The sequence below is a fragment of the Delphinus delphis genome, chromosome 7 (genome assembly GCF_949987515.2).
Source record: "Delphinus delphis chromosome 7, mDelDel1.2, whole genome shotgun sequence".
In the NCBI taxonomy this organism is placed as follows: Eukaryota; Metazoa; Chordata; class Mammalia; order Artiodactyla; family Delphinidae; genus Delphinus; species Delphinus delphis.
The window spans coordinates 5,411,208-5,555,386 of NC_082689.1; the positions used below are offsets into that span (position 1 = coordinate 5,411,208).

The 144,179-nt window shown below is 45.3% G+C and overlaps 1 non-coding gene across 1 annotated transcript; it reads right to left on the minus strand.

Moving 5' to 3' along the window:
- Positions 1–41,228: 41,228 nt before the first annotated feature.
- On the minus strand, positions 41,229–41,303 carry TRNAA-GGC (transfer RNA alanine (anticodon GGC)). Its single transcript has one exon. It is a non-coding gene; the product is annotated as a tRNA-Ala (tRNA).
- Between the last annotated feature and the right edge of the window lie 102,876 nt (positions 41,304–144,179).

A 144,179-nucleotide genomic window follows, 5' to 3' on the forward strand; every position in this document is an offset into this window, starting at 1 on the left:
ACTCCTGTTCCAGGATGTGGATAGAGAACTTCAGAACCTCCTCCGCCCGTGGGCTGGAAGGGACCCTCGTGATCCCCACAGGCCTCCCTGAGTGGTGACCCCTGCGGCTCTCTGGGACATCCTCTGGGTCTCAGGCCACTCCAGCGTTGAAGGTCTCCATCTTCAGGGAGAGGTCGGGGTGGTGTGGCAGCTTCTGGACAGAGCGTGAAGTTGCACTTGACAGGAGACGGCGGGCGGAGAAAATCCTTTACGTGGCTTCTGTCTGTGGTGTCCAAAAGGTCCGTTTCACCGAAATCAGCACCGTCAGTGTGACTGGGGCTCCAGAGAGGGGGCAGCTCCTGGTTGGGCAGCTGCTGTGATAGGCGACTGTCCAATGTGTCAGGGAGAAAAGGCTCAGGTCTCAGGACCTTTCAAACCACCAGAGAGGGTCCTGCCGCCCCTTGCTTGCCCAAGGCCCTGGCTAGTTAATGACATTATTTCCATGGTATAAGTGATTCTTCCCAAGACAGTGAAGTCACTCCCGGGTGGCCCAGGTGGCTGCTGTCCCCAAGTCAGAGAAGCAGCTGGTGGTGCTGACGGCAGACCACTTGCCGATCATTGTAACATCCCCTCCCCCAACCAGCCCCCCACCCCCCCAAAAAGAAAGACAGTGGAGAGCGGAATACTGTTAGATCCTGCAGCTGGCTGACGATGTGGCAGACACAAACCATTCAAATGGCAGATCCTTGGCCTCTGAAGACAAATCGTTTTTTACTAAATAATGGAAATACAATTGCAAGCTCCGTGACCACGTAGGTGGGTGTTTTCAACGTGTAGTATTCAATGCTTAGTATACTTTCTCGCTCCCAAGGGAATTTTCTTGCCCGTGAAAAACAGTCTGTGATTAAGACACGAAGGTGATTCGGTCGGTGACTGATGAGATCGCTCCCCGCCCTGCTCTCGTCTACCCTTCCCCAGACATTAACTCCGATCTTGAGGGTTACTGACCCGGAAAGGGAGGCGGCCTTCTCCTCCGCTGCTTCCCACGCCTTGGAAATTCTGCACGTGGCTTTCACGCTGCATCTTGGCTGCTAAGTGATTGTGTTCTCTGTATGTTGGCAAAGCACTTCTCAACGTAGGTCTTGTGGGACACTGGTTCTGTAGGTGTTCATGAACAGAATGGAAAAATACTATTATTTGGGAAATGCTGGGTTAGACAGGTCTTCTCATTACATGACCAGGGTCCTTAACTATGTGTAAATGTGTGTCTTCGAAGGAGGGAGGACGCTTATTTGACTAAGGAACTCTTTTGGTGGAGAACACCCCCCGGGACTCATATGTTTAGGAACATATTTGGGGAAATTGTGCCATAAAAGGAATTATTGACACTTAGCTAATCCTCCAGACCAGTGTTGTCCAATGGCCCGGAATACGAGCCACGTTTGTCATTTTAATTTTCCAGTAGCCACATTAAAAACTAAAAGTAAACAGGCAGGAACTTCCCTTGTGGTACAGTAGTTAAGAATCCGCCTGCCAATGCAGGGGACACGGGTTCGAGCCCTGGTCCGGGAAGATCCCACACGCCGCAGAGCAACTAAGCCCATGCGCCACAACTACTGAGCCCATGCGCCACAACTACTGAAGCTCACATGCTTAGAGCCCGTGCTCCACAACAAGAGAAGCCACCGCAATGAGAAGCCCACACACCTCAATGAAGAGTAGCCCCCGCTCGCCACAACTAGAGAAAGCCCCCGTGCAGCAACGGAGACCCAACGCAGCCAAAATAAAATAAATAAATGTATATTTTAAAAAAAGTAAACAGGCGACATTCTGCTAGTGATTCCTTCCAGTGTATTTTTCATTTCGGTTACGGTGTTGTTCATCTCTGTTTGTTTGTTCTTTAGTGTTTCTAGGTCTTTGTTAAACACTTCTTGTATCTTCTCGATCTGTGACTTCATTTCTTTTTCTGAGAACTTGGATCCTCTTTACCATCATTAATCTGAATTCTTTTTCAGGGAGATTAAACGGGAAATTAATTTTAATACTGTATTACATAAATTATATTAAGTAGTATATTCTATTAAGTATTATAAAATATATGTAATACACATACAATTATATGTTACATATGTAACTTGTATCAAAAATATGATTATTTCAAAGGTGATCAATATAAAGGTATAAGTACTGACATTCTTTTTTTCCTACCAAGTCATTGAAATCTGGTATATATTAGACTCTTGCAGCATGGCTCAGAGTAGCCACCCACGGGGTTAGTGGCTGCCATACTGGACAGAGCATCTCCAGCCCAACCCTTGCCCTGTGCACCCCATTCAACAGCCTATCAAAGGCCATGCAGACTTGGTGAGACCCCTTCAGAGGTACAGGGATGGGGATTCGTTGCCAGGGGCTTATGTTCTGTTGGTTTTCAGCACATTCCTCACCTGTCTGCCTAATGCCCCACTAGGATCTGGGAAATCTGCCATGAAGAAACATTTTTCTTTTTCGTTTTTTAGAGGAGGTTTCTGCTCAGAGTCTGATCTCCTGTCCCAGCTGGGGAGGGCGATCAGATAAGCCAGAAGCAAACTTCAGTGCAAATGTCCCCTTGACATTGGGGTCTGGAGCTTCCAACCCTCGGTGACATTCCCCCTTAGCCGCTCGTTCCCTGCATCTCCCTCCAGAGACAAGGCCCCCAGAGTCTCAGCCCCTCCCTCCTCACCCGTTGAGTCCATCATGAGAGAAGGGTAAGGTCGTCATGACCCATGCCCTTCAGCTACCAGGAGGCCTTAGCCTGGTTCTGTGATCCTGGAAGTGTGTCTCCCTCTGACGTCACCTGAACCTTCCACTTCTGTGTCTGCTTTTGATGTTCTCAGTGCCAGACAAGCCTCTCTGAGGAGGTTGGAACAGAACTTGGGGTCCCCGTGTGTTACTTGTAGGACACCTCCTTCTATCTTTCAGATCTTACTGAACCCAAGTTGCCTCTTGGTGGATACCTTGCCTCTCTTCACGCTGTCTCAGGTGCCCGATAGCATGCTAAGCGCCCAACAGGAATTAATTGAATTTAGTCTACCACAAAGTTTGGAGGTAAATACTTTTGCTCCTCTCGAGTTGCGGATAAAGTCACTAAGGCTTAGAGGGAGGCCGAGAACGTGGGCCAGGCCGCCAGCTGGGCAGTAGGGGAGGGGTGCAGTCCCGTTGTCTGACTCCAGATGCCAGGCTGAATCCACTCTCCCCTCTAACTGCTCCCAGCATCTCTTTATCTTATCTCAGCCTCAGGGGCACATGGGCTGGGGCTCAGGCCTCTTGCAAAAGGCAAGCGTTCGAGTGTTTGAAACCCACCAACAGGCTTTTCCTCTCCTGAACAGTAGTTTTCACCTCTTTATTTGGAGAGAGGAAAGTAACACAAAGAGCAGACTGTGGACAACCGATTTCCCCTGCCCATAATTTCTTTAAAACTGACAACTATAGCCACCGTGTCTAGAACCTCATTCTACACAGAAGCCCTTTCCTTTCCATGCTGTGGCGAGCACTTCCCTCGCTTCTGGCCCCAAGGCAGTCGTGGTGTCCCCTGGATGGAAGTGTGTGGTCTTGAGCAGGTGCCCAGGCAAGCGGCTGGCGCTGTACACTGATTCTCTGATCGAGGTGACTGGGGACTCATTACTCTCAAGGGCACAAATGTCTTGACCCAAGATGATGCAGGGGAATAGCCATCTTGTGTCCACGAAGAGTCTTGTACTGGAGCTAGAGTCAAGAGTTCTCCAAATAACTCCTGTGCTGGCCAAGAAAAACTCCCAAAGGGCAGCAGAAGGGGTCGCCTGTGTTCCCAGCCACGGGGTCCTGGGTCAGGCAGCTGCATCAGCAGACCTGTCCTTCTGACCCCTTTGTCCAAGCAGCTGAGGCTTTGGGAGAACAGGAATCTCATCTCACTTAAAACAATAGTAGCAAATGCACCTGGTTTTACATAATCATTTTTCCTCATCATTATCTTTGACATGTCCCTAAAGCAGCAGTTCTGAATATGTCCCTGGACTGGTACCATCAGCATCGCCTGGGAGCTGGGTAGATATTCAGGTTCTCAGGCCCCACCCCAGACCCACCAAACCAGAAACCCTGGGGGTGGGACCAGTGACCGTGTCTGAATGAGCCTTCAACAACGGCACTGTCCCATGTGGCAGCCTCTTGTGTCACAGCGTCCATCAAACACTTCAGCTGTGGCTGGTAAGGTGCACTTTGATTTTGCAACCTGATATGAGAAAAGCAGTACGCCAAATACTGCATTAATTTTTTTATATTAATGGCTTATTGAAATTATAATATTTGGGATATGAGTTAACTAAAATACATTATGGAAATTAATCTCACCTGCTTCCTTTTCCTTTTTTTTAGTGTCATCCTAAAAAATTTAAGATCACCTAAGTGGGTGGCTCTGATGCACATTGAAGTAGGAGAACGGTCGTCCTCAAGCTTAGGGCTTAGAGGAACTTGAGAGATACCAGACATCGTTCACAGCAGAGGACAGACACGTGCCACAGGCCAAGGAAATGAAATGGACTCTGTTACCTATTAAGAATAGTGGTAGATGGGTTGGGAACCTGAACTTTTTTGTTTGTTTGTTTTTGCCGTACACAGGCCTCTCACTGCTGTGGCCCCTCCCGTGGCGGAGCACAGGCTCCGGACGCGCAGGCTCAGTGGCCATGGCTCACGGGCCCAGCCACTATGTGGCATGTGGGATCTTCCCGGACTGGGGCATGAACCCGTGTCCCCTGCATCGGCAGGCGGAATCTCAACCACTGCGCCACCAGGGAAGCCCAGGAACCTGAACTTTGACTTTATATCCTTTGGTATTTGCTTTTTGTTTTTATACTCTTATAAAACGAAACAAAACTAACCCAAACTAAACAAATACCCACCTCCTCAACACCAAATAGACAAACAAACAAACAAAATGCCCCCAAAACCTAGTTAACAAAAAACCCAAGAAGAATTGAGGCAAAGGATTGGAGATGTGGGGACGGGGATTTGCAGTATTTTATTGAAAGCGGGGAGGAGGGAAAGAAACCTAGACTTATCACCGCTGATGCAAAGGGCGGATGCTATAGATTCCACAGACACACATACCTGCAGATGCAAATATCACGCTCAGCTATGCAGATTGGTCCTATTTCTTAAAATAAACGTCTTTGGTCCCTACATGAAAACAAGGCAACTTTGGATGGTCTGATCCTTCCTTTGAAGCACAGTAGACCTGAGCATCTTCACTGCAGAATCTTATAAAACGGCTTCCTCAGGGAGCAGAAGTTAGGATGAGTAGGAGAGGAAGGGTCTGGTAGGTTTTCGGGCTGCAGACTCGTGGCATTCGGTTGTCATTTCAGCTGAGCTCACGCCAGGGGATGACTATTAAATGAAAAGCGTGGCAGAGCTGAGCCGCCTGGCTGACTGTGTTGACGGCAGAGCACGTGGTGAAGGTCTTGTGCTGTCCCTGCATCTCCAGGGTCCGTGGTCAACAAAGCAGGTTCAGATCGTAGGAACGGGAGGGTCACAGGAAGGAGCTCTCTGTTACAAAGCTTAAAAGAAGTTTTTATTGTTTTGTGCTTTTAAACTTTTTTGCGGTTTTGCTTGAAGTGAATGAGAAGGAGGGTTAACTGAGAGCATGCACCCTTAAGGGCAGAAAGTACTGTCAGGCACGATTTGGGAATAAGGAAATGGGTGGGATCCTGATGCAGAAGGAAGCAGTACATAACTGAGGTGGTCTTTCCACCTCTAGCTGATTTTCTCTTTCAGAGCCACAGATTTCAAGAGCAAGCCCTTTAAGCTTTGGAAGGAAAAAATCCAGACCTTTCATATCCGTGAACGTGCTTGGCGTACACATCAACCCAAGTTCTGAATGGAAATGCTGAAGACCACCCAGCCCAGGGACAGCCTGTTTTTCTCTCGACTGCTCCCTTTTAGAATTCATTCTTAAAAAACCTACGGCAATATTATGTTTTCGAAGAAGAGCAACTAACACTAACACAACATTGTAAAGCAATTATACTCCAATAAAGATGTTAAAATAAAAAAGAAAAGCAGATGGGCTGAAACAGTAACGGTAAGTCAGATCCTTTTAGGTTTGAGGTTTTGTCTCACTTAAGCCTGGTAGTGGGACAGCTAAGCTGAGCCTGTAATACTGAAGGGTCTTCTATATTTGTGTTGTCCAAAACCATATGTATTAGTCAGGGTTTTCCAGAAAAGCAGAACCCATAGGATGTGTACATACAGAGAGAATTATTTTAAGGAACTGACTCATCGATTATGGAGGCTAAGTCCAAAATCTACAGGGCGGGCCATCAGGCTAAAGACCCAGCAGAGAGCTGATGCTGTCGTTCAAGTTCAGAGGTCGTCTGCTGCAGAATTCTCTCTTGCTCCAGAGAGATTGGTCTTTGTGTTCTATTCAGGCCTTCAACTGATTGGACGAGGCCCACCCACATGGGGACAGCTATCTGTGCTACTCAAAATCCACCAGTTTAAATGTAAATATCACCCCCAAACCCCTTATAGAAACATCCACCTATCTGGGCACCCCACGACTCAGCCAAGTTGACACGTAGAATCAACCGTCACATCATATAACCTGATCTGTCACAAGAGGGGCTTTTCACACAGTGTCTTATTTAATCCCTTTATGTTTGAGGAAAGGGAGTCTGGGAACATCTAAGTCACTTGCCCAAGTGCCCTCAGCCTGGACCCCCCAAGGCCAGTGCCCGCTCCACCTGGGGCGGTGGCCTTCGTGCCTACCCCAGTTCTCCTGGCACGTCTGTGGAGGAGGTTCCCAGCTTTGCTCCTGAGCAGAGCTGAGGGCTTGCACTGCAGAAGGAAACTCCTGGGACTCTTCTCCCCCTTTTCAGAAAGCATGACGTCAGTGGATCGTGCTTTTCCAGCTGTAGCCTTTCTATACGTTAGGTTAGTTAAAGCTTGGCGCCCGCCTCTGCTTTTCCGTGGGTGGGTGCTAATGGGCGCTAATGGGCTTCCCATCCCACAGAAGTGAGCCTGCCACGGCAGCAGATGGAACCAGTAAGCCTCCTCTGCTGGAGCTGGACAGAACCCCCGTCCACCGCCTCCTGGGCAAGTACCTCATTCTCCTAATCCCGAAAAATCCCCCCTTCAGAGGGCTGTCGGGAAGAGTCTGTGCCTCCCTCTGCATGTTCCCAGCTCGGTCTGGGTCCCATCCACGTCCACACCTGCCTTGCTTTCTGGCCTGGGGGCCCGCACTGGCTAACGGTTGGGAGCCCGGTGATAAGAAGCTCCTGCAGCAACCACTCATCCTGGTTCCTCGTGCTGTGGCAGGCAGGACCTGACACTCCTCTCCTTGTGTCCATGCCACCCGCTGCTGGCCTCCCAGCCCTGGGCTCTCCTGTGGCCACCGAGGTGCAAGACCCCACAGGACTTGAGACACGCCCAGGCCGGCACGACCTGGCAAAGGCCTAGAGCCGAGGAATGGGGCAGAAATTTGCCGGAGGTGGGGGTATTAGGATGGATTTGCCACCTAGGGTCTGAGCATGGAGGTGACTCAGAGAGAATCCTTCAGAGCTGGCTTCTAGCAGGAACGGAGTCCTGGGCACTTACCAGCAGAGATGAGTGAAGGTAAACTCAGTGATGGCTACTGTGGTCAGTGGGAGGCGCTGAGCCTCAGGGATCTGTTGACGATGACTAGACAGATGATGGTTTTCTCGGGGGAGAATGAGCTGGACAGCCAACTAGGGCGTTGCTTGATTTCTATGATCAAGAGCTGTGGGTCGACATGTGTCCCCCAGAAAGCTACATGGAGATCCCTGTGTGGTCATCTTTGAAAGTGATCTTCTTGGAAATAGGGTCTTTGCACAGATAATCAAGTTAAGATGAATCTGTACGGGATCAGGGTGGACCTTAAATGCAATGACTGGTGTCCTTATAAGAAGAGGAGATTTAGACACAGGGGAGACATGCTCACGGGGAAGAAGCCCATCTCACAACAGAGCCAGAGGTTGGAGGGATGCAGCCGCAGGTCAAGGCCCACCAACAACTCCCAGAAGCTGGGCCGAAGCAGGAAGGGCTCTCCCTTAGGGCCTGCGGAGGGACCGTGGCCCCGCTGATACCTCGATTTTGAACTTCATAGCTTTGAGAGAACACGTTTCTGTTGTTTTGAGCCACCCGGCTTGTGGGGATGGTCCCAGCAGACCTGGGAGGTGATATGAAACGGAAGACCCAGTGAGCAGTAGGCTGCTGTCTGCAGCCACGGAGGAAAATTGTGCCCCTCGTGTAGCTTCCAAATCTGGGTGAGCTCATGGTGAGCCCACCCTGTTGTTGTTTCCCCATCCCTGATGCATAACAGGGCTTTGGGGCCGGCAGACCTCACGCCCAGTTCCTAGACGTGGAGTAAAAGTCGTGGCAGTAGAAGGGGTCTCGGGGAAGCAGCCGGGAGTCAGCTGATGTGCCCCTGCAGTGTGGGCCAGCTGCAGTCCTGGGGGGAGGTCGCTGCCAGCCTGGCCGAGGGGCCTGCTGTGGTGGCCGTTTCGGTCCATCGTGCCACTGGCAGGTAAGACTCCACAGCGCTTGCCTTTCCCCTACATCAGTGGCCTCTTTCTCCTTCTCCCGCGTTGTGGCCACGTGCACGATGTCACAGGCCACTCAACCCCACACGTGTGCAACGAGATGTGCAGGGGAGGGGCTGCCCCGGGCAAATCCCTCCATGGGAGGTGGGGTCAGTAGAGACGCTGTCCTCTCATCCCCAACCTGGACAGGCGTTGTTTTGGGAAAGCCTCAAACCACGCGGAATGAACTTGGGAAAGGCCTTGGCCTGAGGCAGCCTGGGGTCAGCTCCCTTCCCCACTGCATCCTTGCTTTGACTCTGTGCAGGTTGCCTGACCCCTCTGAGTCTCATGACTGTAATTTCCTGACGGTGCCACCCCACAGGGTGGTAGAGGGGACCATCTGGGAGGCTTACAAGGTCTGCACATATGGGCACAAACGCGATTCTTTTTCTTTTCCCTCAGGAATCCCCCAGTCTACCAAACAGGAAATGTTGAGTCCCCTTGTCACTTCCCTTGCTGACACATTATTAGCCCTTTAAGGCAATACCACAGAAAAATATTACATTAAAATAAATGTGTCCCATGTATCTGGAATTAGGACTCTTATCAGCAAAGTTTCAGTCTTTTAAACACCCCTCTGTACCACCTGTGACCGGTGAGAGAGCCCTGGTCAATCTTTTCACCATCTTGATGTCCTGCTGTTTTCCTGGGTCTGCATCAGACCTGCCTATATAAGGTGAAGTGGAAAGGGGTCAATGACTCACTGAGTCAGAGATACAAGTCTGAATGAAGAAGCTTCTGGTAGCTGACTGCATGATCTCAGTGGGCTGGATCTCTCCAGCATATACTCTCCCACTTTTCATCTCGGGTGGTGTTGCAAACACCTGAATGATGTTGAAGGGGACTACATGTAGGACCTTGCTACAGCTTCTCTGTAAGAGAGATCCTAACTTTTGGAAAACAAATGTCATGGAAGATAAGTTTCTTTTACTTTAACCTTTGTATTCTGTGTTGCCTATAGCCTGAAATACACAGGAGAGCCCATTTGCAAGGCTCTGACCTTTAAGGGTATAACACTTTTCCATTCATAGAGACATAAAAGTTGCAGAACAGAGAATAACATTTGTCTTGGAGGTTTACAGGAACAATGTGACCTGACCTGCGTGGACAGCTGCAAGAACAAAGGATGCCGACACCAAGCAGTTCGCAGCAACCAGCAATGCCCACCCCTCACCTTGAGTTTAAAAACACTTTGCTGAAACACTTTGGGGAGTTTGGGGTATTTTGGGGCATGAGCCACCCTTTCTCCTTGCTTGGCCCTGCAATAAACCTTTCTCTGCTCCAAACTCCAGCATTTCTGTTTGTTTGGCCTCACTGTGAGTCGGGCATACAAACTTGTATTCGGTAACAAATTCATTATATAAAGCTTACTGGAGACGTGGCACTCTACCAAAAACACCAAAGGAAATCATTTCCTTTTGTGTCTCTACTCATGTGATTTTTCTATGGCTGGCAAAATCAAGAGACAAAAACCTAACACACAACCCACAAACCTTTAAAAAAGTCCTCAAACCGCCAGCCTGTGGTGTAACCCTTAGTGTCTGAACCAGGGGCCTGAGCTGCTGAAAGGGCAGCAAGAGGAACAGAGCAGAAATAATTTCCACAATCAAAGGCTCTCTTAATATTTTACTACATTATTTACAGCTTGGGAAGACAGGAGCCTTCACAAAGAGCTACCCTTTGACCATATAAGGCAGTTTTAATGTAAAAATCAACTCTGACTTTGTATCTGTTTTAATTTAGATTTCCATTTATTAAGGAAGAAATAACACACTCCAAAAATGAAGCTTGACATCTGATTAAAATGTCCAACCAACTTCTTTGCCCATTAGTCTGTGTAAGATGTGAGTCTAAATTTTTAGGAATCCTTTAAAGAATTTCGTTGGCCAGCTTTCATTACCTTCCTTTTAATACCCTCCAGGTACCAATCTCAGGAAGTGTCTGTGTTCTGGTAGCAGAATCATTTCTAGTTCCAACACTAGATGAGATGATGAGGAAGTTGATGAAGTAGAAGTTCTGTATAAAAATTTAGTGCAGTCGTGAGGCTAGGTTAAAAAAAACTGCCTAAGGTTGGCCAGCCTCTCATATTCCCTCACAGTAACCTCTGCTTTTCCAATGTCATAGCATCAGGATAGAAGGGAAGAAAATACGTGTAAGTAATGTTGCTGACTACACCTTCAGCAAATATAGTATTTGTTTGAATTTTTCCCCAGGGATAGCGAAAGATTTGCCTTGATCTCTCCGTACATCCGGCTTCATCTCTTTGGACCAAAGTTTCTCACCTGCAGCACTATTGACATTTTGCTTCTTTGCTGGAGGGCTGTCCCATGCATTGCGGGAGGTTTAACGACATCCCTGGCCTCTACCCACCCACTAGATGCACCCACTAGTAGCACTGCCTAGGCCCAGTGGAGATAATAGAAAATGTCTCCAGACATTGCCACATGTGTCAAATGTTCTTAGCGGGGCCAGGGGAATTCAGACCTCATACTTTGTCTGTAAGGCTTGCAGTGCTCTTGGAGGACACCCTCCCTTACTTTTCCCTGAGAGTGAGTAGGTTTCGAGGTCAATTAGGCCAACACAATAGTTCCATTTTTTGCAGAATTTACAACAGAGAAGTGCGGGGAAGAAGGAACAAGGACAAAAGGAGGGTGTGCATAATTCCCCTTTCTCCTGCATTGGAAGGGGTAATATGGGATTGGTGGAACTCTTCTCGGAGAAGCTGTCCTCAATCTTCCTGGGCTAAAAGGTCAGAGTGAAGCCGGGGGTGGAGAGGGAGTTGGGGGGAAGAAGAAAAAGGAGGCTGTGTTTTATCTCATGTCTGTAGCCCTCACACAGTGCCTGGCACTCGGTGGGTACACAGAGATGGGTCCATCCACAGAGCCTGAGCATAAATTCCATCCCGAGCTCTTCACACTCAGCAGCAGTGGTGTCTGTCCTGACCACTCATAGTGTTGTCCATCCTCATTCACAAGCAGAGAGACTCAAGAGTTTCCAGTCCTGGGCAAAAACCACCCAGCGAGTATCATGTCTTTTTGTATAACTTGATAGGTATGTTCCATTTTTACCACATTCCTTCCCACTACTGACATTTTTGTAATTCTTTTTAGTATTAATCACTAACTGGCCGATAGATTTCTTCTGAAGTTATCTTTTGTGGTGTCAATAATTGGCTGGTTGGCTAAAATTGTAATAAGAAAGAACAAATCTGACTTCATATTGGATCTGTTTCTTTTACTTTAACCTTCGTATTCTATTGCTTTTTCTACAAGTTAAGAATGTTGCCTAGAGACAGAAATATACAGAACAGTCCATTCTCAAGGCTCTGACCTTTAAGGGTATAACACTTTTCCATTCATATAGAGATAAACAGCAGAACAGAGAATAACACTTGTCTTGTTGGAGGTTTATAGGAACATCATGACCTGACATATGTGGACAGCTGTAAGAACAAAGGATTCCGACACCAAGAAGTTTGCAATAACCAACCAGACTCCTCCCCTTTTAGTATAAAAGAAGCCTGAATTCTAACTTGGGTGAGAGTTTCTTTGGGACAGTGGTCCACCATCTTCTCTGTTTGCCGGCTTTCTGAATAAAGTCGCTATTTCTTGCCCCAGCAACTCGTCTCTCGATTTATTGGCCTGTCATGCAGTGAGCAGCACGAGCTTGGATTCTGTAACAAAACAAAGAACTTGTTTGTCCGTCCCCAGGGCCTTATTGAGTACAGACTGGGCACTTTTCCTCGTGGTACCACAGCTCTGGATATCGATTGGACATGAAAATTTAGGTGAGTAGATTGTAGCGACCACTTCTGTAGTGAGGTGATGCTCTGAGCATTTAAAACATTTGACATAGTGCATAATTGTTTTTTGTACGTATGTGGCAATACCCGATTCAAAGAGGATGAAATTCCCAGAGCACAACATGTTTGAATGTACTATGTTGTGATTAAATAGACTATATCCACATAACAGGGCTCAGAATGCAGCTTCCTGATCTAGGCCAGCTGTGAGTGTGTTGAGGTTTATGCTGAAGCTGAGAGTCTTGAATTTACATCTTCCATTCTGACCTCTCTCTGGAATTCCAGACTTCCAACTTGACTTTCCCACTTGGATGCCCAACAGAGTTTCCAACCTATTATGTTTAAAACTGACTTCCTGATGCATGCAGTCCCCTGACCTGCCTGCCAGCATCCTTCCGTCTCTGGTGATGGCAACTTCAGACTTCCAGTAACTCCTGCCAGAAAATTTGGAAACCTTCATTCCTCTCTTTCTGTCTCTCCCCACATCAAAACCACAAAGAAGTCTTATTAGCACTGGACTGGCTTTGGAATTTATCCAGAGACTGATCACCTACCAGCACCCCTTCGCTACAGCCCTGTTTTACATTACTGTTATCTTTCTCCTGTTACTGAACTGGCCTCCCTGTTCCCATTCCTGTGCCCTGCCTCCTCTCTGACCCCAATCTTTTCTCAACACAGAGTGATCCTTTTAAAATTAAATTAAATCAGGTCACTCCTCTGCTCAAAAATAATCTCACAGAGATGTTTTCCCTTCTCATTATAATAGAAGCCATAACTCTCACAGTGGCCTCTAAGACCAACATATGTGCCCCCCTCCTGCTTTCCATTACCCCCTGGCCTCATCAGCCACCATTGTCCCGACCACTCATGGCCACCTGGGGTGCCTTACCATTCCTCAGCCATGCCAGGTCCTTTCATGCCAGGGCTCTGTGCTTGTTCCCTCTGCCTGGGATGCTCACACCCAAATAACCTCATGCTAGGACCCTCCCTGCCATTCTTTGCTCTAATAGCATCTTTTCAGTTTGGTCCGCTCTGGCCACCCTACTGACACCTGAACCTTCCCCCCAATCCCTTACCTGCCTCACTTTCCCTTTTTCTGTAGAACTCACCCCCCATCTCCTCACCCGCCGTAGCCTCGGTTCACGGTCTGCTGCTCCAGCTGGAATGTGATCTTTCTCTCTTTTGCTCCCTGATGCATACTACAGCACCCGGCACAGGGTCTGGCACCCAACAGGCTCTCAAAGAGTACTGGTTACATGAGTGTACGTGATGGAATGAATCTCTCATTTCTTCAGTTCCCATGTTATCTTTTTCTTTATAGTTTTGGAAGCAGTCTCCCATCTGCTCTATTGGGCTACGGTTTGCTTTTTGCAATTTACAATCTACTGTTTACTGTCACTGGTAAGTGAAAATCTTCTGACCGTGAAGGTCTCCTTTTGATGCGAGGTGGCTCATTTTTCAAGACAGCTTTGATTTTAAGGGTGTAAAGTCTTTTCAAATCACACTGAGAACATAGTAGAGTTTTAAAAAATTTGTTCTTCTTGCAGCAACTCTTTTACTGGACTTAACTTTGATTGACTTGATCGTCCCTTTGGAACTGGCCAGTCTCTTAATATGCTCAGTGATTGTTTTCTCTCTATTGACACTTTTTGGGGATTACTGGCTGAGACGGGCTCCATCAGAAATTGTTCAGGTCACTGCTCTCCTCTTTTAGCCACTGTCAACAGGGAAAGGGAAACCTTTAGACCGGTTGTATTTCACCTTGACTGTTTAAACAACCCATCATTTTTTCTAAGGAAAGGGCAGAGCTGCAGCAGAGCACGGCAGCCCTACTGCTGGGAGTCTGCCCTCCCAGCCGGCTGAGGCTTGCCTCACCCAGCAGCGCTTGGTGGGGTCCCCTCTGCCGTGTCTCTGCTCTCTTCCGAGGGTCATCCCTACCTCCTGCAGCCCGGGGAGCAGGCTCTCGGGTTAGCTATGGGGCTGAATCAATGTGTCCTCTGTTTGCCATCTTTTCACCTTCAACCGTCCATCCATCCTTATTCCTTCCTACTCAGGTCCAAATGATTTGTGTGGTTTTATTTTTTTTGCGGTACACGGGCCTCTCACTGCTGTGGCCTCTCCCGTTGCGGAGCACAGGCTCCGGACGCGCAGGCTCAGCGGCCATGGCTCACGGGCCCAGCGCTCCGCGGCATGTGGGATCTTCCCGGACTGGGGCACGAACCCGCGTCCCCTGCATCGGCAGGCAGACTCTCAACCACTGCGCCACCAGGGAAGCCCGATTTGTGTGGTTTTCTAGGATAACCGTGTGTGTGTGTGTGTGTGTGTGTGTGTGTGAGATTTCCTGCAGGCTCCCTCACTCCACGTTTTGCACAAAGGCAGGTGAGTGCCCTCCCCCTCCCCCACCCATCCCCCACCCCCCTCGCCCTTCCTCATTCACCCTCAGGTGTGCTGTGAGCCACACGATCTTCTCGACTTTCCAGGGAAGCATTTGCGAGCCCTTTCCATTTCCAGCAGTGTGTTGGTTTGTCTTCTGTTATGCTGGTGGAGGGAGAATATAAGTGAGAGGGTGATGACTTCTTGATCCTGCATCTCACGTTGCTCAGTGACTACCGCGCGTAAGTTGCGTGACATGCGTTGCACGGTGGCCAGGAGAGTGACACTGTCCTACGCTTGGAAACCTCGATCTGGCTGGCACAGAAGGTAGGTCTCACTGCAGCTGTCAGCCGTGGTCAGGTCCCATCCTCTCAGCTCCTTCCCTAGCACTTCACTGAGTTTCCTGGCCGCTCTTCTTGACATCATCCCTTCCCGTTGCCCCTGTGACAATGTGTAGCCTTGTCATCTCCAACTTCTTGGACTATCGCATGCTTCCTAAGCATTTGTGTCCCCATAGTCCCATCCTTAATCCTCTGTGCTCTCTCTTTATTCCCTTCCCTGGACCTTTCGTTCACCTTTGTGTTTCTACCATCACTGGAGTTCACGTCCCTCACTGGATTCCGTGTGGAGGGGAACGGTTGTTCTATCTTCTTATTCTACAATTCCCTCTGCGTGGTGCCCTTCCATCCCAAATCTTTAAAACCTAATGGGCTCAGCTCATCCCCCTTCTACCTCTCTTCCATTTCCCTTTAGTTCCATGTCCTCTCAAATCCCTTTCCATTGGTACATCCTTCCCTCCTTTTTGATCTCCCTGCTGCGGCTGTGGTTTAGATTCTCAGTGCTTCTCTCCTGGGCAGTTGCATCTTCCTTTAACCCCCCTAACTGCCCCTGCTCTGGCCACCCTCCACTGTAACCTACACACCAAGGCTTCAGTTTGATCTCCCTAAATCACAGCTCAGATCATGTCATTTTCTCTGCTTAAAAATTTCTTGCTGGGAAAATGAAATTCACGTTTCCTAGCTCAGTAGGGATCCCCTGAGGGTTTGTCCTTCCACGCTCACTCAGGGTGTCCTGCTCCACACACGTTGTCTCCTGACAAACTGGGAGTTAGCGGTTCATGGCTGTGCTCTGCACATCCCCACACTTCTCAGCATCCCCTCCGTCTGGGATGCCTGATGCCCTAACTTTGCGTGTCTCCCTCCTGTCTCCCCATACCTGTACCCGAGTGGCCCGGCTGCAGTGGTCTCTACCACGTCTCAATTCACCTAGGGCTTCTTAACACTTACCCCACACTTCCTTTGTTCCAGGTATTTATACACGCCTTTCTGCCCCAAAGCCTGCTTCTCCACTGGTTGTGTTTATGTACAAAGTGCATTACACAGTGCAGGACGCAAAGAAATATTTATCCGATGAACAATGGTCAAATAACTGCTGTGGAGTGTCCGCCTTGACATGCGTGGGGACTGTGTCTTGAGACCTTCGAGTGGTTAAGAGCTGTAGTTAAGAGCACGGAGTTTATAGTGAGACAGGTGTGGGTTTAGGTGCCAGCTGTGTCACTAGCTCTGTGATGCTGCAAGAGTTACTTAATCTCTCAGAGTCAGCTCCCTAAAAATAACAACCCACAAAGACCTTTTGAGAGATGAGGTGTGCAGGCCCTCAGCCCAGCATTTGGCATGTAACAAGTGCTCAATAAATGCTAACTGTCAATATTACTGTCTTTTGCTTCTATCCAAACGCAGCACCAGTAAAAGGCAGGTGACCCTTCAGACCTGCCTCCGGTGATGGGCAGAGAAAGAGGTGGAGTTGAGAGGTCAGTGCTGGGCAGGTGGCCAAGTTTCCACACATGCTTTTCAGGGTGTCCCTGTCCTCCCCTGTATGACCAATTATTCACAAGCCCTGGACTTTTGGAGCCCCACAGCAGTATCTGAAATTGGGTAGAAATTAGGTCCAGGCTGTGCATGAATGGAAGTGCCTCCCTGGGGAGCAAACCAACTCAGCACCCATTCTTCTTTTTTAAAAAAATTTTTATTGAAGTATAGTTGATTGACAATTTTGGGTTAATTTCTGCTTATAGCAAAGTAACTCAGTTATATATATATATATATATATATATATATATATTCTTTTCCATTGTGGTTTATCCCAGGATATTGGATATAGTTCCCTGTGCTATACAGTAGCACCTGGTTTATTCATTCTCTATATAATAGTTTGCATCTGCTAACCCCAAACTCCCACTCCATCCCTCCCCACCTCCTTGGCAACCACAAGTCTGTTCTCTGTGTCTGTGAGTCTATTGCTGTTTTGTAGATAGGTTCATTTGTTTCATATTTTAGACTCCACATATGAGTGGTATCATATGGTATTTGTCTTTCTCCTTCTGACTTACTTCACTTAGTGTGATCATCTCTAGGTCCATCCATGTTCTTAGCACCCACTCTGACCTCCCTGAGAGCCCTGCCAGGCTGGAGCTGCTAACACATGCCACGTGACCTCAAGCTCACGTCTAACTTGTTTGATTTAGCGGTCTTCTGATGACCTACACTAGATCACTGGGGGCCGAGGCCAGCTCTGTAGACTTCTTTCTCTTCTGCATTTATCTACCGTACGACAGTCTCTTCGTAGGTGTCACCCTTCTAAGAAAAAGGAGAAACATGGCTCTCCTAGGACGAGGCATTGTTTTATCAATAATATCACAATAAGTCAGAGGAGGCTTCAGTCATGGCACTAAAGCAAGAAACGTGTGCTCTTTTATCTTATTTTTAGATGCTCATAAATGCAGCTCCATCCCTAATAAAAAGAGAGGCGTTTCCTTTAAATCAAGTTCATAATGACTGTTTAGAATCAGTAAAACACTGTTAGCTGAAATGACCAATCTCTTTCTCAAACCCTAACGCATCTCCTTTCTTGTTCTTGGGCAAGCCATGCAGAGTCCGTTGATGAGATCGATTGTTTTCTTATTTGTATGTCACACGGTGTTTTAGCTGGTCCTTTGGAAGCTGAATGACAGTCACCGTGGAGCTCCCTGGCTGGGGTCTCTGAGCCACAGAACCTGGTCAGGTAGGAAGGAGAGGAGACTCGTTACCCTCAAGGACACAACGTGTATCAGGTTTTTGAAAAATCAGTGGAAGGGTGAGGATTTGTCGGAGAGAGACTGAAACTTGGCGACAAAGTCTAGGGTTAGGGAGACTGCTAGAAGGTTGGGGGCTGGCCTTAAGTTCCGAGGGGACATTTCAACGTTGGTCACCGTCCTGTAGGTTACTTGTGAAGAGTTCTGTGTCAGCGTGGAAGTGCTGTGGTTGGGAAGCTGCAGTGAAGATGCAGAAATATCACTGTTCCTGGTCCAGCTGGTGGCCCTGGGGATGACAAACACCCTGGAGAGGGTTACCAGTAAAACCATGTCCTTGATGGGGAGCCAGGAGGTGGGAGGAGTATTCTGAGAGGGTATGGAGAGGTTGGGGTATAGGTTTTCAAAAGAATGAAGGTTCCAGAAGACAGAGCAGAAAGGTCCCGCAGGAGGAGGATGGCTGGGGGAGCGACAGCAGAGAAGAAAGGGAGTGGGGACTCGGGCAGAGCTGGCTGGAGATGCTGGCATTGGGATGGGAGCAGCCAATGTGAGAGGTGTTGTGTGACAAGTTGCCTTGAGGATTAACAGGGTACAGGCATGAATTGGTTCATTGAGCATATTTTCCCTGAAGCTTGGATGAATTGAAAATTTAAAGGTGGGGAAATGAAAGAGGCGGTGTTGTACGACCTGGGTGTATCCGTTGGTCCTGACAAGACAGAGATGGTGCATGCAGGTTGGGTCATTCGAGGAGACTTTGATGACGGGCTATTTGCAAAGGTCAGAGAAGATGTAGGGAAAGTACCAGGGGCAGTGCACCATCCTGGCGCTAGTGCCAGTCGGGTATTCTCTCTCCCACGCCTGAGGGACAGAGGACAGCAGTGGGCCTGGACTGCTTCTTTAAGCTCCAGTCTTGGGTCATTGAAGGTAGGCAGCCCACCAATGGTGATTCCATCCAAGGGAGCAGGGGCAATGCCCTAACCTCACTCTGTTCCTCCTCCCACTTCATGCCTGGGCTCCCCCTGGCCCAGCCCACCAGAGTCCAGAAGCCAGTGGCCCTGGTTGAGGGGGTCCACACTGGCCAGCCTCCCGGGGCAGAGGGTGGCTCAAGGAAAGGTGGAGAATGGATCGCGGGGAGCAAACTGGGGCTGAGGCGGTCGAAGTAGATGCTGGGCTATTTTGGGGTGACCATCACGGACCATCCTGGGCCACCTCCTTGGATATTTTGCCCAGGGACAGCTCTGCTTTTTCTTTCTTGGAGGAGCCCCAGATAGACAGGCGGCCATCAACCCCGCTTACACTTGCGTCCCCTCCATCGCTCTGCCCGGCGGGGAAGCTGGCGTGACATGACACTCAAAGTGAAGCGTGATGCCCCCCCGCCCCCCCGTCCCATGGCGCCGCCTTCCACCCTCTGCTGTCAGCAGAGTTAGCAAAGGGCCTGCTGCGCCCAGGATGTGGAGCGCATCCATTTCTCCATTCCTGGACTTTCCCTCACAAAGGTATTCTGAACGTGGGCCTCAGGAGACACGTCCGACAGGAAAACCAAAGCTTGTTTGGAAAAGAGAAATTCTGCACCTGCTCTTTGACCCACAGGAAGGTCCGTGGGAAGAGAAGGTCTGATGTTCTCAGCTGCCTCGACGTGGCCCAGTTGGGAGATTCCTCCCTGGAAGGGAGAGGAGCTTCTCACTGGGAAGAGAGCTCTTCTGACATTTCAAAAGCTCGTGCATTTGTAGAAATTGATGGGAAATTTTGAACTTTAATCTGCCCTTAATCGCACTCACTGATATCGCTCAGAAGTGTATTGATTGGATAATTTCTATTTTTTCCAGAAAAGAAAAACTCACCTTTGAGTTAGGTCTGAGCTGTGAAAATGACATTCAGAAGGAATACTTGATAAAAATGGGAAAACCTGGCCGACGTGGTGTTAGGGAGACATTTCCTTCTCAGCCATTGCTCTGCTTCTCTGGATGCTTTTGTCTTCGTGTGTAACACACACAACACGAACACACAACCACACACACACACACACACACACCACCACTAGCACTCCACGTACAACACACCCACAGTACACCACATACGTACATACCATCTACCTCACACACAACCCACAACGCATACATCCAGGTCACACACACACATCGCACAGCGCACAGCACAGCACGTACAAGTACCACCTCCCCCCGCCTCCCTCTTCTCCCTGAAATCAGGCTGCCTGACAGGAAATTAGATTTTCAACAGAGAGTCGAATGATTTTCTCTTCTGGAGAAAAGATGATGGCGGAGGACGCCGTCTGAGCTGCCACAGATCATAAACTCACAGCCGCTTTGTGCTGCCCTAACGAGACGCTCTGTTTTGACGGCTCACGTATGAATCAGTCCTGCATATGCTGAAGTTCAGGGGTGCCTCTGACCTTCACGTCTTCCTCGGGTTCAGCAGCTGAGTGTGTGTCGGCGTGTGAGTGTGAGTTTGTGAGCGAAAGGGTGTGAATGTGTGGGCACGAGAGGGTGTGCACGCCTGCTTGTGTGAGCGTGTGTGTTTGTGTGAGTGTGTGGCGGGATGAAGGGGGTGGCAGAGACAGGAATCATGTGTGGGAACACAGCTGAGTACAGTCAGCTTCATGAATGATTTAGGTAAACTCTGGTTTCCAGGAATATGATTGAGTCAATTGCCGCAATCCACTTTCCCTTTGACAGTCTGGGTTTAAAAGCTCAGAAGCACTGTGATATCAAATTTCCAGATTTAGAATCTCCCTGCACCCTCCAGCCCAAACCAAGCTCTTTCCTGTACAGACTCTTCGTTGCTGTATCCTGCGAGTGGGAGCCACAAAACCCCAGCTATAAATCGTCTGGTAGATACGGGTATCTGGCAACTCTGGAAACTTCCAGGCACTGAGGCTGGGAACTTTCAGTGGGAAGAGCAGGGGGGTTACTCTCCACTCCCCCCCACGGCCCCCCAGGAGGCGCTTTCTTCCCCTGGTGTGATGGGCTTCAGAGATGGCTCCTCCAGGCACCTGGCTCATAGGAGCAGGGTGGTACCCAGGAGAAACACAGAGGAGGCATCTTATCAGTGATTCCCAAACTGGGTTAGCTTTGGCATCATCTGAGAGCTTACTTACAAAGCACATTGCCTGAGCCACTTCCAAGATGTGCGAACTCAGGATTTCCAGAAGTGGTCCCCAGCAAGGGTATTTCCAAACAGCTCCCCAAGGGAGAGCGAGACAAACACTAATCTCTCTTGAGTGTTCCCTGTGGTCCAACCCAGCTTACCAGGAAAGGAAAGCAGGGGTTTGGGAGCAGGAACTCCATCTTGAAAGATGGGTTTTGCCTGCTTATGCCTTGTTACATCGTTTTTGGTGTGAGATGCTTCCTTCCACTCTTTGTCTAGTCACTCTTACCCATTCTTTAGGTCTCAGTTTTTACTTTGCCACCTTCTCTCATCCCGCAACCTGCATCAGGTGTCCCTTCTGTTTGGTCCCACGGCAGTCTGACATTTTTTTTTTTATCATAGTTCCTAACCCTCTGAATTGTTATTTCTTGTTAATTTGTCTATGGCTGTCATCAGACAATAAGAGGGTAAGGATAATGTTTTGTTTGCATTATTTGTCTAGACCTGGCAGAGAGGTGCTCAATGAAGATTTTCTTGGGGGGTAAATTTCCAAACACAGAGCACTAGAAAGGAGGTGGATGCATAGACACAAGGCAGGACAGGAAACATGATTGACACCTGAAAGGCTTCCCTCATTTTCCAGGCTTTGACCCACAACAGCATCATTGCAACCTGTATCAGTCAGCTATTTCCATAATAATGCTGTGTAATAAACCGTCCAGAACCCACAGGCTTAGAGCAATAACCATTTACCCTCACTCTCAAGGGTTCACTGCAATGCGGCTGGGCTTCTTTTCAAGCTGAACTCAGGTCATGGGGCACGTTCTTCTCCTGGCAGAGATCAGAAGATTCCAGAGACCAAGCCAGACTATGGAAGGATGTTCACAACTTCTACTTGCATCACATCCACTAAAATTTCACTGGCCAAAGGAAATCACATGACCAAGCTCAATATCAACGAGGCAGGGCCGTATATTCTATCCACAGCATGAAGGGAAAGAATGAACATTTTCTGAACAACAATTCAAACTATCAAATAACTTAATTCTGCTATCTCAGATTTTGATCATTTCTTGCTAAGGAGGGATAACAATAACAATATTTAACATGTTTTGAATCCTTATTAAATGTCAGCCATAGTTCTGTAGACTCTGTAGACATTTTCTCATTTAATGCCCATAAAAATCCTACATGGTACGTACAACGTGTGTGCGACCTGCCTGAATCACACAGCTGGAAGGAGCAGGGTATGAACTATAGGCACTTCTGGTGCCCAACTCATGACACTACTTGACTCTTCCTCCTCTTTCATTTTCAAGCCTGAGTTTGGGTAAATGTTTAATTTGTTGCCAGTGTTTTAACCTTGGTGCAAATAATCTAAGCGAGATTATGGAGGGAAAGATGGAGAAAGAGGTTCTGAGGTGGAAGCTGGGGGAGTCGCAGAAGCACAGACAAAGCTCAAAGCCAAAGCCAAGCTCTCCCCGTTTCATTACCTGGTCTTGAGCTAACCCAGAATTAACATGCATATTTTCAAAACAACTGGTGGCCAATTACCAAGAACGTAGGATGTGACAGATGGCAGGTACCAGGATGTTTATTCCAACCTCCTCGTTTTACAGACGAGGAATTGGAGCCTGAGGGAGGGGAAGTAACTTGCCCAGGACATATGGCTCGTAAATGACAGATCTAGATAAAAACTAGATTTGTGATTCCAAGTGGAGAGCTCCGTTTTCCTGCTTGTTTTGTGGGAGCCATGAAGGTGGTACTGGGTACCACTGGCCTGGGTGGGTTTTCTGATTAACTGATCCTGACAGAACATGCAATTGATTCTACGGAAGCAGTCAAAGCATTTGCACAGTGAAGTCCAGCAAAGCAAATAGACCGAAGTTTTCAATGTACAGCTACTCGCTTGGCATCCTGTAGGCACCGCCTGGATGAGTTTTACTCAACAGGCAGCCACCTGGCACTTGTACGTTCTCACAAATGATTTAGTGGCAGTGATGTAAATATTAACTGTCAGTTGATGTGTTTTATTTAACAGTAAAGAAATGCAAAACCAATTGAATGATAGATTTAGAGAGGCAAAATTGCCTAGAAATTGGGTTTACTGTCAATATTTTTACATATTTAATATTTGTTCTTCTCAATAGCCAGCTATCTAAGAGTGAGATTGTTGGGTTGGCTGTAGTTGTGGTTAATAATGGCAATGGGGGATCAGGGCAAATAAAGGGAAGAAGCATGCAAAGTTTTACGCACTTGTACCATTCACTTCCGTACCTCAGGAGTAGAGGGTTTTTATTTTGACCCTCTTCTAGCCCTCAGTGGTTCTTCGCTTGTGCTCTGTAGGAGATAGGGCTTACTGTCCTTCTCCTAGAGGTTCAAGACTTTTGTTCCCAGTGGCAAAGGGTCCAAGTGGGGCTACACGTCTTTCCTGCATCTGTACCTGCTCCCTTCCTCCAGACCTGTACCACGGAGGAAGCTATTTTCTGTCTCCTCCCCAACCCTTGACCATTCTTGTAAGCATTTGCAGAAGTCTGTGGAAAAGAGCCTGCAAGTGGGTGCAAACTCCCCTGGTGTCTGCTGAGGTTCTACGCTCTTGTGCAAGCCCATTTTCCAACATTTTGTAGTTCCTTAGAATTGTGGCTGAATTCTTCTTGCCTACTTATATGGTCTCAGCATCTCCTCCTCTCATGCTGTGCTACAGGTGAGCAGATGTCTGCACCTTGCTTCGGAGCTACCTTCATTTCTTTGGACTTCAGGATACCTCATTGCCCTGCAACCTCAGATCGCTGATAGATCAAAATATGTTATGGTTTTGTAATTTATCTGCTTTCTCTCATCATTTCGGTAGGAATAATGTTTATTCCAGCTTTCTACATCCCAGATGAAAGCGGAACGCCACATTTCCCCCTGGTTCAACTTCAGTCTTCCTTTGGGATTTTCTTCTAAATATTTCTGAGAAAAAAGTCCTGATTTCTTCCCAAATTTGATGCTGGCATTTATGGATCTGCCAGAAGCAGCTTCTGTTTTGCAGGTCCTCTGAGCCTCTGTGCTGAAGAGAAGGCTTAGTAATTGGATTTAATTTTAATTTTTAAATTTATAGCACATTCAACCTTGTAATTAAAGGCTTTAGAATGATCCTAAATTTCTTTGAAGCCCATCGACTCGACCTATTTTATTGCCTCGTTGTGATGAGGTCTGTTTCACAAGCATCTGAAATTGTCCTCCTCCGGACCATTCCCCATTATCATCCGGAACAGCCCTTCTTTTCTTTTCTAAATATGTTCCGGAAACACAGATATTCAGGGAAACCTAGACCAAAATGAAATGCCCAGAAATCTCCATCCAGTGAGGCCTCGTCGACCTAGCTGTTCCTGAATTCCAAAGCTACGGCTCACGTTCTTTAAGAGGAAATTGCTCCTCCTTGCAATTTTCTCTGTGTGATGTTTTCTCTGTTGTTACAGCATAGGTTACTTCACTGCATCTTCAAGCTGGCTGTCAAGAGGGGAACAGTGCCCGGCTGCTCTTGTGTGCTCACGGCAGGCTCACATCCTCTGATCCTCTCATTAACAGAACCTTCTATGCGCCTCAATAAAGTCTCAGTTGAATGGCCACAGGAGTCATTTCCAGAACTGACTCTTTAGGGTGGCAATTAATCTATGGTTAATTAACTTTGGTGTTAAGCTTAGTCTTGGCAACGATGCTTGAAGTTTAAAGAGGGAAAGAAAGGGAGAGAAGGAGGGCCAACTCGGGCCAATAACAATAACAGAGCTGGAGAACTCACAAAGGTAAATAAGAAGAATTGATGCAGGTGTATTTTGTCTCACGGCTTCTTCGTGAGGATGCTTCATTTAGATTAATGCCCACAGTTAGAATAAAGTGGCGAAACAAGCTTCTTTTGTTTGACTAAGGGTATCGGCTTTAATTAGCAGTTTTTTAAGAGCCAAGCAGAGCTCTTCATCGGGGAGGGAGACTCATTAATAACACCATTCATTATCCTAGGGTTTCCTCCCCGAGGGTGGTGGTGGGCTTTGCCGTATAAGAATTCTCATGGGGATGGCTGACTCGTGAACACCCCACAATGGCCTGGTAGTTCTAGACCTGGGATGCGGTCCAGGGCACAGAGGGGAATCTGCAGATCTCACCTCCAGATCTAGCAGGGTGCAGAGGGAAGGAAGCCAGCCTGAGGAGTTGATAGATGACAGCTAAGCCAATTAAGACTTGGAAGTCCCCAGACTGCAATGTCCCTTCACTCCCTCATCTGACATTAGTGGTAAGTGAGGAGCTCACAGTATGAATGTCTTAGGTATAGGTTGGAAAACTATAGCCAGGCGCCAAATCTGGCCCACCACCAGATTTTATAAATAAAGTTTTATTGGAACACAGCTATGCCCATTTGCTTAGTGTTGTTTACGGCTACTTTCATGCTGTGATGGCAGAGTTGAGTTATCATGACAGAGACTGTACAGCCTGCAAAGAGAAAATCTGCCAGTTCCTGTCCTCCGTCACTGAAGTGCCAAAACATGGTGATGCTTTGAGGTGGAGATCCACCCAGAATGCACTGCATATGTTACCTTTGTCTTTAAGATGAGAATACAAGGACAGTAATTTGACTTTGCAATAAAATGGCAGCCACTGGCCATTCAGTGTAGGGAAGCATCTTCACCCCACCTGGAGTCCAGAGGATGTCATTGTGTGCTGTTTCCAATGATAATCTTAAGCCCACAAGAGAATGATTTTGTCTTTTTTGCCTTCTTTTCATATTTTTTTTCTTACTGTCAGCTATGAGCATTGATTCTCGTAGCTGTCATTTACACCTGCCTCTAAATGTCCTAAGCTTTCTGTTGGGTGGTTAATCTGATGCTTCTGACCACAGAGGTTGAAAAAAATAAAGAAAATGAGCCTACGGGAATCGTGTCCAAAGTAAGTGGGAAGAGGCTGCTTCTACTTCATTTATTCCGGGGTCCCCAGGGAGGGCTGATCTGCCAGTTCTCTCACTGGCCGGTAGTGATGGAGGGAGACTCTGCTTTTGTCTCTGTTCTCACTGTCTAGTGGGGGAGCTGGTCACTTACCTGTCCCCCAGAAGAATGTTTGCCTGCAGACTCTGGAGCAGGCTCTGACAGAGCGGGGCCCGAGTCCTACCTGAGCACGTGACTGGGGTGCCTGACCTCACCAGGAAGGCTTCCGTGGGGAAGGAGGAAGTGCCCAGAGGAGGGGACTGGGGTCGACCTGGGGAGACACCTGCGAGGCCCTGAGGGGGAGAGGGTGTGGCGGCCAGCCGCATGGCTGTGACTGCAGTGAGAGCCCCAGGAGGTGAGGGGGGGCCCTGTAGACCGTGGAGGGGAGTTGGAAACCCTTGAATGGTCTTGGGGTGAGTCTCAATGGGGATGGTGGGCAGGGAGAATGATAGGATTCAATTTGCCTTTCTCCAGGAAGGGCCAGAGGTAAGAAGGAGCCCAGATAGGACCCTGATGTTTCGGAGAGAGCACTTAGATTCTCGAAGGCCCTGAGACCAGGTGTGTGGCAGGGGAGGCACCTCCCTGGTCACGTGACATTTCTCACCAGCACCCAGAGGCCAGAGAAGCTGCTGGGAAAGTATTGAGCCTCCATTCTGGTCTCACATGGGTAAAACAAAAAAGTACCAAATGTCTGAGACACACCCCCGCCCCTCCCCGCCATCCCCATCCCCAGAACTCCTTTGACTAGGAGACTCCCATGCTGGACCAGTTACGTGCAGCGCTAGGCAGGACTTGAGTAGGGGCCCAGATGTCCAGACGGACCTAATTCCTCCCGGTCCACAGACACAGCCCCTCCCCGTCCACAGGCACAGCCCCTCCCCATCAGCTTCCTTCAGGCCTGACGGAATTTTTAAATCGTTTCTGCTTTTGAAAAGCAAACAGTCAACATCTCTAGATTGCATTAGTTTTGTTGCCTTTCCAAGAACATAGGCGATAAGACAGCAGAGTACTTGAGCGTCACCGTCTGGCCACCTGGATGGCCCCATAAACGGCCCAATCTCAGCTCATTCACTAACATCCTGGGTCTGGCTTTCAATTTTGCATCGTCACAAACTCTATTTTGTCAGTGTCCCGAGGCTGAGGTTTCCCTTAGGCTGCAGATCTGCCCGTCTCCCCAAGGCTGGTGCCCGGGTCTACCTGGAGCTGTAGTCACTGGGCACAGATGCTTGTAGGTGTGCTCGCTGATGTGATGTACACACGCATGGAACACGTCTGCCAGATTTCAGAGAAATGTGCCTGTGAGGTAAATGCTGGAGCCAGCTTGACCTCAAGAAAAGTCACGGAAAATGTAGTTTCCTGGGAGCCCAGAGTCAGTACAAAGGAAGCTGTTTGATCTCAGGAAGGTGACCTGAGTCACTGCCACTCAGAGGTGGCCTTGCCAGACGAGTTGTTACGGTCTGAGCTAGCACAAGCTTAGCCTCTGCAGTGATAGTGTTCTGCTCAGTCTGCTGTAAAAAAGGTACTACAGATCCGGGGGATCACACAACCAACATTTATTTTCTCACGATTCTGGAGGCTGGAAGTCCAAGATAAAGGTATCAGCAGGGTTGGTTTCTTCTGAGGTCTCTCTCCTTGGCTTGTAGATGGCCGTCTTCTCCCTGTGTTTTCACATGGCCTTTCTTTTGTGCGTGTCTGTGTCCTAATCTCCTCTTCTTAGAAGGGCGCCAGTCATCTTGGACTAGGTCCCACCCTAATGACCTCATTTTTAACTTAATTTCCTCCTTAAAGACCCCATCTCCATATACTCATTCTGAGATACTGGGGGTTAGGACTTCAACATAGGAATTTTGAGGGGACAAAATTTAGCCCGTGACATGGTCAAATCTAGGGCACCAACAAAGTTGGCTTCTAAGAGTCTCTATTGTTAAAAAAATGTTGACGGCCACGACCGACCCACCGTCACGGGCTATGATACACTTGAGCATATTTCTGCTCATGACATGTCAATTACAACGCCTCCCTGCCCTCCTGGGGTTTCTCTTGGTTGGTCTTTTGGATGTCCTCAGACTTTGCTGTCCCACATTAGCCACCTGGCAGTGGGTTCCCACAGATGGCTACTCACACCCATTAGGTGAGAGCTTTACTCCTCAAGCTGGGAGAGAGGCTTTAAGCGCAGGTTCTCTGGGGGTACCTTTCTGTCGCCTCCCGTAGCCACCTGCCACACACTGCTAACAGGTGTGACTGTATTACCAGTAAATAAGACAAAAAATGTAAAGAATGATTGGACTAGGGCCATGGAAACCACAGGGAGAGAAGTCTGAACAAAGAAAACATCTCCTTCTGTGGATGACACAATGTTGGAAGAAATCCAGACATATCTTGACAGCCTGGAGCAATGCACTGACTCTAACGAGATGAAGTCTCAGTTGGGATAATTGTGCGGTCTGGTACTTGCATTAAGACAATTCAGCTGGAGCACGTAAGGTGGAGGAGAGGTAGCATCACAGCAGGGACATGATGCAGAGACTTTGGCTGGCAGTGAGCTTGCTCTGTGCCTCAGCTCCCAGAGCCGGTGTGAGCTTAGCCCCTGTGACGATTGTGTTTTGTTTCAGTGAGGGAGGAAATAGTCTCATCTTTCTTGGAAGAGGTCAGATTACTCCATGGTCCATTCTTTCAGATGTGGCCACCACGTTTTAAAGGGGTGACAGCAAAATAGAATGATGGTTCTTGAAACTGAGTCCTGGGGAAAAGGTGAGGAGACAGAGGGTGTTAAGGAGAGAGGACTTGGGGCAGGACGAGCATGCTGGGCAGATTAGAGTATTTGCAATGCGGCCAGATCCAAGATAGATGGGACTCACTCTGTGTGGATTCAACATGAAGACCACTGGGTAGAAATTCACGGGGAATTTTATTATTTACCAGTATAGTATCTAACAGATACATCAGAGCTTGGAGATGTTTAAGCAGAAGCTGGGCTTGGAGAGAAACTTGGAAGAGATGTGGTAGAAGAGATTCAATTATTGAGAATAAAAGCAAAAGCATAGTTAAAAAATAGAAAACAATGTGGACAAAATAAATCCAAATACGTCAATAATTACAGCAAACATGAATGCGTGAGTGCAACCATTAGAAGATGTATAATCCAAACTCTATCTTGTTTACAGGAGTACAACATAAGCTGACACAAAAAGTTTGAAATTAAAGAGGTAGAAAAAGATACACCAGATAAATTTAACGGAAAGAAAGCTAGTTGCTTGCAGCTAGAAAGTAACAATATTAATATAAACAAATATATACAGTTCAAGGTTACATTTACTTCTCTATTTAAATTCTCTTTATGGCCCTCATCATTACCTGATATTTTCTCCCCCGCTCTACTCCAGGCTAGACTGTAAATTCCATGAGAACAGGGACCGTGTTTATTCTGTTCATTGCATCTTGAACATTTCTTGGACCACGGAAAATACTCAATACAGATTTGTCGAATGAAATAATGACTCCAAAGACTTTCTCTTTTTCTCTTTCGAGTATTGACATTCCAGGATGGAGGGCATGTGAACTGGCCTTTGTTCTGTCTGGTTAGCTATTGCTGCAACCAAACTACCTCAACACTTAGTGGCTTAAAACACCAACTTATTATCTACCGTGGTTCTGTGGATTGGCTGGGCTTACCTGGGCAGTTCTTTTTTTTTTTTTTTTTTTTTTTTTTTTTGTGGTACACGGGCCTCTCACTGCTGTGGCCTCTCCCGTTGCGGAGCACAGGTTCCGGATGCGCAGGCTCAGCGGCCACGGTTCACGGGCCCAGCCGCTCCGCAGTGTGTGGAATCTTCCCGGACTGGGGCACGAACCCGTGTCCTCCGCATCGGCAGGCGGACTCTCAACCACTGCACCACCAGGGAAGCCCGCCTGAGCAGTTCTTGTATGGGCTCTTTCACACAGCTGTGGTCTGCATGGCTGGGGATGGAATTATTTCAAGGCTCAACTTATATCAGACGTCCAAGATGGTGCACTTGCATGCCTGGTGGTTGACGCAGGTTGTCAGCTGGGAGTTCAGTTGGGGCTGTTGACCAGAGCCTCCATGTATGGCCTCTTCATGTGGCTTGGGCTTCTCACAGCCAGGTGGCTGGAATCCATCAGCAAGTGTTGTAAGAGACGGGAAGTGGAAGATGCCAGTCTCTTAAGGCCTGAGCCCAGAGAATGACACAGTGCCACTTTGTCACAATCTATTGGGCAAACAGTCACGGAGCCCACTTAGATATAAAGGTGGGGACGTAGATCTCCTTTTCATTCCCCTTGTCAATGGGAGAAGTGTCCAAAATTTTGTGGTCATCTGTAATCTACCACAGACCTTCAAATGAGGGAAACTGTTCCATCTCTACTGATGGCAGGACCTGGCAGATACGATTTGCTGAGTCTGAGGCATCTCTCTTCCCAGGGAAGGAAAATTCCATCATGGAAAGAAAAGAGTCCTGTTCTGGAATCTCTGCAGCATGTGTGGGTTGGATGAGATATCCCCCGAGACCCTTTCCCAGTGCCAACATTCTTGGATGGAAACCTCAGTGACAGACCAGGGGGAAGTCCTCGTGATTCAGTTAAACCTCAGAGGGTTGTGGGTTTCACGGAAGGAAAGAAATTGAGGTCTGCCACTAAGAATTACTCACTTCCTCCTTTCTCACTTCACACCAGCTAAGCACTTTCGTCTAGAGCTGTGCATCTGGAACTGGAGGCCAGGAGCAGTGCTCTAAGCAACACAACACCTGTCTTGGGGACTGTAATACCTCAGAGAGGTGTGGATGCGTTGTGTGAACACTGACACTCATTTGGTAAAATGTAGCAATGGGTTTTCAATGCTTCTGTTTATGATTCATTTTTAGATATTGGACCCATTTTAGAAATTGCTGGTCAATTTCTCTTGCTTTCTTACCTCCCCTCGAATTATTAGCAATGAGTCCTTAGGCAAGTTACTTGACATCTCTGTGCCTTATTCTGTCATCTGAAAAGAAAAGACTAATGCTAGTGTATACTTCGTAGGGTCGTCGTGGGGATTAAATGAGCTGATACAACATGCTGGGCTCTCCTTTAAGACTTTACAAGGCAGGGCTCAATAAATTCTAACTATTGTAATTTTTCTTTTATCACAAAATTTAATGACTGCATAATAATCCACTTTACGAATGTTCTATAAATTATTTTACCCATCTATGAATTTTGTGTTTGTTTCTTTGCCACTGTAAAAATGACATTATGAATATCTTTAAGGGTAAATCTTTGTGCCTACCACTTAGACAACGTTCCTAGAAGTGGAATTTTTGGAGCACATTTTTTTTTAACTGCATAATGCAGCTAAATAAAGTTCAAATAGTCAAGTGAGTGGGTGTTTGAGTTCTATAGGATTGGCATCTCAGTGTTCGCAGAACAATATATTCATCACTATCAACAAAACAGAACCGTACTGTGATTCCCAGTGATACCCAGATCCGCCCTGGACACCCACGGCCCCTCTAACTCTGCAGGGAATCATCAGACTTTCTCACTTCCTATTTTCCAAAATAAGTTTTTTTTTTTTTCTGTATTCAGTTCCTTTTCCAAGCAGCCCTTTACTCCATTCATCCACAACGTAGCCTGGCATTGAAATGACACCAAATTAATTGATTGATCAACCGAACACAATGTTAGTATTTTTAAATGGCCTTTATATGTAACAAATTTTTCATTCTGATGGAAAAGAAGAGCTGTTTGTATCAGTTATAAATGGGAGAAGAGTACATGCTCTTCACAGAATCAGTCCCTACGACGTCCCACATAATCAGCGTGTGTAAGATTTCACACAGATCTCCTTGACTTCACATTTGTTGAGCAGTTTCCATGATCTGGACCCGGAAGTAGTCTGGCCCCTTACGTGATCTCCTCCCACCTAAAGCAATAGCACTTGCCTCTTTATCCATCTATAAGGATTTCCTTTCTCTACCTGGAGATCTCTCCTCCTCATGGCCTTTTTTAAAGAATTAATTGTTTTACTTTTTATTTTTTGGCTGCGTAGGGTCTTCGTTGCTGCGTGTGGGCTCTCTCTAGTTGTGACGAGAGGGGGCTACTCTTCATTGCAGCGTGCGGGCTTCTCATTGCGGTGGCTTCTCTTGTTGTGGAGCATGGGCTCTAGGGTGTATAGGCTTCAGTAGTTGTGGCACACGGGCTCAGTAGTTGTGGCGCATGGGCCCAGTTCCATGACATGTGGGATCTTCCTGGACCAGGGCTAGAACCTGTGTCCCCTGCATTGGCAGGCGGATTCTTAACCACTGTGCCACCAAGGAAGTCCTCCTCATGACTTTTTCATTCACTATTTTCTCTGCCTGGAATGGGCTCTCTAGTTTTTCCATACTCAGCTCATTCTCATCTTTCTGGGTTCAGCCCAAATGTCACCTCTTCAGTGAGGCCCTCCCTGACTACCCCCTATAGCAGCCCCTCCACAGCCCCTGTGGGGTCACTCTGCTTCTCATAAAGTATATGTAGGAAATAATCTGAAACTATCTTGTTTTATGTCATCTTCTCCAATAGGTTGTAGGCTCACAATGGCAGGGATGCGTCTGTCTTTTTCATGGCTGTCTCCCATGGCAATGAGCATTGATGGAGTGAATGGATGTGTACAAGTGAGTTGCTGTGGAATATGGTGCTGTAAAGATGCCTGTGCTAGTTTCCTATGGCTGCTGTAACAAGTTACAGCAAACGGCGCGGCTTCAAACAACATAAATTTATTATTCTATAGTGCTGGAGATCAGAAGTCTTAAAACGGGTCTTATGGCAGAGTTGTGTTCCGTCTGGGGGTCGAAGGATAGAATCCTCTCCTTTTCCAGCTCATGGCCCGCTTCCAGCAGGGGCATCACTGGACCTGCGTCTGTTGTCACCCTAACATGAAATCCACAATATGGTTAGTTCTTTCACGTCTATCGCACTTCTTTCCCCACCTCTCATCCTAATCAGGCTTTCCTTCTGTGGGGAGCAGGGAGAGGCTGGGTTATTGTGCAGAAATGTCAGTGCTCTCTATTAAGTCCCCGCTGTCCCCAGTGACTATTCTCTGCTGACTTCCCACAATGCCAAATACATTTTCCCTGGAAGCCAGCTAGCTGTGGATTTTCCTTTCCAGAGATCCAGGGGTCCTCTCAGCAGTGGAGCAGCCATCTGGGCTTTCAATCAGTTTTCAGGCTTCGTTGATGCTGCTACTTGCCTGGGATTGTTGATCAATGGGAACCCCAGGGGAAGGCTAAGCAGTGGGGTTATCTGGCCAGGCTGATGGAGTTCCTCCAGCTGATGGAGGGCTGTCCCAGGCTGAGCTGCCCATCTCTATGTGCATGATTTAAACAGCAACAAGAAAGAAAGATTACCATATGCCTAGGTTACAGTTTATGTCACAGATGACAAAATATATCATTGATAGCTTTGAGGACATGAAGCCCAACAAGAAAAGCAGTAGAAAAATGTGCTTGTTTATGGAAAATTTACAATAACAAAGAGTTGGTAATGGTTGCCTTGCCAAGTACAGCGGGTTGAAGGGCCAATATTTCTATTTCTTTTCTTCATAACCTTTACCACTTTCAACATCCAATGTAATCTACTTCTTTTTCTTCTTCCCCTCCTCCCCTCCCCCTCCCCCTCCCCTTCCCCTTCCCCTTCCTCTCCTTCTCCTTCTATTATCATAAATGCAAGCTCCCTAAAGCTAGGGATTTTTCCCTCAAGGATTTATCCCAAGCACTTAGAAGAGTAGATGGTATATGGTGGATACTCAGTAAATATTTGTGGAATGAATAAATGTCGGGGAGTGAGTTTCTCAGAAACCATCACGTGACATTGATTCAAAGGCAATGAAGCCCTTACTGCCTTTCTGATCCTATAAAGGTGTGGTTTGTCCCAGAAAGAAGTGAGACAGGAATACAAGGAAATAAATCTGCAGAGGAGCCCTTATTAAGAAATTACATCAAACACAACTTTATACAATTAGTTACTCTATTGCACGGATTAACTGATCCGTCTTCTTATAAAGAAGGTCTTGTACTGTGCCGTGGGCAATATGCAATCTATAGTTCCTCAGATTTGGCATTAGGGCTCATTTCTACAGAGCTATCATTGTTCTCATAGGAAGAATCCTTTAGTGACTGTAATATTATTTCAATGATAAAATCAGACAGCACCTAACTTTGACTTCTTATGATGGGCTCAGAAGTGAAACTCTTCTGCTGGATCTAATCTTAACTCTTCCGTGGAGTTTTGACTTTCAATAACAATATTTTAAAATTCTACTAGTTGATTTCTCTTTTCAAACCTATCCTTTTTTATTTCTAGAGTCTTTTGCTCTTTTCCTATGATTTTGACTCCTCTTGCTGTTTGTAGGTTTTGCTGTCTGATGTGGGATATTTAATGCTCATCTCCTGAGCTTCCATCAAAGTCTAGTGCTTTATTATTTTTTTGATTTCAAGTTCATTTCCAGTGTTTTTTCTTTTCTCTCAGTTGAATCCGTGGGATTTTCTGTTTAACTCTACCAGTGCCTCAGCTGCGTTATTGCCCCTTTAGGATATTTTTTGTTTTTTCCCACTATCTTCTCAGCTTGGAGGTTCCTCTAACTAGGGAATCAAATGGCAAACCCGCAGGAGGCAAAGGAAGGTGTTTTTCCCCACCCAGAGTCCAGCGAGTCATCTACTTCTCGTCTTTTCCTTGGGCTGGCTGGCACATTTTTTTCCAGCCATCACATTAAGAGCTGTGACTTTATACGTGGATCTCAGTCTCCTGAGATTTTACTCCTGCAAATCTTGTCCTTTGCTTCCTGGTTTGTGTTACCCCACACTCTGGCTCCTGTGTGGGGCAGCCCACACGCCTACATGGCTTCTAGCTTATGCATCATCATTTTTCGTTTTAGTTATATTTCCTCATATTTCTAGTGGAAGGGTTTTCACATTCGTTTTGTCATCAGTCTTACAAGAAACTAAAATCCCTTTAGTTTACTTTCCATCACCACCTCTCTCTCTGAACGCAGTAAAACCAGGTAAGGTGAGGTGTGGGTCTTAATGGAGTCTTTTTTCCTATTGTTGATGCTGGTGTAGTGTCTGAAGTCTTGACCTTCTTGTCTTGTGGTCACATACTCTTTCCTACAGCAGTGATCCTCAGCTGGGGCTTCTTTTGCCCCCCTCCTACAGGGGACGATTGGCAATGTCTGCAGACCTTTTTCGTACCATGACTGGAGGCTACTCCTGACATCTAGTGAGTAGAGTCCGGGGATGCTGCTAAACATCGTATGATGCACAGGACTGCTCTCATAACAAAGAGGGTTCTGGCCCCAAATGCTAACAGTGTCGTGGTGCAGAACCCCTGTCCTACAGGGACGGTGCTTTCTTAATTTAATATCAGTGATCACTGCGTGGTTATTCTCTGCTCCATCCCTCCCTGCCCATTCTACAACCTTCTCTGCTCTGTGACCAGGAAGCTTGCTCCTCAAGTCTGCACTGTCTGTCTCCCTTGTCCGCTGGCTTCCCACTGGCTTTGGCGTTTGGGAAGCGGTAGCTGACAGTTGGAGCAGAGAGAGGGATGTGGGTAGATCTTTGCCACTCCTGCCCTACTCTGGGCTGCCTTTCTCTGTCAGCGGCTGTATCCCTGCGTGATTCCTCTTCCTTGCAGGCAGCCGTCTCCATGGCTGTCACCCTTACTGGGATCTTGTTGGGCCATGTCCACACCTTTGACCTTGGGTGGTGATGGCAATGGCAATGCCCACCCATGCTGGGCTCTGGGCTCTGTGTGTCTGCTTACCCTGCCCACAGCTCTTCATCCACTACTCTTAAACCATCTGAGTTGGATACTGTGTCCTGCAGGATGCTGGCTGGTACAGCCGCTGTGATTTCCTTAACTGTAGGGCATGATGACCTCATTCAATGCACCAGATTGTCTTTCATCTCTATCCTGCATCCCTGCTCCATTAGGTCCGTGTGGGCCCATCACCTATACGGTGACCGTTGTCTCCTTACAATGTAGTGATATAGTGGCATCTCTCAGCCAAGAGGCCTTGACCAGCGTTCTATTTACATGACAAGCTAGGGAGATGGAGCTGAAAGCAGACATGATTTGACTCTTCGGGGTTTGCGGCCAGATGCTGAGCTAGGGATGCCTTCCTTTACTTGATTCTAAATCATCTATAATTAGATATGTACACCCTCCATGCAGGTGTTTCCCAGGTTTATGTTCTCCCCTTTCTTCTCGTTCCTTTCTGGGAATCCTGCTTCCTTCTAAAGGCTTGGACCTTATACACCGCCCCTCCGTGAGGGTGACTGAGCTTTCAAAATCTATCTCTCCCGGAACCCTGACATTCAGCTAGAGAAGAGCCGCGCTTTTATCCCAAATTTCTCTTGGGGGATAGTTTTGTATTTCTTTGACTCAGAGCTTGGTGGGACCTCATGAGTATAGCCCTGAGCTACAAATTCAGAAGAATTTGAAACCTGAAGCAATTTCCTGTTCTGAAAGGTCCATGCTGATTTTTTTTTAACATCTTTATTGGAGTGTAATTGCTTTACAATGGTGTGTTAGTTTCTGCTGTATAACAAAGTGAATCAGCTATACATATACATATATCCCCATATCCCCTCCCTCTTGCATCTCCCTCCCACCCTCCCTATCCCACCCCTCTAGGTGGCCACAAAGCACTGAGCTGATCTCCCTGTACTGTGCGGCTGCTTTCCACCAGCTATTGGTAGTGTATATATGTCCATGCCACTCTCTGACTTGGTCCCAGCTTCCCCTCTCCCTCCCCGCGTCCTCAAGTCCATTCTCTACGTCTGCGTCTTTATTCCTGTCCTGCCCCTAGGTTCTTCATGACCCTTTTCTTTTTTCCCTTAGATTCCATATGTATGTGTTAGCATACGGTATTTGTTTTTCTCTTTCTGACTTACTTCACTCTGTATGACAGACTCTAGGTCCAGCCACCTCACTACTCTTTCTCTGTGAAAATACGTTCATTTGTGTCAGTTGTTAGATAATGCCTATAAGTGATATCATAGTATATGTCTTTTGCTTTCTGACTTACCTCATGTTCTGTGATTATCTCTAGGCTCATCTCAAATAACTGAATTTCGTTTCCTTTCATGGCTGAGTAATATTCCATTGTATATATGTGCCACATCTTCTTTATCCATTCATCTGTCGATGGACACTTAGGTTGCTTCCACGTCCTGGCTACTGTAAATAGAGCTGCAATGAACATTGTGGTACATGACTCCTTTTGAATTATGGTTTTCTCAGGGTATATGTCCAGTAGTTGGATGGCTGGGTCATATGGTAGTTCTATTTTTAGTTTTTTAAGGAACCTCCATACTGTTCTCCATAGTGGCTGTATCAATTTACATTCCCACCAACAGTGCAGGAGGGTTCCCTTTTCTCCACACCCTGTCCAGCATTTATTGTTTCTAGATTTTTTGATGATGGCCATTCTGACTGGTGTGAGACTAGTTGAGAAGATAAACTAGAATGAAATGAATGAATGAAATTAGAACACTCCCTAACACCATACACAAAAATAAACTCAACTAGTCTCATAGCGTTGTGGTCAGAAAAAATACTTGATACGATTTCAATTTTCTTAAATTTACCAAGGCTTGATCTGTGACCCAAGATATGATCTATCCTGGAGAATGTTCCATGAGCACTTGAAAAGAAAGTGTATTCTGTTGTTTTTGGATGGAATGTCTTATAAATATCAATTAAGTCCATCTTGTTTAATGTATCATTTAAAGCTTGTGTTTCCTTATTCATTTTCATTTTGGATGATCTGTCCATTGGTGAAAGTGGGGTGTTAAAGTCCCCTACTATGAATGTGTTACTGTTGATTTCCCCTTTTATGGCTGTTAGTATTTGCCTTATGTATTGAGGTGCTCCTATGTTGGGTGCATAAATATTTACAATTGTTATATCGTCTTCTTGGATCGATCCCTTGATCATTATGTAGTGTCCTTTTTGTCTCTTGTAATAGTCTTCATTTTAAGGTCTCTTTTGTCTGATATGAGAATTACTACTCCAGCTTTCTTTTGATTTCCATTTGCGTGGAATATCTTTTTCCATCCCCTCACTTTCAGTCTGTATGTGTCCCTAGGTCTGAAGTGGGTCTCTTGTAGACGGCATATATATGGGTCTCGTTTTTGTATCCATTCAGCCAGTCTATGTCTTTTGGTTGGAGCATTGAATCCATTTACATTTATATGTATGTTCCTATTTATATGTTCCTATTTATATGTTCCTACATTTATATGTATGTTCCTATTACCATTTTCTTAATCGTTTTGGGTTCGTTATTGTAGGTCTTTTCCTCCTCTTGTTTTCCCTGCCTAGAGAAGTTCCTTTAGCATTTGTTGTAAAGCTGGTGTGGTGGTGCTGAATTCACTTAGCTTTTGCTTGTCTGTAAAGGTTTTAATTTCTCCATCGAATCTGAATGAGATCCTTGCTGGGTAGAGTAATTTTGGTTGTAGGTTTTTCCCTTTCATCACTTTAAATATGTTCTGCCACTTCCTTCTGGCTTGCAGAGTTTCTGCTGAAAGATCAGCTGTTAACCTTATGGGGATTCTCTTGTATGTTATTTGTTTTTCCCTTGTTGCTTTTAATATTTTTTCTTTGTGTTTAATTTTTGATAGTTTGATTAATATATGTCTTGGCATGTTTCTCCTTGGATTTATCCTGTATGGAACTCTCTGTGCTTCCTGGACTTGATTGACTATTTCCTTTCCCATATTAGGGAAGTTTTCAACTATAATCTCTTCAAATATTTTCTCAGTCCCTTTCTTTTTCTCTTCTTCTTCTGGGACCCCTATAATTCGAATGTTGGTGCATTTAATGTTGTCCCAGTGGTCTCTGAGACTGTCCTTAATTCTTTTCATTCTTTTTTCTTTATTCCACTCTGCAGTAGTTATTTCTACTATTTTATCTTCCAGGTCACTTACCCGTTCTTCTGCCTCAGTTATTGTGCTATTGATTCCTTCTAGAGAATGTTTAATTTCATTTCTTGTGTTGTTCATCATTGTCTGTTTGCTCTTTAGTTCTTCTAGGTCCTTGTTAAACTTTTCTTGTATTTTCTCCATTCTATTTCAAAGATTTTGGATCATCTCTACTATCATTATTCTGAATTCTTTTTCAGGTAGACTGCCTATTTCCTCTTCATTTGTTAGGTCTGGTGGGTTTTTACCTTGCTCCTTCATCTGCTGTGTGTTTTTCTGTCTTCTCATTTTGCTTAACGTACTGTGTTTGGGGTCTCCTTTTCCCAGGCTGGAGGTTTGTAGTTCCTGTTGTTTTTGGTGTCTGCCCCCAGTGGGTGAGGTTGGTTCAGTGGGTTGTGTAGGCTTCTTGTTGGAGGGGACTAGTGCCTGTGTTCTGGTGGATGAGGCTGGATCTTGTCTTTCTGGTGGTCAGGACCGCATCTGGTTGTGTGTTTTGGGGTGTCTGGGACCTTATTTTGATTTTAGGTGGCCTCTCTGCTAATGAGTGGGGTTGTGTTCCTGTCTTTCTAGTTGTTTGGCATAGGGTGTCCCACACTGTAGCTTGCTGGTCGTTGAGCAGAGCTGGGTCTTAACGTTGAGATGGAGATCCCTGGGAGAGCTTTCGCCATTTGATATTACGTGTGGCAGGAGGTCTCTGGTTGACCAGTGTCCTGAACTCTGCTCTCCCACCTCAGAGGCATGGGTCTGACACCTGGCTGGAGCACCAAGACTGTGTCAGCCACATGGCTCAGAAGAAAAGGGAGAAAAGGGGAAAGAAAGAAAGAAAGAAAGAAAGAAAAGAAAAGAGAAGAAAAGAAAGTTATTAAAAAATTATTAAAAATAAAAAATTAAAAAGTAATAAAGAAAGAGAAAGAAAGAAAGAGAGCAACAAAACCAAAACCAAATCCACCAATGATAACTGGCACTAAAAAGTATGCTGAAAAAAAAAAGAAACCGACAGACAGAACCATAGGACAAATGGTAAAAACAAAGTTATACAGACAAAATCACACAAAGTAGCATACACATACACACTTACAAAGAGAAAAAGGAAAAAAAAATCTATATATATATAAAAAAAAGGAAGCAAGCAACCAAATCAATAAACAAATCTACCAATGATAATAAGCTCTAAATACTAAACTAAGATAAACATAAAACCAGAAACAAGTTAGATGCAGAAAGCAAACCCCAAGTCTACAGTTGCTCCCAAAGTCCACCGCCTCAATTTTGGGATGATTCATTGTCTATTCAGGTATTTCACAGATGCAGCATACATCAGGTTGATTGTGGGGATTTAATCCGCTGCCCCTGAGACTGCTGGGAGAAATTTCCCTTTCTCTTCTTTGTTCGCACAGCTCCCGGGGTTCAGCTTTGTATTTGGCCCCGCCTCTGCGTGTAGGTCACCGGAGGGCATCTGTTCTTCGCTCAAACAGGACAGGGTTAAAGGAGCAGCTGTCTCGGGGTCTGTGGCTCACTCAGGCCAGGGTAGGGAGGGGCACGGAGTGCAGGGCGAGCCTGAGGTGGCAGAGGCCGGCATGACGTAGTGCCAGCCTGGGGCATGATGTGTGTTCTCCTGGGGAAGTTGTCCCTGGATTATGGGACCCTGGAAGTGGCAGGCTGTACAGGCTCCCGTGAGGGGAGGTGTGGAGAGTGACCTGTGCTCGCACACAGGCTTCTTGGTGGCGGCAGCAGCAGCCTTAGCGTTTCATGCCCATCTCTGGTGTCCGCACTGATTGCCATGGCTCACGCCCATCTCTGGAGCTTGTTTAGGCGGTGCTCTGAATCCCCTCTCCTTACGCACCCTTTCGGGAAGTCTGAGGTCTTCTGCCAGCGTTCAGTAGGTGTTCTGTAGGAGTTGTTCCACATGTAGATGTATTTCTGATGCATTTGTGGGGAGGAAGGTGATCTCCACGTCTTACTCCTCCGTCATCTTGAAGGTCTCCTCCATGCTGATTTTTAAAGAGCTCTGGGCAAGGAGCCCAGTGCATTTGCAGGAGAGGCTGAGGTCCTCTCTGGGTGCGACCTGGAGACGTTGCAGAGCGGCTCCTCCACTTCCTCTGCAACAGGCACCCTGCCCGTCCTGATATTTACAAAGAGGAGCCACGGAACAATGACATAAGAACCAGGAGGAGAGGGGCACTTTCCAGGCACCCTTCCATTATAGGCAGGTGCTGAGCAAGTACAGTGGACCCCCAGAGAAGCTTAGGACCTGAGCATCTGGGTGGAGAGGGAATGAGCATCTCTGCTCACTCTCATGTGTTTTAGGCCCCCATGGTGACTGCTTTAGCCACAATGTTTGAACAATATTCCATCATTATTCCACTAGAGGAAAATAGAGCCAATACCTGGAGGTGCTGGGGATTGAACCCAGGGCCTCATACATGCCAAGCATGTGCTCTATCACTGAACTACAGTCCCTCCTAACTAGCCACCATGAACTAAAGGCTTGTGGACGTGCATTGTCCTGTCCTACCCCATGGAGACTAACCAAGTTTTGCTCATTTGGAGGTTTCTGGGCCACCTTATGTCTCTTCTCCACAGCTGTCTATGGAGGGTGTGGGCTGATTCTCCTGGGGGTCAGGGTTAGGCTGTGGTTGACAACAGTTCGTACAGGAGAACTGTGATGCCTGGGCAGGCAGTGTGTAGGGCAGACTGCACTTGGTAGGTGCCTTAAGAGACATGGAGTTGGGCTGAGGGCAGCTACAAGAGGACGGCGGGACTCCTGGGTCCTCCCCACGCCGCGGGGGAACCACTGCTCTGTGCAGGGCACAGATGTGCCAACTCCTTGGTGCTGGGGGGACTGGACAGCTCCCCCACCTCCAGCAGAAGACAGAACCCCTGGACTATGGGTGGAGGCTGGGGTGAGTGTAGCCTGGGAAAAAGCTGCACTTCTGAAAGCTTACAGGGATTTTTTTTTTTAATTTGTTGGTGATATTTCAAACACTTTACTTCCAAGTAAGCAAACTTCTTTGCATAGAAGAAACAAAATAATAGAAGCCAACAGATGAACAGAGAGATGAGGTGGTAGGTTATGCTTAGAGAATATTTGTTTTCTAATGTTAGCTCAGATTAATCCATGAACTGTTTTATGTATTGTCACCAAAGAGAAGGAATAATACAAGAAGCTTACAATGACCTGCAACCAGCAGTATTTCTGCACCTCCATTTCATTGAGGCCTCTTGGTTATCAACTAATGAGACGTTTTCTCTCATGAAACTCGGCATATTCCTATTAATTGCTTCCTATGTCCAGGTACTAAGAGGTAGGTTTCTTTTTTTTTTAAATTTTTATTGGGGTGTAATTGATTTACAATGTTGTGTTAGTTTCAAGTGTACAGCAAAGTGAATCTTTATACAAATACATACTTGGAAGGCTCTTTAAGGCACTGGCTCCCTGGACATAAGTCTGCACCTGTGGGTAGTGATCTACCTGAAAGTGAAGGGCCAGCGATTCGGGAGACAGTGTCCTTCTGGTCCTCACTAGCCACTAGCCCCTGAGGCTGAGGGCTGGCGCACCCTGTAAGGCGCCCACCTTTCCTCAAAGCTTCATCTGTTTCCCTTATTTTCTTGGAATCTCAGGTTTCAATGACCTTAGTCTTAAATTGCCTCTGGGGTGTGTTGTATTATTTCATTGAAATTTAATGATTTTCATTATATGGTCCTGCTTATTTCACTTAACTTCTATTTGTTTTTAATTAAGAAGTTTTAGAGGGAGGGAGACGCAAGAGGGAAGAGATAGGGGAACATATGTATATGTATAACTGATTCACTTTGTTATAAAGCAGAAACTAAGACACCATTGTAAAGCAATTATACTCCAATAAAGATGTTAAAAAAAGTTTTAGAATTTCTGTTCTTTTCTGTAAAATGGTTCTACTTTTAATTTTTAATAATTTCTTTTGTTTTATAATTTTTAACATCAATTTTTGTTTTAAAAATTAATTTCTAAAAAGTTTTAAAATAATTTTCAACTTTTAAAATTGCCTTTTAGTAATCATTTCATAATCTACATAAATCAAATCATTATGCTGTACACCTTAAACTTACACAGTGTTGCATGCCCATTATATCTCAAGAAACCTGGAAGACAAAAATTGCCTTTTAGTTTGTTACATTAACCTTTAGAAGATTTCCTTTTGATTTTTATCACATGGTAGATTTACTATTTTTACATTGGCCAGTAAAATATTTACATTGCATTTTACTCCCTTGCCATTTAATACTTAATGACAAAACTTTTCATCTTGTTTTATACTTTTACTTTTTAAATCAGTTTTTATTTTTGTTCTCTTTAGTGTCCTTTTACATCTTTTCAAAGTATTAGATGTTGTAGATAACCCTCAAAAATGTCATGTTTTTGAGCAGACCGGCTTCACCCTTTGTAAAAATTCCTGGTCTACAAGTTTGCAGGCACGTGTGTTGCTACAAAAGAGCAGGGACGTGTGTTGAAGAGTGAGAGAAAAGCCACGCCATAAACAGCAGGCTGTGCTGACTTTTGCTGCATGGCAATGAACTTACCACAGACCTAACAGCTTAAAACAGCACTCAGTTATCAGCTCCTAGTTCTGTAGATCAGAGGTCTGGGAGAGGCATGGCTGGGTCCTTGGCTCAGGGTCTTGTAAGGCTGGAATCAAGATGCCCCTGGGGCTGTGTTCCTCTCTGGACGTCCTGGAGAAGAATCCACCTCTAGGATCACTCAGGTTGTTGGCTGAATTTAGTTCCTTGTGGTTGTAGGACTGAGGTTCCCATTTCCTTGATGTTCGATTTCTGCTCCTGGAAGCTGCCTCCATCCCTCCTCAGATGTCTCCTCTCTATCTTCAAAGCCAGCCACAAATCTCTCTCATGAAAGAAACCCCATAGCTCATTATCAGTCACTCCCATTTCGCCTCAGTTCCAACTAATCAACTCTCTGCTTCTACAGATTTGCCTATTCTTGACTTTTCATACAAATGGAATTATTCAAGATGTGGCCTTTTGTGATTGGTTTCTTTCAGTTAGCATAACAAGGTTCACTCACACTGTAGCATGTGTCAGTACTTCATTCCTTTTTGTGACTGAATAATATTCCATTGTATGGATATACCACATTTTGTTAATCCATTCATTAGTTGACGGACATTTGCGTTGTTTCTACTTTGTGGCTATTATAAGTAATGCTGCTATGAACATCTGTGTACAAGTTTTTGTGTGGACATATGTTTGCATTTCTCTTAGGTATACACTTAGGAATGGAATTGATGAATCAAATGATAACTCTATGTTGAACTTTATGAGAAATTGCCAACTATTTTCACGGCAGCTGCACCATTTTATATTCTTTTCAACAACGTACGAGGGTTTCAATTTCTCCATGTCTTTACCAATAGTTGTTATTATCTGTTTTTTGATTATAGCCTTTAGTGGATGTGAAGTGGTATCTCATTTTTGATATGCTTTTTCTTAATGATTAATGGTATTTTTCATGTGCTTATTGGTCATTTGTATATCTTCTGCAGAGAATTGTCTATTCAAATTCTTTGTCCACTTAAAAAATTGAGTTTTCTTTTTATTGAGCTGTAAGAGTTCTTTATATATTTTGGATACTAGACCCTTATCAGGTATTTGATTTGCAGATATTTTCTCCTAGTCTGTGGGCTGTCTTTTCTCTTTCTTGAGAGTGTCCTTTGAAGCATGCAAATGTAAAATTTTGATGAAGTCCAATTTATCTGTTTTTATTTTCCTTTGGTTTCTTTTGCTTTTGGTGTTCTATCTAAGAAGACTCAGCCTAACTGAAAGTCACACAGATTTACTCTAATACTTTTTTCTATGAGTTTTATAGTTTTAGCTCTTACCTTTAAGTCTGTGATTCATTTTGAGTTCATTTTTGTATGTGTTATGAGATAGGAGTCTGAATTCATTCTTTGCATGTAGATATCCAGTGATCCTAGCACCAGTTGTAGAAAAGACTACTCTTTACCTGTTGCTGTCTTGGCACCCTTGTCAAAAATCAATGGACCATAGATGTATGGAACTTTTCTGGATTCTCATTTCTAATCCATCGATCTTTATGTCTATCTATATGCCAATACTAGCTTGATTACTCTCACTTTGCAGTAAGTTTTGAAAGTGGGATGTGTGAGTCCTCCAACTTTGTCCTTATTTTAAAAAATTGTTTTGGCTCTTCTGGATCCTTACATTTCCTTATGAATTTTAGAATCTGTTTGTTTATTTCTGTGAGAAATAAAGTTGGGATTTTGATAAGGATTGCACTGAATCTGTAGGTCATTTGGGGGCGTATTGCCATCTAAACAGCATTAAGTCTTCCAATCCATGAAGACAAGATGTCTTTCTATTTAATTTCTTGAGTGATGTTTTATAGTTTTCAGTACTCAAGTCTTGCTCTTCTTTTCCTGAGCATTTTATTATTTTTTTGATGCTATTGTAAAGGGGATTGCTTCCATAACATCATTTTGGAATTGTTAGTGTAGAGAAAAATAATTGATTTTTTAAATATCAATCTTGTATCCTGAAACTTTGTGAGCTCATTTATTAGTTCTCAAAGATCCTTAGGATTTTCTGTATACAAGATCATGTCATCTACAAAAAAAAGATAATTTTACTTCTTCTTTTTCAATCAGTATAAATTTTATTTCTTTTTCTTGCCTAGTTGCCCTGGCTAGAACCTCCAGTACAATGCTGAATAGAAGTTGTGAGAGGGTCATCCTTGTCTTGTTCCTGATGTTAGGGAGGAATTTTTCTTTCCTTCATTATTTAGTGTGATGTTAGTAATATATTTTAGAAAATGCTCTTATGTTATTTTTTATGAGACTTTGAAATATTTACAGATGAAGTGAGGTGATACTTTGGATTTACTTTAAAATAATCCAGCAAAAAAAGAATGGAGGGTATAAATGCTTTTAAAGGGGAATAGACATATGTTGATAATTATTGAAGCTAGGTGATGAGAACAAAAGGGTTCATTATATTGTCAGCTCTAATCTTGTGTGCTTGAAAATTTACATAATAAAGCTTTAAAAAAAGTCCTCATTTTTACTCAGTCCTCAGATCCCTGTAGATCATTGGTTGAGGGCTCTAGGATGGGATAGAGCCTCAGTTGGGTTTAATTACAAGCAACATGATGTAACACGTGTCCAGCTCTAGGTCAGATGCAGGAAGAACATCTTTGGCTAGAATATGCTGTCACTGTGTATCAGCACAGGTCTGGCTTCTTTTGGAGACCAGGGTGCATGTATGATTGGGCCCTGGATGAGTGAAGCGTCAGTGAAAGGGACCGTCTTAGTCATTTTCCCTGGATGCAGGCTCTGGGTGGGGCAAAGTTTCCAGCCCCAGTAGTTACTTGGGTGGTAATCCTAGGGAACCTAGTGGAAAATGGAGAAGAGAGATGGGGAAGGGAGGAAACCCAACAAAGAATGCCTTATGAAGCCAATTACCACCTGTGATACTGGACCTTAAACTGCTAAGGAACTTTAGGTGAAAACACAGAACAGGCGTCAGACTCCTCCCAAACTAGGCGCAGGGGAATTTTCACACTGGCTCTGCCTTTTGTTGAGAGTTGCTCCCTGGGATCTTTAATTTTCCAGCATAAAGCCCTCCGACAAGGAGAGGCAGCTGCTGGGGTTGAAAGTGGGGTGGGCAGACCTTCACTACAATGATGAGGCTCAAGGGCATGGTGGGCAGGGTGGTGGAGGGGGGTGGGCAGTGACGGCACCTGCCACAGTGAAATTTCTACCTGACGGTATAGTTACCTTCAATGTGCTTTCACCATTGTTCTGTCCTGCAATTAACCTTGGATGTCACTTAAGCATTCACCCAGAAATCCACCTCTTTCCCAGGAAATGGACTACAGAGTCGTCTTATTAGCCACGTAATTCAACCTCACCTTTTCATTCAAGGTCATCCCATAGATTCCCAGAGAAGTGATATTGAAAATGAAAGAAAACTGAGATGCAGTTCTCTGCATCTCTGAGCTGAGCTGTCTGAACTGTCTCAGACATTTATTATGCAATTTGAGTCAGCGAAAGGCAACAGTAGTGACTCACGTTTTCAAGGCTAAGTGGAAGAATGTCTCTGATACAACCTCTGGCTTCAGCCATACTACCTGCTGGGAAATTGGATCTCCCACACCTCCATCTTCTTGGGCTCTCCAGCAGCCTCAGAAAGCAATTAGGAACCATGTGTCTGGTTCTCCTGGCAGCCAAGAGATGACCCAGCCCCATGGTATGTGGATAAATATTTAACAACTAGCTCTATGGGAAAAAACCCCAAAGCCTGAGTGTTTAAACATTTGCCCATTTCCGTGGTGTAAATGTTCCCACCGTGGCTGATTTCAAGCTACCAAGGGTGTAACAACTGGCTTGCAAAATTCCTGAAGGTTTACTAATTGGCTTTTGTGAGCTGTTACCGACTGGCTCCAGCACACCACGGCCACAGAGGAATACTCCTCTCCCGGACCCCTGTGCTTCAAGCCGCCTTGGCGAATCTCGCCAGCAGCTTCAACAGCATGAGTGGTACCAGCCCTGATGGGACCAATAGGAAAGAAGTGGCTGACCCACACCCCTCTGCTAAGGGAACCAGACTGAAACCGAGCAGGACCCTATGGGGCCTTCCCAGGACAGACACCACCCCTCCCCGCCCCCCGGCAATGTCCTCAGCCTGTCTCTTGTCTGTAGGAAAACTTCAGCCAAAGGATAAATTTAATCAGAGACATGAAAAATGAAACGGCAAAGTAAAATAGTCAAACAAGACAAAATAGTAATGGTTCAGCCATTAAACAAATCCAAGGGCATTGATTTCCTCCTCAAGGGCTACAGATAATATTCTGAGCCATATCTTTTGGGCTGTTTTGCAGATACTGAAACCTCCACCAGGTAGAAGTTAACTACATGATGACCAGACTGTGGCCATGACCTAGCTGCTCCATCTCACACAGTTCTGAAAACTGGCCTCAAACCAGCTCTGGAACTGACGCTTAACTGTACTTAAAACAATCACGATGACTCTGATCAGACCACCACATGACCAACTTCAAGATGATTGTCTGAGCTAACTGGGCTGTTCTGCACATAGCCCCCTCCCTATATACACCTGAAACTCCCCTTTAAAAGCTCTTGCCCCCTGATTGGCAGTGGGGAATTGGCTTTTGGACCTGTGTCTGCCTTCTCCCCAGGTTGCTGGCCTCCTGGATAAAGCAATCTTTCCTTTCCTTCTAATACTTGTCTCTCGAATACTGGCTTCCAAGTGGTGAGCAGCTGAACCTGAGTTTGGTAGCAAGACCTCACAGCAGTCCTGCACAGACCTCTGGCAGTTCTGAAAACCAGGGGAAGATAGATGTTGAGCCTTGGAAAGATGGCTGTTCCTGACCAGCAAAGGCAACAATGCAGAAGTCCACAGCTGTAGGGACAGCCTCCCCCAGGCTAAAGGGAGGTTATCACGGAGATTGCTCTGCCTGTGCTCTTGGAGTTTGCAGAGTCCCAGCCGTCTCTGTCTTGGTCAGCACACCCTGACAGAAGTGATGGAGGTTTGCTTTGCTAACATAAACTTCACTTGAGTTTCGTAATCATATAGTCGCTCTTCATGAATTCCTTCTGCTTTCTTTAATAGAAGCCAAAGTTAATTTTTTTTTTTTTTTTTTTTTTTGCAGTACGCGTGCCTCTCACTCTTGTGGCCTCTCCCGTTGCGGAGCACAGGCTCCGGACGTGCAGGCTCAGCGGCCATGGCTCACGGGCCCAGCCACTCCGCGGCATGTGGATCTTCTGGGACCAGGGCGTGAACCCGCGCCCCCTGCATCGGCAGGCGGACTCTCAACCACTGCACCACCAGGGAAGCCCCAAAGTTAAGTTTTGAGTAATAGACAGAGCCCAGTGTTTGGCAGGACATCTAACAGAGTTAAAGAGAAATGCCCATTTGCACGTGAGAGTGGGCTTTTGTACCCAAGAAGACAGGAAGTACAAACTCTGGAAAACTTCAGTTCGACCTAGTTTACTACAGGGTTACAGTTAACTTAGTTGGCGAATTATATTTAAATTAGTTGACTAATTTTCTAAATTGGTGTTTTGCTAGAACTCCAGGAAAATGTGGAGTGAGGGGGAAAACTGGGTTAGGAGATAGTATTTTAAAAATACCTAAATTTAGGATAATTTGAGAAATTATTTTTGGAGCGTCCCCAGAAAAATTTTGTAATTAAAGAGCGTGGCAGTTTGTTTGAGCCTAAGTTTTTGATGAAATGAACATACAGTACTTGCACTACAAGACAGTATTTATCCGTTGTGCTAAATTGACAGGTCAGAGGATTACGTGTTTCTTTTGAAAGCTCAAAGAAGTTTCCTTTGGATGTAAAATCTTTTAAAGCTTCATAGTTCTGGGCCGAGGAAAGACGGCCTCGGCTCACAAAGCTGCTGTTTCCTTCTGTTGTTTCCTACTGCAGCGCTGAGAGCTGCCTCTTTTTAAAAATAATTAATTAATTAATTAATTAATTAATTTTTGGCTGCGTTGGGTCTTTGTTGCTGCGCGCGGGCTTTCTCTAGTTGCGGCAAGCAGGAGCTACTCTTCGTCTCGGTGCCCGGGCTTCTCATTGCGGTGGCTTCTCTTGCTGTGGAGCACGGGCTCTAGGTGTGCGGGCTTCAGTAGTTGCGGCTCACGGGCTCTAGAGCGCAGGCTCAGTAGTTGTGGCACACAGGCTTAGTTGCTCCGTGGCATGTGAGATCTTCCCGGACCAGGGATCAAAACCGTGTCCCCTGCATTGGCAGGCGGATTCTTAACCACTTAACCACTGCGCCACCAGGGAAGTCCCAGAGATTCCTCTTTTATTAGCAGGTTTCCACACTAGGAATGAGCACATAGTTCTGTTCATTTTTTGTCTGCGATATAATATCTTAGTGCTTCAGGCTGGAACAAAACAATTAAAGAGAAGGAAAGAAATCCTCCTCACTTCTCCTACAAAATCCCTGGTGATGACAGTGATGCTGTTGATATCAAATGACTCATGGATAAAAGATACTGTATGTAAATATCACCTGGGAGAACTACCTTAAATTGATCTATTTTAAAGTTGATTTTTAATGCATAAAATATCTTTTGAAAACAGTCTCTCTTGCACACGTATCCCGCTTTGTCAATTATCGCTAACAAATGACACCTGCCAGGGATGACTAGACACAATTAAAATCTGCTCTTTGAAAGCTCTCCAATTTGCCCTCAAATATAAGTTTATTGACCCCCCTCTCTCTCTCTCTCTCCCTCTCCCTCTCCCTCTCCCTCTCCCTCTCCCTCTCCCTCTCCCTCCCTCTCCCCCTCCCCCGCCCCTTCCCCTCCCTCTCCCTCCCTCTCCCTCTCCCTCTCTCCCTCTCCCTCTCCCTCCTTCTCCCTCTCCCTCTCCCTCTCTCTCTCTCCCTCCCTCCCTCCCTCTCTCTCTCTCCCTCTCTCCCTCTCCCTCTCCCTCTCTCTCTCTCCCTCTCTCCCTCTCCCTCTCCCTCTCCCTCTCTATCTCTCCCTCTCTCCCTCTCCCTCTCCCTCCTTCTCCCTCTCTCTCTCTCTCTCTCTCTCTCTCTCTCTCCCTCCCTCCCTCCTCCCTCTCTCTCTCCCTGTCCTGTCTGGAGAAGGCTGGCAGGTGTGGGCTTGGGGAGAAGGTGTCAAAGGAAGCGTGATGGGATGCAGGGGAGGACAGGAGATGGGAAGTGAGGTTTCTGCTTGTTCTCACCCTGGTCTGGCCCCGGCTGCCCCTCTTCCACGAAGTATATGTATTCATTTTAAAAAGAGAGGAAGAAAACCACAGCATTTTTGCTTTTTCTGAAACAAACAAAACTGTCAAACTGGCAGTTTAAGTAAGTATTGAGGTAAAGAAAACTCTGCAGAACATTAAATTGAAAAATCTGTTTGGACACTACATCCAAACAATATTAATACTGAATTAAAACACAAATTTCCAGTTCTGAATTACTTACTTTCTACAGTGCAGATGGAAAACACGTTGTGTGCGGTTCCCTTCCCCTCTGAAAAGCATGTGAAGAAAGCTCTGGATGGAAAAGCAGGCACACAAACATTTTAGGAAACTAAACACGGGATTAGAATCCTCATAGCCTTTTAGCTAAACAGATGGTAACCAGTGACTAGGCAAGAAAGTGGGAATTTTGGTTTGACAATTGAACCAAAACAAAACCCCCATTCCTCGTCACAAGGACAGTGCGTCTGGTTTTGGGACACAAAGCGATAGAGAGGGAACCTACACTTTCCATTTCTCTTTTTTTTTTTAACATCTTTATTGGAGTATAATTGCTTTACAATGGTGTGTTAGTTTCTGCTTTATAACAAAGTGACTCAGCTATACATATACATATGTTCCCATATCTCTTCCCTCTTGTGTCTCCCTCCCTCCCACCCTCCCTATCCCACCCCTCTAGGTGGTCACAAAACACCGAGCTGATCTCCCTGTGCTATGTGGCTGCTTCCCACTAGCTATCTACCTTACGTTTGGTAGTGTATATATGTCCATGCCTCTCTCTCACTTTGTCACAGCTTACCCTCCCCCCTCCCCATACCCTCAAGTCCATTCTCTAGTAGGTCTGTGTCTTTATTCCTGTCTTACCCCTAGGTTCTTCATGACATTTTTTTTCTTAAATTCCGTATATATGTGTTAGCACACGGTATTTGTTTTCTCTTTCTGACTTACTTTACTCTGTATGACAGACTCTAGGTCTATCCACCTCATTACAAATAGCTCAATTTCGTTTCTTTTTATGGCTGAGTAATATTCCATTGTATATATATCTGTTTTCCCAGTGGTAACAACTGAGTTAAGTCATTCTGCAAACGCAGCTCATTAATTGGATTCCCTACTAGGCTGACTTCAGGACCCGGGAAGCCCAGCGCTGGGATTAGCAGCGGGGGTGCTTACAGTTGCCATGATTAAAATGATGGAGTCAGACCTGGAAGAATGTTATTGCTCTCCTTAGTGTCACTCAGAGGCAGGAAGGCTCTCCATCCGGTGCCCAGCCCAGGACTGTCTTGATATGCTTCATTTGAACAGGAACAAGGAACGTCCAATGTAATAAACATACTGCAATTCACAGGAGACCCCCTTGCGTGCAGGGACTCAAAGCCTGCTCTTTGGGAATTAGGATTGCTTGCCTTTTGTAGAGGCAAGGCCGTTGGTGCTAATAAATCCCAGCGGCTATTTCCAAGGAGGGGAATAGTCTGGGGACAGCTTAAAGCACCACCGACCCACTAACTTGCAGGAGAGGCGCTTTTCTCTGTGTCAGGTTGTCCTTTAAGGCAGTAAAGCAGTTCTACTAGTGTGGTAGCTCCTGGCTAAGCACATCCCTGCAGCTCCCTGAGATGTGTACTGGGTATCCGATTTGATATGGCTAACAGTGGTGAGGCTGAAGAGAATTGGACTGCCCAGGGATCAAATAAATCTCCTGTTCTCCGATCAGCCATGAGACCTAAGCTCTATCCCAATTTGGGTTTTCACAGTGGACGAGCCCTCTTGGTCTGTCAGCTGCTCTGTGAGTCATCTCTCTCGTGAGGTTGGCCAGTGTTCCTGTATCATCCCTACAATGATAAACTATTATCAAGTCACTGGTCACATCCTAAATAAGTATTTTTTATCATGATCACCAAATGGTGATTTTTCCCAATTTCATGATTCCTTTTACATGTATTAGCTGGCAGTTTACTCTAAGGAGGAGATTTTTTTTCTTCCCCCCTTTGTTTGTGTCTGTCAGTATTTTATTACTATTTGTTTTGGTGCTTAGACGGTTGCAGATTTGGCTACGGGAGTGCCTTCAAGATGGTCCCACATCCTTTGATTTGTTTTCATCCTTCTTAAAGCAGTCCTTATCTTCAGACACAGCAAGATGTTCCAGGTTGTTTTACAAGATCTTTACAAGACCTGGTTTTGAGTCTTTTCCATCTTCAGACCCCAAACCAGCTGTTATTCTAAGAAGCACTGGTTCTTTGTACCAAGATCTGAGTGATAGGTTTGCTCATTACCACTTAGTATCATTGCTTTTGGGCCCTCTTTAGCAGACAGAGCAAAATAAATATATCAGTATTTATCTACTTATCCAGCCATCATCTATCTATCATCTGTCTATCTATCTATCTATCTACCTATTATCTACCCACCTACACACCCATCCATCTATATCTAACTATTATCTATCTATCACCTATCTACCTACCCACCTACACACCCATCCATCTATATCTATCATCTGTCATCCATCTATCTATCTATCTGTATCTATCTATCTATCATCAAGTGTTCACACTGATACCTCCAGTATGTCACTTCAGGGTTTACTCTAACTTTCCTTCTTTCCATATTTTTAATTTCCTTCTCAGATGATGAGAAATCTGGCTCCCATGATCCATTAGACGTGTTCGTATTTCTTCATTGCTAGAATATACAAAGTAGTTTCAAAAGTGCTGACACGTACTACTGAGAAAAACACATCTTACAGCTAGAGTTCAATGCTTGTTGACTGTTCTTTCCGTCTCTGGCCCAAGGATGTGGAGTATTGAAATGTTATTCAGGTTTGTTCCTCTTCTTCACCCTTCAGTGTGGTTGTGTTATTCACCTGAAATCATAAAATAATTGAGTTCATTTGTAACTTAAGTTCTGTCTGTACTTGACTGTTACTTTTCTTGTTCTCATTCTTATTGATTTTAAGTATATGGAACATTAACGAGGTCCCAAAAGTCAGAACTAACTCATAGGTATACACTCCTCCTTTTCACCCTGTTCTTTGGAGGTAACCAACGCCATTAGTTTCTGGGTTTTCCTTCTTGTGTCTCTTTTTGCACAGATGAGCAGAAACATGTACATTTTCTGATTCTTCCTTTTTTCCTACACAGAAGGTAGCATACTTTAGTCCTCTTTTGCACTTTTTCTTTTCTTTTTTTAACTTAATGTCTCCTGGAAATCCCTCCACATGATTTTATGGAGATCTTTGTCATTCTTTTGTATAGCTGTGTAGTACGCTACCATGTGGACGTATCACAGTTTACATCTACTCTCCTAGGTGTGGGTGTCTGGATTGTTTCTGATTACAAACAGTGCTGCGATGAATAACCTTGTCTTCATAGAGCAGGTTGCTCGATTACAAGGTAAACACCTGTATGTCGTTCTGTTAGAGGCTGCCAAATTCTCCTCCATAAGGATTCTATCAATATTAATTTACATTCTCACCAGCCACATAGGAGAGAGCCAGTTTCCTCACTGTTTCACCAACTGAATGTGTTGTTATTCTTTTGAATTTTTGTCAGTCTGGTAGGTGAGAAATGAAATCTCAGTGTAGTTTTAATTTACATTTCTCTGATGAGTGAGGTTGAAAACATTTTCGTGTTTTTGCCCATTTATGTAGCTTTGCGTAAATTGCCCGTTTCTTTTGTCCCTTTTTCTATCAGGTTTTCGATTGCTTTCCTCTCAATTTTTAAGAATTCTTTATATTAGAGATATTACCCTTTGTCCCTGCTGTATGTTGTGAGTCTATCCCCAACTGTCATTTGTCTTTTAGTTTTATTTATGATGATTTTTTTCTATACAAAAGATTAAAAAAGTTTTTTTGGCTGAGTTGGGTCTTCGTTGCAGTGCGCGGGCTTCTCATTGCAGTGGTTTCTCTTGCTGTGGAGCACAGGCTCTAGGCGCGCGGGCTTCAGTAGCTGTGGCTCGCAGGCTGTAGAGTGCAGGCTCAGTAGTTGTGGTGCATGGGCTTAGTTGCTCCGCCGCATGTGGGATCTTCCCAGACCAGGGATCAAAACCGTGTCCCCTGCATTGGCAGGTGGATTCTTAACTACCGCGCCACCAGGGAAGTCCTGTACAAAAGTTTTCGAAAATATTTATGGAGTTGGGCTTCCCTGGTGGCGCAGTGGTTGAGAGTCAGCCTGCCGACACAGGGGACACGGGTTCGTGCCCCGGTCCGGGAGAATCCCACATGCCGCAGAGCGGCTGGGCCCGTGAGCCATGGCCGTTGAGCCTGCGCGTCCGGAGCCTGTGCCACAGCAGTGAGAGGCCCGCGTACCACAAAAAAAAAAAAAAAAAAAAAATTATGGAGTCAAGTTTATCACTCTTTAGTTTTATCGCTTTTCCATTTTGTGTCATAGCTACAAAGCCTTTTCCTTCGCTAAGGTTAAAGAGAATTAACCTATGTTTACATACAGTATGTACATGGCCTCATGTTTTTACATTTAGATCCACTTGGAGTCTAGTCTGGCGTATGGTGTAAGGTTTGTATCTGATTTGATCGTTTCCCAGTAGTTACTTAGTTGTCCTAGCACCATTTATTAAAAAGTTCACCTTTGCTCAGGCAGTTTGAAATACTAACTTTACCCTATACTAAACTTCCATACATACTTGGGTCTATTTCTGGACTTTGTATTCAATTCCATCTGTTGTCTCTCTATTCGTGACCCACTGCTACAGTGTTTTACTTACAGAGGCCTCATAGGATGTTCCCACATCTGGAGAGCAAGACCTTATCGTGGATTTCTGTCCTTGTGTTTTCCTAGCTATTCTTGCATGTTTAATTTTCCACATGGACATCAGAGTCAACTTTTCCAGCTTCATAAAACTGCTTGTTGATATTTTATTGAAATTTCGATTGAGTTATAAATTAATGTGGCGAGAACTGAGATCTTAATGACATTGAATCATCCTATTCGAATCCCATCTTACTGCCTACTTCCTCGGGTACTCGGGCTGCCACCGTGTTCACTGGGTCCTTGGGAAGCAGGTGCTGCCACAGAATTAGGAGTGGGAGAGGTTTACTGGGCGGTAGTGTTTGTGAAAGTAACTAAAAATAGTGATATGAGTATATTGGGTGCAGGGAAGCGGGGGTGTTGATAGAATGAGATACGTCGTCACAGACAGCCAACAGAAAATGAAAAGTTGGTAAATCAGAACTGAATGGTGTACAGAGAGCATTTAGACATACAGGATATAATCAGAAAAAAAGAATAAAAAGTTAAACGGTGTTGCCTTTGGCGCGAGTTGGAGAGAAAAAGTGGAGCAGGAATTTATTGCCTTTTGCTCTAATCTTTTTGAATATTTTGATTTGTTTAAACCACGAGCAGGTTTTACCTTGTTAAAGAACAAACCAGTTAAAGATACAAATTTCTACACAGATCAATAATGGTAAAAAATAAACCCTTAATAGTTAACTCCTTAAGGCCTCAGCGATAGCATGGCTGGAGCTGATGTCTAAAGAGGCAAGGAAAAAGCAAGCGCTGAAAATTGAGGGTGAATGAAGGAAACGGTTAATTCGGAAGCTGGTTTAAATGCCAGGAATAAAATTTATTCCACGCATCAGTGTTCTGAAGTGAGAGGGGGATTTGTCAGCCCACATCAGCTGGCTTCTTAATTACATCCTTGCCGATCCAAGACCCACGGAGGCGTCAATCACGCTTAACTATGAAGTCATCCCCAGCACAAAAAAGCCATTATTTAACTAGCATCTTTTATTTGTGGCGGCTCTTCCTAGAGTTGTCAATGGACAAAACAACCGGTTAAAGGGAGGAAAGAAACAAACCCCAGTTTTTCCGACAGTTGTTTTTCCCTTAATTGTTTTGCTTATTATTTTTGAAGCTGATGGGCTATTTTGATGTCACGTACCTGTGGTCTCAGAACCGCTAAAGGCTTGAAGTCAAACGGTGTCATTGGAGCTGGGCAGCTGCGGCTGGCACTGTGGGAATCACATGCTCCCAGCTGGGGTGGCAACCATCAAGCAGGCTCAGACGTAACGCAGGAAGACACCGTGCCGGCCGCAAGGGCCATTTAATAACCATCTTCCTTCCTGCTAGTGTCAATCTTTTTACAATTGACTCCAGGGAGAATTGGCATCTGCAAGTTCACGCTGAGTGGAGGGTGCTGATTCGTTGAACATGCCCATCTATATATTCCAAATGTGTCCGATAGATTTATTTCAAGTGTCGGCATCAATCAATTTTGCAGGACCTCCTGGAGTGCAGTTTGAAAAGGATTTGGCTTATTTTACTTCGCATAATTATGGGTTCATCCACGTTGTTGCAAACGCCAGGACTTTCTTCTTTTTATTTTGTGTTTTTAATAAAAGTTGTGTATGTTTACAGTGTACAGCATGGTGATTGGTACACATAGAGTATTGACAATTACTAGGGTCAGGGTAATGAACACATCCTCTCATCACATTAGTGTGTGTCATGAGGGCACCTGAAATCTGCTGTCTTAGCAAATTTCCAGTATTCAAGACCGTATTCCTAACTAGTCATTATGCTGTACACGAGGGCTCTGGATATATTCATCCTTCATGACTGTGCCTTTGAGCCCTTTCACCAAGGATTTCCTTCTTTTTTAAGGCTGATATTTAATTTTCCACTGTAGGAAGGGATTTTTATATTAAGAAAAGATACAGTCCAAACGCATTTGTCATAGAAACTTTTATATACCGAACACAGCTATCTAATATAGAAAGTGCATGAGAATTCAAAGAGGACCTGATCAAACTATACTGGAAGATAGCACATCAATCTCATGACTCGACAGATCGAATAGAAAAAAAATAATGCGGGCATTTGAATGATACAGTTACCAAGCACACGGATACATATGTACTTTAATGTTAATTCTATCAAGTGTTACTGAACACCTGCTTTTTGGTCTATACCAGGAAATTAACAATGAATAAGACAAACATTTCTGGTTCTCAAGGGTCTCCATTCAGTAAGCTGGCTGTGCGGGTCAGATCTGCTTCCCAGGGCCGGCGCCTCTAAGAGGTGAGGGCGCAAGGAAATAGAGTTTGGGGTGCTAATGGCCAGAGCTCACTACCTAATATTCAGGATCTCATGCAAATGAAAAACCAGGGCCGTGTTGCTCACAAAGCAAGGGCAAAGCTTTTCCTTTCTCCTGTGTTCTCTGTGTGGTGTTTTTTATTTGCTATTTAATGTCGGAAAGGGGAGGCTGAGGAAGTAAGTGCAGACACTCCCCAGTGCCTGGGCCCTGCCCCCGACTCAGTGCCTGGGATGTACCAGCTACCCTTCCCGTGCCCATGCCCACGTCTCCAGGAGTGTCTGCAGGGGTGAAAGGAGGAGGTGCTGAGAGTCTTTTGGGGGGTAAGGTAGGGAGGTGAGTGGCGCTCACTTCATTGTCTCAGTGGACTGCACTCATAAAACACAAATTCAAAGATAAAATTATTAAGAATTTTAACTCAATGACCACAGAGAATTAAAGCCCAGGCGAGGCCCCCTTCTGAGGGCACGTCTCTGTGTGATTCCATGCCCATGAAGGCAGCACTGCTGTAGTCTCTATAGTAGAGGCAGGCAGGGGAGAAGGGGACAGGAATGGAAGGCAGGAGGGCAGACCCATGGTCACTGCCACCTCGTCATGTGTGAGGTGTCCTCCATCTCTCTGAAACTTTACCAGCCCGGCAAACTGCTGAGTTAGTGACTGGTACTAACTCAAACCTTAGTGACCAAGTCATGTGGGCAACATCTGAAAAGACAGTGCGAGCAATGCCTTAACGTCATCCTGATATTTTCGGGCTTACGTGTTTCGTTTGGAAATAAAACTGAAGGGTAGTTTTGCCTCGAATATTTAACAGGAAATGTGAATATCAGCAGAGTTGACCCTTCCTATTCTACGCCGTATTTGGAAGTCTTTTGCATCATCAAAAATGCATTACTGCCAATCTGAAAAGTATTTTTAAGGTAATATGAATGTATGTTAATAAGTCTTTTTGAAGTCCCCAAATCTCACTTGAGCTCTCTAATTCAGTCCACACCAAGTCTTCGTTCCTGTGATTCTTGTGATTCTAGGATGTTTTGTTTTTCATTTTTCTTTTCCTATCACTGTATCCTCAGTACCTGGAACAGAGCCTGGAACATAGTGTTGACAAATATTTGTTGAATGACTGCATAAATTTGTTCAGAATTATTAGTCAGGTTTTATAAGGTAACTTACGTTCCTTAAAAGTAAAATCAAAATAGATTTTAGTCAATTTATTCAAAATTCTTAAAAGGCTTTTTCTTCCCCCTGTGGTTTTGTAATAAATGGAAATAATTTATTTTTCAATTTGTTTAAACATGGAATTTATTAGGACTTCTTATTTATTTCAATTCTGGATTGGGATGAAAAAATTACTTTTAACAGTAGAATTATGAAAAGAGGTCAAGTTAGGCATCTGAGACACTTGGTCTGAAAGCCCTGGTTTGGATTAAAGCTGAGAGCTAGAGGTTGGAACCAGAGTCTATAACCCATGTACCTCTACTCCAGCGCCCAAACTGCCCTTCTTTGGGACAGTGGCTAGCACGGAAGAACTCTGGCCCTTTGCCCTTCCACCATGTGATCAGAGGTAAATACGAATAAGAGAATGAGCTCTGTTGTTAAACCTAGAGGTCTATCTACTAGACAAAAGGCAAAGAATGTCACTGTAACCAGTATGTCCAGTTTGCACAAGCTTGGGGTACAAAGTCCCCCTTATAGTGAAACCCCTAATACCATGCCAAGGCTCTCCTGTCCCTGGTGTGGCTAAGAAAGGGATCTTTCATCCTGAGGTCAGGTCTAGTGCTTCTGGACCTGCATCAATGGAACAGGGATTCGAGTCCTCCCTGACTCCTGGCCAGGATGCCAGTTATCCCAGACAGGCCCTATATCTCTTCATGTCCCTTGGAGGTCATGCACTTGAAGATGAGTGAGCCTGGAATGGAGTCATTGCACCTGGGACGGAGAGACACCCATGGTTACCACAGAGTGAGGAGGACAGGGCTCCATTGGGTGCTCTCTGGTCAAGACTATGTTGACAGGGAGACAAGGGAGCTCAAGAGACTGGAAAGGGTCCTGAGGCAAGATGGCTCTGATACCAAAAAGTGTTGGAGCCCGGGGTAAAGTCCTTGTCCTTCCCACCTTGGCTAGCCAGGAAACATGTGCACATCACCCCACAGAGAGGAATGTCAGCCCCTCGGCTCTTCCTGGAACCCCTTGCTGTGGTCAATGAAGGCAAAGTCCAGGAGTCACTTCCTCCAGAAATTCAGGATGTCAGCAGAGTCATGTTCTGGGCTGTGACCACTGCTCCAGCCTCTGCTGTCATGGGTCCCTGTGGATTTCCTTAGATTGCAGGGAATCTTCTAGACCAGGTGGGTAGGCAAATTTGTCTTCTCTCAGCACTATGCCCAGATAAGATTGCATCAAGCCTTAAATGATCTGGCCCTAAATATTAAAACTCATCTTTCTCTCCCTCTCATATTCTTGTGTAGATGGGATCCTCCAAGAGGCAAATGCCAAGGTAGGATTAGACGTGCAAAGGATTCATCGTGGGGAAACGCTTGTGAAGGGGTCAGGAGGAAGCAGGGAGACTCTGTGGACCATTATGAAGATCTGACCCCTGGAAGGAGAGAAGGAAGGAAGGAGGGAAGGGTGGGAAGAGTCTCAGGTTGCAGCGCCATTCCAAGAATGGTTTGGCCAGGCTGATGGGGAGTCTTTGAGCCCAAAGTCACCAGCTGTAAAGAGTTGAATATCTGCCCAGGTATGGGTTTGAGCTAACACCTTTCCCCAGTGCTCAGGCCTTGACTGGGAGCAGCCTGCAGCCAGTGTGGCCTCTTTGGGGACATGATGATGGATCCATCTGGGGCCTTCAGTCAAACACTCTCCCTGTGACTGGAGATCTTAGCAGCTTATTTCTATGGCTGCCACAGCTCTCACTGCTCTTTCTTGCATCCTTGTCTTGCATCCTAGGACAGAACCATCCTAGTCCAAAGGGCAAGTTTTAAGAACTTGGAAACTTACAGGTTCTTTGTAAATAGATACAATTTTGGTGGCTGTGATTCAGATGACCCATGGTGATTTCTACCTCCTCATATTCACACCCTTGTTTAATTCCATCCCCTTGAGTGTGGGCTGGACCTAGTGACTTACATATAACCAATAGAATATGGCTAAAAGGATGGGGTGTCACTTCTGTGATTAGCTGATTAGCTTACAAGAGACTGTAACTTCTGTCTTGCTAACAGACTTACTCTATTATACTCTTCCTTGCTGGCTTCGACGAAGATGCATAGGAGAGACCTATGTGGTGAGGATCTCAGGGCTACCTCTATCCAACTGTCACCAAGATACTGAGACCCTCAGTCCAACAACCTGCAGGGAACTAATTCCTGACAGCAACTATGTGAGCATGGAAGGGGATCCTTCCCCAGTTGAGCCTTCAGACGAGACCCCAGTCTTGGCCAACACCTTGACTGCAGCCTTGTAAGACCCTGATCAGAGGACCCAGCTGAGCTGTGCCCAGACTCCTGGCCCAGAGATGCTCTGAGATAATAAATATATGTTGTTTTGAGCTGCTAAATTTATGACAGTTTGTTACACAGTATGGATAACAGAGAGAGGGGCTTAGCCCATCTTTGACCAAGAGCATCTAAACCCTGAATTCCCTGGATATGTTGGGGGAAGTTATCAGATCCCTTCTAGGCTAAAAGTGCGAGGCCCAGCCCTGATTCTAACAAGCGTTTTTTATTTTACAAAATTGGGTTAATCATTGGCTGTACAAGTAAGTATGCAAAACACATGCCCCAGTTATCATGCTGGAGTTCCAGGAACCAATGCAAAATTCATTCAGGAGTAAATCCTGCTAAGACTCTGTTAATCAGTCATGCTTGGCACATGTTCACCTAAGGAAGAGAGCCCCCTCCACATGGCAAGCGTGCAGAGAAGCAGCAAAGGCAATGTTTGTCAGCAAAGCTGAATAAAGCCAGCTAGACACTTAGAGATCTCTGAGCAAAAGCAAAGAGGCTCACAGTGTCTAGACAATTCTTTGCCATGGCTTTATCCCAAGGATATTTCTGTCTAGAAAATGATTCATCCCTTTTCTGAAATGTATACATTCCTCAGAAAAAGGTGGCTTCCCAAAGATCTTTTAGAGATGAAAACACTACAATTTTCATGAAACATCCCAGATAAAAAAAACCTGTAACCCAATTTCTAAAAATAACTTGATATCAACATCATAAATGTCATCTCAAAAGTTTTCATCCTTAGCAGGGATAAAAAAGGGCAAAAAAAAAAAAAAGTGAGTTCAGAACGCCAAATTTTGGTTCTAGAAAAAGGTGTCAGTGTTGAATGTGTATGTGGTAAAAGTTGCATGCAAGTGGAATTATGAGTGTTGAATAATGCCCTGGTACGTCACGGCAGAGACATCCACAAAAAACTACACTCTCGGGACTTCCCTGGTGGTCCAGTGGTCAAGACTCCACGCTCCCAATGCAGGGGCCCGGGTTCGATCCCTGGCCGGGGAACTGGATCCCGCCTGCAGCAACTGAAAAAAAAAAAAAGATCCCGCATGCTGCAACGAGGATCCCGCGTGCCGCAACCAGGACCTGGGGCAGCCAGGTGAATAAATAAATAAATATCTGGAGAAAAACCCACTACGCTTTCTTTTCTAAAGAATTTTTTAAGTAGCCCCATGTTTGTTTCTTGCATGTGGAGAAAGACTCAGGGGTGACTGTGATCCTTTCCTGTGCTTGCATTGAACGCGCTTGCTTATCCGCGCATGCTCTATGGGTGCTCTTCGTTACGCAAGAGGTCTGTAAGGAACTGGGTCCTTGTCTACAAGTCCAAGAGTGAAGCAGAGGCAGATGTGGAGTGTTTCAGAGCCCCTGTGAAAATCTAAAGGGAGCTGTAGGCACTCTTCCCAGACAAAGGCACACCCACGCAGGCGCACACTTTGCAATGAATTTTGATAACGTGTTCTTGGTGTCAGTGAACTTCAGGGTCTATGGACCTCAAGGACAGGAAAACCCCCAGTTAGGGAAAGTCTTGCCTCTGGCTCATGCCCACTTTCTAGGGTGGTTCTTTAGGGCCCTTGGGCTTTTCACAGAGGTCCATGAAGACCCCAGGAACATTTTGTTAGGTTTTATTTTGTGGAGTAGCTTCCGGGCTGAACGACCACAGACTGGCCTGGGCGTGGTTTGTCAAGAGTGTGAGAGGTATGGGGAGGGGGAATGGTAAGCTGTGACAAAGTGAGAGAGTGGCATGGACATATATACACTACCAAACGTGAAATAGATAGCTAGTGGGAAGCAGCCGCATAGCACAGGGAGATCAGCTCTGTGCTTTGTGACCGCCTGGAGGGGTGGGATAGGGATGGTGGGAGGGAGGGAGACGCAAGAGGGAAGAGATATGGGAACATATGTATATGTATAACTGATTCACTTTGTTATAAAGCAGAAACTAACACACCATTGTAAAGCAATTATACTCCAATAAAGACGTTAAAAAAAAAAAAAAGAGTGTGAGAGGACAGGCCCCAGGTTTTCCCAGGTACTACCCCGCCTCCCACACTCCCTCCCTGCCTGCCTGCCAACCTGCTTTCTCATTCATTTATTATGCAGGTCCGCCTAGAGAGAGAAAATGCTCTGATATTTATTACATGATTCATTATATTGTTCAATTTAATAACTCACCATCATTGTAAATTAATAAATTGACATTATGACTGCACAGATTACCTACTGTGAGCCTGACTGATTTTCAAAATCTTTAAAAAATTAATAGATTTCATACTTTAGAACAAATTTAGATTTACATAAAAATCAAACAGATGTGTGGAGAGATCCCACATCCTCCTTCTCCCCCTCGGAGTTTCCTCTATTAAGTAACATCTTGCATTAGTGTGTATTTTTGTTACAATTAATGAATCACTATTGATACACAATTATTAATTAATGTCCATAGTTTGCATTAAGGCTTACTTTTTTTTTTTTTTGCGGTACGCGGGCCTCTCACCGTTGTGGCCTCTCCCGTTGCGGAGCACAGGCTCCGGACGCGCAGGCTCAGCGGCCATGGCTCACGGGCCCAGCCGCTCCGCGGCATGTGGGATCTTCCCAGACCAGGGCACGAACCCGCGTCCCCCGCATCGGCAGGCAGACTCCCAACCACTGCGCCACCAGGGAAGCCCCCCTATGTTTCTTTGATATATCGAAAACATTGTGGGTTTTTTATGTTTTGTTTTTTAAGTATTTCATTACTTTCTGGCAATATAAGATGTTCCAGGTTTGTTTTGTATATTTCCTGCTTTAGTACTAGAATCAACCATTTCTCCAAGGAGTGCTGGTGCTTTTATTGGAGAATGGTATTAGAAGCCAAGATTTGGGGAATAACTGTAATCATTCTACTGGAGTGTCATGCTTCTAAGCTCTCTCAGCTGACAAGCAAGGAAATGTATGCATGTACCTCTTCCTTTTCACAGCTGCATTGTATTCCATTGTATGGATGTGCCAGAGTTCATTGAACCAACTTCCTCGATTCAGTCGATTTCCTTGCTTGGGTGTTTTGGTAGTTTCCAATATCTTACAATTATAAGCAATATTTCAATGAACAACCTTGTGCATTTGTGTTTTCATATTGTTGGAGGTAAATTAGCGTAATTTCCTAATATCTTTAGGATAAATTCCTAGGGATTGCTGGGTCTAAGGGTAAATGAATAGGTAGATTTTTTGAATATTGCCAAATTCCTTTTCATAAGGGTCACACCATGTTTGCGTTCCCATTAGCAATGTACAAGAATGTCTGTTTCCTACAACCTTGCCAACAGAGTATATTGTCAAACTTGTGAATTTTTGCCAGTCTGATGGATTCCCATGGAAGAATTTAGGCTTTCTAGACTAACAAGCTGACAGCAATGATCTATGACAAAGGAACCCAAAGGCTAGGGAATAGGGTACAGAAAAGGCCTCTCATGGGTTCCATTCTTCTGAAGTTTTAAGAATAATGCATAAATAATCTCATGTTGCATGTACACAAAGGAAAACAAAGATTTTGAACAATGACTCACAGGCCCAGAGAAAAACTGCCTCTTAGTAAATGTACTACAACCATGTGGCAACTTGTGATAGCGGTTTGGTTACTTGTGGTTGCCTGTAACCCAAATCTAACTTCCTCCAAGATGCTTTGTTTCTGTGGCTGCCCACTGAGGTTCTGGCGGTGTCATGGCCACACGTGCTTTTTGTTCTGTGACTTCTCTGGCATGCCAGGTTATGGTACAGTGCCCTGTAGAATTCAGTACTCACTGGCCAACCCACATCCTTTCCATCACCCAGGATTTTTAACATGAAGCGAAGGAGCCAGAGGTACCAGGAAGAAGTTTTCCTAGTACATATCCAATTGTATAAAAATCATGAAGAAATATCATTTTAATTAGCTTACTGTTGTCACAGAAGAAGAAAATGCTATAAAATAATGTCTACCACTGGTATTTAATGTCAGTTTACTTTTTCAAATCATGCCCGCAGTCTCATCTGAGTATTGTTTTGTCTACCTTTAGTGAGGTAGGTGGAACGGCAGGCACTATTTTCCCCACTATATGGTTGGGGAAGAGCTGGTACAGTTGGAGTAGGAGTCTCTGACCCAGATAACTCAGTCAACGAGAGAGCCAGGGAGACATGCTCTCCTAGCCCTTCCTCCACCATACCATGCAAGGCAACTGGGCAGGGGATGGAGTTTAGTTACAAAAGAAAACCAGGGGTCACACACGGAGTCTTCTCTCAGTGGGATGTCAGCCAAGCCATAGAACCTCTTTGGGTCTCCCTTTATTTTTCAAAGAAGGAGAAGATACAGATTCTAGGATTCTATCAAATGGGGTCCCAGGCTCACATATACAGGGGAATATAATCATTTTTATTCTACCATACTATTCATTCATTCATTCAATAAATATTGACATTCAAAACTGGATTTCAAGTCAATGGCATGGTTGTGTAGACCCATACCGGATGTTGTGAAGGCGCACTTCCATCAGGCCCAGTAGCATGAGATAAACTACCTATGCACTTGGTACCACACCTTCCAGATTCTACTTTAGCGGATACAGAATTATTCAAATCATAAGCAAAACTCCCAATACCTGTCCCTACAAAGAGATTTTCACTTCCAAGCTGAGCTTTTCTTTTTTTTAGTTTAATATTTTTTTCTCACTCTTTCTGAAGGAGAAGCAAGATGTTGTGTTCTTTTGAAAATTGACCGTATTTGACCGTGAATGCAGCATGGATTTTTGAAGGGCTCTGTGGTGAAGTAAAACATCACTTTAATTGGGAGAGTGAGATACTTTGCAGATTATGAGGACCCCAGGATTGAAGAGGTCCTCTGCTGTCCTCTAGAGCAAAATTCCACTGGATGCATGAATCATCATTCCCTTTACTAGATCGTAGCCGTGAGTTTTTTGTAAATGCCATTGGAAAGAGCAGGTGGTCATTCAGCTGGTGTCTCCATTTAGCAATTACCAAAATTGAATTCATATTTGTGAGAACAAGAAGGCTGCAGCCCTTCGAGGTGGAACACTTAAAAAGAAATGCATTGAAGTAATGAAGCTCTTATGCATCCAGGCAGAATGGACCTATTAAAAGGGGGCAATAAGGTGGAATGCATCACAAGGAGTAATGAGAGTCTGAGGGTGGGCAAACCTTCATGTACAGTTCATCTCATTGGTCAAGGGCAGAGGAGAAACTGTGCTATTTATAAAATGATAATTTGATTTTTCTCAAAGTCTTCTGTCCACTTAAATAAATGGAAAACAAAGCAGGAGGATGGAGAAAATAAGGTAAAAGTGAAAAATAATTACAGTTGAAATGAAATTTTAAAGTAATTTTAGCCAGTTGGTAAAAAAAAATCTCTTTTCTCAATTTATAAAAGCAAACGAGTGGATGGACATAAATAATGATGGTAAATATAAATCTGCTAAGTGAAAATATGTTAATGATGGGAATATATTTAGCCAAGAGAAGAAGAAAAAGCTGAAAACCTAGAAAAGTCACCTTAAAAATAGTAGCTGAGGAATGGAAATGTGGGAAAACAACCAGGAAATATCACTGTAACCCTTCAGTGCCTTCTAAGTAGGCAAGAAATTTTAGTATCAAGCGTTTTGTAACAAGACAAATAATGCCTGAATTTTCCTCTTTAGACTGAGAATATAAAAGTAGGTTTCCTCCCATAATAAAGTATAGCAACTTCCCTCTGAGCTCCACAATTCTGGACTAGAAACCTCAATGAAGCTGATGTGGTCCTTGGTTACCAGGAGGTCTGGAGAAGAGACAGTGCCATAGCAACCTGGTATTGCTGCAATGAGCACTCGCATCTCTTGGTGGAAGTTCAAGGCTGAGGCTCCCATCTGTGGATGCAGAGAAAGGCTCGAAGGGAAGGGAACTTCCATGACCTGAGCTCCTACTATGTACCTCACTGTGCTGGACACTTCAGCTACATTATGTCATTTAATCCTTCCCTGTGCCCTGAGGGACTGTGATTATTACCTACATTTGGAAGATGTGGGATTTAGGGTTCAGGGAGATTAACTTTGTCTACGGATATGCAATTAGAAAGCAACATAACCAGTATTTGAAGGCGTGGTCGAGAACGACACCATATCTGTTATGGGCTGAGTAGTGGCTCTTCCTCCCCAACCCCCCACAAATTCATATGTTGAAGTTCTAACCCCCAGGACCTCAGAATGTGACTGTATTTGGAGATAGGGTCTTTCAGATGCTGATTAATCTGACTGGTGTCTTTATAAGATGAGGAAATTTGGACACACAGAGAGACACCAGGGATGCATGCACAGAGGAAAGGCCATGTAAGGACACAGCAAGAAGGTGGCCATCTGCAAGCCAAGGAGAAAGGCCTCAAAAGAAGCCAAACCTGCTGACACCTTAAGCTTGGACTGAACTGTTTGGTTACATTAAAGCTCTGAGATTTGGAATGTGTTCTTGCATAATTGAGAATATTTTTAATGTTAAATTGAAATAAAAAATGTGGATTCCACAGAATAAGACAAATCTACCTGGATTAACAAACACGTGTCTTTGTCATTATTTGGACACAGAGATGATAAAGGGGAAGAGACTGCACAGTCTTGATGTAGAGAGGGAGGGAGAGCCTGGGGTGGGGAAGGGAGGAGTTTCTATGAGAACAGTAGTTGGGAGCAGGGAGCAGGGAGTCAGCTGGGAGTAAGAGGGATGCATCAATCTGCTGGCGTGAGAGAGCTCTGGCCACCAGGCCTTCCTGCCAACGGGATGGAACCAGAATGAACACACCTGTCCTGCTTGCCTTTGCTGCATGGAAGGACCCCCAGACCCCGAAGGGCATGGAGTTTAGAGAAACCTGGGCAATCTTGACAGCTGTTTCTCCTTGCCATCAGTGAAGAGGGATGAGTCCCCTCAGAGAGAGTCAAGATGGGGGCTGGCAGATGTGAATGTCAGCGTTGGAGGTTAGCCTCCGTTTTGAAGCCTTACAGCAAGACCCCAGAACACAGAAGAATTATGCATTTAATGAATTGTAGGTCTCTGTTTGTACTAAGACTGTGTTCCCTGACTTAAGATGAGATGAAGTGAGACTGTCTAGAGCTCCTGAGTCTCATAAGAAACGTGAGCTGATGACACTGACTGATGCTGGTAGGATTCAGCCAGCGACCAGCCAGGTCTGTGTTTCCCTGCCTTGGTGCCGACGTGGATGAAGGTCTGTTACCCCATAGGCATAGGCGTGGAATATGGTTTCAATAATGATGGTGGGTGGTGGGCTGCCCTGAGTCATCCTAAAGCATCCCTGCACTTGTTAAGCAAATGGTAATTGATTGTTTACTGTGAGTCACTGTGGTACATGCTGGGGCTTCAGCAGAGAGCAAGACAGCAAGGGAGAGAGTAGCATGGGATGTGAAGGGACGCTTGCAATTGTGAAATCTGTTGGTAGTAGGATGAGAACACAGAATTCCTTTTTTGGGAGAAAACTGCTCTTTGTTTAGGCAAAGAACAAAAACAGCCGTGAAAGGCGATGGTCCCCTGCTTAGCCTCCCCTGCTTAGCCTCGCTGGGAGAGGTTTAGACGGGAAAGGGTGGAAACCTCCTGCATTTGGGGAGACTGGGGTTCACAGGCAGGAGGAGTGGTACCAGGAAGGAGAGAAAAGGAGGACCCGGGAAGGGAAGGTCGCCCCAGTACCACAGCGGGACCTGGTCTGGTGAAGACGGAAGGATCTGGGGTGTGGTCGGATATAGTCTCCCATCTGAAGACTTTCTGCCCGTCTCAAATGTTTCTAGCTCCCCAAGTCTTATGTTGGTGGTGCTTTGGGGGGACAGAGGTGAGGGTGGTGGAGAGTCACAGAATGTCAGGTGACCAGTAATGTGACGAGGACCGTCTACATGGACTCAGGTGGCACGTGGAAGTCTCCTGCTCAGCCCAGATATCCTTCAGTCAGGTGACTCTTCATGGGGTCCTTTGGGAAGGACTGGGATTTGAGCCATTTTGGATATTACAAGAGGGCACAAACCCCGTCTCAACCTGGAGAGAAGGGGTTTCTGAGACATTAAAGCCACCACCTGGCATAGCTAGAGTGGCATGGTGACCTCAGGGAAGAGACGTGGTGCTGGGAACATGCTGGCATAGCTAGAGTGGCATGGTGACCTCAGGGAAGAGACGTGGTGCTGGGAACATGCTGGTGGGAAGGTGGGGACAGAGGAAGCTTGCAGATGGTGGTAAGCAGGGTACAGGGGAAGGTTAGGAGGATGAAAGACGTAGGTGTCGAGTGAGGGGAAAGAAATGACAGGACATTGTAGGATGAAGGGTGGAATTAGGCAGATGGGGGCGGGACACGGGGAGCTCCAGGGTGTTTGAGAGGCTGCAGTGGGAGGAATTGGTCCCCCAGTCTCCTGCCCCGCAGTTGGGGTGGGGAAGGCGCCAGTGGGACCCCTGTCCCCGCAGCTGCAGCCTCCCTCTGCTCAGGTGGTCGATGTGCGTGGTTTATACTCTAGACTATGGTTCTCTTTCACCAGTGGCCCCAGGAGATTCCCGACAGCTCCCGAGTGGATGGCTGGGTGTGGAGGGAGGTCCTACCTGCCTCTCCTGACTCTGAGGGCTGGCGTCAAGACTGATGTTCCTTGGGCTTATCTTACCTGCCTATGGGCACTGATAATCCAGGAACTGGAAGTTGGCACTCTCTTCCTCGTGCCAGGCAGGCACTAGGCTAATCCTCCCAACAGCTTGTCAGGTGGACATGGCCCATCTTACAAGTCAGGAAAAGGGGGCCAGGGCAGTTGCAAACACTCACACAGGTGGCCAGAACAGAGTGCAGCCGAGACTGGGGTCTGCTGGGCTGCAGTGTGTTCTCCCATGCCCTCTCCTTTGCCAGACCATTCTGTGTCCATCTCCTGCCTCTGCACAGGGGTTCCAAAGCTCTGCTTGTTGGTGTCTTGTTTTCCTTTACCTGGGGTCCATCCCAGCTCCTTAGAGCTGGTGAATTCACCCCCAGTTAAAATGTGTCTTTCTGTTCTATGCTCTGCAGCACCTGGGCTGGGGGTAGTGTTGGAGACAGGTTGGTACACTTGGAAGGGCTCAGTCCACAAGGAATGGACAGGGTTCCGGGAAAGCCATGAGGCTGGGGAGCTTCCTGGGCTGGGGGCATGGACTGGTCCTGAGAACTGGCTGTGGCATTAGGAGAGACCGTCTATCAGCAAAGGGGGACACCACCTGGTGTCACAGGTGGTGAAAGGGGGTGGCAGCCACACCACCCCACAGCCCAGCAAGGCGGGGCCGAGGGGACTGACTCCCTGGCCTTCCTTCCCTCCTGCCCTTTGAGCTCCTGCCAGCACCTCCCACTGGCCAAACCCACCAGCCCGTGGAGGCCCAGCCCGTGCTCCCTGCTGGAGCGCAGGGTCCGCTGGAGCCAGTGGGGCTGGACCCGCAGGCCTGAGAGCACCAGCTTCAAGGCCACACCATCCAGCCAGTTATTTTATAGCTTTAATTAGGTTCCAAAGTTAATCATGCATTTCATTCTAACTTGCTACAGATTCTTAATCACAGCCTTAGGAGCAGTATACATTTAATACTCTTTCTGGATATTTAAGGATTTCATAAAAGCACCTTATTATATCCTGAGGGTTCCTCCTGAAATTTTATCTTCCTACGGCATGTAACCCTCTGAGCTTTGGAAGGTTCTGGTGGTAGTTACGCCAACTTGCTTTGGTACGTTACCTGTCTTGTCCAGTCTGTTCAATAGAAATGCAACGTGAGGGTTTCCCTGCTGGTGCAGTGGTTGAGAGTCCGCCTGCCGATGGGGTTCGTGCCCCGGTCCGGGAGGATCCCCCATGCCGCGGAGCGGCTGGGCCCGTGAGCCATGGCCGCTGGGCCTGCGTGTCCGGAGCCTGTGCTCAGCAATGGGAGAGGCCACAGCAGTGAGAGGCCCGCGTACCGCAAAAAAAAAAAAAAGAAAAAAGAAATGCAACCTCAAATGGGGGCCACATATGTAATTCAAAATTTATTGGTAGCCACATTAAAACTGTTGTAAACTTGTATGCTTTTGGAGTCCAACAGGGTTGGATTCTAATCCTGGCTCTGTCATCTCTGAGCTGTGTGATCCTGGGCAGGTCACTTAACCTCTCTGAGTTCCAGTGTCTTAGTCTGTAAAGTACACAAAACATACCTATTCTTTATGGGTTTTGTGATATTTAACTGAGTTAATGTATCTAAAACGCCACCACGTAGTTTGAACTCAGCAAGGGGTGGGTATTGCTCTACACTGTTGAGAAGCCTGTAGAGAATAAAAAAGGAAACGTGTAGATGAGACCCGCTGCTTGCATCTTCTGAGGGGCACGGATCCTTCAGGTCAAAACAATGATGTCAGATGGCCTCTGCAGATGAGAAAAAGTCTTCGGTTTAAAAGTGGTGGGGCCATTTGAGAGAGACGGCTCTCAGCTCTGATAGATGGCCTGTCTCATGACAGCTCTCGGGGGTGGGGTAGCAGTTAGAACCAGGGGCTGCCAAGTTCTGAGGCGCTGGATCTAGAGGCTCCTGTATCAGAGAGACAAGCCCTGAGGACGTCACAGCGGAAACCAGGCGAGAAAGTTGCAGGGAATATGAGTCAGAGCGAAGCAGGGTAGACCGCCGTCTGCTCTTCAGGCTTGTGGGCCCTGAGATCAGGAAACACCCGCTGCCTTCCTGAGCCCACCCTGACTGCACTGGGGCGTCAGGGTATCGATTTTCTTTTTAATCACTTGGGTAGATTATGCCATATGCCTGTTGTTTAAAAATTAAAGGACAATCACCTCTGGGGGTGGAAATCAATCACCACTTATAAGGAGGAACCTCTTTCATATGATTTTAATGACAGAGGTAAAGAAACCATTTATCCTCCTGCTTTTCAAAATAAGAAAAGCAGACATGCAACTTGGTTGGAAAAGCATGACGTATAGTGAACTAAATTTTGCAGCCTGATGTCATGAACGGGTAAAGGAGAGAAGGGGGACTGTGGGAAAAAAAGAGGAAAAATGTAAAAATATGAAGAGAAAGAATCACAAAGACCATCTAATCTAATCCCGTGAATCCAATTTGTCCAGCCTTCAGGCGCAAATAAGGGTGTTTTTCTTGTTTTTAATCCAAGTGACAGAAATCCCCCTGAAACTGACTTAAGAGACATATTTTTTGACATTAATTAATTTATTGAAGCATAACTGATTTACAATGTTGTGTTAGTTTCTGCCGTACAGCAAAGTGTTCAGTTATACATACACATATTCTTTTTCATTATGGTTTATTACAAGATCTCGAGTATATTGGGTTGGCCAAAAAACTCGTTCGGGTTTTTCCGTAGTATCTCACAGAAAAAACCCGATCGAACTTTTTGGCCAGCCCAACAGTTCCCTGTGCTATACAGTAGGACCTTGTTGTTTATTTATTTTATATATAGTAGTTTGTACGGTTACCAGAGGGGAAAGAGGTATAAATTAAGAAACATTCTTTTGAATGTATTTACTGGGGAGTCTAAGGGTTAAGTGACCTTGCTGCCGGCTGGGCTGATGACTGGGGCAGGAGGGGAGCCGGGGGTCCTCTGATGAGCCCCTGTGGTCAGACGCCGGTCTCCAGGCTGGCAAATCTACGTCCTTGGAAACCGGTGGTTGGACTAAGGGAGAAGGAGGGGCGGCCACCGAAAGAGAGGGAAGATGGGGGCGGGGCTTCTCTCCCAGCCCGCAGCTCTGAGGCCCCTCCCCCAATCCCTTAGGGTTCCCCGAGTTCAGTTGGAAAAAACCATCCTACACCTTCCCTCCTAACTCCTCCCCCCATAAATTTTGCAATAATGAGACTGAGGCCAAAGAAGGAGATACAAAACACAGCCAGTCATTATTTGTGGATTCGTATTTGGGGATTGGCCTGCTTATTAACATTTGTTTGTAACCCCCAGGTCAATGCTCGGGGTGTTTTCGGGGTCCTTTGCCGACATGCACAGAGCCTTGGAAAATGTGAGTCACCCAGCTGCCCTGTTCCCATACCAGGTGGCACCAGCAGCTCTGCCTTCTTGTCTCCTGCTCACACTGGAAACAGGGTTCCCTTCTACATTCTCTTTAGTGCCATGCGGTTCCCACTGCGGGCTTTTCCTTGGTGATTTTGCTGTTTAAAGTGGCCCCCTGTGCATACGGCCGAAGAGCTGTCCAGTGTCCTCAGCTCAAGAATGCTGTGATGTGCCTTACGAAGAAAATACAAGCGTTAGGTAAGCTTTGTTCAGGCCTGAGTTATAGAGCTGTTGGCTGTGAGTTTAATGTTAATGAATGAATCAGCAGTATATTAAAGAAGATGTCTTTAACACACAGAAAACAAGGTCATACATTGATGGGTGGACCAGAAGTGTGCGTGAACCTACCTCTGTATCTTCTCTACAAGCAGTGGTTCAGTGTCACTGGTTGCGTGTCCGCGGCGACGTTCTAGTCCATCACCATCCCTCTAAGCCGGAAGAGGGCCACCGAGGAAGCCGGCCCACTGCTTCCCCACTCCACCACATGTAATGAGGGGGCAGAGATGCAGAGGGGAAGGAGGCAGAGAAACCATGATGGGGCGTCGAGGAAGAGAAAACAGCAAATACGTGAGAAGGACCGAAGGGGAAGAAGAGAAGTGAACATCTGTAGGTTCAAAGTCTCTCCACAGCTACACTGGGTGTGTCGCACTGGACAGGTACAAAGGCTTTGGACATGAGCACAGGGTTTGTGTATGTGATGAGATTTTCATCAGCTCCAAATACTGTAACTAAGCCTCGTCTAAAAGTGTATAAACCCAGGCCACAAAGTTCAACAGAGGCTTGAACTTAATGAGAAACTTCCCATGATTTACACAAATGCTTTGAGCACGTGAAGACTTTGGTGGGCAACATGACCTGGTTTAGGAAATAAGGGAGGTGAGAAAAGGTAATAATAAAACACAAAATTTAACTAAATAGGTACTTGGTGTCTATCTTTTAAAAAAAAATTCTGAGTCTGTTTAACAAAAGGGACAAGGAATTTTCCTATATGATGTTGAGGTTTGCATTAATACTTCTCTTCCAGGGAGAGGGGGTTAGTAAGCTGAGCCGTGTAGGAATATCATAGAAACTGCATCTGTTACAATGCTTGATGTGAAAAACTGCTCCTAGTAACTTCCAGTTGTAAATTACATGTGTCACAGGAGGGTGAGTTTACTCACCAGGCTGTGGCGTGATTAAATCACCGACTTTACCTTCCCCGATTCTGTCACATTTAACCCACCAATGCATCAAACCTTGCAGGAAAGCCTCCTCCTTGTGAAAGTCATTTTGACAAGTAAATAAGTGAGTGATACAAACAGATTAATACCGAAATATAATTTACATTTTCAAGGCACTTTTCTTTCACACATATTTCATCCAACTCTCTGCTCTTTGAAACTTTGATTCCAAAGTTTGAATTTCAGTATCTTAGAAAGTGTCCTTTCTTTTTCTTTTTTAAAAAGATTATTTTTGATGTGCACCATTTTTTAAAAGTCTTTATTGAATTTGTTACAATATTGCTTCTGTTTCATGTTTTGTTTTTTAAGCGGCGAGGCACGTGGCATCTTAGCTCCCCCGCCAGGGATTGAACCCTCACCCCTTGCATTCGAGGGCGAAGTCTTAACCACTGGACCGCCAGGGAAGTCCCAGAAAGTGTTCTTTCTTGACCCCAAGAACATTGTGTGCTTTTATTTTCAAACTTCACAAAGTTTGTTTTAAAGATAAAATTTCACTTTCTCAAGGAGTTCTGAAAGATTTGAATACGTATGAATGAAAAATTTAGGATTTTAAAAACTGTCCTGCAGCCTTAGCATCATCTAGTAATGGGATGTATTTGCAGTTCCCTATTTGCATCCACAGATTGTTCACATCTTCACCATGGTTGCTGTTGGGTTCATCTTTGGTGATTTCATGCTTGCCTTTGGGTTATATCTGGAAATAGCCTCTAGTCCAATTCATGAGCCCCCTCTTCCAAAGCAAATCTTGGTGCTCTTGTACGTTGGCCTTAGAGTGACGAGCACTTGGAAAAATGCTTATGTTGCTGGTTTAAGTGTTAAGGGCAGGGTTACAGAATTGCTTCTGGCATCACCGGCAGCCCATGCGTGCGTGTGTAAGCCTGGGGGGAGCATTCTTGCCAGCATTGCCTGCTGATGACTTGGGGGATGGTTTTTCCGTCTATTTACTTTTTTTCGGCATTGTCAGTAACCCCTGCCTCTTCTTCTGGCCTCTGTCTTCCCCTCTCGTGGGCTTCTGCTTGGGCTTCTGTCCACACCATAAGTGGAGCCCTGAGAGGGGTGGGCCCGCCTGTCTTACTGGTGGCTTTCCCTCTCCTTGGGGCCGGCCCCCTGACACCGGCAGGCTCAGCTCTCCCAAGGCTGCTGCAGCTCTGCCTTGATTTGAGCATCACCCACTCGCTTCCCAGCCAGATGCCACGCCCACACGGGTGCACCCCTGCAGTGGCCCCATCTCCTCTCAGCGCATTCCAGAACACTCAGAACTCTGGCCTTATTCTTCCTAACTGATCCTTCTTCAGGTCTTTGCCCAAAAGGGTGAGAACAGTGTGAAATGAGAGCTGCTGACGGAGGCCCTGGCCTCTCCTGTGATGGCAGGGATGGCTTCCCTGAAGAAGCAGCCCTGGAGCCCTGCCTCCAGCTTTAGTTAAATGATTTTTTTTAAAAAAAATCATCTTGGTCCGGACATTTTCAAAAATACGCAAATATAAAGAGAAGAACGTAATAATCACCACGTACCTGTCACGTAGCTTCAACAATTATCACCGTTTTGCCGAACTTGTTTTGTGTCCAGCATTGTTTTTCTGGACTCAATTTAAATAGTCATCCATGGGCTTTTTGGTTTAGGATCTGTCTCTGTGAACGCTCCCAGGGTCCCGTCTTGACCTCTGCTGTCCCAGTGTGCCACGCCCGGCCTGCGGGACGTCTCAGAAATCTGCCCCCGCGGGCCCGTCCGGATGCCCCACTGATTCACCTCATTGGAGGGGTTTCTAAGGGTAAGTGTCTGGCACTCCCTTACCAGCCTTGTCTAATCCCAAAGATTCCCTGTGAGGGAAACAGCAGTGTTGGTCCCAGCAATGTGTCTGTCTGGCCTCACCATCGGGGCTGTTTTAACAGAAACTTCAATTTGCAGGGTTCTTTCTAAAGAAAGCCAAAGGCTAATTAACGATCAGCTTTCAAATCCTGTCTTAGGAGCATGAACTAGTTATTAAGGAATAAACACTGAAGAAATTCCACTGCAAAAACTGGGGAGAAAAGAAAGTTCACTGATGTGAATCCAAGTCATTACCTGAGGATTACCGTCCGGATTGGCAATGGGTCCCTCTGCCACCTGCTGTTTCTCATCTAGTTTGCGGTATGAATACTAATGTGGGGGCAGAATTGAGCAAATAAAAGTGAAAATTACCCACTTGCTAGTGATACAAAATAAAATGAATGTTGATTTGGTTATTGAAGACCACATGAATGCTGTGTGACAACTCCCTAGCACACACGCAGGCTCAGTGGCATCTTTTTCCCATGTGTGCAGGGTCACCTTGGGGTCAGCAAGGGGGACCTGGTGACCCTGGTGATGCTCGCTCACAGAAAGGGGCGGGCCGGCCGCCAGTGAGCGGCGGTGGCCGTGGTTTGGGACGTTGAGGCAGTTTGGCTGCGATGCACGTACCTTTCATCCTCCAGCAAAATGTCCCGGACAGGTTCTCATAACAATGGCACAAGGGCAGAGAGCGAGGGGGATGGGCACGGCCTCCTGAGGTCCAGTTTGGAACTGGGATTCTGCCGCTTCCATCCATTCTGTTGGCGAAGACAAGTCACAGGCCCAAGACCGACGTCAGAAGGCAGGGCTGGTGACCCCCCCCGCTCTTGGTAGGAGTGAGAACACGGCAAAGGTACCTGCAAAAGGCAGGGTGGGTGAAGAACTGGGCCCATACAGGGCTATCAATTTACCGGAACTGGTGCCTTTTCAAGTCAGCTTCAGACTTGAAAGATGATTTTAGTCCGTGGGAAAATAGCTGGGCCTTTCTTTTAATGTTGAAAAGAGGGCACTGACTTTGAAGTCCAGCAGTTTGAGTTCATATCCGGGGTCACCCAGCTCCTGGCTGGGTTTCCTCATACACATCACAGACTTTCAGAGTCTGGGTCCACATCTGTGAAGCGGGGTAGCTATCTCCGCTTCATCGTGCAAGTGTAGGGTCCAAAGCACAGAGAAGGGTGCCCGGCAGTGGCCGTTACATGCTGCGGGTGTGAAGAAATCGCTCTCCACACAGCATTCCTGCTAGTGCAGGCAGCGGGAGTGACTATCACCCAAAACAGATTCAGAATATAAACAGGAAAAAAACAGCTTATCATAGAAGACCACGTAATCCCTAGCTATAAATAAGTGATTTAAATGGCATCTCTGGTTCTTCATTTCTCCTCCTTACTGTCTGGAGTGTCCTGTGTTTTCTCCCAGGGCAAGTCTTTCTCTTAGGTCAAAGTGTCTGTCCCCCTTCCTGGAAGAAGTGGAAAACAATCCCATGGGTTGCAAAGGCTGGATCCCTGACCTCTAATTACATCATCATTTCTGCCCATCACCTGGCTGAGCTGACCCCTTGGAGACGAAGCAGGGCTTACACGGTGGCGGGAAGGGGACTTTGGAAGAAAGAGGGGAGAGTGTGTCGCCCTCAGAAGAGACATGCATGACGCTGGCAGCTTCAGGCAAAGGTGGTCTTCCACTCGGGTCACACCGCTGCCCATCGAACTGTATCACGATGCTACTGGCTTGGCCCTCTGGGGAGGAGGCTATGCTTCACGACGGGCACGATGTGGGGACCAGGCCACGTGGAAGGGGGAAGAACACTGGGGTCAAACACCCTCAGAGGCTGCCCAGGGGGTGCACTTTTGAACAGATAGGACCGAGAGCCCAACGCACACAGACTCCGAGCCACAGACACCTGCAGGAGAGAGTGAGGAAGAGTACAGGGGGGTCAGAGGCCAGGAAGCGTATCCTGGGGATAGGCCGGGAGATTTCCCTTATCACCGGCTTGGATCCCACTGGTGGAAGGAGTACTCAGCCCAGGAGAGGCTGGAGGGGGGTGAGGTAGGGCATCAGGCGCTGACGGGCAGCCCAGCGCCCCGGAGGAGAGGGCCTTCTGGTTGGTGGAGCGCGGGACCTAAGGAGCCCACTGCAGGGGTCAGTGTCAGCGAGCCTGGACCAGACAGTGCACAGCCCAGATGCATTTTATAAAAACTTAATTATGGAAGCTTTTGAGGTAATACAATCTAAAATTTTGAAACTCACTTCACCTTATGCACAAAATTTGGTATAAAGACCCTTTCTTTAAATTATTCTTACGAGAAAATTAGTCTTAAATAACGCAAAACCTTCCAGAAATCCACCTTTTGCCTAAAATGCGACTTCCCCATGTTCCAGAGGTTCAGAGTCTGGGAAGCGGCAGCCGGCTCAGGTCTGCAGGGCAGGACTGGAGTCCTTCAGGGTGGGGCTCAAGGAGGCCCCCAAACTTGGACTGAGCTGCCTTCCAACCAAGCATATTTTCTTTAGGCCCTGATTTATGGGTTCGTGAAATTTTGTACAGTTAAATTCTAAATTGTCTTCCCTTTCTAATCACGCTCTTTTTAAACTGCCCGCTCCCGTGTAGAGCAAAGATAAGAAACAACAACTTGCATGAGCTCCAAGCGTTATAGTCTTCAGAGCTTGTTCACATCCTCCAGCCAGGATCTGGGTACCTCACAAGGGCCTCTGGATGCTACACTGGTACCCACTGAATGTTGAATGAATGAACGAATGAATGAGTGAACGCATTATCCTATGTGAGACTGGACACATCCCTGTGATACATGTTGTATTATTCAAGGTTCTCCAGAGAAACAGAACCAACGGGTGTGTGTGTGTGTGTGTGTGTGTGTGTGTGTGTAGATGGCTCCCACAATTATGGAGTCTGAGAAGTCCCCAGATCTGTCGTTGGCAAGCTGAGGAACCCAGGACACTCAATGATATAGCTCCAGTCCAAGCCCAAAGGCCTGAGAACCAGGAGAGGTGATGGCGTACATTCCAGTCTGAAGGCAGGAAGGGACTGATGTCCCAGCTCAGGGCAGTGAGGCAGGAGGCGTTTCCTCTTACTTCTGGACGTGGCTGCCTTTCTGTTCCATTCAGGCCATCGGTGCGTTGGGTGAGACCCACCCACATTGGGGAGGGCCATCTGCTTTACCCAGTCTACCGATGCAAAGTATTAATTTCATCCAGAAACACATCTTCACAGACACATCCTGCATAATGTTTGACTAAATGTCTGGGTACCCTGTGGCCCAGTCAAGTTGACACATCACACATATGTTTTATAAACGCATATGTTGCCAGCATTTACCTTCTCTTCCAATAGAGTTAATGTCTTTGATCAGGGATGGTATAGTTGCTTTTAGCTTATTTAGTACCAAGCAAGAAGTTTCAGGAAACAAATACACAAAACCTTCATCTATTTTTAGTTTGCACAAAATGTACTCCAGGTTTATCTTTTCAGTGAAAAGATGCCAAGATCAAATGTTTTCCAGGAGTTGGGAGGCCTGTCACAGTGTGCTGTACGCCTTCTGCCATAGAACAAAAGAAAAGTGGGCGAGCTGCGTCAATCTGGCCAGGGTTTCAGCATCTAAAGGAAACTTTGCCGGCCTGTTTTTCCTGATATTTCATTAGCTTCTAATGGAAGGCTCTGTGGTCCTGTCGCTAACTCATCCTTCACCTTCTCCCTGAGGTGTACCTGAGTCTCCCCTGAGAACACACAGTTGTGCTCTGTGTACGACCCTTAGAATGGGCTGCGTGACTCAGACATCAGCCAAACGGATCATTGTTTCAACAAAGACAGTGACCGTAAGGCATTCCTCAGATGCGGAGGTGACACCTGGCCACCCCCGTGTTGGTGTCCAGGCAACATCAGGTTACAGTGAACGATGTGACAGCTGTCTTAAATTGCTTGGTTCTAGCTCAGAGATGGGTGGGTTCAGTGGGGGAAGCGCAAAGATGAAAATAAATAAATAAAAAGGGGAAATCTGAATAACCAGGGCTCAGGAAGGTTCAGAATTTATGACCTCAACATAGAGAGTTTGCGACGATTCACTCTAGTGCCCGTATTTCAACATATGGACCAACTCAGTTCCACTCTTTGTGTGTCTTCTACCCAGCTACCCTCTGGCTACTTTCTCTGAATCTTGGTTCTAATCCTGAGAAATAGAGGATCTGACTCAGTCTAAACACGAACCGGTCTTCTTAAGGTTATGTGTGTTCTGTCTCGTACAGCCATCTCTGGCCCAGGGGAGTCCCATGGCACCAAGATGGTTCCCCAGCCTCGATTATGACGGGGCTGTGGACAGGACCAGTTCCAGTAGAAGGGCCATGGGCAGGGCTGACCTGCCAACACAATCTTTTTTAATTGCTTAATCCAAGTGTGCTGGAGCCAACTCGTATTGGATGGTGAGAACTGACTGAAACTTCCAGGAATTGTGTGAGCCAGTTAAACACAGTCATGATTAAAAATTAAATTGTACGAATTTTCAATAAAACAAAATATAAATACGAATTACTTTACTACATTTTGCTATTATCTATGCCTAATAATAGATATCATCTATCTCAGTGATAGGTACTGTCTAATGGCGTGTTACCATGATGCGTCTCTACCCAAGTGCACATTTAGTGATGTCAGGTTGGCCATCAGGAGTATTTACACCGTGGAAATTGTCAAGTGCGACATACTAGGGCTTAATTTACTGTGGTGTTAATTGTCTAGACTTAAGAAATTGATAGAGAAATGTTAATAACGCAAATTAGATTTGAAACTGGGAATGTCTATAGCCACCATATTATGAATAGCACAAAAAAATTGAGGAAATTTCTTCCAGTGTTTAAAAGTATTGTCTGATTCAGCAAAAGTGACTCACACCATTGATAAACAAGTTTCAACACACAACTTCGGTGTTTCATTTTTGTCTTTTTTAATTAATTTTTTTATACAATTGTTACAGGTTATACTCCGTTTACAGTTATTATAAAATATTGGCTATATTCCCCGTGTTGTAAAGTACCTCCTTGTAGCCCATCTTACACCCAGTAGTTTGTACCTTCCACCCCCCAACCCCTATATTGCCCCTCCTCCCCACTGGTAACCACTAGTTTCTTCTCTACATCTGTGAGTCTGCTTCTTTTTTTGTATATTCACTAGTTTGTTGTATTTTTTAGATTCCGTATATAAGTGGTATCGTATACTATTTGTCTTTCTCTGACTTATTTCACTTAGCATAATGCCCTCCAAATCCATCCTTGTTGCTGCAAATGGCAAAATGTCGTTCTTTTTTATGGTTGAGTAGTATTCCATTGTCCGTGTGTGTGTATGTATGTATATGTGTATGTGTGTGTGTACATATATACACACCACATCAAGGAAAATATCAAACAACACTTGTCTCACAACTACACTTATTTGTCAGTGGCAACCATAGGTTGGCTGTGGATACAAGAGTCTACCAAAAATCAAAAAAATCATTGTGTCAGAGTCAACTGGCTACACAGAATTTACAGCAAAGAGTACGGTATATGTTAGAATTTGTAAATTGTATGTTACACATCCTTTATATCAATAACACTTATAATAACCATATATACGTGTATATACACATATTCTCTTTTTTGAAGGTGGGAAGCCCATTGATAAACCTTTGCCAGCACCCACATAGTCTTGCCCCTCCCACAGGACAGCTCATGGGTGAGGGGAGCACAGGAGGGAGCTGCGGCGTAGGTATCCGGAAAGAGCAGACGAGGCTGAGCGGGAGCTGCTTCTCCTGCAGGAGGGGATGATGCAGCCAAGAGTCCACGAATCCCCTGAGATAGTGGGATTCACATTCCCGCCCCAGACGGTACTGATGACCATGGGTGATGGAGCAGCAGGGACAGCCAACCAGCCAAGAGGGGATGTCAACTCAACAACTGGGTAAGGATCCATCTTCCTCCCGCACATACCAGCACCATGGAGGGAGTGAGGTGGTGTTGCATTCCCCGCCTCAGATCCAGACACATAGTGCCTGGGTGTAAACGTTTGCTCAAGGGAAGGGAGGAGATATAAATCACACCAGAGATGGAGGCTTTAGACTGGACTGAGTTTTGTTTGTTTGTTTGTTTGGGTCCTCTATCTTTTCTTCTTGGTGAGCCTGACCAAAGGTTTGTTGATTTTGTCTATCTTTCAAAACCAGGTTTTGGTTTTATTGATTTTTTTCTATTTTTAAAAAATCTCTTTATTTCTTCTCTGATCTTTATTATTTCCTTCCTTCTGCTGGCTTTAGGTTTTGTTTGTTCTTCTTTTTCTAATTCTTTTAGGTGGTAAGTTAGGTTGTTTACTTGAGATTTTTCTTGTTTTTTGAGGAAAGTGTCTATTGCTATGAACTTCCCTCTTAGGACTCCTTTGCTGCATCCCATAGCTTTTGTAAGGTTGTGTTTTCATTGTCATTTGTCTCGAGGTATTTTTTTGTTTCCTCTTTGATTTCATCGTTGACCCATTGGTTTTTTGGTAGCATGCTGTTTAGTCTCCACGTAATTGGTTTTTTCTCCTTTCTCTTTCTGTGGTTGACTTCTAGTTTCATGCCATTGTGGTCAGAAAAGATGCTTGAAATAATTCCTATCCTATTAAATTTGTTGAGGTTTTAGACTTGACTAAGTTTTAAAACCCAAAAGTAACTGGAAAGCTCTGGATTCTGTTTAATGCATTATTAAGGAATGAAAAGGAAGATCCAACAATATACAGTTCAAGATGCTGATGAAAGAAAAAAAATCCATATTTCTATCTCAAAGAGTTACAACTGATCATTGAAGAACCTGGCTAGACTTGTCCTGAATAACTTTTAATTTTATTATATGTGCAGTGACACATTCTCCTCTTTTCTTTGCTAAAATCTCAGAGCCAAATCAGTGACCACCCTTGCCAACTCAAAGGAAGTGATGGTATTTCTTTAATGCAATAATCTGTATTATCTTCCTGTACATATTTTCCAATGGCTCTCACTTCCTCAATTATTTATTCTTTTTTTTCCAGAAGAATCAAAATCTCTTATTTTTGTTCTAAAACTTAATAATTCAATTGTGCTTTTCTTTCCCCCAAACAAATAGATATAAACAATGATTTCAATAGTTAAATAAGTACTTTTCCATTTTAAAATCTTGAAAAAAAATTTTTTAATTTATTTTTTATTAATTAAAAAAATTAAATATAGTTAATTTACAATGTTGTGTTAGTTTCAAGTGTACAGCAAAGTGATTCAGTTATTACATATAAATATATTCTCTTTCAGATTCTTTTCCATTGTAGGTTATTACAAGATATTGAGTATAGTTCTTTGTGCTATTCAGTAGGTCCTTGCTGTTTACCTATTTTATATATAGTAGTGTGTATACATTAACCCTAAACTCCTAACTTATCACCCCCCCTCCCGCTATCCCCTTTGGTAACCATGTTTGTTTTCTATGTCTGTGCCTGAGTATTTATTCTTATCATTTGTATCAGAAGTAGTCAACGGTGAAATCAAAGAGGAAACAAAAATTGCCTCAAGTTTTAGGAAGATGAATACTGGGAATAAATGAAAAAGTGCACTACTAAGGTAAGATATGACTATGGTGTTGGGAACTGTGAAGGAAGAATAAAAGACCCTGACCACGGGACATGATGGAAGTGGAAGCTTATGGTTTTTGACATTTGAGGAATCCAGCTACAAGCTCAGATTGTGTTGATACTGTGAGGGCTTTGGTTTCTCACTTCATTTCTTTTTGGTTTTTAACCTCACAGTAAGACAGCCAAGTTAATCACACTTCTCAGTTCAGGACACTTTTCTGCTACTGATCCGTGAAAGGTGCCTCTTCCATTATCCTTTTGTCCCCATTCTGGTTTTATTTTTTTGCGGTACACGGGCCTCTCACTGCTGTGACCTCTCCCGTCACGGAGCACAGGCTCCGGACGCTCAGGATCAGCGGCCATGGCTCACGGGCCCAGACGCTCCGTGGCATGTGGGATCTTCCCGGACTGGGGCACGAACCCACGTCCCCTGCATCGGCAGGCGGACTCTCAACCACTGTGCCACCAGGGAAGCCCTTTTGTCCCCATTCCGAATTCCTCATTTCCATCTTCCTTGCAGCAACTATTTTAATGTATTTAATGTCTATCTTCTTGTTCATATGTGTATTAGTTTGATAGGGCCCCTGTGACAAAGCACCACAGATTGGATGGCTTAAGCAATAGAATTTATTTTCTCTCAGTTCTTGAGGCTGGAAGTCCAAGATCAAGATGTTGGCAGAGTTGGTGTCTTCTGAGGCCTCCTCTCCTGGGCTTGGAGATGTCTGTCTCCTTGCTTTATCTTCACATGGTCTTTCCTCTGTGTATATCTGTGACCTAACCTCTTCTTCTTGTAAGGACAACAGTCAGTTAAATTAGGGCCCACATTAATGACTTCATTTTTAACATAATTACTTCCTTAAAGACCTTATCTCTATAATCAATCAGATTTTGAGGTACTAGGGGTTAGGGCTTCAACATACAGATTCTAGGAGGACACAATTTAAGCCATAACAATATGAATTCCTGAAAAATTTGTATTTTTGTTTTTGGTGCTTTTTTTTTTTTTAGTAAAGTTGAACATCTGTTCATGTTTTTATAGTCCTGTATTTTATTGCATTTTCTCTCCAATGAAATGTCTTTCTACCTTTATTCCCTTCTGCTCTTGAGTTGTTGATCTTTTTTCAAATTGATCTGTTGTTGATTTGTTGGAGCTATTTTAAACATGTATTCTATGTACTCCATTGTCTGCATGTTGATTGCAAATATCTTCCTCCAGTCTGTTGCAAACATCATAAGTGTGTAGCTGAATGAAAATTTCCCCATGTTTATTGAGGCATAATTGAGAAATAAAAATTGTATACAGTCAAAGTGTGTGACTTGATGTTTTGATATACATATACATGATGAAATGATTACCACAATACAGCTGATTAACAAATCCATCACCTCACATATTTACCAATTTTGCGTGTGTTTGTGGTGAGAGCACTTAAGATCTATTCTCTTGGTAAATTTCAAGAATACAATACATTATTGTTAACTGTGGTCACCAGGCTGCACATTAGGTCTCTGAAGCTTATTTTGCATGACTAAAACTTTGTACCCCTTGACCAACATCCTCCACTCCCCAACCCCCAAGCCCAAGCAACCGCCATGCTACTCTCTGCCTCATGAGTTCAACTTTTATTATTAGATTCTACATACAGGCGACATCATGCCAATGAATTTTTATGAAGTAAACACAGTCACATGATAAGCACCAGTTCAGGAAGTAGAAGGTTTCCTGGCCCCCTCTGTGGATCCCCTCAATTGCTATTCTCTTCTTTTTCCCCAAAGGTAACTGCTATCCTGATTTCCAATGTCAATTGATTAGTGTAGCTATTTTTGCATTTTGTATAAATGAAATCATACACTATGACTTTTTGTGTGTCTGGCTCCTTTTAGTCAACAATATGTGTCTGAGAATCATTCACCTTGATGCATGTAGATTAGTTTGTTTTCATTGCTGTATACTAGTTCATTGTATTGTTATATCACAATTTGGGTTGTTACCAGTCTGTGACAATTACAGATAACACTGTATGGAGATTCTTGAGCAGGTCTGTTTGTGTTCATATTTATGCATTTTGTTGGGTATATATCTAGAAGTAAAAGCGCTGGGTATGTTTAGTATTCTTAATACAGCCAAATAGATTTCCAAAGTGGTCATAGAATTGATATTTCTTGCCAGCAACAAATGAAAGTTCCTATCACTTTACATCTTGCCATGTCTAGTTTAGCCAGTGTCTTTAACTTTACCCATTCTGGTAGGTATCCAGTGATATCTCACTGTGGTTTTAATTACACTTCCCTGACTAATGAGGATGAAAACCTATTTGTGTTTATTGGTCACTTGGATAATTTCTTTTGTGAAGTGCTTGTTGAAATTCTTGTCATTTCTTATTAATTTTTAAGAATATTGTATATTTTCTGGATTTAAGCTCTTTGTCAGTTACACATGTTGCAAATATTTTATCTCATTCTGTGGTTTGCTTTTTTTTTTAATTTCTAAATTTATTTATTTATTTATTTTTGGCCGCGTTGGGTCTTCTTTGCTGTGCATGGGCTTTTCTCTAGTTGTGGCGAGCGGGGTCTACGCTTCTTTGCGGTGTGTGGGCTTCTCATTGCAGTGGCTTCTCTTGTTGTGGAGCATGGGCTCTAGGCACGTGGGCTTCAGTACTTGTGCCTCTCAGGCTCAGTAGTTGTGGCTCTAGGGCTCTAGAGCACAGGCTCAGTAGTTGTGGTGCATGGCCTTAGTTGCTCCGTGGCATGGAGGACCTTCCTGGACCAGGGCTCGAACCCGTGTCCCCTGCATTGGCAGGCAGATTCTCAACCACTGTGCCACCAGGGAAGCCCTGTGGTTTGCTTTTTAAATCTCATAATGATGTATTTTGTTGAACAGAAGTTCCTAATTATAACACAGTAATAATTTATCAGTCTTTTCCTTTATGATTATTGCTTTTTGGGTTCTGTTTAATAAATTTTTGCAATCTCAAGATCCTGAAGATATTCTGTGTTTTCTTCTAGAAGTTTTATTTCTTATCTTTCACACTTAGAGTTACAATCCTTGAGACTAAGTTAGGGTGTAGGAATGGAGATTCATTACGTTCCATATGGATATCTAGCTGATCCGGCACATTTAGTGAAAAGACCACAGTTTTCCTATTTACCTGCAGTACTATCTTTGCCATCAATCAAGTATCTTTTTATGTGGGAGTCTGCTTTTGGATCCTCTATTTGGTTCCATTGTTCCATCTATATTCTCTCTATTTGTCCCAATACGAGTAAGCAGAGTTTATCCTCCAACTTTGTCCTTAATTCTAAGGATTACTTTGCCTATTTTTTGCCCTTTATATTTACATATATATTTAAGAATACACTTGCCAATTTACACACACACACACACACACACACACACACACACACACACACACCCTGTTAGACTTTGCAGTGGGTGAGATGGCATTGAATTTATAGATAATTTGAAATAAACCAACATCATTATAATATGGAGCCTTTCAACACATGAACATGGTCTATCTCTCCATTTATTTAGTTTTTTATTAAATTTTCTCATTAATATTCAGTAGTTTTCCTTATAAAGGGCTTGCATGTCTTTGATAAGATCCATTCCTAGGTATTTGATGATTTTGGATGTTACTAAAATGTTTTAAAATTTAATTTTCTATTTGATTATTGTTGGTATGAAGAGATAAAATTGGGTTTTAATATTGACCTTTTATCCAGTGACTTTGATAAATTTGCTTATTAATTCTAATATTTAATCTAGCTTTTCTTATTAACATCATGTTGTCAGCAAGTAATGATAGTTTTATACCTTCCTTTCCAACCCTTACATCTTTTTGTCCCCTTGGTTTATCCCACTGTTAGAGCCTCCAGTGTGATGTTTAGAAGAGGTGCCAGTGGGCATCTTTGTCTTGTTTCTGGTCTAGAGAAAACAATTCAACAATTCACATTTAACCACCAAGTTTAGAAGGGCTTCTTGTATTTCTTTTCTTTTCTTTTTTCTTAATGTATCAAATTAAGGAGGGTCCCTTTACTGTCAGGTTGATGCCAACTTTTAACATGAATGAATGTTGAATTTTGTCAGATGCTTCTGCTGTACCTACTGAGATGATCATATGATTATGCACCTGTGTTCTGTGTATGTGATGTAGAGAATTGCTATGGAAGGTGGATCTTGTACCCAAAAGCTTGGAGAATAATCTTTTTTTTTACTCTTAATACTTTGTCTGTGGAGTCCATTAGTTTCTCTGGGTAGGAAATGTTCAGTCTGTAAATGATGATTTTTTAAATCTCTTTCTCCTTAATTCTTGTCTTTGTTTTTTCCCCTTCATTATTGGTCAGACCTTTGTCAGTGTCTTCAACAGTACCTGTAATAATGGGCATTCTTGTCTTGTTACTAATCTTGAAAGCAATGTGTCTAAAGTTTCTCCAACAGGATGATAAGACTGACTGCAGGGCTTCCCTGGTGGCGCAGTGGTTGAGAGTCTGCCTGCCGACGCAGGGGACACGGGTTTGTGCCCCGGTCCGGGAAGATCCCACATGCCGCGGAGCGGCTGGGCCCGTGAGCCATGGCCGCTGAGCCTGCGCGTCCGGAGCCTGTGCTCCGCAACGGGAGAGGCCACAACAGTGAGAGGCCCGCGTACCGCAAAAAAAGACTGACTACAAGTTACCAAGTTATGGAAGTTCATTTCTTCTTCCAGTTCGCTGAGAACTTCTTTTTTTTATTGAATAGGTATCGAGCATTACTAAATACTTTTTCTCTATCAGTTGAGATATCCCAGGCTTTTTCTCTTCTTTAATCTATTATTGTTCTACATTACTATCTGAAACTAATTCTGCGACTATATTGCATGACTGAGTATGGCAGCTTTCTATCTTTTTAAAAATTAATTAACTAATTAATTTTTGGCTGTGTTGGGTCTTCGTTGCTGCGCGCGGGCTTTCTCTAGTTGCAGCGAGCAGGGGCTACTCTTCTTTGTGGTGCGCTGGCTTCTCATTGCGGTGGCTTCTCTTTGTTGCGGAGCACGGGTTCTAGGCGCGAGGGCTTCAGTAGTTGCGGTGCGGGGGCTCAGTAGTTGTGGCTCGCGGGGTCTAGAGCACAGGCCGTGTAGCTGTGGCGCACGGGCTTGGCTGTTCCGTGGCATGTGGGATCTTCCTGGACTAGGGATCGAACCGGTGTCCCCTGCATTGGCAGGCAGATTCTTAACCACTGCGCCACAGGGAAGTCCCTTTTTCTTCAATAAAGATGTAGCTGTGTGATTTGATTAAGTGGCCCAAACTGTTTTTATTTTATTCTTTTCCAAGATTGTAACATTAAGCTTGTGTTTAGAAGTGGGTTCTTTAGGATTATAGTCCAACCAAGGTAAAATGCTCTTGACCTAAATGGGAGGGAAGCCTAAAAAGGAGGGGATATCTGTACGTGCATGGCTGATTCACTTTGTTGTGCAGTGGAGGCTAACACAGCATTGTAAAGCAACCATACTCCAATAAAAATTAATTAAAAAAATAAAAAAAGTCAATGAAAGTTCAAAAAAAAAGATAAAATGTTCTTGAAATCCTCTTAACTATAGTCATTTTTGAAAAGCTGCATCATGTCTCCGTATTCCAGGATATTTTAGCAATTGTACTCACTCTTGATATGGAAGAAAGGGGGTGCAGAGGAAAAAAAATGTGAGGCATAATTAGGAGCGCCGTGAAATGTCAGCTCCACTTTCCTTTCTCATGCTGGTGCTTCCAAAGATAAACCCCTGGAGTCAGCTTTTGTGTTCATTTCTAGTTTATCTGAACCTGTTTTATGAGCCTCTTCTCCAAAAGGCCTTTGGGTCTCCTTGGGCATTGTAAGCAGATCATAGATTAAACTCATCAGCTGTAGGGACGGAAGATGCTGGCACTACTCGTCCATGAGGACCGTCACACGGCATCCTGTCTTCACAGCAGCACAAAGCACGGCTGAGATGGTGGCTGGGACAACTTGGCTGCAGCCGGAGACCATCCCAGTAGAAGCTAGAAGTAAGTTTGTGGCTTCTGAGATGTTTTAAATCTTCTACAAGACTAAATTTAATCTACGGCATAATAAGAAAAAGAAACACTTAAGCTCTCTGTTTAGTTTTTAGTAAATAAATGTCATTTCTTTTTGTCATTTGTCTGTTTTCAAAGCCAAGTGTATAGATCTCGGGGTGTCATTATATTGAACCCTGCTCCCACTTTTAGTTACCTTTGTTGCAAAGTATCATAAATACTGAGATACATTATTACATAAACTCAGGGCTGACGGGTCACCCCATTTGTCTCTCGGAAATGAGCGTGTTTTGTGACCGTGGGAACAGCCTGTTCTCTGGAGAGACATCTTCCACTTCCGGTGAGGGATCAGTCTCTGTCTCGGTTATAAAGGAAAGAATCTCTTCTCCCCCGTTCCCACGTTTGGCAGGAAGCCTTCTTCTGTCGCATTTGTTCCTGCTGCGGTTTTTGTGGCTTTATTCAAAGAGAGCAGAAATGTTCAGCCACCCTGGTCTCCTCTTCTTCTGAAGGCCCCCTATTATCTCCTTGTGGACTGGCATTTTGTAAAATGTGCCTCTGAAAAGCATTCTGTGTTGTAAAATGTCTACGTACACATCTGGAAATATCCTTCTGTAACGTCTGCTGCCAAACACCAGGAAAAGTTGCTGTTGGTCTATGGCGTGACTTCTCTGCTGCTTCTCATCACCCGTGGGGGTCCAGACAGCCTCGGCGGTTGACTGAGGGGGTCCCGCTCGGGACCTGGGCTGTGGGCCTGTTGAGAAACCCCCCTACGTGGGACAACAGTGGGGTACTGGTTGCCTCCCTTCCTAATTCACTGAAGGCCTGGACACATAATTGCACTTTTCAGGCCCTTGACTCCATTCATAGCAGGATATTGGACCAGATGATCTCTCAGGCTGCTCTCAGCTCTCAATTTTTCATTTCATTTCTTCTCACCACCGTTGCTTCTATTTCTTGGGGGATGCACTGAACTGCTGACGAAGCGTGTTCTCTTTACTGAGTCTCTGTGGCAAACAGGCACCTCGTGCCATTTCCAGAGTGAGACACCAGGGCTTTGGGAAGTGGAGTCCAAGTCACAGCAGTGCGTCCCATCTAAACCCTTCTCTCCAGATGCCATTTTGATGAGATCCCAAGAAAATTCTCTGAGCGCGTTCTTCAGTTTGGCGGAATAACTTTTCCAGGTATGGAGGGTGGTTCCTCCTCCCCTGCCTTTCTCTAGTCCCTCTGCACATTCAGGCTGAAGGCAGCTGTGGAGTGGCCAGGCCTCTGACCAGGCCTCTGACCAGGCTTGGGCTGGATTTCCGGACACCTGTTTCCAATGCCCTTGGTAGTGATGGAAGTTGAGGGTAGGTGTCGTAAAGGACATGAAGTGACACCGTTTACCTCTAGGGAAAAGCAGAGACAGGATTGTCTGGGGGTGATTCTAAGAGATGGAGGAGGGACCGAGGTCCCTAGGCTCTGCCGGCCAGGAGGCGCAGGCTGGGCTCCACGTCAGCGGCCCACACGCGGCTGACTTCAGAGGGAGGGTGGGTAGGGGATGCTGGGCTCGAGGGTGCAGGGAAGGCACCGCAGGCCTGGGGCAGTTACTGGACATACAGAGGATGATGGATAGGACCTGCTCTTGACCCCCGTTGCAGTCTCCCACCCTCCCCTTTGTGTGGCCCCTATGCTGTTATTTTTAGGAAATAAAAGTGTTTTTTCTTATTTATTTATTTATTTAATTGAAGTAGAGTTGATGTACAATGTTGTGTTAGTTTCTGCTGTACAGTAAAGTGAATCAGTTATACATATACATGTATCCACTCTTTTTTAGATCCTGTTCCCATATAGGTCATTACAGAGTATTGAGTAGAGTTCCCTGTGCTACACAGTAGGTCCTTATTTATCTATTTTATATATAATAGTGTGTATATGTAAATTCCAGCCTCCTAATTTATCCCTCCCCGCTTTTCCCCTTCGGTAACCGTAAGTTTGTTTTCTATGTCTGTGAGTCTGCTTCTGTTTCATACACAAGTTCATTTGTATCTTTTTTTTTTTTTTAGATTCCACATATAAGTGATATCATATGATATTTGTCTTTCTCTGTCTGGCTTAAAAGTGTTTTTTCCTGCACACCTGAATGTGCGGCCTGCAATTCATTCCTCCCACAGTAATTTCCAGCAGCCTGAAGTACTTTTCACATGTTTATTTTAGTGAAGACTGTGGAAAGTTCTGAGGCCAGTAAGTGCAGGGGTAGTCAGGGGAGCGTGTGAGCCACAGGGACTGCAGTGAAGCCCGGGGGACAAGGGGACCAGGGAGGAGGAGGGAGACACCCAGGAAGGTAGGAGAAGAGGGGAAATCCAGTGCTCTTGTAGAAGGTGGGTTAGGACAGTAGAACCCAAAGGTGTCCTAATAGGAGACACGAGCTGCTTTCAGAGGAGCTGCTGCAAGTTCCTGGCTGCCCAAGGGCCTGGAAGAAACTCTCAACATGCGCAAGACCAGGAGGGTGGAGAAACTCCTGCGTGAGAAGGGGTCCGTGGTCTCGGATGCAGTTTATTTGAGGCTGGTGTGTGGACAGAAGGCTGTGCGTGGGGGATAGAGTGTGGACACTGAAGCCAGCCTGTCTGGGACCAAACAGCTTCTCCATCTCACCAGGGGCTGCTCACTTCCCTGGAGCCCAGTTTTCTCACTTCTTGAAAGGGGGCGATGATTCACGGTCATGACGGTTCACTGTGTTTGTCAATCTGGCTGGTTCACGGTGCCCAGATATTTGGTCAAACGTTATTCTAGGTGTTTCTGGGGGGTGTGTGTTTTCTTTTGGTGAGGCTTACGTTTCAGTTGGTGGGCTTTGAGGAAAGCAGATGCCCCCCATCATGTGGGTGGGCCACACTCCATCAGCTGAAGGTCTCCAAGACTGATGTCCCCCAAGCAGTAGGGAGCTCTGCCAGCAGACGGCCTTCAGACTTGAATTGCAGCTCTTCCCTGAGTCGGCCTGCTGGGACTACCCCCTCAGAGTACAGGCTCACTAAGCCTCCACAACCGTGTGAGCCAATTACTTAAAATAAATCTCTCTCTATACACATACACATCCTGTTGGCTCTGTTTATCTGGAGAACCCTGCCTAACATGGTGGTGTTACTCACCCCTAGAGTATTGTGAGCTCCCTCTGGGGATGCCCAGGTGAAGGGTAGGGGGATAGACCAGAGTAAGCTCATTAGACTCAAAATAATCCCTTAGAAAGCAAAGGCATAGGTTGGGGGTTGCCAGGGGCTGGGGAGCCGTTGTTTCATGGGTACAGAGTTTCCTTTCGGGGTGACGAAAATGTTTTGGAACTAGATAGAGGTCGTGGTTTCACAACATTGGGAATGGACCAAATGTCACTGAATAATTCACTTCTCAATGGTTAGCTGTATGTTATGTGAATTGCACCTCAACATAAATAAAAATATTCAATGTTTCAGGAAAAACAAAACCAAACAATGGCCTACTTTAAAAAAGTCAAAACCCTAGCCAAGTACGGTTTATGTCAGAAAAAACCTATTTGTGTGTTAGCACTTGTCATGGTTGAATTGCGTCTTCCCGAAAGACGCTTAAGTCCCAGTACCTGTGAATGTGACCTTATTTGGAAGTAAAGTCTTTGTGGATGATCAAGTTGAGGCCATTAGATGGCCCGAATGATGTCTGGTGTCCTTATAAAATGGGGACATGTGGACCCAGAGAGAGACATACACAAAAGGAAGACAATGTGAAGACACGGGAAAAAGACGTCTACAAGCCTAGGACACCTGAGGTCACGAGAAGCTACGAGAGAGGCCTGGAGCACACTGTTCCCCACAGCTTTCAGAAGGAGCCAACGCTGCCGACACTTGGACTCTGGCCTCCGGGCTGTGAGACAACACATTTCTGTTGTCAAGCTGAGGTGACACTGACACAGCACTGGTGCCCCTTGTCTTTTTTTAAAACTTTATTGAAGTATAGTTGATTTACAATGTTGTGTTTAGTTTCTGCTGTACAACAAAGTGACTCAGTTATACATATTCTTTTTCAGATTCTCTTCTATTATGGTTTATCACAGGATATTGAATCCAGTTCCCTGTGCTATACAGTAGGACCTTGTTGTTTATCTATCCTATATATAACAGTTTGCATCTGCTAACCCCAAACTCCCAATCCCTCCCTCCCCCCTACCCCCTATTTCTTGGCAACTACAAGTCTGTTCTCTGTATCTGTGAGTCTGTTTTTGTTTCATAGACATGTTTCTTTGTCATATTTTAAATTCCACATATAAATGATATCATGTGGTATTTGTCTTTCTCTTTCTGACTTATTTCGCTTTGTATGATAATCTCTAGGTCCATCCATGTTGCTGCAAATGGCATTTTTTCATTCTTTTTAGTGGCTGAGTAATATTCCATTCGGGTGCTCTCTCAATGCCTATGTTGGTCACCATGCAAGACCTGATGCTCCCAACAGACTCCACTTCCAGGAGGATGGAGAGATGTGAGATCTTCCCACCCTGTTGTGGGCTGCATGTAGGGACCTGCTTCTGGCCAGTAGGATGTAAAAAGTGATGGAGGTCATTTTCATAATTAAGTTACATAAAATGGTGACTTCTGGTCTGCTGGCAGAGTATCCCCCTTCCTGCGAGCCTGCCATCCTGTTGGAGAACCAGTGAGGAACTGCATCCTCCCTACAGCCACGTGTGCTTGGGAGCCGATCGCTCCCCTGTCCACTCTCAGCTGCTAAATCCTCTGTGACACCTTGATTTCAGCCTGTTGCAAACCCTGAGCAGAGGCTGCAGGAAAGCTGTGTTCGGACTTCTGATCTACAGAAACCATGAGATGGAGTATTTAAACCGCTAAGTTTTGAGGTAATTTGTTACACAGCAATAGAGATTGAATACGCAATCCTGATAGCTTATTGATCTTCCTCTGAATATGCTTTAGACCAATTTTCCATCCCTAAAATCTACAGGGCTCTCTAATTCCCACTAATCTGTCACTCTCATCTAGGAGCCTGCCTGGATCTCAAACCTCTCTCTCCACTCCTGGGTACCTCCCCGCCTTGCCAGTCCTAATAAAGCAAGACACGGTGGTGTCCCGTGCAGGTAAAAGACACTGAGGGCCAGAGCTCATAAAAGAAGCACAAAATATTAGAACGAGAAGGAATTAAAGCCTCTCTAGTCCCACTTGATCACTGAGTAAAGAGACACAAAAACAGGGAAAACGGACTTTTCCCGTGTCCAAACTAGCCGGGAACAGTGCCGGTATACAGCGTCAGCATTCTGGATTCTCGACCAGTCTGCTTTTAGTTGCTACGTAGAAAACTAAGAAGCCTTTGTCAGATCAAGGGCCAGATTTAGAATGCTTATGTGGGCAGGGCAGGGGGTGGTGGATTAGGCAGGGGTGGCAATCTGGACCAAGGCTCATAGTAGAGAACTTGTCCCGGACTCTGCTTGTCTAACGTTCTATTCGATGGAGGGACACTTAACAAGCGTATCAAAGAATGAGGCCATCACTTGCATCCACATTTCCTTGACAGGCTGCTTGGTCAAGGGAATGGAGCTCAGAGAATCGCATTCAACCACCCAAGACTCATCGCTGCAAGTGGCAGCATTTTTTCCATCCACCATATCTGCATCTTCATTTGCTTTAAGGCTTTTATTGAACGCTCCTAAGGTTTGCCACAAAACTCAACTCGACGTGGATTTTGCGTCCTTTTTACTGAGATCCTAACATATCAGATGGACAGATGTTTGGTGAGAAGTGCAAGAAAGGACTGAATGCAGGTGGCCTAAATATTAAATAAGCTTGCAATACCTGTTTACTTTGGGCTTAGAGATCTTATCAGTAAAAGCCCAGTTTAGTTCACCTTTGGTTTTTTGACTGTAGACCAGGGAAGCTCTGAACAGTTCTCATATTGTTGAAAGAGTCTTGAGACATGGCAACTTCGCCAGCCTGGGAAGCCAGTTCGTACCACCCTGCACAACTGCCGAAATGAAAATGCCTTCAAGCCCCACCTTCCCATTCATTCATCTGTTCATTCAAAAAGTATCTACTGAGTAGAGAAGATAGATGCAATGGTGCACACAGTCAGACAAGCTTTCTGGCCTCATGAACTTGCGGTTGAGTTGGGAAGACAGACATTAATAAAGTAATCAGACCACACTACAGTGTCCTGCAGGGAAGGCCCCACTCAGGGACCGGTGCTTGGACTGGACCATGACAGGTGAGAAGGAGTTAGGTAGGCAGACTGCAAAGGGAAGAGTGGTCCTGGCAGAGGGAGGAGCATGTGCAAAGGCCCTGTGGAAGGAAGGACAGAGTAAGCATGTGAGGATGAGAGGGGGCTTTTTTCCTAGAGATAAAGGGGGTGTGTCTGGACACAAAGCTGGGATGAAGGAGGGCCCTGTTAGCAAGTTTTGTACAGCTCTCTGGTTGGAAGCAGCAGGCTTAACACATGCATTGAGTAACCCTTCTTCCTGAAATACCCCTGAAACAATAACAAAGGAGTTTAAAAAAAGGGGCTATCAGCCTACACAGATAGCATGAAAGAAGAGAGAACTGTACCAAGGAAGCAAGGGAGAAATCTGACTCACACCGTGGTCCCCGAAGGCTCAGGGCAAGGTTTTCATAAGGATGCTCAGACCCCAGGCTTCTTCCCCGCTTGAATCCTGACACCTCCCTGTGGAAGGAGACCGGGAGAGCCTACTCTAGGGACACTGCCCACCAGCGGTGAACACTTCCTGTTCATCTTAGCGTCCAACCTCTTTTTTTTTTTTTTTTTTTTGTGGTACGCAGGCCTCTCACTATTGTGGCCTCTCCCGTTGCGGAGCTCTGGACGCGCAGGCTCAGCGGCCATGGCTCACGGGCCCAGCCGCACCGCGGCATGTGGGATCCTCCCGGACTGGGGCACGAACCCGTGTCCCCTGCATCGACAGGCGGACTCTCAACCGCTGCGCCACCAGGGAAGCCCCACTTATCCGCTTTTGAATGTTTCTCCCAGGTGTCATTCGGTATCTCCTAAAGAGGTGGGCTTTCTCAGCTGGATGCCCTCGGGCAAGCTGTACCACCTGCAACGTCACCTCCACCCCACGTAGGTCAAACAGGATAAATAAAAACCTTACTTTTCGGGGCCATTTTAAGAACCACACCAATTCACATCAAAGTGTTGTAAGTTGAAGTATGCTACTTAGAAAAATCTGCAAGTTCTAAAAGTATTGTTATTACAATGGCGCTCTTGGAATTAAGATTAAAATTATTTGACATCTCAGTTTAATAGGTATATACTGTCTTACATTCCCTTTCCATAAGAAAGACTACCTAGCAATCGTCTCATTTACGATACTCTGGGATGCCTCACTTTTAATATGAAATTCTGGGTTAAAATTTACAGTATTCTCGGGGGAGGGGGAAATGTGCATTTTCCGACAAATGTTATGAAGCTTTGAGAACTTCATCCGCAGTACCTAGATGTGTGAGTGCTTCCACAAATACATCCCAGTCTGGGAGTTAGGGCTACGTGGTGGAGAAGATGTAGCCGTACCCTCAAGGATCTTCTGGGAGCTGCAGACAAGAAAAGGAGCCAGACTTGCAGAATGAGGAGAAGCAGGCTACTGCGGAAACACAGAGGATGCCAGGGAAGGGCGGGGCACAGGGAAGTCCTCCCAAAGGAGGTGATGAGACTGAAGGATGAAGAACAGGCAGCTTTGATGGGGTGGGTGGGCAGGGAGCTGCTGTGCCCTGGGAAGCCCTTCAGTGGGAGAGGGTACTCTACTGGAGGAAACGCAGAGAGTTCTCAAACACTGTGTTCCATTTCCTCTCCAACCACTCCTCTCTTTGATATTATGCACATACAGTTTTATAGCCACATCAACTGTTTTCACTTTCCACACAGCCTTCCCATCGTAGTCTATATGCATGCATGCTTTCATCATTGCAAACATAGCGCGCATGCAATGTTCTTTTCACTTAACATCATATTTTTCAAGTTGCTCCAAGTTGGCTTCATTGCAGATTTAATGACAATGTCAAAGTTCTTCAGTTGATGTCAGTTACTGATTTCAGCTTTCCCACGTTGTTGGTTGTGGCTGTGTTTTAACCTCTATAAACCATGCTGTGCCCACATCTTCAGGTACATACCTTCTGCTTCTTCATCCTTTGGGGATGCTGTCCCCACGTGACTGAGACAATACACCCTGGGCTTGAATCCCGGCTTTGCCACTTCCTGGTTGGGTGACCGTGGGTGAGTCATTCCTCCTTCCTGGGGTTCTTTTCCTCATCTGTAAAATGAGTACAACAACGTTATCTACCTTACAGGGATGCTGGGAGGGTGGGAGGAGTTACTGTGTCAACACTTAGAACGATGCCCAGCACATAGGAGGAGTTTATGAGTATTCAATTAAGTATCCTCGTTTACCTTTCCATCTATTATATACAAGTGAACAATGAAGTATGCTCTGTGCGTTGAAATCCTTTGTCCACTTATCTGTTGGAGCTTTAACTTTTTTCTAATCAACTTCTGTGAGCTCTTTATGGAATCTGGACATTTGCTGGAATGTTTTATCTCAGCCTGTCCTCATTTATATATTTTAAACATTTTTTATTACCAAATCTTTCGAATGTCTCTTGTGATTCCTTCAGTGAAATCAGAGCCCATTTAATCAATCCTTCATCGAAAAGTTAATATTCAATAACATTTTTAAGGCATGCTTTGATTATTATAATTTTATTTCAATATATAGTGTTTTATTTTCCAAATCAATTACTATTAAATCATTTCATTTGTTATACATAAGTGTTATTCAGGAGAGCACTTGAAAATGTTGGAGGGGATGGAGTTTCTCTGGTTTAAATATAAATGACTAATATTAGATATTATATTGGGTTCATAAATATGGATTGCAAGATTTCGACTTCGTTAAAATTTATTGAGAATTTCTTTATGACCCTGAGAAAAATATAATGACTCCCATAAATATTACTTAGCATTATGAAAATAACTAACACTGTCATGCTACTTTCCGGCTTACAAAACCCTTTTGTTTGTCTCGTGACAAACAATGTCAGGTGGTTGCTATTGTGTGAATTTGGACAACAGTGAGTTACAATCTCATATAACAATTGTATTTCTGTCCACTTCCCTTGTACGTCTAATAAATTTTCCTTTGCATATTTTGTTGCCGTGTTGTTGAAATGAAAAGGAAATTTATTGAGCAGCTATTATCCAGGTTCTTGTGCAAGAGTGCTTCCACATACAGGTCATTCAATTCCACGGCAACGCTGCCAGGTCACTCATGGTATTTCTGCTGTTAGGGATGAAGCAAATGGCATAGAAAGAGACTTGTGTCCCCAACTGCTCTGGCCGACAGTAGGCCAGTGGCAGAAAGTCTGAGGACAGCCTTTCCTGAGGAATTCTATAATTAATTCCTCCAAAATGACAAGTTTCTCACAGTGCATTTTCTTAATAGACCTCAACTTTGTCTTGTGTCAATTTTCAATGTCTGCCGTCTCTTTGCTTCCATGCTGCCTCTTTTCCATCACCTGTGTCATTTTGTTGTGAGGCCATCAGTTTTTTTTGCTTCTTTTAACATAATCTCATTAGAACACTTTCCTTTTTATATTGGGATCCAGATTATCTAGATTCATTGCTATACATGTTCATTTTTATTTTAATACATTAATGTGCATGAAAACAAAGGGTAAGATGGTGGTGCTGAGGTCTTAGGGTGGGGAAATGGGGAGATGCTGGTCATAGGGTATAAACTTCCAGTTGGAAGATGAATAAGTTCTGGGATCTAAAGTACAGCATGGTGACTATAGTTAAAAATACTGTATTAGAAACTTGAAAGTTGATAACGAGAACAGATCTTAAACATTCTCAGTACAAAAAAAAAAAATTGCTGTTATGCACCGACTCATTGCAAAGACTCTAAGCTTCTGATATCATATATAGTATGTCCAGACTGGAATTATATATGGGTATAATAAATGCTTCCTTGAAAAGTTAAAAAAAAAAAAAAAGGAGTTACGTAATGTGATGGATGTGTTCCCTAACCTTCTGTGGTAATCATTTGGAAATATGTGTATCAAATCATCACGTTGTACACCTTCAATGTACACAATTTATAGGTCAAAGATATCTCAATAAAGCAGGGGAAAATAAATTTAGAAAACAAAATAAAATGTGTACTAGAGAAGTCTGTTGGTTCTTTCACAAAATTTCATTGTAGAGATTTCGGCAAATACTGTGAATCACCAGTGACCCCTCTGGCTAGGTAGAATCATTCTTACCACTTTTTGTTTCAGGTTTATATATGAAATTGATATGCTGGATATAATTGTCTTTTTTTCACTTACCATTACCTCATGAGCAGTTTCTCGTGCCATTGAAAACGTGCACTTTGATGATGCCTGCTTAAGGGGATGCATTACCATTTTTCAATCATTTCCCCCTTCATTTCCATTGTTGCCGGTTTCTGCTTTTATAAATAAAGCTGAAATGACCTTGAGTTCAAAGCTTTGACCGTATCTCTATAGCAACTGATTCACTGATATTTGTTGTGATTGACTCTGTAGCCTGATATGTGGTCAATTTTTGTATGAATTCGTGGGTGTTTGAAAAATGATCTGTAATTGTTGGATGAGGGATTTTGTAAATATACATTAGACCAAATGTGTTCATTGTGTCATTCAATCTGTCTGTACATGGATTAAATTTATATGCTTGATACCAATACTTCACAGAGTTGTGTTAATATATTCTATGTGGAAACAAACAAAAAAAAAGCTTCGACTTCATCTCTGATTGAGTTCCCTTGACAGATTCCTGGAAGCGGAATTAGACAAAGATTGTGAATATTCTCAAGGCTCTTGTAGCATTTTAACCTAATCACTTTTCATTAAAAAAAAAACACATCAGTTTATAATCGCATGCTCTGTGCGCGAGAAAGCACCTTCCCCTCAATTGTCCCCTCCTGCACCAACCACTACACACAGTGTCTGAAACATCTTGCTAATTGTCTGCTGCCGTCGAGGAAATGGCACAGATGTCCACACCAGGGAGGCCCAAGGTCCAGGAGCAACTCTTCCTCTGCTGCCTAAAATCTGCAAGTTCCGTAACCTTTCGGAGGCTGAGAGCTTCGTTCTCATGATAAGCACTTTAACCATCAGGCAAAAAATGTAAATGGAAGGGAGATTGAAGGTAAGTCTGGTTGCAGTGAGCCTGTCCGGGCGTGGCTAATTCCTTGCAGGGGTGGTCCTCTCTGTGTCCCACCAAAGTACCATTTAAAAAGTCTCCACTGAATAAGTGTCAAAATGGGGGAGAAAATACCGCTCGGATCTTTTGGATTAAGGACCATTTCATTGCTCATTCGTGCTAGCTGTGGTTTCTAGCCTGAATTGCTTCACTTTTAGAGCGGAAAGGAAAGAGGACCGTTCTGAATGGACCTCCAGCGAGCATCTTGGGTGAGGCGCCTGTACCCACCCGGGCCCCCCCAAAAGGCTTCCTTTTTTCTATGGAGACTTCATTGTCTCATGGGAGCTGATTGTACAACAGGGAATATTTTCCTAAATATGTCTTCAGAACATTTTGCAAAATAGCCTCTAGCTGGGTTTTGACAGACACTGGCTATTTCTTTGTGGGTATTTGAGTGTCCAGCTGCCTCTGAGAGAGTCCTCACTGTCTTTGCAAATGCTTGAACCCAACTGAAAGATGCCAATGGTCACCAGGGAACCGAAGTCTTCGACCGTACAAACCACAGTCTAGATTTCATAGCGGTGGTAGCTGATTGGCTACTGGATTTCCCCTTCATGACTAGTGAACGCTTAATTGCTCTACAATTAAAATGTAATTATACTGTCAAAGAATAATTCCACAGTTACTCTAGCATAGTGATTTACAAAACGGAAAACATATTTTTAAAAGAATTCCGAAAGTTCCTCTCCACACGGCTTGCTAAACCCTTTCATAATTGGTGCCTTTCTGGGCATCGCTCCAGAAGCTTCTCAGCTGTCACATTTTTAAGGTCAACTGTACAAATATTAGCTTATCATCTACTTAGGGCTTCTGAAAACATGATATTAGTTATCTGGAGTGATCTAATTATCGCTTTGTTTGGAAATAGATAATAAATTCCTAGTGCTTCTGAGACATTGCACATTCCAAGAGATCTAAACCTTGTCATAGTTCCTTAAGGATGAAGAATTACCAACTCTCCCTTGAGGCTCTGAAGAAAGAAAAACTAGGAAGAAGGAAAAGCACTTAGAAGGAAGGAAGGGAGGAAGGCAGGAAGGAGAGAGGGAAGGAGGGAAAGATCTTTGCTCTGCAGGCTCCAGGCTCAGGTTGAGATCCTCCCGGGGGGAACGTCGCCTTCTCTCTTTGCCCCCGTCCTGTCCTCCCTGCCTCCCCTGTCCCCATTCCAGCCTTCAGTCTCCTCCCTTTTTTCCTTTATTGTACATTTCTCCCTTCCTTCCATCTTTGCCTCCTATTAACCCTGATGGGGCAGGCGAGATGCTGGGCTAAGTTGGTAGCCGCCTCATGTTTCTGGGTGCCTAGTAACGCCTCGGAACACAGAAGGCTTCTCATTATTAGCGTCCTGTGATGCTGACATCTTGGGAAAAGTTGCTGTCCAGTGCAGACAGCAAGGGGTCTGCTGTAGCACAAAAAGTCTGAGTGTGCTGTGCTCATGCTGCCCAGTGTCTGGGCAAAGCTGGTCCTCCTGGAGGTCAGGTCTTGCTTCTCTGTCACCTGCGACCCTGACCCAGAGTGAGGACTGAAAGAAGAGCCACGTAAGGGCGCAGTGACTGTATTTCCACAGTCTGGTGTCATTGTTGTTTTGAAATAAAGTGTGGCGTCCCGGAAAATTCAATAACAATAATAACGACTTAGATAATCATTCAAACAGAATTGACATGCTTGTGTTCTGGTTGTGCATTCGGTACAAGTGAAAAACAAACAAAAAGTCAAGGAAGCAAACAGGGAGAGCCCTGCAGCCCTGCTGGTTCCCCACATCCCGGGTAGATATTGCCTCCATGATGGCCTCACACACACTCACTCCCCAACCTCCACCCCAGACCTGCGGCTCCAGCCAGGCTCAGCTTCAGGTCTCTGCCTAGGGTATTTGAAGTCATCATTCTAGAACACTGAGCGCTGTATGTTTAGTTGTGTGTAATTGGAACTTTGCTTCACTCATATCACAGATCGGGGGGGAGGGAGTTTGGTTTACTTAGTTGCATAAGGCAAGGGCAGTACCATCCGAGCACCTATTTTTTCTTTCATAATTATCATTTCTTAAGGGTTAGGTATCTGTATTTTTGTGCTATAGGGAAAAGAGAATGATTGGTTTTGAAGTTCTTTGCTGTGATGAGTTATGTGCGTTGATGGAATTGACTTCGTCCGCTCTATTTGTTACAGCCTTCAATACTCCTTATCACCAAAGTGCTATTTAAAACGTCTCCATTTATCAGCTCGGTGCTTTGTGACCGCCTGGAGGGGTGGGAGGGAGGGAGACGCAAGAGGGAGGAGATATGGGAACATATGTATACGTATAACTGATTCACCTTGTTATAAAGCAGAAACTAACACACCATTGTGAAGCAATTATACTCCAATAAAGATGTTAAAAAAAAGTCTCCATTGACTAATTTAACAACACTGTATCGTATGTTATATATGAAAGTTGTCAAGAGAGTTCTCATCACAAGGAAAATACTTTTTTTCCCATTTCTTTAATGTTGTGTTTATACAAGATGATGGATGTCCACTAAACTTCTTGTGGTCATCATTTCACGAGGTGGGTATGTTCATACCATACTATTTCAAATTTGTACGTGTAATTTAAATTCAAAAACGTAGTGTTATGATTGAATCTTAAGCAAAACACAGAGGTGGGTCTGAGAACCCCTAAAATGGGTGCTGAAGGGAACTGGACCCTCAGAGCGTCAGGAAAGGCAGCAGCAGGTGTGGCACTGCAGTGACTTTGATGGCTTTGGCTAATGCTCCCATGTTTGCTAGGCAAGTGTGTTAAATTTAATCCTCAGATAACCCTGCAGCGTAGGTACCATTACCCATGAGGAAGACACCAAGAAAGCCGAGGTGTCTTGCCCAAGGTGAGTACAGAGTCAATGTTTCCATCCGGTGGTCTGACCCTAGCGTTCGCAGGCATCACCCCTCCGTCCCTGCCCGTCCTCTCGGTTCCTCTCCGATTTGTGAATTTAAGTGGTTAATTCAAGTAAATCTGTATACAGAGTCCCCAGAACTCAACAAAACTTTCTGGGGCACCCACCATCTTAGGAAGAATTCCTCCTGTACTCAAGGCATTCACTATATAAACTTCAAATTGCCCAAGGTTGACCTTTACTGTGGCCACTTTCTAGAGTCCCTAAAGCCCAGAGGAGACCAAACAAACAAAACCCTGCAGGCAACGTAGGCGAGAACGTCACTGGTCTAGAAATTGCTCTGGGGGGTGAACAGCCAAAACCACCTACAGCTGGAGACCAGACAGGGGTGGCCTGGATCAGAAGCTTGAACAAAGACTGCATGGTCTGGACACGCTGCTGTGTTAGACCGGTTCTGCCACCCTGTCATTTGACTAGCTTATTGGCACTGGCTTTTATCACTGGGCTGGCCAGCTTGCCTCTTGTCTACCCATGTCCAGTCACCAAAGAGATGTGGTGCTTCTAAAAAAAAGAATGCTGGTTTGGTGCTGCAACAGTGAAACAAAATACCTTGTGAGTTTTAGCTTTTGCCTGTTTCTTCATCGAAGCAGTTCAGCGGGCTGGCATCAGCTAAAGGTTGTTAATAACACGATGCGTCCATCTAGTCAACCTCAGACTCTGGAAGGAAATCTGCAGCGAAGGCCCTGTGATGGGGATCAGAGCTGTCCAGGGTTCGTGGCAAACATCAAATGGGAGGCAGCCTCGCAGCATGGCTTTGCCTCAACCCACAGAATTGTTCTCTGGCTTCTTGAACACAAAACAAACCCAAACAGAATAATGTATTTTTCCCTTAAGGTGGAACGTAGATATTCTTGCAAACGGAAACTCCATGAATTTAAGGAGGCAGGACTTTAAGCCAAGTTGGTCCTAGGTAAAGATTTTAGGGGTTATTCAGGCTTTTAGGGGCAGTAGATGTTTCTGGGTCAAATGGAAATTGACTGCACTGTCTGAAGCCAAAAGAGCATCAGTAGAAGTGGCAGTGACCGCAGCTCCAGTAACAAAGTTGTGCAAGACTTCCAGGGATTGAGGACAAAATGCATTGAACTTCAGAGCCTGATCCTGGTTTTTTGTCAATTTCTGTCCACTTAACCTCTCTGAATTCTGTTCTTATCTCTAAAATGGGAATAACAATACCTACCCACTTTACAGTGTATTTAAAAATTTTTTTAAATTAATTAATTTATTTTTAGCTGTGGTGCTGCACGTGGGCTTTCTCTAGTTGTGGTGAGCAGGGGCTACTCTTCGTTGTGGTGCGCAGGCTTCTCATTGCGGTGGCTTCTCTTGTTGCAGAGCACGGGCTCTAGGCGCGCAGGCTTCAGTAGTTGTGGCACACAGGCTCAGTAGTTGCGGCTCACGGGCTCTAGGGCACAGGCTCATTAATTGTGGCACATGGGTTTAGTTGCTCTGTGACATGTGGGATCTTCCTGGACCAGGGCTCAAACCCGTGTCCCCTGCATTGGCAGGTGGATTCTTAACCACTGCGCCACCAGGGAAGCCTTGCAGTGTATTTTGATACTGAGAAATGATCGGTAAGAAAAACTCAGCTGGGCCAGATATGTAAATGGCTGGAATACAGAAAGCTTTAAGGACCTCATCAATACGACAAAAGATTTATACCCCTACGCATAGCTCTTAAAGACAAATAAGAAAAATACAAATAACCCAATAGAAGAATGGGCAATGAATATGAATAAGCAAATAACATGAGAAATACAAATGGCCATTAAATTTAGGAAAATGTTCAAACTTACTAGCAATGAAAGAAATGCAAATTAAAGCAATGAAGTATTTTTTTCTGCCGTATTGGACACGTAAGAAAGTGATAACACCTAGTTCAGTGAGAGCATGGGAAACAGGAAGCTCTACACCCAGTGTGATTGTGTGGATTGGGGTAAGATTTTCGAAGAGCAATTTCAAATTACATACCAAAATTTTAAGTTGCTCATCCTTTGATATGAGAATTTCACTTCTAGGAATTTAAGGTTAAGGAATGCTAGCATAAGTGCCTAAAATTATAGATAAGCATATTTTTAAAAGATGATGTCAGGAGGGGAAAATAACCCCTGTGATTATCTCTCACCGAATCCTGTGAAATATCAAACTCCAAATATGGTTGCCTAGGAACTCAGGACCAGGAACTGTGTTGAAATTTCTTCCCTATTGAGATAGGTTAAACTTTATTCAGCAAGGCAAAATGTGAATTATAGCTTCACTTGAAGTCACTTTGAAAATACCCAACTGAGGTTGCATTTTTAATCTTTACAGTAAATTTTGGGGGATGAAATAGAGCAAGTCTTGCCAAGAGTAGAAATTCGTGTCTGGGTACAAATTAGACCTTGCTCATTTTGCTATAGTGACCCCATCATTTAAGAAATTGTAAACTAATACCTTGGAAGAGTTCACGAGCTCCATGAAATGGCTGGACTACATTCAGAGAAAAGATATTGGCTGAATTTCTGAGAACAACAGTGAAATTACTGAGCCAACGAATTTCTGTGCACTATGTGTGGTTTGGTCAAACTTAGTGGTTAAAGAGATGCCACTAGAGGCAACTTCACTCCACAAAATGGTCTGTAAATAAAGAAAAGTAACACAGCTCTCTTGTCCTTATCTACATATTCCATAAAAATGCTTCAGAATGTGTAAAGTCATGGACAAGTTTGATGCACAAACAGCATAGTGCTGGAATATGTAAAAGGGCAAAGCATTGGAATTGCCAGGAGAAATGATCAAAACAATAATTATGGAAGACATTAATGCGCCAACTCAGAACATGCCAGAAGGAAACAAGAAATAAGGAAAGACAAGGATTTGCACATTGCAATTAACATGTTTAATAGACACACATTGAACTGTGTACCCTACAAAGAGAGACAAGGCTTTTAAAAAAAACATGGAATATCTACAAAATTTGGTTATACGTAGGCTAAAGAAAAACTTGATTACATACTCCAAAGTAGAAATTACAGAGGTCACACTATTTAACCAAAATGTTTTAAATCCAGAAACAGTCCACAGATGAATAAGAAAAAATAAATTTTAAGTACTGGGACATTTTGAAAGCATTCTTTCAAATAGTTTTGAGTCAAAGTGCAAATCTTGTAGTGAGGTGGATGGACCTAGAGTCTGTCATACAGAGTGAAGTAAGTCAGAAAGAGAAAAACAAATACTGTATGCTAACAAATATATATGGAATATTTTTTAAAAAGTGGTTCTGAAGAACCTAGGGGCAGGACAGGAATAAAGACACAGATGTAGAGAATGGACTTGAGGACACAGGGAGGGGGCAGGGTAAACTGGGATGAAGTGAGAGAGTGGCATGGACATATATACACTACCAAATGTAAAATAGATAGCTAGTGGGAAGCAGCCACATAGCACAGGGAGATCAGCTCGGTGCTTTGTGACCACCTAGAGGGGTGGGATAGGGAGGGTAAGAGGGAGACACAAGAGGGAGGAGATACAGGGATATATGTATATGTATAGCTGATTCACTTTGTTATACAGCAGCAACTAACACACCATTGTAAAGCAATTATACTCCAATAAAGATGTTTTAAAAAAAGAGCAAATCAATTATTGTCATGGTAATTTACAAATGATTTAGAAATTAATATTAATGATAAAATACAATCAAACCTGTAGTATGTTGTCAATTCAAATTCGTAACTTTACAAACCTTTACTATTGGAGAAGAAAGATCTTTAGAGATTTAACTAACTATTCAACTCAAGAACTTACCTAACAATAAAAATAAGCAAAAATGCAGGTACTGATCATGATAAAAAACATGATAAATTAGAAGTAAAATTGTAGAAATAATAAAGTCAAGATGCTGTTCCTTGAAAAGATTTTAAAAAACAGAGAAACTTTCAGGAAGTACAGTCAAAGGAAAAAAAAGAAAGAAATTAAGACCTATAGTATTTGGAATTAAAAAGAGAATATAATTACAGAGCTAAAACAACTAAAACTTTTAAGATAAAGAACATTTTTTTCCATAGAAGAAGTGTTCTTGATACTGACATATAAGTAAATGTTCATCAACAGGATAAAGCAAATGTGCTACATCCGTTCTATGGAATATTATGCTGCCATGAAAAATAAGGAGACAGGTTTTAGGTACTAACATGGAAAAATCAGAACTGTGTATAGAGAATGCGTTAATTTGTGTAAAAAAGGAAGCATAATTTTTGTCTTTGCTTCTATCTACATTATAAATCTCTAAAAGAATGTATCAGACATTGATAACATTGGATATATACTTGGGTATCCCACATGGCAGGAACTGATCAGATGGGGAACAGAGGAAGGATGGAGAGTTTTATCATGTACACTTTTATACTTTCTGATCTTCAAAACTTGTGACTGTACTACACTTTCAGCAAATTAACTAAATAAGATAATACCGTGAACATAATTTAAACTAATAAATTTAGGAATCTGGATGTGGTTAACGTTTTTCCAATATATTATAAGTTGCCAAAATTGATCAAAGAAAGATATCAAACCTAAACAGGCCGGACATCTCAACCTCGTCTAGTGACATCTTTCTTACCCACTACCTTCACCTTACAGACAAAGTCATGGAAGATCTCTCTTGGAAGACTTTTTCAAAGCTGTCCCTTCATCTTTCTTTACCTCCTTCCACAGCTCCGGGCTGTGCTGTGGACCACCCCTCTGACCAGGCTTCCTGCCTCGGCCGCTCACCCCGTTGTTGTCTGGCAAAACTGCTAAGACCACCAGCTTAGACAGTGAAAAGGGGTGGGGGGGAGTTGCCACCTGGCCTCTGTCACTTAGCAGGCCTCACGATTCTGAGTTTATGTTACCTTCCTGAGCCCCCATTCGTCATCTGGAAATTGGGAATAATTATTAGAGCATCTCCATTACAGGACTACTCTGAAGGTCAGATGAAAAAACAAGGGTGATGCGCTTAGCAGAGAGTATATCCTGCACCCAATAAATGTTAATTCTTCCTGTTAACACACCTGACTCTTCTCATGGCCGGCACGGAGCTGCACCGCTCAGCCCTGCCTTCTAGAAGAGTTTGTTCTCCCAGTGGCCTCCACCTGTGGCTCCTTCGGTGATCACCTCGGCTGTCGAGTCAAAGTCATTCTTCTCAGGGAGGTCCCAGACAGTGATTGCGCACAGCGAGCAAAGCCTCATGCCCGCCAGCAAAGCCTCATTTCGTGGGCAGCCCTGAGGGTGGGCAGGGGCTTTGTCGGTTCTGTCCCCCAGCCCGACAGCTCCCCTGCCCTCTCTTTTCCTTTCACAGATGTCTCTCCCCAGTACTTCCCTTGTTCTGCTCACTCTGCCTCAGCGTCTGCTTCTGGAAGAACCCAACCTGCAGGCTTGTCAGTTCAGTCTACCAGACCCCTTGCAGCTAAAAGATAAAGTCCAAACTCACAGCTTTGGTCTCTGTGCCTCAAAGGCTGTTCCCTCATTTCTTCATCCTGCAAGTTCTACACATCCTTCTGGAGAAATATTTCTTACTAAGTCTTCCCTGTGGTATCCAGACAGCCACGTCCCCTCCAAGCCCTCAGTTCTCCCCATCCTTTGTAGGCTCGCCTGTGGTGACAGGCAAAACCTGGAACTGACATGGGCAAAGGGACCCCTAACCCATCACTCTGGGGTAAACACGACAGCAGTAATTTGCCTTAATTTCCCTGGTGTTGTCTACATCCTCAGTAACAAGGATGAGATTGTTGACTTTAAATTAGAAGTTTCATATGCAAATCAAAACTAGAATGAGTTATCAGCTCACACTGGTCAGAGTGGCCATATATGGATGTTCCTCAAAAAACTAAAAAGAGTGTGACCATATGATCCAGCAATCCCACTCCTGGGCAGGTATCTGGACAAAACTATAATTTGAAAAGGTACATGCGCCACTACGTTCATAGCAACACTATTCACAACAGCCAAGACATGGAAGCAACTTAAGTGTCCATCAGCAGATGAATGGATAAAGGTGTGGTACCTCTATACAATGGAATACTACTCGGTCATGAAAAAGAATGAAATAATGCCATTTGCAGCAACATGGTTGGACCTAGAGATTATCTTACTAAGCGAAGTAAGTCATAAAGAAAAAGAAAAATACCATATGATATCACTTTTATGTGGAATCTAAAATATGACACAAATGAACTTATCTATGAAATAGAAACAGACTCACAGACATAGAGAACAGACTTGTGGTTGCCAAGAAAAAGTGGGTGTGGGGGAAGGATGGATTGGGAGTTTGGGATTAGCAGATACAAACTATTATATATATGTATAACTGAATCACTTTGCTGTACATCAAAAATAAACACAGCATTGTAAATCAACTATACTTCAATAAAATAAATTTAAATAAATAAGAAGTTTCATGAGATAGATTTTTCTCCTCTTCTTTTAATAGAATTATCCACTGAATAGAATCATAAATTTAACAGTCAATATATTTACTCATGTGATTCTTAAGAAATGCAACGCCCCAGGTCCCTGAAACGCTCACTTGTGCTAAGGCAGGCGGGCCATGTGCATTTTCACATAGGGTTGTGATTTTTTAAAAATCTGAAATGCATCTAATTCCCTTGTATAAATCTTAGTAATTATGTTCACAAAGTCATCGTACACAGCTCAAGGGGAAGGGTGGGAATCCTCACCTCACACCTGTGTCCAGGCTGCCACTTCCAGGCTGATTAACACAGCCAAATGCTGGGAGGACGCTTGGGTCACCAGAGTGTGAACCTCTGAGGGAGGATCAGATGATAAAGTCTGAATGCAGAAATCAATCTGAGCTCTGGGGCATGGCTTTAGCTGGGTGATTTATGGGTTCCCTTTGATCAGCTCTCTTTACACAGACCTCTGGACTCAAAGGAGGGTGAGGAAGGTGTGAGATTATTGGGGTCCCCCCTGCGTGGGCCAGTATTCTCTCCTAGGACAAGGAGATGCACTGACACCCCTTTCCTGGGTTCTTCAGAGAGTGATGGATGAGACAATGGCATTAAAGGTGGAAAGGGTGGATTAGACGCACAAGATTCGAGAACTGGATGGATATTAAACATTGCGTAGCCCAGTCTCCTGAGATTGTAGGTGAGGAGACTGAAGCCCAGAGAGGGGAAGAGATTTCCTAGCTAGTTTTTGGAAGAGTAAGTCTTAGGACTCCTGTCTCCAAACTTCTATTTATTCCTTAGCCTCCCATCACTCTGCCTCATCAATGAAACTTGGAGTGATAATTATCATAGCTGGTGCTTACGGACTACCCCATGCCAAACACTTTCCATTCATTATCCTAATTAATTCCACCAACAACCCTACGAAGCTGGTACTATTATCACCCTTTTATAGATGAGGAAACGTAGGCTCAGAGAGTTTGGAAACTTGCCCACGCCTATGCAGCTAGTAAGTAGCGATGAAAGATGGGGATCCAGCGGTACCACCCAGAATGCTGTCCGTGGCCATTACCCAATCAGGCTTCTACCTGGGAGAATCTATACCACCCTCAGTCCTCAGCACTTATGGGAAGTGTATTTCATTTTCCAGACAGGTATCATGTGTGCAGTAGTTGAGTTTACACATAAAAATAAGAACAAACGTATTACGTCTCTAAATAATGCATTTTTTAAAAATGAGTGTTACTCAATGTATCTTTTTCTAAATGTATTTTCCTTTTACATGAATAGTTTCACTAGTTTTATGGGCCAGGAAGGAAAATAGAAGTAAAGAAGATCCATATACGCTAAGCACGTATGTGATCGCCCTCCTTTCTGCCCCCTCTTTTTTTTTTTTTTTTTTTTGCGGGCCTCTCACTGTTGTGGCCTCTCCCGTTGTGGAGCACAGGCTCCGGACGCGCAGGCTCAGCGGCCATGGCTCATGGGCCCAGCCGCTCCGCGGCATGTGGGATCTTCCCGGACCTGGGCATGAACCCGCGTCCCCTGCATCGGCAGGCGGACTCTCAACCACTGCGCCGCCAGGGAAGCCCTCTGCCCCCTCTTTTAAATACATCTAACTTGTTCCTTCCTCAAAATATTTATGCTTTAATTAAAATGGCCTAAGGCAAAGTTCATTTTCATGGGAATCACTCCTCACTGATCTCCGATTCTAGGTAGTTGCTATAGTTACACCTGAATTAAGCAAGATACATGATATAATAACTTTGTAATGTAGGACTTCTCCCTGGAAGGTGCACACCTTTCCCCCATCTGTTGGGCAAGTTGTAAGGCATTTCAGGCTCTGGCTCCCAAATCAACTTCAAGAAATGTTGACTATTTTCATAAACACAAGAAAAGCAGGGGTTAGGGGTGGGGTGGGGGGGCTGGTGTCAAAGGGAAAATTGGAAGGTCATTGTAGTGATCAGTTCTCCTGTGTGAAAAAAAAGTCACTCCTTAACAAAATCCACAAATTAGTCACGTAATTAGCAGCAACAAAAATTTCTGCCGGGCTGAAGTAGGAGGGCCTTTTCCACGGGGAACAACTTGGCAGTGCCCTGAGCGGCATGTTTATGGTTTACATTTCCTTCATGGTCTCATGTAAGGACAAGACCAGAGATAATTTTTAATTCCACAGAGAGAGCAGTCAGAAGAACAGCAACAAAGCGCTATGTTAAAATCAATGTCCATTGACCTTGTCTATCAGAATAGGAAGCAATTCCGTGGACGATGTTGAAATACAAAAATCAAAAAGGAGGATTTCTTGGATATTGAAAAATGTTATCCGTGAGTTAGAATCAAAGATACAGCTGTTTTTTTTATGCTTAGTATCCATTTGTATTGTTTAATAAATAGTCAACAATAGATGTATTTGGAATATGTATGTTCTAAATTCCTGTTCTAAATATGTTTCGGGAAATTCTTAGGGGATTTTTCCCGAAAGTCATTGAGACTGTGCGTCTGGGTCTTGGACTATCCCTTCCCCTGTAGCTTTTCTTTTCTACACAGAAAACAGGGGAGACCAGGAGACAAGCAATTAGGAGCCTCTCTCTGCCTCAGCTCCCTGTGGGGTCATCTTCAGGACACCCCTGCAAGGCATCTTCCTGATGTTTGCTCAAAACCAGGAAGTCAAACTTCCCGATTTGCCCGACCACAGGGCTAGGATTCAGCCCTGGGGGCCGGCAGACAGAGCCCTCCACCTACTCTGGGGACTTGTGCCTTTCCTCCTAAGGAACATAAAGGTGACCTCAAGGTCACTTTGGTGCCGGCTCTCATCCTGCTGTCATTGTAATGCAAACATGAAAACATTTTAGGAGAGAAGAGAATAAAAATCCAGGGCCTCTGCCACATGTTGGCTGATGAGCCAGACTTTTACATTTCTGTTCCCTTTACTTTTGTGACATTTTCCTTTTGTATTCCCCCAATTTCCTCATCCTTATATGACAGTTAATCTTTCTATCAAAAGGTTAAAATAATACTGTTGTTGTTATTACCTACAGATTGTTTTGAAACGTATTCAAACTCCTCTGTCCCTTCAGGCTGTGGTTACACCCCCATGAGAGCTCTGTCAATATAACTGGCAAATAAGAGGCACGTGAAAAGATGCTCAACACCACCAATCATTAGAGAAATGCTAATCAAAGCTCCAATGAGGTATCACCTCACACCAGTCAGAATGGCCATCACCAAAAAATCTACAAACAATAAATGCTGGAGAGGGTGTGGAGAAAAGGGAACCCTCCTGCACTGTTGGTGGCAATGTAAACTGGTACAGCCACTATGGAGAACAGTATGGAGATTCCTTAAAAAACTAAAAATAGAGCTACCATATGATCCAGCAATCCTACTCCTGGGCATATATCCAGAGAAAACCATGGTTTGAAAGGATACATGCACCCCAATGTTCATTGCAGCACTGTTTACAATAGCCAAGACATGGAAATGACCTAAGTGTTCAGCAACAGATGAATGGATAAAGAAGATGTGGTACATATATTCAATGGAATACTACTCAGCCATTAAAAAGAGTGAAATAAGGCCATTTGCAGCAACGTGGATTGACCTGGAGATTATCATATTAAGTGAAGTAAGTCAACAGAGAAAGACAAATATCATATGATATCTCTTATGTGCAGAATCTAAAAAAAATGATACAAATGAACTTATTTACAAAACAGAAACAGACTCACGGACTCAGAAAACAAACTTATGGTTACCAAAAGGGAAAGTGGGGGGGGAGGGATAAATTGGGAGTTTGGGATTGACGTATACACACTATTATATACAAAATAAATAATCAAGAGGGACTTATTATGTAGCACAGGGAACTCTGCTCAATATTCTGTAACAACCTAAATAGGAAAATAATTTGTAGAATAGATACATGTATATGTATAACTGAATTACTTTGCTGTACACCTGAACTAACACAACATTGTTAATCAACTATACTCCAATATAAAATTTAAAAATATATTAGTTGGTCATTGATAATAAGGAGTCTGGACCCCCTTGTTCGACCCTGATCAAGTGGTTTTCTCTCTTCATTATGTGTTACCCAAGTGGACAACGTTATTAATAGAACATAAATCCCACTTCTTGAGTTGGTGCTTCTCTTTAAAGTGAATCCAACCCTTTTAGGGAGCAAAGATGCATCTGTGTCTTTGAATTGTCAGCCCAATGACAAGGTTTTACTTCCCAAAGTCCCTAAGCCCATGCTTGGTCAGCTCATCAGGATGAAACCACTTCGTGGTGCTGGACATCTCTGCTGTCCCTCGGGGAACTTGCTGGCCGTGGTGGGCGGGGCTGAGGTGGACGTCATCTGTTGAGTCCTACCTCATGGCTGGGGACAGGGTACCAATTTAGATACAAGCTCCTTCCAGGCAATTATTACCAAAGTTTTACACACAAAAGCAGTGATGTTCTAAAACAGACTTGGGTGGTTTTCAATTCCTCTTTCATTGCTTTGGTTGCCAATGGCATTTCCAACAAAATTGGGGAAGAGGCCACATGTGTCCTTTGACCTGCTCACCTCCTGTCTCCTATCCCCTGCTCCCTCTGTTCACTCAAGATGCCCAACCGCCAACCCCCCTCACACCTGCCTTCTCATGCCCCAAGCGATCCATCCCTCTCCTGACCACTTACCTCCAAGCGCAGACCCAATTAAAATTCCCTAGCTTAGAGTCTATGTGGAAAATAGTTAAAGGGCTTCACAATAGCAAGTAGAAGAAGGAGCAGCAGCCCTCTCTCCTTGCTGGGGAGATTTGCAAACTTACTCTAAGGAAATTTCAAAGGAAAGCAGTGGGTACTGAAATGTCCCGGGACTTTGGAACAACCATCGTACCCAAGGTCTGTGGGTCACTCGTGGCTCCAGAGAGCTGATGGGAGGGAAAGGGATTTGGGAGGTGGCCTCCGGCTCCTGCTCTGGGCACAAGTCCTCCATCTGAGCAGTGGATGGCACTTGGAGCGAAGTTGTGGGGTCTACCCATGCCGAGGGGGCAGAGGAAACGGAGGGCTGGTGGTGACCTTGGGTCCAGTGATTGTGCAAGTGGGATCTGTCACCTGAACGAAGGTGAACAGCTCTGCAACATGAGAATTTTGGATAATGACCTACAGGGGCGCTGCAGGGGTACAGGAGGACAAACGTTGCCAACTAGGCCTCTGCCCACGTGTCCTTAGTTACAGCAGGACACTTGCTCAAGCCCACTCAGCCCGGGCGGGGGGCACCCTGCATCCAAGGGGAGCCAGACAGGGAGGGAGAGGAATAGCTGTGAGCCACCACCACGATCCACCCTCGCCCCAGCCTTCGAGGGATGTCTGCTCACTGCCTCCAGCTTGGCTTGTGGGCCCAGCCCTGCCTGAACCTCCGGGAGGAGAGAGGTCCAGGAAGGGACAGTTCTTACCACGTGAACAGGACGAGGCTGTGAGCAGATCTGAGGCGGAGGTTCTCTGAAATGTCTGAGTCAGAGGAAGCGGATGTTGGAAAAGGCCCTGGTGTTTCAAGGCTGCTAAAGTGGGAGGGGGGTATGGAGAGAGTCTCTTCCAGGACAGCAGAGCCAGCAGTGAATCCTGGCGGTCCCGCTTCCCATTGCTGTAGGTACACGGAGATGAAGAGCCGCAGGGCACTTGGGAGGCAGTTCCATCCTTCGGGAGATCGTTTGTAGCACGAAGAGCTACCAGCACTACTGGTGAAATGAGAAAGAATGAATCAGTGGAGAAGCCAGGAATTATAGGCATCAAGTACCAGAACAATCTGAAAGGGAGGCGCTGTTATCTCTGTTGTTCAGAAAAGGGGCGCTGGAGAAATTCTATTACGCGCCCAAGAAAACCTTGTTCTTCCTCTTTCCCACTGGGTCTGCCCAAATCAGGCAGAGATGCAGGAAAAGAGAGAGAAGCATCGAAATAACCCAGATGACAAGACATACTTTTTTCCTGTAGAAAAATGTATAACCGTGGTCAAAGAGTTTCTATTTTGTGCAAGTATGATGATGTCATACCTGCTCCATGACAAACAGAAGCGCAAATGGGAAGCAGAGTCACAAAGAATGCACTCGCAGGGAGAAGCAGAATGGCGTGTTCCAGACCCAATGGGGACCTGGGCAGAGCCTAGAACGGACCTTGAGTTCTCAGCTCTCCATCTGGAGGTCGGTCTGCAGTGGAGTTGGTTTCAGCAGTTAGTTCTTACCTGGAGTCTGTCCAGTGCATCTAAAAATCCCGAGGCACCGCCCCAAACCCCTGGACTCTTTCCCATAACAAGACTGTTTTGGTAGCAGTCGCGTCTTCAAAGGACCCGGACGCCTTCCAAGAGAGAATGCTTTTCTCCGCGCACGGTGTCCTTAACTGGGATATTTTCAGAGGCGTATTCACCTTCCTCTGTACCCAGGCTTCTGTGATGTCCTGGGGAAAAATACCAAATCCGTGACTCCAATTTCCATGGTGTGCCCTTTGATCTTCTGAATTATCCTCTCCTTCGAAATAGGCCACTCTGCCTAAGTTCTTTATTCTTAACCTTTTACAAAATGAAAGTGTTCTCCGAGCTTCAGAAATGTTTGAAGTGGATATAATATACACTTGAAAAAACAAGCCGTCCTTTCTCATCTCCAGCCTAAGTGGCTGGGCTTGCGCACACCAGGGTTTCCACGGGGGCTGAGGGGCAGCTGTGAGAGCCGAGGCTTAATGGGTCTGGTAATAAATGGGGCTGCGAAATCAGATATTCATCCTCCAGACCGTCCGTGAGTACTTAGTGGTATTCTTCCAGACCTGCAATTTACTCAGCAGGAAGAAGGATGGGACAGCTGAGTTAGCTGGAATTTCAGGGGGCGGGAGGGGGAGAACGGGCCCTCTATCTAGTTTCTCCTCTGGTCCTGGCTCAGCCTAGCACAGACCCCATTCTATTCAAATAGGCCAAGGAGGATTGATTTTAAAAGCAGAACTTTTCATTTTGAGGCAATCGGGACATTTGAATATGAAATGGTATTGGATGATATCAAGAAATTATTTATTATTTTAGGTGTTAATAGTTTTATGATTATGTAAGAAAATGCCCATATTTTTAAAGAAATGCACACTGAAGAGGGTAAGAGAGAAGTGATATGATATCTGGAATTCACTTAAAAATATTTCAGGAAGAAGGAAGGAAGGAAAAAGGAAGGAAGGAAGACGGATAAATGATGTGGCAATTTCTTGATAATATTTGAATGCAGGTGATGGGTATATGAAACCTTTGTGGACATAAATTGGAGATGTTTGATCATTTTCATGTACAAACAGGCTTTCAATACCCCTGAACTTTAACGACAAGATATATCAGCTTTAAGAATGAGGTGAGCAGAGAGTAACAAGAAATAGGGACTTAGGATAAACATTTAAAACATCAAAGATCATTCCTATAACAGCCAAGAGGAATATCTGTGCCCTGAAATTAATTAATTTCATTGACCAAAGGAAAAGTTTACAAAGGGGTAGTTGTCTATTTTTTTTTTTTTTTTTTTGCGGTACGCGGGCCTCTCACTGCTGTGGCCTCTCTCGTTGCGGAGCACAGGCTCCGGACGCGCAGGCTCAGCGGCCATGGCTCACGGGCCCAGCCGCTCCGCGGCACGCGGGATCCTCCCGGACCGGGGCACGAACCCGTGTCCCCTGCATCGGCAGGCGGACTCTCAACCACTGCGCCACCAGGGAAGCCCGTTGTCTATTTTTAAAGAGACAAAAAAATAAGTTATCTTTTAAATAAAAATATGAGGCTGGAAAAGGAGAATAAGGCATATAATAAACTAAATCCATCATTGCTGGAAAAAATATGTTTTTAAATGGCATTTCAGAAAGTTAACCCAGCGATATGCTTTAAGTTTTCATTCCCTCTGCGTTTAATCAAATTTACCTAATTGTGGGTTTATATAATTTAATTTTTAATCATGCCCATGTTTAACAACCAGCTTCCAGAATCCCTAAAATTTTAACAATCGACTCTTTCTAGCCAGTACAAGCTTGAAAGCACTGAGACCCTTGACACCAGCACAGCACCCTTCTGCTGCAGCCAGCCCCACAGAACGGCCCGAGAGGGAGAAAACAGTAGTCCGATACGTGCCGTGATTGAGGCTGGGGTCCCAGGGGTATGCGAGATGCGTGTTAATAGAGAGAGAGGACAAAGCAAAAAGCAGAGGGGTTTTTATGCTACACTCCCCCCCCCCCATTAAGGACTTGGGAAGGAAGCTCACAGTCAGGAAGGGATACGCTCCAGACCAGCGCTCCCAAGACGCCCTTGACCCCCCCCCTTGGTGTGAGGACAGTTAGAAATTTCTGTTCACACCTGTAGGGGGCACTTGGCCATCCCTGAAGTTTGCTGGGGAGGTTTCCCAGGGGAGGGATCGGGGTGGGGTGAAATGACGCTGTAGGCAGATAGACAGGGGGCCAAACACCTGGGCTAAGGGCTGAGTGGGGATCACCGTCAGACCACAGGGGAGACACCGGGGAGGGCTGAGATGGCCCTGGGGCCATGAGCAGGGTGAGAGAGGACCACCGGGTGTGCCACCTGAGACGTGGGCAGCAGCAGGGGGCACAAAGGCAGACCCGGCACACCTGAGGATCCCGGCGAACGTACACCAAGGGGCGGCAGGGCCTGGGCTGCCCTTCCCCCCAAGGCCACAGTATCATTTGCATCCCCTTCTCCGCAGACCTTCTTGCAGGGGATCCAGGAGAGAGGTTATCTGAGGACTAAGTGACACGACAGAGACTCAGCTGTCTCAGGAGACCGACTAGATTATTGGATCAAAAGATGCTTATTAGATTAGACAGAAGTATCATTTTTTCCCTGCTTCTCAGTTGCCAGTGAGTTCCAAATCGACAAAGGAAATCTGGTTTCCCTATTTTCTCACTCTAGTAAATGTGAATTTGTAACCCCATGGTAGAATCTTTATTGGGGGCTTGGAAATGCTATATAAAAACCAATCCAGTATCCATTTACAGCTGCATTTGGATTAAACAGCCGATCATTCCGGAAGGATTTCTGGTGAGGGTTTCAGGTGGGGAGCCTGGGGAGTCAGAAGTGCAGAGGGGCTGGGTCTGAGGAGGGTGTGAGCTTGCACGGCACTGACAGCTCGGCTTCCCTGCCCTCCAGAGGCTCCCAGTTCTGGGGGGACACAGTCCCACCCAACTCCGGGCTGGTGACAGTGAGGCCTGTGCCCATGGGGTGGGCGAAAGTCAGCTAGGTCCCACTGGAGGGATTCAGAACACGAACCAGCATCCCTGGGGCCACGTCTGTGGGTTGACCAATGCTGGCTGCAAACACTCAGTGAAGTTCATCTGTCTCCCCACTGTGTTTCTGAGGGGGGCCATTGAGGAGCCCCTTAGCTGATTATCTAGAAACTTCCTTCTCTCTCCTTTCATTTCCATGGTAGCTTCAGGTCCCAAACCCAGGGAAGAGTTTTAGATTTCCACTCTCTTTGAGGTACGTAGGGGTCTTAGGACCACCAAACCATGGCTCGGTTCCTGCTTCCACCCCAGGGAAATCTCACATCACTCCTGGGCTGCCTGCTCAGGGGGCAGGGAAAGGCCTGAGCTTCCTGGGACCAAGGAGGCGTTTACCATCCAGGGCTCGTTGACTTGCTTTGAGAACACTTGGAAAGAAATGTTCTCACATTTGGCCATTTAATGAGTGTATTTATTTACTCTGAATTTTTACAGGAAGTGAAAATCCCTCGTCTCGAAAATCATATGCGGACTTAAAGAATTGCTACGTTAAGATTTTCAATCTGTTTTGTGTTTTATACCAAGCAGGGTTTGGTCGATAGCCACCTGTTTTTAATGCACCCTTCGTCTGGTCCCCATGGAGCTCCCCTGGTGGGGAGGAATGCCTGTCCACCCACGGCCCAGGCAGGCCATCACCAGCTTCCTGCGAAGGAAAGAAGAGCCTCAGAAGTTTTCCAAAGCCAAGATGTCACATCTGTTTGGCATTCATTCCCTTCAAACGGAATTCCCAGGAAAGAGAGTTTTGTAGACCCTGTTCGCTGACTCTGGTTTTCTGAAACTGTCTTGGGAAAGAGACTCCAGAATGTGCCTAATGGGGTCTCTGCCGATGACCCCCTGAATGCTCTCGTCACCAGCCGTGCCCACCTAGGGCCGTGTGTCCAGCCACCTTCCCCTCTGACCTCACCAGATGCTGCGTGTCCCCACTGATCACCACCTTCTCAGTCTGTGTCCCGCCTGGGCAGATCTTCACTGAAAAGACACCAGAATCGGTCCCTGTCTCACCCTCAACGTAAACTATGTGCTTCTTCCAAATGTCCGCCCGACATTCAGAGTCTATGTGACTCCCCCTTTATGTTTAAATAAGAGAAATTTTTTTGTCCCTTTGTCTGTTCCCCCTAGAGACAGAATGGTGTCTTATTTTGGAGAGCCTCAACGGAGATCCAATACAGGGCGAAATGTTGTAAGTTTTTTCTTTTTTCCCTGGCCCCAGATTGATTCACAGACTCTCCTGGTTGAAATAGAGGTCACTTCAGTGGACGTATCTGTGGAGACAGCTGGGTTTATGGCAGATGGATAGGAATTATGGCTGATACCTCTGAGTAAAGTCTATTTCCCATTAAGGTCCCATTTAAGAAGTCACACACTTTAGTGGACCTTGGGCCTTAATTTACACAGGAGGAAGGATGCTGTGCTGACCCACCTGTCTATAAACGTCTGTAGGTTCTGGATTATGACCTGAAAAGTTAGGACCGGAATATCATACGCTACCTGATGCATCGTTGTGGGGTGTGGTCGTTCCCATGCAGTGAGGAGAGAGCTCTGTTTGAGTTATTATTAGCTAAAATGGGAAAGCACAGGATGATAAGGAAGAGATAAACCATGGAATGGGAGAAGTGTTTTCGATATATATCTGACCAAAGACTCATATGTAGAAAATATAAAGCTCTCTCCCACGTTGATAAGAAAACCCAGTAGAAAATGGGCAAAAGACATGACGAAGTATTTCACAAAAGAGGTTCTTCAAATGGCCAAAGCGTATATGACAAGAGGCTCAACCTCATCAGTCTTCAGGGAAATACGACATAAAACCACCAAAGGATGTGACTACATTCCCACCAGAATGGCCGAAACTAAAAAGACAGGTAAGACCAATAGTTAGCGAGGATGTTAAACTCTCATTCACTGCCCATGGGAGCATGAATGGGCACAACCACTTTGGAGGCAAAATATACACACGCCTGGTTATACCCTGTTACCCAGAAACTTCACTTTCAGGTGGATACCCAACAGAAGCGCACATGTATGTTCACCAAAAGACATACACACTGGAATGTTCATAGAAGCAGTATTCATGATAGTAACAAACTAGAATCAACCCAAAAGCTCATGAGGAGAGGAAGAGATGAACACAGGAGAATCTCATACAGCAATGGAAGTGGACAAATGAAAACTATTCACAGCAGCAACACAAAGGGAGAACCTGGTCGCCAACGATATAAACTGTATGATTCTATTTATGTGAAGTTCGAAAACTGGCAAAGCTAATCTATGACGTTCAACGTCAGAAGAGTAGGCAGAGGGGGCTAGTTGATGCAAGTGGACATAAAGGGGAATTTTGAGGTGCTAGGGATTTTCTGTTTCTTGATCTGAAGGGTGTTCTGTTGATGACCTACGTGTTGGCTATATGTGTGTATGAAATGTATTCATCTGTTCACTTACTGTTTGTGCATCTTTCTGTATGTGAGTTATGCTGTGATGAAACTTTAATGAAAAGTTTACTAAAAATGAAAATAATGGAATATTGCAGAGGGCTTGTTGGGATTTAGGGTGCTAACTAGTTACAAGCCCTAAATTCCCTATGAGTTAAGAACTTACTGAGAAATAAGACAGAAGAGCCATAGGAGATTGAGTTTTAAAACCAGCAAAAGAGATTATGTTTGTTTGTTTAAGAGGTAAACTTATATTGAAGGGTTCAGTGTGGATTTATGGCCCCAAATTATGGCTTCTTGTCCACTTCTTTCTCAAGCCAGCCCATGGGCTGACTCACACGGAGTTTTGGGGTCTGCCGAGCAGGAAGACACTACCATATGGACATTGGGTCCCCTGCCTGGGGATAGAGAGGGGCATCCTGACCTATACCTGACCCCAGTGTGCTTACTCCAGGAGAGGGGAGCTGAACAGCCTCTGATTGGCCACTGGGCTTGGCCTCTCCCCAGTCTGACCACAGAGAAGTCTTGGGAGATGGGAGTGAATTGGGATGAGGAAGGAGGACAGTAGAGGTTCTCCCAGATTTTCTCTTCCTGCGGACAGAACTGGGAGTTCCTTCCCACAGTGGTTGACTGGGCTATTCCCAACATTCTACCCTCTGGGCATGAGGTGGGATTGCACTTCCCCAGCACGTTCAAGGTTAGTGTGGCCAAGTGACTATCTCAGGACGAGGAGACACGAGTGGTTTGGGCATGAATCCCGAGGGATGCCTTTAAGAGTGAATGAATCACTAGCAGCACTATTTACAGTAGCCAAGACATGGAAGGAAACTAAGTGTCCATCGACAGATGAATGGAAAAAAAAGATGTGGTACACATATACAACAGAATACTACTCAGCCATAAAAATTAATGAAATAATGCCATTTGCAGCAACATGGATGGACCTGGAGATTATTATACTAAGTGAAGTAAGTCAGACAGAGAAAGACAAATATCATATGATATCACTTCTATGCGGAATCTAAAATATGACACAAATGAACTTATCTATGAAGCAGAAACAGACTCACAGACATAGGGAACAGACTTGTGGCTGCCAAGGGAGGAGGGGTGGGGGAGGGATGAACTGGGAGTTTGGGGTTAGCAGATACAAACTATTATATAGAGAATGGATAAACAGCAAGGTCCTACTGTATAGCACAGGAAACAATATTCAATACCCTGTGATAAATGATAATGGAAAAGAATATGAAAAAGTATATATATATATCTATCTGAATCACTTTGCTGTACAGCAGAAATTAACACATTGTAAATCAACTATACTTCAATAAAATAAATTTTAAAAAGAAAAGAGTGAATGGATCACCAGGTGACAGACAATATCTCACTCAGTGGGGTCCCCTCCATTCTCATGGGCCCCTACAACAGAGCAAGGCACAACAGAGCAGCCGGTGACCTGTGAGGGTCATGGGGAGTAAGCCAGACACAAACCTGTGTTGTCTCAAGCGCCTGAGATTTTGTGTGTTATTGCAGTGTAACCCAACCCATACTGACCAATGCATCTCCCTTCTGTGCAGATGTGAGGGGTGAAGGAACAGTATTTACCCTGAATTTTGTACTCTCAGCCATTGGACTGTACGATCAGGCTATGGTCTACCAGGGCTTTGTGGCTGGACCCTTCAGAGGAGAAGAGCCTAATCTATCAGGGCCCTTTCATCTTCAGGAGGCCCCTCCCTAATTTCAACCACTGCTCCTGTGTGTATCCTCCAGGGGACCCAGGGAATTCCTGTGAGCCTTTCAGCTCTTCCCCAGGATGGTTCTGAAATGGTACAGAACAGCACATTAATCAAATTTGTCTCATGACATATTGTGCCCAAGGCTGAAAATATACTCTCTATTCCAATAACTGTCTTAAATTATGTCCAGCAAGATGTACTCTACAGCTCACCAGGGGCTTTGCAATGTGATTAGAAGGCAGCACCAGGACTGCATCGAGATACTGCAAAAATGCAGAGCTGGCAACGTCTCCAAAGGCCATCTAGAGGTTTGTGTGTCTGAAAGAAAGAAGGCAGATAGAGGGAATGTGAAAGAAAGCTCTTCTTGTTTTTGCTCTTGCCAGAAGAATTTGTGTCACGTGTCCATAACCATAACTTAACAGTTCTGCGCTCCTTTGAGAAAAACCTCCCAGCATGAATATGGTAAGCTGGACTGTGGATCTCAGTCCTTTACCCGCCCTCTGTAAAGGATTCCACGTCCAGACTTTGCCATGTGACTTTGCAGTGCCAACTGGTGGAACACATGGAAGATAATCTCTGTCCCCTGTGGATTTAGAGCTTTGCCTCATGACTTGCTTTTGTTGGCCGATGGAATGTTAGCAAACAAGATGCTAACAGAGGCCTCAAGAGTGCCAGTGTGGTTTAGCTTGGCTTCTTGTGCTTCTGCCAAAAGAGGGACGTGCCTTGCCAGCCACTGTTCTGAGGAGAATGAGAAGGTGCATTGAGCAGACCTGAGCCAAGTCCAGCAGAGCCACAGTGCACATGAACCCATGGACAAGAAATAAAAATTGAGATTCTGGGCTTGTTTGTTAACCAGCAATAGCTGTCTGATACAAAGGCAAAAAGCCAAGCACCCGTGTTTCCTTGGTCAAAGAGTAATATCTTGAGATATCCTGTCTTCTTGCAAAATTTAGGGAGTTTAATGATGACACTCCAATCGCCAGGTCTTAGATTTGGGTTCCTTTTTGCACATTCTAAGTACAGAAAGATTTTCAATATCTACTTCCCTTTGAGCCCTGAGCTCCTAGCACTTGGGTGTTGCCTTAAGCGTGGGCTGTTTAGTGATAGTGTCTTGGAGACCCTGGCAGTTACCACTGCCTCTTGCTGTGGAATTGCTCCAGCCAGTGAAATCTAACTCCTAGAGGTTCATCCTCTCTCCTTCTCAGCATCTACTTCTGCAGCAGAGTTGCCCTCAGCAGATTCCTGAATAGCAGCTGTCGTTGCTTTTGGAGTGCCCCCATGGCCTGGTGGGACCAACCCTTCTGCTGTCTGCTCTCCCCCAAACCTAGCTTTGCTCAACACTAACTCTGCAGACCCGAGGCCAGGGTGGGAGCGGGCGGGGTCTGGACTTCTCTCCCTTTTCGTTCCATCGCATCCTGAAACGTCTCTCGCTGCCACTTTAGGTCTCGCTGTGTCTGTGTCATCCCTTCCCACACTCAGACGCTCCAGATAAAATCTCATGGGAGGATGATTTTGCCCTTTAGATTTATGTTAATGTCATTCAACTTTCCTTCCTCTTCCTTTTCCCATATGGGTCTTTACGCAGTTCCAATTGTTTGTTTAAAAAGGCCTACTGTGCCTTGTGGGTAAAAGTCATCTGACTTCCAAAATCCAAAACCATAATTAGTACATTTGTGGATCAGAGTGGATGTGAAGAAGTCACAAAACTACTGGAAAAAGCTGCTTTGACCTCAGGTGAAAGTCAGAGAAGATGGAGAGGAAAATACGAAAATGCTCTGAGTATAAACACTGGGCTGGCTATGAAACCGGAGAAAACCAATAAAAGCACCTGCCTGCTGCTGTCTGCACAGCCCATGCTGGCAGCTTTGCCTGGCTGGGGCCCCAAGCACCCTTTCTAGTTCCTGCTTCGGCCCTGTGGGGCCCGGGTGAGTCAGGTCAAGGTGACTCCAGAGATGCAGGCAGGCCTCATCCTCAAGTCCGTGCTGGTTCCTCACCAGCCTCAGCTCTGCCCCTGTGCACACGGCGCTTCCTAGGGCATAAAGGCGTACAGCCCCTGCTCTGCCCCAGCCCGAGCTTCCCTTTCTCCATATGAGAATTCTCACCCCCAGATACCAGTCCGTTCCAGCCATCTCTCCAATATATCTCACTCCCAAATCCCAAACCATTGCAAGGTCAGACCCAGGATTCGGAATCTGAATGTAATAAGTCAGCTTTTGTGTTGGAAAAGCTGGACTGGAGACCTGAGCTGGGATCTGGGGCCACAGTGCAGCTTCCTACGCCCTCAGTCCTCCATCAGCATCTCGGGATAACAGTGCAAGGAAGGGTTTGGCTCTGCTGAGCAGACCAACTTACCCAGGACCCCCAGAATGCAAGATGGGGCCTGAGGCCAGTGTGCTGAGCGTGGGGAGGCAGGAACACAGGGGGAGATGAATTTACAGGCACCGAAAAGGAAAGGAGAGGAGGATGCCTGGCAAGGCTGGGCTTCCCCTGCAGGCCACCCCCTCCTCTCGTATCACCTGGAGAGAAGAGCATGGCTTGATGCAATTAGCTAAGATGAGGTCACCCTGGAGTAAGGTTGGCCCTTCATCCAACGTGGCTATGTCCTTATAAGAAGAGGCAGAGAGGAACACAGGGAGAACACCTGGTGATGACAGAGGCAGAGATGGGAGTGATGAGTCTACAAGCCAACAACCCTAAGGATGGTGGGCAACACCAGAAACTAAGAGAAAGGCATGGAACAGGTTCTCCCCTAGAGCCTTCACGGGGAGCACCGTCCTGCCAACATTTTGATTTCAGACTTCTGGTCTCCAGATCTGTGAGAGAATAAAGTTTTGTTGTTTTAAACCACATGGTTTTTGATGGTCGTTACAGCAGCCCTGGGAAACTAAGACACATATCTCAACACTTCAATGGTTTAAACCCATTTAACTGTAGTTTAGTTCATGCCCATTCGGGAAGACATTGAAAAGGAAAGAAGAGAATGAAGAGGAGAAGGAGAAAGTGGAGGGGGAGGAGGGAAGATGGGACTTGTCCAATGGGACATTCGTATGTGCCCCAAAGCAGTCACTAGAAGAAGATTACATTGCTCTAGGAACAGGGTGGAGAGCTCTCTCTCTCTCTCTCTCTCTCTCTCTCTCTCACACACACACACACACACACACACACACACACGTGCATTTTTAGACACTGAGGGTGTGAAAGGAGGTCACAGCTGTCCCAGGCTGGACAGTGGCTGCAGCTAGATGAGTCTCCTGCTGCCTTCACTTGTTGGCTTGATGTGTTTGCAAGTCACTTAATGCCTGTATCTTCAGATTCTTCTTCTATAGGATGGAAGTGATAAGAATATCTGTAGTGAAAGTTGGCCGTGTGAATTAATGAGATACTCAGATAAAGTTCTTAGCACTGTGTCCAGCACATAATAAGCGTGCGATTCATGTAACTATTTTTGCTGAATTATCATCAGGTATTAACTGTGGTGCTGGGAAAATAATAGACATGGGCACACAATTTATATCAAGGAAACATATAAGAATATAATATTTGATAAAAGTGGCATTTTAAATCAATAAAGAAGGGGAGAGTTGTTCAAAAACTGCTTGGGGAAAATCAATGATTTGGAATTTTGAAACAATTTATACTTCAAACTCTATGTTAAAATAGATTCTAGAATGATTCAAAAGTTGAATATGAAAACTCAAAGAAATCCTTATCTCTTGAGATTAAAATGTTAAAAAAAAGGAAGAAAAGTAGATAAACTTGACTACATAAAAATATCTGTATAAAAAACTGAAAAGAAAATCCTAAATTGAAGAATATATCTTGGACAGTGTTGGCAAGCAAATAGCTAGTAATTATATTAAAGTTTCATATAAATCAATGAAATAACATGAAGGTACCTACTGTGGGTAAAACACATGAAGAATTTCATGGCGATCATAGAAATGTACCTCTCAGATCTCCAACCGCAGGGAGAGTAATTGACCAGGACTGGCTCTGAAATCCATCACTACAGTCGCACTGAGGCCACACTTCCCGAGGGACGCTCCCAACCAGGCACTAGGGCAGCAGGCTACTCTTGGGGGACGTGGGGCTCCTCTAAGGCAATGTTGACCCTCGTACTCCTCCAGACCACGCTGCAGTGGAGGACATCTCCCCCAAACCTACCTACCTTCCTCCCTCCCTCCCTCCCTCCTTCCCTCCTTCCCTCCCTCCTTCCCTCCTCCCTCCTTCCCTCCTCCCTCCTTCCCTCCTCCCTCCTTCCCTCCTCCCTCCTTCCTTCCTTCCCTCCCTTCCTCCCTCCCTCCCTCCCTCTCTCCCTCCTTTTCTCCTCCCTCCTTCCTTCCTTCCCTCCCTTCCTCCCTCCCTCCCTCCCTCTCTCCCTCCCTTCCTCCCTCCCTCCCTCCCTCCCTCCCCCTTCTCCTCCACGCACGGTCACCATCACGTCCTCCAGCTCCCCATCTCCCTCCCAGTTCTCCTCACAGGACAGTGCCCTGCTGACTCTCTGGCAAGGTTAATCCTGTGTTGGCTTCCACCTCTCAGAAGATGCAGATTAACAAATATATAAGAACGATTACTGACTTAACAACATAAGGCTCTCCCTGCACCTCCTGTTCATGCCCCTTCATCCTCATGGTGCTTCCTCTGAACTCTCCTGCATGTCCAATCCCATCTCGGCATCTGCTCCTCAGAGGACATGCGTGAGCACACCATCCTTCCAAATAACTCAACTGGGAGACTTTTACTTCCCTTCCCTGCAAGTCAGGGCTCTACAGGGTTTCTGGTTTCCCCAGGGGACGCTGCGCTGCTGGGGCTCCGTGATGTAAAGTACCAGCAACAGCTGCCTTCAGAGCTCTGTGAACTCTGAACACAGGCATCAGCAGGTAAGAGAGGAGTCACCATCCTGGCAGGGGTAATCCATTTCAGTCTTCAAGAGGGGCCAGAGGGACCACTTGCAGTCTCCCTCAGAAGGAGAGGCCCACTGGACTCCTAGCAATGCAGCTCCTGGTGATGCATGGAGAGCTGGATGACCGGGGAGTAAGGGGTGGATAGTGGTGGTCTTGGAAAAGCACTGCTGAATCTCCCTGCAAAATAGGACTTGCCAGACCGCTGCAAGGGTGCACGGGGCTGCCACCCTCCAGCTTGAAGCAACTTCAGACCCCACCTTAGCTTCTGGAAGAGGCCACATTCCTCCAGGGCTGCCCTAGACAGTGACCGAGCACAGCAGATACTGAGACTGGGATGCTTCTGCCCACTGTGGGGACGCCTCCTGCTTGGCGGCTGAGACCTTGTCAGAGCTGCCTTGTGGTCTGAAGGCTCTCCCTGCCTAGTTCCACTTCTTCCTTCCTTCATCTTTCAAGGGTGTTAATTCCCAATAATCCTCTTGTATGACTAACTCCACGTCAGCAACTGCCCATTAGAGGACCCAACCCACACTTTAAATAAAATAAAGTTTGAATAAATAGATGCATGAATTAAATTAGCAAACCAGGACTTCCCTGGTGGCACAGTGGTTAAAGAATCCACCTGCCAATGCAGGGGACACAGGTTCGAGCCCTGGTCTGGGAAGATCCCACATACCACGGAGCAGCTAAGCCTGTGTGCCGCCACTACAGAGCCTGCGCTGTAGAGCCCTCAGGCCCAACTACTGAAGCCCACGTTCCACAACAAGAGAAGCCACCGCAATGAGAAGACTGCACACTGCAACGCAGAGCAGCCCCCACTCGCCGCAACTAGAGAAAGCCCGTGCACAGCAACGAAGACCCAACGCAGCCTAAATAAATAAATAAATAATAAATTAGCAAACCAAAAGACAACCACCAAAATAGAAATAGTATTTGTCTTTGAGAGATTCTTTTGAAGCAAATAAGATATTTGTCAAATTTTTCATGGAGAAAACAAACAGTAAACTTTATTTATTTATTATTAAAAAAAATTTTTTTTTGCGGTACGGGGGCCTCTCACTGATGTGGCCTCTCCCGTTGCGGAGCACAGGCTCCGGACGCGCAGGCTCAGTGGCCATGGCTCACGGGCCCAGCCACTCTGCGGCATGTGGGATCCTCCCGGACCGGGGCACGAACCCGTGTCCCCTGCATCGGCAGGCGGACTCTCAACCACTGCGCCACCAGGGAGGCCCAGTAAACTTTATTTTTAAATAATAATAGCTAACATTTATTGAGTATCTACTATGTATGAGGCATTATACCAGATGCTTCATATGTAATATCCCATTTAATTTTCACATCATCCTTATGAAGCAGGTACTATTATTATTCCCATTTTACAGATTGGAAAACAAAGGTTTAGGAAGGTTCAATAACTTATCCAAGGCCACAGACCTGGAAAGTAGTAGAGATTTGGATGTCTGTGTGCGTGACTTCTGACTTACTTTCCCGAGCTCCATATCCCATGAATGTCCATCACACCTGCCCCTCCATCATTACTGACACATCTTCCTGTTGCTGGGTAGTGAGCATTTTAGGCCTTGTGGGCCACATATGGTCTCTGTCATCTAGTCTTCCTTTTTTTTTTTTAACACACTTAAAAAAACATTTAAAAACAAATAAACATTCATAGCTTTGGGACTGTGCGAAAGCAGGTTGGGGCCAGATTTGGTCCATGGTCCATAGTTGGCCAACCTCTGATTTCGCTTATTTTTTAAATCTTTATTTATTAAGCATAGTTGATTTACAATATTGTGTCAGTTTCAGCTGTACAGCTTCAGATTCTTTTCCATCACAGCTTATTACAAGATATTGAATATAGTTCCACGCGCTATAGAGTAAATCCTTGTTGTTATCTATTTTATATATAGTGGTGTGTATATGTTAATCCCATATTCCTAATTTATCCCTCCCCCTCTTTCCCCTTTGGTAACTATAAGTTTGTTTTCTGTGTCTGTGAGTCTGTTTCTGTTATGTAAATAAGTTGATTTGTATTATTTTTTTAGATTCCACATGTAAGTGATATCATATAATATTTGTCTTTCTCTGACTGAATTACTTCACTTAGTATGATAATCTCTAGGTCTATGCATGTTGCTGCAAATGGCAATATTTCATTATTTTTTATGGCTGAGTAATATTCCATTGTGTGTGTGTGTGTGTGTGTGTGTGTGTGTGTGTGTGTGTGTGTGTATAATATCTTCTTTGACCATTCATCTATGAATAGTGCTGCTACGAACATTGGTGTGTAGCTTATTTTTTAAATAATCAGACTTTGTAAATGAATTTTATTTATTTATTTACTTACTTATTTATCCTCATCCTAAGCAGTAATATCTGTGAAGTCCCAGGTTGGATATGCTGTCATACATGTTTTTAATACACACACAAATGAATACATGCCTATTAATATAAACACATTTGGGACCACCCGGAAGCATCCTTTGTTCCCCAGTTGTGCACCTTACGCTTTGAATGGCGGTCCCTTCCACCGCTCTGCCATCTCACTGATGTGAGCGGTTGCCCTGCCTGGTGACCTGAGGCTGGAGCTGGGAAAGGCTTTATCAGATGAAAGGAGTTTTGTGACTGATGTATATCTTGGTTGAAAATATAAACCTTCCAGAGAAACTTAACAGCTGCATCCCTGACAGGTGTGTGGCTGCTTGGAAACAGGCAAAGTCAAACTTCTAAATGTCAACGAGCAGATTGATCACCAGAGGGTGTCCTGGCACCACTGACTACTCACTGCTGCTTTAGCCACTGAGATAATCAACATGCAGCCTGGATTCCTTCCTTCAGCCAACAAGGATCTATCAAATTATTGCCACTTCCTGGCACCTGGTAGGTGTTGGGGACACAGTGGTGAGACAAGTGTGGTCGTGGCTCTGTCTCCATGGAGCAGGTAGAGCCCAGAGGGAGACAGACACCCACCACTAATCTACAAGTGAATGGAACATGGCAGCGGTCTCGCTACCCCATAGGACCGGCGTGGAGTCACACTCCAGGGCGAGACGGGAGTTGACTTAGGGAGGTGGGGGAAACTTCCTGGGGAGAGGACAGGTGTCCCGAGACCTGAGAGGTGAGCAGAAGTTCCCTGAGGAACAAGGGAAGGGAGGAGGTCCTGGCAGGAGGGAGAGACTATGCAGAGGCCCTGTGGTGGGAAAGCACCAGGTGACACATGGGACTGAAGGAGCAGTGGGTAGGGGTGCCGAGGTGCAGCAGCCCAGTGGGTGAGGCCGGTTAGGCCAGTGGATCAAACCACGTGGAACCAGACGCCAACGTCCAAGGTGTGCGTCTTCAGCCTGAAGGAGCAGCGCTTCAGAAGCGATTCAAGCCGAGGTCACGCAAGCGTAGCTGTGTTTCCCAAAGATCACTTGGGTTGTAGAGTGTGGAGGGAGACTGTATTGGGTTAAGCATGAAAGGGTACAGGTGAAGGAGATGGTAGAGCATCGCAATGTCCGTGAAAGGCTTGAGGGGAGCTTTCCTGGTGCTCAGTCCGAACCCAAACGGTCAAGAGCTTTACCCACCACTCTGTGGCCATCAGAGATGGGGACTCACGTTTGCCAAGTTCCCCAACCAAAATTTCAATGTGGAGGAGGGTGGGTTTCACACACTATCCATGTCTTTATGAGAGAAGGCGTCCTCTGCTGGAGATGTAAACGTATTAACGGGTGCTTGCTTTCAATAACTGGTTTATCTCTTGGCATAGGTTCTTGATAGTCAAACAATCAGCACATACCGAGTCCCAGACGCATGGTGGGAACAGGCATTCGGGTGTTACGGTAGGTAGCAACATAGCACACACATGTGTACACACACTCTGCCGTGTGTACAAACCTATGTGACAACCGGACACAGCATGTCCATTTGCCGAGGTTGACAGCAAGAGCACAGAAAGCAATGCTTTTTCTCTGATTACTGGGGTTTGTGTTTGTGGCTCTGTTCCCAGGATAAAACAATTTTCCATAACGATAAGGGTATGATGCCGCAGCCTTACTAATTTTCCCCAGTGATGCACAGGGGTTAGATGTTCCATGCTTGTGATCCTACTGTAAATCCTATGCAGGTAGGCACTTTGTCGTGTGTGGTTTCCCATCCCTCGTTGGACCACTGGAAAAACATTTGGCTGCATGGAATGAACATGAACTTTCAATCCAGACACACCTGTACATAGATCTACACTCCAGGCCCCAGTGGCCTGGTGGCTCTGAGCAAGTTCCCCATCTTCTTTGAGTATCAGCATCTTCATCTGTCAAATGGGCCTCATGCCGTCAGTTTACAGTTTGTTATAAGGATTTGATACTCAGTTGGATGGTAGAGACTCTTCCACTTCTGGTGGCCTCATCATGATTGACGGGTGGTTTATGGATCAGGGGCAACGTTGGATGAACTAAAGAGGAAATTGGAAGATAGTTTGTGTGTGTGTGTGTGTCTTCATGAGTGTTGTGTTAGAAATGTATTAAGGTCTCAACAATTGTAGGTTCTTCAGAAATGGATGCTTGTTCCTGGAATGAGTGTCTCAGGGCGAGTACAAATATCTCAATAAAAAGTGACAGCTGATTTAGTAGCTTTTTGGAGGAGGGGGAGATGAGTGAATCGTTGAAGATCATTCCTGCTCTAAACCTGATCTTTGGAAGCCGATTTTTCCCAAAGACCATAGTGGACTTGACTAACGCATGGGTACCCAGTAAATTGCTCTCCTGTCCTCAGAGCATACTTCTGCTTCCCTTCCGTCGCACACATGTTTCCATGGACCTCCTGGGTAGCTTTGCAAAGAGACAAAAGGTGAAAAGGAACAAAAGTTGAGAGGCTGAGAGAGCAACTGGTCAACTGAGCCTCGAAGCCACGCTATGCAACACACATTATTCCTTCATCACCGTCTCAAATAGACAAGATGCCCAAGTGGCATCTTGAATGTGAACAAACCCAGAACAAGTTAGAATGAAGTAGCAAATCGTTAATTAAAACCAACAACTTCCACACTAATGGACTGGACTTTTCTAGATCAAAGTGCATGGAGTAGATTTGAAAGAATCAGGAAGAATGAACACAGCAGCACCCCATCCACAGTATTAACTTGGAAAGGAAGTAGTATGACTGAAAGAGCCTTGGCCTCTTGGGCTGCTCTTGTTCGATGTGCAGTGTACGCCGTCTGGGGCTTACTGTTGGGACTGGCCCAGGGAAGCTAGGCAGCTTGACCGCACGATCCCTGGCTTGGTGGGGTGGAGATGGGCCACCCAGAGATCCTCTAGAGCTGCAAAGAGCCCACTTTTCAAGTTCATCGTTTTCTTTTCCCTTTCTTAAAAAGATATTTATTTATTTCTTTTAGATTCTTTGCTGTGGCATACAGACTCAGTTGCGGCATGCACGTGGGATCTAGCTCCCTGACCAGGGATCAAACCTGGGCCCCCTGCATTGGGAGCTCGGAGTCTTACCCACTGGACCACGAGGGAAGTCCCTTCTTTTCCCTTTAAAAGGACTAACACCGATTACAGTAACATTCTCACGGAGCTGATATGACAGTACGAATGCTTGTTTGTTTTTTAAACAGCTTTATTGAGATATAATTCACATCCCATATAGTCCACCCGTGTAAAGCATACAGTTCAATGCCTTGGGGTATATTGCATTATCAAGTTTTTATACATATATCATATCATACATATATCATGAAATTTGTCATTTTCATCACTTTAACCGATTAAAGTGTATAGTTTGGTAGTATTAAGTACACTTACAATGCTATGTGACTATCATCACTATCTATTTCTAAAATTTTTCATCATCCAAAACAGGAACGCTATATCCATTAAGCAATAACTCTCCATCCCCTTCTCCCCCAGTCCCTGGCCACATTTAATCTACTTTCTGTCTCTTTGAATTTGCCTATTCTAGATACTGCATATAATGGAAGCATACAATAGATGGTCCTCTGTGGCTGGTTTCTTTCACTTAGCATGATGTTTTCAAGGTTCATCCACGTTGTAGCATGTATCAGTACTTCACACCTTTTCATCGATGAATAATATTCCATTGTATGTATGTACAACATTTTGCTTATTGGTCCATCTGTTAATGAAAGAAATATTTGTTTTTAAAAATGCTATGAGAGATTACTATCACGAGATTTAATCAGTGAATTTGATGAGCTGAACTGGGCTACTCTGTTGTCCACATCTTTCTGTGTTTTAGAGACAGGAAATCAGTCCCCCTGTTTGCCTAGTCATAGATCATTTATTTAGTGGTAATCCCACTAAATAAGAGAGAGAGGACTTCCCTGGTGGCGCAGTGGTTAAGAACCTGCCTGCTAATGCAGGGGACACGGGTGTGAGCCCTGGTCCAGGAAGATCACACATGCTGCAGAGCAACAAAGCCCGTGCGTCACAACTACTGAGCCTGTGCTCTAGAGGCCGTGAGCTACAACTACTGAGCCCACGAGCCACAACTACTGAAGCCTGTGATCCTAGAGCCCGTGCTCTGCAGCAAGAGAAGTCACCGCAATGAGAAGCCCGCGCACCACGACGAAGAGTAGCCCCCGCTCCCCGCAACTAGAGAAAGTACGTGCACAGCAACGAACAACCAACGCAGCCAAAAAATAAATAAATAAATAAAAATAAGAGCAAGATCTCAACACATATATACTATCACAAAGAAAGAGGGATGTTGCCGAGAGCCCTTGCTCAAGAAGTTCTGGAAATGACCATTAGATTCAGGGTATCTGAGGGTGGGGCTCTGTAATCAATGGACTTGATGGGTCAGAAATGAGAAGGTCAGGTACACCACCCAGGGCTGGGTGACCGGGTGATCAGGAGGTGTCCTGCTGCAAAGCCCAGAAGGGGTCAAGCACAAGGGTAGGTGGCAGCAGGCGTCTGGACAAAGGGAGCCATTGAGGTCCTGAGGTGATTAACTTTGTGTGTCAGCTTGGCTTGGCTAGAGGGCCCAGCTGTTTGGTTAAACTCTAATCTAGATGTTGCCATGAGGGTATTTTGTAGACGTGAGTAACACAATCAGTAAGGTTTAAGCAAACGAGATGGTGGGCCTCATCCCATCAAGTGAAGATCTTTAAGAGAAAACTCAAGGATAGAAACCCTGCTAGAGTCTCCAGCCTGTCCACCTGCCCCGTGGATTTCAGACTTGCCAGCCTGACAATCATGTAGCCAATTCCTTAAAATAAGTTTCTCTCTATCCATCCTTTATATACACCTCTGGGGAACCTTGACTCATACAAGTGCACACAGGTAAATATTTCTGGGAAAACAAGTCAGGAAGCTCAGCGCAGGGGAGCAAGGTCACGGATGCACCTGGAGGACAAGGGAAGAACGTGGTCCTGGGAACGAGCCGGAAGCTCAGGTGACTTGACCCAGAGCGTCCTTCTCCCCTTGCCCAGGAGCCAGGCCAGCAGTAGCCCTGGGGGAGCTCGTGCTCCCCTGGTGTGGGGAACAGCAACCCAGTAGGGACACGTGTAAAGCACCATTCCCGGCGGTGAAGAGGGAAACCCTGCAGGGGAGGGTGACCTGCTGGGGGCCGTTTGAGGCAGACTATCAGGGAAGGTGACAGCTGACCAGACCGGGGAAAAGCAGGAAACGGTCTCGCAGTGGCTCTGCGGGGGCATCCCTCAGGGGAGGGGCAGAAAGGCAGCCCTGATACGGGAGGAGGTTTGGACGGAGAATGAGCACGTGTGGCCAAAGCAGGGAAGCAGCAGAGGGTGGGGTGGCGTCCAGAGGCCCCGGGGCCATGACGGGGGGTCAGTCCTGTTCTGTGTGCAGTGGGAAATAGTACAGCCTTTGTGCAGCAAAATGGTGCTTGTGGGAATCCTGCTGTAGGCATGGGGCAGGGGCGAAGAAAAAGGTTGCAGCCCCCCACTGAGGGGCGGGGGCCCTACATTCGGTGGACATGGCTGGGGGAGGGCTCAGATCTGGGGGGACAGTCTCCGTGGGGGGCAGAGACATGGAGGGATGGGCGCCTAGGGCATCGGTGACTGGGGTGGAAAGGTTGGGACAGGAGCAGCTGGGGGGCTGCCAGATTCTCCAAGAAGCGAAGGGGAGGGGAAGGAGGCAAACAGAAAAAGCAGGAGGATTCGTGAGCCCCGCTTCACTTCAGACAAGGGCAGAGCGTTCTCTCACTTCATCCTGATAGGATGAGACCCGCTAATGGGAAGAAGGTACGACGTTGCGCTGCAGTCTGTTTCATTCACGGAGTTGAAACACGCCGCCCGATTCCCCCGTTGTTCTTTGTATCTCAATCGGTGGAATGGAATCCAGGAGGAAGCACCCCCACCAAACGCACGCCCACCCCCCTTCTCCCTGGGCAGAGTTCAAGGAGGGATTCTCACTTCAATTCCCAGATCTCAGATAAAAAGGACTCCGTGTTAGCCTATGATTTCCTGCAGTGAGTTCAAAGCCCCTCACAGACCTGGAGATGATGAATATCCCGGAAGAACAGTTCATCATGGGCACCATACCATCAACGAAAACAAAGTTGACCCTGGGCATGTAAGCGACCTCCCCTGTACCTTGGGTGAATCCATGGCAGACAGCAGAGGCGAAGCATGTGACACCTGTGTGACAACGTGGCTCTCACCATCTCCTGTGCTTCTCCTCTTAAGAAAACACCAGGGGCTTCCCTGGTGGCGCAGTGGTTGAGAGTCCGCCTGCCGATGCGGGGGACACGGGTTCGTGCCCCAGTCCGGGAAGATCCCACATGCCGCGGAGCGGCTGGGCCCGTGAGCCGTGGCCGCTGAGCCTGTGCGTCTGGAGCCTGTGCTCCGCAACGGGAGAGGCCACAGCAGTGAGAGGCCCGCGTACCGCAAAAAATAAATAAATAAAACACCATATTCTAATGGGTACCCTTCTTAGGAATGGGTTGATGTGCAGTTATGAATTGATTTTAGCTCTTGGGGAGAGTTTTGAAAGGATTATTTGAAATATTAATGAAATATTTTTCAAAAACCTTCGTGAGGTCTCAGCAATGACTCTCACAGTGGTGATGATATGCAGCTGTCCTCTCATTAAAAATGCGCATGAAAGGATGCTATATTTTTAATGATTTGCCGTGCCTCTGAATCGTGTTCTGTCCTCCGCACTTTGATGCAGACGTTTGGGTGGGAGTGTCATGGGAAGCAGACCCTCTGATGTGGCTCACAGGCAGGTTGGGGGATTCGTTTGCTGGCGTCCCTGTAGGCGCAGCCTCCCTGTCAGGGCTGCCATTCATGGTGTGAGAAAGGATTCTTAATCGTTAGAAAGTGGCTGGAAAAGTGAAAGTTCTATGTTAATGTAAAGAAAACTAACACCTTCATTATCCTTTTTCATTTTTTATTTTAGGAAAACCTAGCTAAGTCATCAAGCCTGTCATCCGCTATCTGTGGGGCACAGGAATTCACACCCCAGAAACTAATGCCAGACTTGACTCGAAGGGAAGGCTTTATCGAGAGTGGTCGGGACCTTCCAAAACTTCAATTCCCAGCTCTGAGCTCTCAATTTCAGGCCAGTTTCAAGCCAATTTGATGAAAGAATTATAAGACAAGACCCATAACAAACATTAGGGAGATTGGTAATAAACTGGGAAGATAAGAGGGAATAAAAACTAATCTTGGGGTAGCAGAGAGGAGGCTTTGGGAACTTCTGGAAAAGGGGGTTGGCCCAGGTGTCAGAACACCTGAATCTTGTCCCCCTGGGCCACTTCCCTAAACCACTCGCCTAATGACTGAAGGCTCGGTGTTTCCTTTGCTCGTGTCCGAAAGAGAAACAGGAACCCCCATCTCACCTGGCCCACTTCACAGAGTTCTTAAAAGATGCAAATAAAAATAACAGGATGTGAATATGATTAACAAAAGAAGACGCACAAATGAATTACCGATATGCTTGAGGACAAGATGGTGAACGATTCCATGACCAGATTAGGAGGGCAGGGAGGGCCGACTGTCCAGATGAGAGAGGCGGGAGACTGGGCTCAAGGGGGCTGGGGTCCCATGATATCCAGGAGCACAGGGCTGGCAGGGTGATGGAGGGGAGGATGCTGCCCTGCCCATCAAGGGACACCTCCCCTGCAGGTGTCCACCTGCAGCCCCAGTGGAATTCCCTATGTTCCTGCGACGGCTGGCTTCAAAGGTTGCAGGATGGAACAAGGATGGTGGTAGCAGACTCGAGGGAGAGGCAGAGAAGCAGGAAGAAGCAGGATTGGGAATTCGCTGACAGCTTTGGGCTCTATCTGGCCCAGAAGAGGGTCAGACCCAGAGGCAAGGGGTGGGAACCGTGGTGACAACCGGGTTGATTGATCCAGATGCCGGTAAAGGGCGCCACTCAGGGCTGAATGAGGAGTCTCGCACAGACGCACTTTAAATTTATACAGATGTCCTGGCAGAGGGGACCACCCCCCACCCCGCCCCCTGGGGCTCCGGAGCAGACACTGTGGAAGACAGCTTGTGGAGGGGTATTCCCAAAGCTAAACATAGTCTCACCCTACAATCCAGCAACTGGTCCCCAAGATCTTTACTCAAATGAGTTGAAATTTTATAGCCCCATGAAAACCTGCCCATGGATGTTTATAGCAGCTCTATTCATAATTGCCTCAATGTGGAAGCAGGCTTGATGTCCTTCAATAGATGAATGGATACACAATACATCAAGACAGTGGAAATTCAGTGAAAAGTAAATGAGCTAGCAAGCCGTGGAAAGACATGGAGGAGACAAATGCACGTTGCTAAATGGAATAAGCCAGTTTTAAAAGTCTCCATACTGTGTGATTCCCATGTGATTCCATATGACATTCTGGAAAGGGCAAGACTGCAGAGACTGTGAAAAGCTCAGCGGCTGCAGGGGCTGGAGTAGGATGAGGGATACATACGTGGAGCACAGAGGACTTTCAGGGCAGTGAAATGATTCTGGATGATACTGTGATGGTGGATACGTGACATTATCCATTTGGCAAAACCCAAATAGATGCACAATACCAGGAATGAACCTACGGTAAATATGGGCTTTATTTAGTTAATAATCATAATGTACTAATACTGGTTCCTCAATTGTAACAAACGTACCTCACTAATGTGAGTTGTTACTAATAGGGGAAACTCTGTGAGTGTGTGTGTGTGTGTGTGTGTGTGTGCGCGCATGTGTAGGGGTGAGGGTTATATGGGAACTCTATACTTTTGGCTCAATTTCTCTATCAACCTAAAACTTGTCTGAAAAATAAAGTACACTAATTTAAAAATTTTTCAAAATTTTCAATCTCATCTCAGTCGTGATCATGGGGAAAATGAGAACGTTAGTGAATTTCCTTGTTTGCCTTTTTCTTCCAGTTTTGTGGCTTGATTTCATTTGGAGGGTGGGAGGAGGGTACCATGATCATTTGTTCGTGTTAAGGGCCTCCAAAAGTTCATGAGCATATCCATCTTCGGCCCAGGGGAAGTGGAATGGTCTTTCTCCGCATATAGTAACGTCGTGTGTGATGTGGAAGCGTCCAGCAAGAGCTTTTTCTGCAGTATGGCATGTTATGACCAGAATATAGTCATGGCAGGTGCATTTCTCCCTCTGAGTAATGAAATCCCCGGTTCTCCAGTAATTTGGAAGGGCGGGAATGAGGAGGTGATGGGAAGGGTCGCCCACTGTCAGACCCTAATGCATGACATCACCAAGCTTCCACCTCGGTCAGCGAAAGGAGCTACTGGTATAGAACTGTCTTTGCTATACATTGAGTCTGAGGGGGCCGAGGCCCGACAAGCCATCTGTGCGCCCCGCCTCTCTTTAAGGGACCATTTTTATCCCCATGAAGACAAGTTTAGTGGGAACCTCAACAGTAGTCACCGTAAAGTGGTCCACAGACGTCAAGAAGGTCCCAGATCCACAAGTGAGGGGGCTCCTCCTTGGAGACGGGGAGTGAGGCCATGGCAGGAACACTGGTGCCCCGCATCCTCCACTTCTGAGTTTCCTGCGTCTGCCTGTCTCCCCCACTTTTAAAAAATTGTAGTGAAATAAACGTAACATAAAATTGACCACCCTAACCATTTTTAAGGGCACGGTTCAGGGGCATTAAGTACCTCCACGTTGTTGTGCCAGCGTCACCCTCATCCGTGCACAGAGCCCTTTTCATCTTCCAAAACTGAAGCTCTGTCCCCAAGAAACACTAAATCCCCATTCCTTCCTCCCCTCACTTCCTGGCCGCCACCATTCTGCTTCTGTCTCTAGGAATTTGCCTACTTTAAATACTTCACATATGTAAAATCCTACAGTATTTGTCCCATTTCACTTAGCATAATGTCCTCCAGGCTCATCCGTGTTGTAGCACGTCAGAATTTCTGTCCTTTGAAAGATAAAAAATAGTCCGCTGTACCTATATGCCACAATTTGTGTACCCATTCATCCATTAACGGACCTTCTACTTCTGCGCATCGTGAATAATGCTGCTGTGAACGTGGGGGTACAAATACCCCTTGAAGTCCATGCTTTCGATTTTTTTTTTTTTTTTTTTTTTTTTTTGCAGTACGCGGGCCTCTCACTGCTGTGGCCTCTCCCGTTGCGGAGCACAGGCTCCGGACGCGCAGGCTCAGCGGCCATGGCTCACGGGCCTAGCTGCTCCGCGGCATGTGGGATCTTCCCAGACCGGGGCACGAACCCGTGTCCCCTGCATTGGCAGGAGGACTCTCAACCACTGCGCCACCAGGGAAGCCCTCGATTCTTTTGAGTATATATCTGGAAGTAAAATTGCAGGATCATGTGGTAGTTCTCTGTTCAATTTTCTGAGAAACCTCCATCCTGTCTGCCACAGCGGCTGCACCATTTTACATTTCCACCAACGGTGCACAAGGTTCCAATTTCTCCATATCTTCGCCAACATGTGTAACATTCTGTTATTTTGATAGTAGCCATCCTGGTGGGTGTGAGCTGGTATCTCACTGTAGTTCTGATTTGCGTTTCCCTAATGGTTAGTGATGTTGAGCTCATCTTTTTTTGTGCTTATTGGCCGTCTATATACCTTCTTTGTACCTCCCTCACTTTTAAAACTAGGAGCGGGTGGGATCCTGGGTGGTCATCACCAGGCTGCTTCTCCCTGTCTCTATGACTGCTGTGGGTCAGGCCTTCTATGAGCCCCTGGGTTTTGATCCTCAGCTTCATACCCTCTGCTTACCAACCTGCCTTCCAAATTAGACAGAAGCTCCGTTTTCTGCATCTTTATCCTGTGACTCTATACCACATCACTTTCCAGCCTAGGTTTCTGTCTCTTCTTCTTGCATCTTCTTTTCAGTCGGGGATGTTCTGAGTCCGTGATGTTGGAAGAAACAGTTTTCTCTGAGGCTCCTTTGAAAAGTCATACCACACCTTTGTTTGCGTGGCATCTTCACTCAAAACCTTCCCCTGTCTCCACCTGCACTCTGGTCCTCACTCCCAGACCAGCAGAAAGAAAAACCACGGGAGGACCTAGCTAGTTTCCTCTCATTAACACCAATTAGGAAGGTGGAATCCAGTAGCGAAGGTAACCTGAGGAGCATGCCCTTCTTCTCTTTTCACTGTGCACTCTTATCTCTGCGTTTTTCTTCTCAGAGAATAAACGTCTACCTGCCAGCCACTCCCCCACTGCAGTAAATATCCAAGTTCAAATGTGTTTAATACTCAGCTCCTAAATTTAGTGCTTCTAAATTCAGCTAAATCCAAATGCTGCATTCTTGTTCTTCTCGTGGAATTCAGGAATTACATTTAGAGCAACTTTGCATGCGCAGAAAATTTCTCCTAAATGCTAAACACTTAGAAACATCGCTCACAGACGAGCTGTAAGTTATCGTCACTTAAGAAAAAAAAAATCAATGGGACCAATACCTGCCTTGCAGGGTCATTGTAAAGATGAAAAGAAATCATGAATTTAAAGTGTCTGGCATGTTAGGAGCATCTCGATAGGTACTTTTTATGCCAATCGGATTTTATATCATGACTCTGCAAATAATCGCTAAAATTGAATAACACACTCCAGTTTAACGGGGCTTTCTCAAGCTTTGCCTCACTCAGTCTCCGTAGCAACCATGGGAGACAGTCACGGGGCCACTAGGAAGAATGCCTATTGCAAATTATCCTGTGGTTAGAAATATTTCCATGCCGAGCAGTGTCTATCAATAAAACTTTAAGCTCTTCAAGCTGTGTCCTCTCTTTTCTCAGAGACTATGAATGGTGTAGCCTGAGTGAGCCTTTCTGATTTACTCGTGGCCAAAGGCATCAACTCTTGATATCATTATCTTCCAATTATTCATCCGTGTCCTAGCAGAGCTGGTTTTTTTAGTTTGAGATTTTGTTTTGTTTTGCTGCCCTTTTCCTCCTCCTTCGTCTCCTTCTCTTCAGCAATAATGATTTCTACTCAAAGCTTGCCTTTTCTATCTACTTACATCATCTCCTAAGGACACGGAGAAGAACTGAGTTAACTGACCCATAGTGCAGGTTTAGGCAGTTTATCCTTTCTCGAGAGAGAGAACAGGAAAACCTGTTTGACCACATGACATTCATTCACCTTTGGGATTCCTGGGGGAATACTTCTGGACAAATAGTCAACCCTCACTCGATATCCATGGGGATTGGCTCCAGGATCCCCTTGGATACCAAAATCCACGGGTGCTCAAACACCTTTTATAAAATGGCATAGTATTTGCATATAACCTAGGCACATCCTCCCATATACTTCATCATCTCTAGATTACTTATAATACCTAATACAATGTACATGCTATGTGAATAGCTGCTGGTGTACGACAAATTCAAGTGTTGCTTTTTGGAACTTTCTGGAATTTAAAAAAATATTTTTGATCATCGGTGAATACACAGATGCAGAACCTGTGGATATAGAAGTCCGACCATATGAGGAAGATAAATCTTTACATCAAGAGTCTGCAGTAGATACAGATGTTGCTAGAAAACTACAAGATGTTTTGGTCAAGATTGGAAGTGGATGACCTTTCCAATCCTGGAGTAAGCACAGTCCGGGCCGGAGTCAGGGTGACAAGGCCCATTCTCACTTCTGCAGGAAGAAATCTGCAGGCACCTGGAAGCCCTGCAGAGCTCTTCGGATGATTTCTGACCTCAGATGACCATCACATGGAAAAGTAGATGTATAATCCTTTCTTTGCCAGGACAGATAAGGGAAGGATGCAAGGCTTGTCAGAGGTGACCTCACTGCCTTGTGGGCATAGGAAATGATGCAATGTGGATTTGACTCAAAGAGCCTTGGAACATTCTGGAATTCTTTGACCGAATGGAAACCTCAACTAGCAAAGTGAACTCGTGGAAACTTCAAATCTATTGTTTACAGATACTTTTAAATTCATGGTTTTCAGCTCACTGGCTTCAAAACCAGACACTGACACCAAATGTCAGGGACTGTTTCACAATTTTAGCTTCTTTTCCAAGACCAACAGCTGCAGCCTTTTCATCC